This window comes from Diabrotica virgifera, chromosome 6 (assembly GCF_917563875.1).
Source record: "Diabrotica virgifera virgifera chromosome 6, PGI_DIABVI_V3a".
NCBI classification, from domain to species: domain Eukaryota; kingdom Metazoa; phylum Arthropoda; class Insecta; order Coleoptera; family Chrysomelidae; genus Diabrotica; species Diabrotica virgifera.
Window position 1 is genome coordinate 23,314,478 of NC_065448.1, and position 119,008 is coordinate 23,433,485.

At 33.4% G+C, this 119,008-nt stretch overlaps 2 protein-coding genes and 1 non-coding gene across 7 annotated transcripts; 2 read left to right on the forward strand and 1 right to left on the reverse strand.

The window, feature by feature from the left end:
* Positions 1-20,336: 20,336 nt before the first annotated feature.
* LOC114331713 (small nucleolar RNA U3) lies at positions 20,337-20,550 on the reverse strand. The gene has a single exon (XR_003652698.2). It is a non-coding gene; the product is annotated as a small nucleolar RNA U3 (small nucleolar RNA).
* A 440-nt stretch (positions 20,551-20,990) lies between these two features.
* On the forward strand, positions 20,991-118,008 carry LOC114331295 (complement factor H). 5 transcript variants are annotated; one of them, XM_050654829.1, is made up of 24 exons: positions 20,991-21,279; positions 63,546-63,730; positions 64,478-64,580; positions 65,419-65,598; positions 65,802-65,993; positions 68,163-68,339; positions 69,270-69,452; positions 72,712-72,891; positions 73,185-73,386; positions 76,715-76,884; positions 78,170-78,374; positions 79,585-79,856; positions 85,343-85,702; positions 95,975-96,211; positions 98,130-98,273; positions 102,864-103,020; positions 105,155-105,330; positions 110,658-110,840; positions 111,328-111,574; positions 112,400-112,551; positions 112,725-112,898; positions 114,070-114,249; positions 114,502-114,672; positions 117,254-118,008. In XM_050654829.1, coding segments are annotated over exons 1-24 (4,458 nt in total). In that variant the 5' UTR covers positions 20,991-21,278; the 3' UTR covers positions 117,481-118,008. The 5 variants fall into 5 exon arrangements, with proteins under 5 accessions (XP_050510786.1, XP_028136631.2, XP_050510785.1 ...); XM_028280830.2 differs by lacking the exon at positions 20,991-21,279 and adding an exon at positions 27,518-27,765; XM_050654828.1 differs by lacking the exon at positions 20,991-21,279 and adding an exon at positions 27,518-27,765 and having other exon boundaries at positions 105,179-105,330.
* Positions 38,993-41,035, forward strand: LOC114331343 (putative leucine-rich repeat-containing protein DDB_G0290503). The gene has a single exon (XM_028280889.2). The coding sequence runs from the start codon at positions 39,083-39,085 to the stop codon at positions 40,913-40,915; it is 1,833 nt and encodes a 610-aa protein (XP_028136690.2). The 5' UTR covers positions 38,993-39,082; the 3' UTR covers positions 40,916-41,035.
* Positions 118,009-119,008: the final 1,000 nt, after the last annotated feature.

The following is a 119,008-nucleotide window of genomic DNA, read 5'->3' on the forward strand; positions in this document are numbered from 1 at the left end:
GGGAGCAAAGTTGTACTTTTCCTCCCTAGGGAGGAAAATATTTTTCCTCCCTAGGTAGGAAAAGTAAATGTGACGTAATGGTATTTCATTGATGAAATATAACTTATTGACGCCCTGTACAAATCTATTTTCTATTACGTACCTAAGTATCTATACATTTTAACGTTTATTTAAAAACACTCTGTATTTTGCAGAATGGTAAAAAACAGTAAATTGTCATTCTAATTTAACAATGTTTACATTAATAATTTGACTTATATTTGACAGTTGACAGTTATATTGTACCTACTTGTTAGTTTTAGTTCTAATACATTTTGTTGGTTAGTTATATAAATAAATTAAGTAAAAATGAAAAAATTACTTGTTATTTGAGGAAGGTGGAAAAACCATATGTATAACATGGGAGTAAAGTGCCTTTTCCTCCCTTGATGATTACTGCCCTCCGCTACGCGTCGGGAAGTAAACTTCATTCTCGGGAGGAAAAGTAGCACTTTCCTACCTTGTTATACAAATAGCTATTTCGACTGCATGTATTCCTTGACGGGTAGTATTTGCATATTAAAACGGATTTATACTTATAGATGTATAAATAGGGCTTTTCATTCACAGTCATTATTTGTTTCGAGTTTCTGTCATATGTCGTATAATCCGTGTGTATTAATATTATACACAGATTATACAACATATGACAGAAGCTCGAAAACAAATGACAATCGATGAAAAGCCCCCTATTGGTTGGCGATTATACAATTTCATTTTAATATTTTTTTTTCTGAAATTTTTACAGTAGGTATATATTTCTCACTTTTCTAAAGACAATTACACCTGTTTCAATCTTTCGGGCTTATATAAATAAATTTATAATAAAATTATAATATCGGGCAATTATAATAAAAGTTATGAATTTTTTAAAGTAAAAGGTGAAGATTCCTTAATTGCAAAGTTTAATCTCAAAAGTTGAGTGACAAAATTTTAAATTTAGCTTTTTAATCAAGTTCATGTTAAAATATAGAATATTAAAGGACAAAATGTTTTATAGAAAGAAAAATAGTGTAACTTTTAATTTTAAGAAAAACGTGATTTAATTATTTTTTATTTTTAGTGTAAAATTGCGATTTTGACAATGTTCTTCCACTTAAAATTCAAAATAAACTTCATTTTCGTTTTTAGCACCATCAGAAACATAAAGTATGACCAAAATTATCCATTCACCACACCGTGGTCAGGATCTCGAGAAATAATAATAAATTTATTCTGGAAGTGCCACTCGTCTATAAAGTCACATAACTTTTTTCCTATTGCATATTTTGACTTGAAATTTTCCAGAGAACTTCTTCATAACTTAGGTAGGTATGTATTAATTCTGTGTTGGTTAAAATTATAAACTAAAAAGTTTGTCAACTCTTTTAACCCGGCACCTGCCACGTGGGGTGCTACCAGCACCCCATAACACATTTTTATCAAATATTTGGTATTTAAAGTTTGGTAACCGAGCTATGCGTCATAGTAGCTTTCTATAATATTATATAGCATAGATGTGTTAGTGTTTGAAGTGGTTATTTAGTGTCATTCTGAACTTGTAGCTCTAAAGTCGAATTGGGGTGTCATCATCTGGCACTTAAAGTTTTAAATTTTTTTTTGTATTTTTGATAAACAGGTCAAATTTACATTTTTTATTGAAATAACTGATTTAAATTATTAATATATACACTCTATATTCACTAAATCTTATTTTTTTTAGATATTTTACTTGACTTCATTTATTATGGCTTGGTACTTGCTAATTTGCTAATAACACCTTTTTCATTTTGTTTTTTTAACTTTTATAACATATTAGTAGCTAATAAGTTAATAAATATGTTTTTTTATATTCTTGTGTTACTGAACACATTATTTTGTTTTTTAAACAAGTAGATCACAGAAAATCTTTAAGGGGTGCTGTGAGCACCCCACGTGGCAGTTGGCGCCTTGCAAAGCCACGTGGCAGGTGCCGGGTTAAGTAAACATGAAACTAATGAAATCTGACGACAAATTGTTTAAAAATTAACAACTCCTCTTTTAATTTTTTTAAACATTTCAGACAAATTTCATTGTTATCTAAATACTTTAAGATGACACAGTAAAATTTTCAAAGGGAAATATTTACAGCGATAGGTACAGCGAGTTAAAATTGAGAAATCAACAAAATTGATTTTTTGCAATATTGCTTAAAATTTGATTTTTGAACATGTTTCACCAATTCTAGATAAAAATAAACTTCATATTCGGATTCAGCGACCTCGAAAACATAAAGAATGACCAAAATTTGCCATTCACGTATCATGGTCGCTTTTTCGATTTCTAAGCCTTAAATTAGGGGTGTGCCGCTCGCCTAATAAGTCAGTTCTAATATTATACAACATTAAAAACGTAAACGTAAAACGAAAGCAAACATTTATTCACGCCCATTTTACCCTATATTTACATTACAGTTTTCTTTCTATCGTTACCGATTTACCGACAGTTTATTTCTGGAAATGCAGTGGAATTTGAAGATTCTTGCTGGTATTTTCTTAAGATTATAGACTCATTAGCGGAGAGTAGAATATTCTACTTAAATAAAGATATTTAGATATACTGCGAGGCATAAGTTAAGAATATAGAAAATTATACTCGATTTCATACAGTAGGAAAAATGATTAATTATTTATATGGGAAATAAGCCACAATTAAAATGAAAAAATAATTTTATTAACGTTTCGACGCCCAAATCGGGTGCCGTTGTCAAAATACAAAATATTACTAAATAAATAAAAATGTTGTTGCTAAGCAAAAAAATTCTTCTAATAATTTATTTAATCTGACTCATTTATATTGGCAATTCAGACGTATATTATACATTTTAAAGTAGAAGACTTTAAAATGATATCGCCAATATTTATGAGTTGCGTTCCTGGGACGACTTTACTAAAAGATAGTTCATTCGATTACATGAAATCAATCCCAACTCAAGAATATCCGTCGCAAAAAAATCATAGCATGTGACCTGTCTTTAAAAAGACAACCAAATGCAACGACAGTAAAATTCTCGCGTTAGAGACTTCATAGTAAATCACAAGGGAAAACCAGGAAAAAACCCTGTGATACTATCCCGACATCGTAAGTATTTGGTCTTACATTTAATTTACTCTCAAAAAATAATACCAAATTCTGACTTGTAACATGTTTAAATTATAAATAATATTAATAATACTAGATATATAAGTAATACTAAAATATAAAATATGTACCAGCTCGATGTTATTGACTTACTAATCTTGGTATTTTCTTTCTGTTGACTTCCTCTTTCAGTATGGGCAACCACATCCTACTGCATTCTACCGAGGAATTTGCGACACAATTGGTTTCATTTAGCAGAATTAGAGCCGCTTCTTTGATTTTTCTCTTTTTACTATCTGATTCTTTCAGGACTATACTTGAATCTCTCCACTGAACTCTATGTTCATTATCCCATGCGTGTTGACATATTTGAGATCTATCAAATTCTCTATTTTTAATATAAGATTGATGTTCACTTATTCTAACGTCTAATGGTCTTGATGTCTCACCTAAATAAAATTGTTCGCATTCACAAGGAATTTTATAAATGCAATTCTTTGTTCTTTCTTGGTCATTGTTAGGTTTAGTTTTAGATAGAATTGAGATTTATTCTATCTAAAACTAAACCTAACAATGACCAAGAAAGAACAAAGAATTGCATTTATAAAATTCCTTGTGAATGCGAACAATTTTATTTAGGTGAGACATCAAGACCATTAGACGTTAGAATAAGTGAACTTCTTCTTCTTAACGTGCCCTATCAAGTCCCCTTGACGTTGGCGATTAACATGGCGAAACTGTCTCTGTCTCGAGCTATTCTAAATAGGTGTTCTGCTTTCTTTATTCCTGTCCACTCCCGGATATTCTTCAACCAAGAGGCCTGCTTTCTACCAATTCCTCTGCGTCCTTCGATTTTACCCATCATAATAAGTTGAAGAATATTATACCGGTCTCCCCTTACTACGTGTCCAAAATAGGCCATCTTTCTATATTTGATGTTATCAAGCAGCTCACGGGTAGCATTTGCTCTCTTAAGGACTGCCACATTTGTCAGCATAGCCGTCCATGGTATTTTTAGAATACGTCTGTGCAGCCACATTTCAAAGGCCTCCAAACGGTTAATGGTGGATATTTTTAATGTCCATGCTTCGACACCATACAAGAGGACTGACCAAATGTAGCATTTAATCATGCGCTTTCGAAGTTGAAGTTGCAAGGTATCATTACAGAAGAATGACCTCATTTTTAAAAATGTCGTGCGGGCTATCTCGATTCTACATTTTATCTCTTTATCTGGATCTAGTTGTTCAGTAATATGGCAACCAAGATATTTAAAACTGGGTACTCTTTGAATCATATGACCATCAACATATAACCGTGAATCTTGATGGGCCAAACGGCTAAATACCATGTACTTTGTTTTTGAACAGTTTATATTTAGGCCAAACTCTCTTCCCACTCTGTCAATGGCATTTAAAAGGTGTTGTAATCCATTCATATCATCACTTAAAATAACTGTATCGTCTGCATATCTGATTGTATTTATCAGAATTCCATTAACCTTCACACCCCATTCCAAATTATGCAGCGCTTCCTTAAATATTCTATCTGAATACACATTGAACAACAGTGGGGACAGTATACAACCCTGTCTGACGCCTCTTTGTATTTTGCATATTTCTGTTGATTTTCCATTTATGCAAGCTGTCGCTGTTTGACGCCAGTATAATTTTTCTATGATTCGTACATCTTGACTATCAACTCCTTTATCCTTTAGTATTTTAATTAATTTGTGATGTTGTACTCGATCAAAGGCCTTCTCATAGTCAATAAATACAGCAAAGACGTCTTTCCTTTGATCTCGGCATTTCTGCAATAACACATTTAGTGCAAAGAGTGCGTCCCGGGTTCCCAGTCCATTTCTGAAGCCAAATTGTGTTTCATCCTGGTCTTCTTCACATTTATCTCTGATTCTACTGTGGATGATACGTAGAAAGATTTTCAAGGTGTGGCTCATAAGGCTTATCGTTCTATAGTCGCTACAGTTTTTCGGACGTTGTTTTTTTGGTAGGGTTATGAATTCGGACTTTAACCAATCTTCAGGGATATCACCAGTCGAATAAACATCATTGAAAAGTTTGACTAGTATTCCAATGTTTTCCTCATTTATGAGCTTTAACATTTCTGTAGGTATGTTGTCGGGACCAACGGCTTTATTGTTTTTTGCCAATTTTATAGCATGTTGTATTTCTGATTTTAGTATTTCTGGTCCTTCACCTTCATCTAAAGTGTCCAGTTCTTCGGGTCTATCATCATTATACAGTTCATTTATATAATTATACCAGGTAGTTCGGATTGCGTGTTCGTCTATTATCATTTTTCCCGACGAATCGGTTATAGTATGTGGAGTTTTCTTATAATAAAGACCAGCTACTTCTCTAACTTTTTTAAACATATTAAACGTATCATGTTTTTCATTCAACTTTTCTAATTCCTTGCATTTATCCTCCATCCATTTTTCTTTAGCTACCTTTATTTTTTGTTTAATTAGTTTTTGTTTTTCTTTGTATTCTGTTTTGTTATCTTTCAGTTTTCTTCTCTGCTCCATCAATTCCAGGATTTCATCAGTCATCCATTGTTGTTTTTTGTGCCTCTGCATCGTTGTCGTATATTTTTCCATTACTTTCCAGGTAAGATCTTTAAACGTGTTCCATATTTCTGTATTGTTTTCATTTGTTGAATTCTTTAGCTGCTTATTCAGGTCATTTTCTATTAGCGTTTTGTTGGATGCTGATATATGTAATTTTGGTGTTTTGGGGTTTTCTTCGACTTTTTTGAGCTTCACTTGGATGTCAGCTATTAGAGGGTTATGGTCTGAACCGATATCTGCACCAGGATATGTCGTTGATCTCTTGACACCATTCTTAAATCTCTTGTTTACTAGAATATAATCTATCTGATTTCTAATTATATGAAGCGAGTTATCTCCTGGTCCCTTCCATGTATATAATCTTCTTTTGTGTAATTTGAACCATGTATTTGCGATTATCATGTCATGTTCTTGACAGAACTGGTATAATCTATCGCCTCTTTCATTGCTCTCCCCTAGTCCATATCCACCTATCAGGTCAGATCTTCGTCCTTGACCAATTTTCGCATTAAAATCTCCAATAATATATGTGATTTCGTTCCTTTTTAGATTGTTAAGTGTCTGTTTTAATTGACTATAGAATGATTCAACATCATTGTCATATTTCTTTTCTGAAGTAGGGGCATATATCTGGATAACATTGACATTAAATGGTTTACTATTTAATTGGAGTATCGCTAGTCTGTCATTTACAGGTACAAAATTTTTTACATATTTCTTGAATTTAGATGTTATAAATATGCCAACTCCATTCCTATGATGTACGTCATCTTCTACACTTCCAGAATAGTATAGTGTGCCTTCATTTTGTTCACATGTTCCCGCTCCAGGCCAGCGGAGCTCACTGATGCCCATTATATCAATTTTTAAGCGTTTAACCTCTTGAACTAAGTTACTGAGCTTGCCTGCTGCATAGAGGCTTTTAACATTCCATGTGCCTAATCTGATTGTACTGCTAGACATCTTTAAAGTTGTCGTACTTTTTAAATTGTAGGGGTTTCGTGTGGTGACGACCGGGAAGGCCCTACAGTCTGGTGCGCACCCTTCCCTGCCGGATCTTGGTTTCCGAGATCCATGATCAGTAATACTCTGATTATGTTTGGATTGCGCCATGTTAACTTTACTCGGGAGAAATAATTGGAGTGGTTTCCCGTTGCCTTCCCCAATGATTTTTCTGGTGCATTAGGTTTACTCCTGTGGGTTGGATAATCGGAAAGGATTTTTGGATATTTGGTAGGAAACTTGGATCGGGACATGACCTCCCCTATTTGGGTTTGGGGGATAGCCATGGCTTGCGTGAGCAGGGTCGCGTCCCTGAAATAGATCTGACTTACACCGGGGTCGTATAAGTGTATCTATCCGCTACTTCAATAAGTGAACATCAATCTTATATTAAAAATAGAGAATTTGATAGATCTCAAATATGTCAACACGCATGGGATAATGAACATAGAGTTCAGTGGAGAGATTCAAGTATAGTCCTGAAAGAATAAGATAGTAAAAAGAGAAAAATCAAAGAAGCGGCTCTAATTCTGCTAAATGAAACCAATTGTGTCGCAAATTCCTCGGTAGAATGCAGTAGGATGTGGTTGCCCATACTGAAAGAGGAAGTCAACAGAAAGAAAATACCAAGATTAGTAAGTCAATAACATCGAGCTGGTACATATTTTATATTTTAGTATTACTTATATATCTAGTATTATTAATATTATTTATAATTTAAACATGTTACAAGTCAGAATTTGGTATTATTTTTTGAGAGTAAATTAAATGTAAGACCAAATACTTACGATGTCGGGATAGTATCACAGGGTTTTTTCCTGGTTTTCCCTTGTGATTTACTATGAAGTCTCTAACGCGAGAATTTTACTGTCGTTGCATTTGGTTGTCTTTTTAAAGACAGATCACATGCTATAATTTTTTTGTGACAGATATTCTTGAGTTGGGGTTGATTTCATGTAATCGAATGAACTATCTTTCAGTAAGTCGTCCCAGGAACGCAACTCATAAATATTGGCAATATCATTTTAAAGTCTTCTACTTTAAAATGTATAATATATGTCTAAATTGCCAATATAAATGAGTCAGATTAAATAAATTATTAGAAGAATTTTTTTGCTTAGCAACAACATTTTTATTTATTTAGTAATATTTTGTATTTTGACAACGGCACCCGATTTGGGCGTCGAAACGTTAATAAAATTATTTTTTCATTTTAATTGTGGCTTATTTCCCATATAAATAATTAATCATAAAAATGCCACAAGGAAATAGCTTCAGAACAACAGTAGGAAAAATGAAAGAATACCCATGAACGAACATATAAAACACGCTGTATTTTCCTGTCACCGTGTCACAAAGAAAATTGGCCAGCGTAAGCACATGTAATAATTATTGTTACATGTACTTGCACTGGACAATTTTCTTTGTGACACGGTGACAGGAAAATACAGCGTATTTTATATGTTCGTTCATGGGTATTCTTTCATTTTTCCGACTGTACTTGACTTTTTCGTGAACAGATTAACGGATTCCTCTAAGTTTTTTTTTATTATTTTAGATATATATCTTTAGTATTTACACAGTTGCATCAAAGGTATACTCAAAATCCTTTTTTGTACTTATACTGGGTGGAAGAAAAAATTTTTTTTCTTATGTTAAGTTTGAGGCACCCTGTAGGGAGAACGAGGTACAAATGTGAGTATTCGCGGTGTGCAAGTACTTGGAAGGGAAAGGAGAAACGACCGTGCGCGAGTCGTGGAGAAATATTGCAACTATCTTAAATAATTCATATTGTCAATTGAAATTGTCAAATTGACGTGTATATTTCATACCTTCTGTCATTGAAGCAGAAAAATTATATATTGCTCCACAATATTGATATGATATGCAATTATTATATAAAGGTAAATTTAATTAATTGTATTTTGCTTGCAGTACTGCATTTTAATAACTAATTTTATTTACTACATACAATTGTTTACGTTTTGATGACATAACCTGAATCTTATTTTTTCTTCTTATTATTTTTTTGGGCTTTGGCCGTGACAATTATCCAGTAACCAGGACTAATATAATTGGACAGTATAATTAAAAGTGCGAATAAAGTTTCAGAGCGTAGAAATAGGGGTCGCTTTGCCGAACTTACACGGTCCCAATAATACATCGAAATCGTATGGTTAGTGTTATGTTTTTATCATTATAATTCCCTTAAACATTTTTAATTAATACCTTTGGTAGTTAGTTGTTTTAGCTGTTAAGCTTAGTGTTACTTAATACCTTTTAGTTGTTATCTTTGTTTTAAACCTTTTTGTATAACTTGATAACTTGTATTCCTTATGTGTCTGGCAGTATGACGGTAAGTCTAAGCCAAAAAAAAAAATTTATTTTTTGAATCTCCTTGATATCTTTAGAAACAAAGAAAATAGGTGGTTTTACTCCTTAACATTGTATTTTAACGAAATCAAAACTAAATTAACAATAAAAAATAACAGTTAACAAAACTTTAAAAACAGAATGGCACATAACGTAAACAGTTCTTATCGACACCTATAAGAGTTATTTGTCGACCAAGTAACTGGTATGAACTGCGCAACATAAGAAAGACGAGAGTGTTTAATGGAGGCTGTGTGATGTTTTGGGGTGGAATTTTCTTCGTGTCTACTTGGGGGCTCTTTAAATAGCGAGAGATACATTACATATATTTTTTTCTTTAACACTCTGTTCCTTTCTCACTATGTATAGGAAATAATTTCATCTTAGTGGTATGATACGACATGGCCTCTTCACATATTGCACGTCGTCAGTTAAAACACATTAATTATATTAAAGAGTAAAACCGTCTAGTTTTTTTTGTTACATGTTCCTACTATTCTTTATATATTTTTATATGCCTTGGGAGGGGTTTTAACCCCCAAAACCTCCCCTGGGTAAGCCACTGCTACAGGGTGTCTCAAACTATTGTTTTGGTTAAAACACATGGTAGATTACAAAACAGTCTATTTTCTGTGTTTCTAATGATATCAGGGAGATTCAAAAAACAAAATGTTCACAAAACATAAGACTACAATACGATTTCGATGTATACTCACATTTGTACCTCGTCCTCCCTACAGGGTGTCTCAAACTTAACATAAGAAAAACATTTCTTTTCTTCCACCCCGTATAAGTACAAAAAATAAGTTTGAGTAAACCTTTGCACAACTACGTAAACACTAAAGAAAATACTTAAAGTAATAAAAAAAATTAGTTGAATCCATTAATCTATTCACGAAAAAATCAGCTATGAAAATGAGGCATAATTTTCTATATCCTTAACTTATTCCTCGCAGTGTATTTACAGTAAGAGTACTATGTATACTTGAAATTTCACGAATTAATGAAAACAAATTTACTCCCAACAGAACAACAAAAACAAATTTACTCCCAATTTGGAAAATATCTATTTAACCTTTAGCCACTGAAATACGGTATGCAATACCGCATACCGCGCCGGAAAAATATTTTGTTGTAAAATTTGTTTTATAAAAGATTCCTAGAACACCATCTGTGTACTTTCAATTGGTGTGTAATGGACCGTGATAGTGTGACGTCAAAACGTCAAAAAGGTTTCCAAACAAAGCAACTGTCAATTGATTATACACGTAATTTGTGTAATAATTTTTAATTTTATTTTGTTTTAACAATCATCTGCACATTTTTTCTAAAGACATGCACAATCCTTGTTAGTCATATCAATCATACTGCTTTTAATTTTATACATGTCCTTACACAAAATCAAGGATTTACACACTACATAGTACTTACTGCGTTTCTTCAGGTTTTTAACCAGTCCTATTTGGAAATATGGTGGGAAATGTATTCTATGAGCATTGATTACAATCACGGGTACCCAACACATTAATATTTTGTAAAAATTAAACATCCTACAAGCAATATATTCCAATTATATAAACGAAAACAAACACCATGTGTAAATTTTTGCTTTGTTTGGAAACCATTTCAGAGTAGCCAACATTGATTTGACGTCACGACTATCACGGTCCATTGTACCTTCTCCCAACTGCTACAGTTTTAGTATGGTTTAGTCTTTGAGCTACGATGACGTAAAGTTTTCTTGCGGTATCGCGTACCGCATATCAGTTTACGTTTCTATAGTTAAAAGCAGTCCATTCAGTATTTTTTCGCTATTAGTAGGTATGTTAGCAAGTTCATCCAGTGGTTCTACTTTCAAGTGCTTTCAGCATTATTTTACTATTTTTTAGTTACCAATACTCGTTTTTTGGTAATTCAGTTGATAAAGGATTCTGTAAGAATATCCACCAATTTTTGAATATTATGCATGCGTTCATAATTTTCTTAAAAAAATAAAGTTTATTTTATTTGGAGCAGTATTTTATTCACAGCAGTGTGAAGAATCATTCCGTAGTTGATGTAAAAAACAGTGATAAAATACAGTGATATAACACAAATTTATATTAAAAACAAAGAAGAGGAGGCAACGGTATGACATACCGCATGCCAGAGTTTACGTCCTGAAACATCCACGTCAGTAGTTAAGGGTTAATTTCTTTATAACGCCGTAGTTTCTGGAGTTATTTTGGCAGGCCCGGCTTAAGGGCCGGGCAAACCGGGCGCTTGCCTGGGGCGTCGCGAATGTAAAAGCGCCGGAGGCGCCCTTGCATTTGCGGCTCCTCAGCTTTGTCGACCCGTGTTGAGCGCCCCCCCCCCACTTGCAAAAATTAAAAAACAAATAGCCCTGATTTATGAGCTATTTATGAGCTCTCATATTCCGCAAACTAAAAATTTTGAGCTCGTTCCGCTGAGCAGGAATTTAATACCCTAGTGGGGGGGGGGGGCTGAGTCAGCCCCCCCACTACTTAAAAATAGGAATATTGAATCGGTTTTTGCGGCAGAATTACGAGCTATTTATGAGCTCTTGAAATTATATAGTTTAGATTTTTGAGCTCATCCCCTTCACCCCCAAACAACCCTTTAATTGATTTAACTTAAGAGAAAGATGCTGAGAAAACTTAAAATATATCGTATTGCGGATATAATTCCTATAGCTTATATACTCTAAGCATAAACTATTAAATCAAGGGCATTTCGATTATTGAGCTACAACCCCTTCGCAAGAAAACCACCCTATCTTCCCGGCTTAAGAGAAAGTTGTACTTAAAATGCGTTAAACTAATTATTTGGCGACTACATATCATTTAATAATTTATAAGCTTCCAAATTACGCGCATTTAGATCAGTAAATTGCAATTTATTTTGTATAGTGCAGTCACTGAAGGTAAAAATCAACGATTACCTTCAATTTCGGTGAACCTTCATCGATTTTCACGAAAATTGGTCAGTGGTTAGAGGATACGTCAAGAAACAAAGGTGACATGGTACCACCTTACGCCTTTACCCTGAGGGTGAATATTGCCCCTTCTCGGGGGTGAAAATTACTTTATGAAAAATAACTGCACAAATCAATAAAAGAACAAATTAAAAGCAAAATTTATTATATAAAGTTAATAAAATAAGTCAATACTTTTTAAGTTATTAAAGATCAAAGATTTTAATTATTTGTGAAAAAAATGCATGTTTTGAAGAGGTTTTTTTGTAAATCACTGAAAAACTGTAAGTTTCTACAAAAAAGTTAATAGTAGTTTAATTCGTATAGCTTATATTCTAAGAATAAACTCTAAAATCACGCGCCTTTCGATTATTGAACTACAACCCCTTCGCAAGAAAACCATCCCATATTCCCGGCTTAAGAGAGGGTTGTACTTAAAATAATTTAAATTAATTATTTGTCGACTATATATTGTTTAATAATTTATGAGCTCGCAAAATATACGCATCTCAATTATTGAATTGCCATTTTCTTTCTATAGTGCAGTCACTGAAGGTAAAAATCAACTATGACCTTCGATTTCGGTAAATCTCCATTCATTTTCACGAAAATTGGTGAGCGGATTTTGATACTATCAACTTTTTCTGGATCTTATTTTTGATGGGTATTTCTAAGTACTTTGACAAGTATTTAGTACCTAAGTGTTATAAAATGCATCTTTTTCCCGTTATTTAAGCTTGAACCCTTAGATTTGAACAGTCGCGGAAAAAAATATACATTTAATTACCAATAACTTACTTTAAATTAACATTAAAGGTTTTTCAAGTAAGCAATTTATTATATTTTTTATTAGCTTCAATTTTAGTGATGAAAACTTTTTTGTAAAAACTTACAGTTTTTGAGTCATTTATGAAAAATCGCTATAAAGCATGCATTTTCTTTCCAAAAATTAAAATATTTGATCTTTAATAACTCAAAATACGAATTAAACTACTATTAACTTTTTTTTAAAAACTTACAGTTTTTCAGTGATTTACAAAAAACCTCTTCAAAACATGCATTTTTTCACAAATAATTAAAATCTTTGATCTTTAATAACTTAAAAAGTATTGACTTATTTTATTAACTTTATATAATAAATTTTGCTTTTAATTTGTTCTTTTATTGATTTGTGCAGTTATTTTTTATAAAATAATTTTCACCCACGAGAAGGGGCGGTATCCACCCTCAGAGTAAAGGCGCAAGGTGGTACCATGTCACCTTTGTTTCTTGACGTATCCTCTAACCACTGACCAATTTTCGTGAAAATCGATGAAGGTTCACCGAACTTGAAGGTAATCGTTGATTTTTACCTTCAGTGACTGCACTATACAAAATAAATTGCAATTTACTGATCTAAATGCGCGTAATTTGGAAGCTTATAAATTATTAAATGATATGTAGTCGCCAAATAATTAGTTTAACGCATTTTAAGTACAACTTTCTCTTAAGCCGGGAAGATAGGGTGGTTTTCTTGCGAAGGGGTTGTAGCTCAATAATCGAAATGCCCTTGATTTAATAGTTTATTCTTAGAGTATATAAGCTATAGGAATTATATCCGCAATACGATATATTTTAAGTTTTCTCAGCATCTTTCTCTTAAGTTAAATCAATGAAAGGGTTGTTTGGGGGTGAAGGGGATGAGCTCAAAAATCGAAACTATATAATTTCAAGAGCTCATAAATAGCTCGTAATTCTGCCGCAAAAACCGATTCAATATTCCTATTTTTAAGTAGTGGGGGGGCTGACTCAGCCCCCCCACTAGGGTATTAAATTCCTGCTCAGCGGAACGAGCTCAAAATTTTTAGTTTGCGGAATATGAGAGCTCATAAATAGCTCATAAATCAGGGCTATTTGTTTTTTAATTTTTGCAAGTGGGGGGGGGGGGGGGGCAGCTCAACACGGGTGCTTTGTCGACCACCAACAGCGGGCGATCCACTAAGTTGGTCATCCACAGTTCTGAACAAACAACGTGTGGTGCATTTTGCTTTTAGTTATCTTGAACACTTTTACTTTGGAAATAATGGGATTAATCAAATTACATTTTTAATAATAACAACGATGGCTATACACCAAATACTAGATAGTTTTAATGGCAAACCAATCGGTAGGTAACTTAAGTAAGCCGAAAAATTATAAATATCGCAAAGGACCTTCGGAACCTCTCGTTCTTCCGCTAGTCGTAAGTCAAGAAAGCAGCGCGACAGTCGGCACGATCAGCTGATCAGATGTTCACTATTTAGGGAAAAATATCCAAAATGAGATTATAGAACTGTTAGGCTCGTTGATTCGTGCCCAGATTCTGAGCGAGGTACAAAAGTCTAAGTGCTATTCGGTAATTTTAGACTGCACACCAGACGTAAGCCGAACGGAGCAGATGACTTTGGTATTGCGTTATGTGCTATGTGACGAAGGAAAATACCCAGAGGTAAAAGAACGTTTTTGTGCTTTATACCGATTGAGTCGTCAACAGATGAAGCACTTACTGATGTTCTCTTGTCCAAACTGAACGAAATGAGCCTGCCAATATGGAACATGCGAGGACAAGGGTACGACAATGGATCAAATATGAGAGGGAAAAACGCTGGGGTTCAAAAAATAATTTTGGACATCAATCCTCGCGCGTTTTTTGTCTCTTGTAGCGCACACACTCTTAACCTGGTCGTCAATGACTCAGCGTTGTCTTGTACCGATGCTGTAAACTTTTTCATGGGTTTACAAGAAATGCATAACTATTTGTCTGCCTCTACTCATCGATGGACAGTTCTAAAAAAACATGTATCTGCTCTGACTGTGAAACCACTCAGCGACACAAGATGGGAAAGTCGCATTGACGCGATCGGACCTGTACGTTACCAAGCTGGTGAAATCTATGATGCACTTCTTGAATTATCCACTGATCCATCAGGTGATGCTTATGCTAAAAGTACAGCCTTAGGTTTGGCTAAGAAGCTGAAAAACTTCAAATTTATTTGCTGTCTGGTGGTTCGGAATACAATTCTCTCGAGGATAAATGTGATCAGTAAACTGCTACAACAAGAAGATTTTGATATTGCAGCCGCTATGGAACTGATAGCTTCTGTAAAGTCCTACTTTAAAGAAATAAGAAGTGACAAGGGGTTTGAAGAAATGCTTGTTGATGCCCGAGAAGTAGCAGAAAGCCTTGAAGTTGAACCATCCTTCCCTTCTGATTCTAAACAACAAGTTCGACCAAGGAGAGTCAAGCGCCAATTTGATTATGAGGTATGAGATGAAGCAGTTGTGGATCCAAAAAAAAAACTGCAGAAGTAAATTTTACCTCCACATTTTGGACACAACAATCGCATCACTTGAAGGGAGATTTTCTCAGTTATCCACCCACAATGACATGTTTGGATTTTTTTACAAACTGAAAAGAGAAGACATCAATACGCTAATGACTAAATGTGCAGACCTGCAGATATCTCTAACTGATGGAGAGCACCGTGATGTTGAAGGACACCAGATGTATCAGGAACTCTTAGTGCTGAAAACAGTTCTACCCGACGATTGTGGAGATAAACCTAAGGACATTTTGAAATTTATTTCATCACATTCTTTAAGTGAGAACTTTCCAAACGTTTGTGTAGCTCTAAGAATTCTTCTTTCTCTTCCAGTAAGTGTTACATCTGGAGAAAGAAGCTTTTCTAAACTTAAGTTAATTAAAAACTACTTAAGATCCACTATGTCCCAAGAACGGCTAGTAGGACTGACACTTATGTCTATAGAATATGATGTATTACAACGACTTGATTTAAGCAACATCATTAAGGACTTTGCTGAAAAAAAGACTCGTAAAGTTGCCTTTGTAAACTAGACTTGCAATACTTAGAGAAGCCTAACAGACTAAATTACATCATTGACACCGGGCTATTGTTCATTGTTCTTTATATAATATTTTTAAATACAATGTAAATATATTTTACGTCCAAACTGTGTCCAAAGCCTTATGTTTCTTTAACTGACACTGTGCAAAATATACAACGGTTATGTTAAACAAAAAGGCGTTGATTTACTATCCAATTATATTTATATGGTATTACACACTTTTTGTGAGTGTCAAATTGACACCGTCTGTGTGTCAAATGCACATACGGTGTCAATATAACACACAGTTGGTGTCCAAATTACACACAGACGGTGTCAATATGACACACACAAAAGGTGTTAACATCCTGTGATATCATGCTGTGTTGATTTAACACGAACATCTGTGTTGATTTAACACCAACATTTTTACAGTGGTTCAAAGGTCTTAAAATGAGCAGTTACTTGAAAAAAGTTGCAAACTTAAAAACCAGCTGATTGTTGTTGTTTTTAAAGGGGTTTTTACTAGGGGGGGGGGCGACTCAAAGGATCCTTGCCCGGGTGAAAATTTCGTCTTGAGCCGGGCCTGTATTTTGGGACAGTTTTATTATGAATTATTGTTTGCTAGCATTACTCGTATGATTTTATAAAAATCTCGTATGATTTTATCGTTTGTTCTGGACATCGAAGTAAAAAGCAAAACTAAACAAAAATATCGGAGAGGACCACAAAAAATCAAGTGGTGGCTGCTAAAAGATGAGAAAGAAGGTCTATTCAGGAGAAGAATAGTAGAAAAAATATGTTGGAACATGAAAGGAAGCCCTAATACAATTTGGAGAAAAATGGCCAGTAGTATTAGAGAGACTGCTATTGAAATACTTGGGAAAACGTCAGGAAAAAAGTTTGAGGATAAAGAGACTTGGTGGTGGTCAAACGAAGTACAAGGAAAAATAAAAGAGAAGAGAAAATTATATAAAAAGTGGCAAGAAACCAGATCCGACACAGATCTTCAAAACTATATGGTGGCGAAAAAGGAAGTGAAAGGAGCAGTAGCAAAAGCCAAAGCAGAAGCGTATTCAAACCAATACGATCAACTTGATACCAGGAAAGGCGAAACGAAGATATATAAAATAGCCAAACAGAGAGCAAAGAAAGCAAAAGATTTTAATCAAATTAGATGTATCCGAGATGAAAATAATAAAATGCTAGTTCACGAAAGGGATGTCAAAAAGAGATGGAGAAAGTACTTTGACAGCTTATTAAATGAAGAATTTGACAGACAGTCTGTAGAGTCAACGGAGACAGTGGCAGCAATGGTCACCAAAATAACAAACGAGGAAGTGGCTCAAGCGCTTCAAAAAATAAAGAAAGGAAAAGCGGTAGGACCAGATGATATTCCTGGGGAAGTATGGAGAGCGTTGGGAGAGACAGGAACAAGGTGGCTAGCAGGTCGAATGGAGAATGCCAGACGAATGGAGAAGCAGTATACTAGTACCTGTTTACAAAAACAAGGCAGATATACAACAATATACAAACTACAGGGCTATAAAACTGCTTAGCCACACCATGAAAATATGGGAAAGAGTAATTGATAGACGGATATGTGAAGAGACCGAAATATCCGAGAATCAATTTGGCTTTATGCAGGGCAGATCAACAACAGATGCAATTTTCATTATAAGGCAGTTGATGGAAAAATACAGGAGTAAAGAAACAAAGGCTCATATAGTATTCATTGATCTTGAGAAAGCGTATGATAGAGTTCCTCGAGAGATTCTGTGGTGGGCACTCAATAAGAAAGGAGTCCCTGGTGAATATGTAAAGATTGTAAGGGATATTGAGGGAGTAACGACTAGTGTTAGGACAGGTGTGGGAGAAACTGATAAATTTCATGTGAAAGTAGGATTGCACCAAGGCTCTGTGCTTAGTCCGTATTTATTCTCATTAGTTTTGGACCAGAAAACAGCGAAACTACAGGGTAATATTCCATGGTGCTTAATGTATGCTGATGATGTAGTGTTAGTAGGAAATAGTGACAGAGACTTAGAACAAAAGCTGGAACAGTGGAGGCAAGCTCTGGAGGAAAAAGGTTTAAAACTTAGTAGGACAAAAACGGAGTATTTGGAATGTTCATATAAAATTGGAGTTACTACAAATAAAATGGTATCTTTGGATGGTGAACTTATTGTAAAAAGCAATAGTTTTAAGTACCTGGGATCGGTATTACAGAGTAATGGAAAAATAGATGTAGATGCATGCAGTAGAATTAGGGCTGGATGGATGAAGTGGAAAGAAGCGAGTGGTGTGTTGTGTGACAGAAAAATTCCAATGAAGCTGAAAGGAAAATTCTATAAAACAGCCATAAGACCGGCTATGATGTACGAAACTGAATGTTGGGCAGTGAAGAAGAAAGAGGAACAACGAATGCATGTGGCGGAAATGAGAATGCTTAGATGGATGAGTGGAGTGACAAAGAAGGATAAAATTAGAAATGAGTATATTAGGGGAAGTCTAAGTGTGGCACCAATTGATGCCAAAATGAGAGAGCATGGTTAAGATGGTTTGGTTATGTTCAACGTCGAGACGTTAATCACCCAATACGAAGAATAGCTGAAGTGCAGATTCCTGGAAGGAGTAGGAGAGGAAGACCAAAGAAGACCTGGGGGAGACGATAAAGCAGGACATGTTGGTAAAGGGGATTGACATTGATATGACCCAAGATAGAATTGTGTGGAAAAATGCAATTAGGGAAGCCCCGCATAGGGATAAGGCAAAGAGAATGATGATGACTCGTAAGATTTTATAAAATAAAACCGAACCATGAGCACGTAAGAATGTAGAGAATGTAAAGAATACTGGCAAGTTTTTAACAAAATTTTTTGACTAGAGTCTGACAAACAATCTAAGAAGAAAATCATTAGTACCTATTCAGCTGAGCGGGGTGTTATTGTCCGAGTTGTGATCAGGGTTGCCAGATGAAGTGAAGCAAAAATCGTGAAACTCGACTACTGAAAATCGTGTAAAATCGTGTAAAGTCGGAAAATGCTTAATAAACCGTCCTTGAATGGTTAAAAGTCTGCGCAGTAACGAAAACTGTGTTACTGCGCATAATTATTCGCTATCGCGCATGCGCGTAACCATTCAGGAACGGTTGGTGACTGGCTAATATTTATACCTTCCTAATATTTTCAGGGGATTCCCCTATATTTTTCTTTAGTGTAAATGAGTACTTAACTTGAGACTCTTCCAATGATGTTTATGTTATCATTATGGTATGTTATGATTAGGTATGAAAGTATAGATTACAAATATCCGAGGATTTCTCTTTCTTTGCAAAGTAATTTTTAAACAATACAGGGAAGTATTAAGTGAATTTTAATAAAAATGTATTAAAAATATTACTGAAAAATTTTATTGGTAAAAATCGTAAGATTTCGTACTTGATTCGTGTAATCGTGTAAAATAGGAACAGATCGTGTAATTACACGATAATTCGTGTAATATGGCAACCCTACAAGGATCTACAGACCGAGCGAGTCTCGTAAATTGCACGGCTTCGAGCCACGCTTCACGCAACCGTATTTGCGTACTTAGTACTTGTGTTTTGAGTTGTGTGGTCGTGCTCTGGTGGAGTGGAGTTCATAATATGTATAGGTACTATAATATAATATATTAAAGATTTTAACATTGTATTTTAATATACTTTGTTTTATTAATAATAATATTACCTAAGTATTGCACCTTGTTCAAAAAAGTTCAAGATAAATACCGCGGTTTTTTCATATGAAAATGCAAAGCAAAATATACAATTTGCAGAGTATGTAAATGCTTGTTTTTTGATAAAATAATACAAATTGTATGTAGGTAGGTAGAGTAGCAAAGCGTTGAGTAGTTATAGCAAAAGTAGCTACGCCATCTGAGACACGATAAGGATGAAATTAGTTTTATATTTTCTTTTCTCATGGAGCATGCATGATGGAGAGTTTTTGTTAACGAGTTGATTCATTTTCTACTTACAACAAAAAGAACACTTCGAAAATAAAACAAAAGTTTAAATTATAAACACAACACTAAATAAATAATTTCTCACAACAACGGTCAAAGACTACACTAAAAGTTTTAGAAATTCACACCACAGAATCAAGTTACTCAAATTTTCAAACACCTCACCTGACCGACACACAGACACAGTGTCTCAAGTACGATTGCGCGAAACCGTGCAATTTACGAGACGCGCTCGGTCTGTAGATCCAAGTGGCAAACAAGGTTGTGAAATTCCATAAACATGTTTTATGAAATGATCAATGATCCCTTGTTTATCCCTTGTTTATAAAATTTTAATAATTATTAATTACATTTACATGTTGATTATGTTTTAATTTACTGAAAATTGCAACCACTCAGACTGTTTCATACCAATTGCTTATCAACATAATTGATAAGTGAACGATCATCGTTGACAATGACGTGTGTTGTAAAACTCACATCATGTCTGCCTCACGCTCAGAGTACGAAACTATGTCTCGTCATCATGGTTGCGATAACTCTACAGGTGAGTAGAGAGTATGTGAAGATATACTACAGAAATGATCCTGTGAAGTATGATCTTGATTTCAAATTTCTATACCTCGATACTCACCGCAAACTTTAAAATATTCTATAATGGTAGGCTACTAGCGACATCTACAATTAAAAGTATAATTAACTTTTTAATTTTTACAGTTAACTTTTTAAGTAGAATTTTTGAACGTTTCAAAAATTCTACGCAAAGCTACTTTAAAATGTAAAGAATGTATCAAGAGTTAAGTTGGGTATTAATACCCATTCAGAGATAATAATAATTGATACGATTATGGCGTGCCTTGACCTCGTTAGTTTTCGAATGTTTTTATTTTGACTTTGACTTTGAATTACGTTGACGAATATAAACGATTCTATTTTTGTTGATTAATTTTGAACTAAAATAGAATACTTTCATAGGTTATATCTAGAAATCTTGCCCGTAGCCAGAGTTCTAATCCCTGTCAGTGAGAATTTTTTGTTTTTGTTTTAAATCTTTAACTTTGTATCTTTTAGTATTTTATATCTTGTAATTGATTGATCTATAAGAAATAGTCACATTTGTCGGCACTCCCAAGTAACACGTCGCGTCGTTAGTTATTGTCTTTCGTTTTTGAAATCAATATAATAAAAATAAATTAGAGGGAACTAAGGGCAATTGATTGTATCTTGTTTCCCCCATCGCATGGCGACGGGCAAAATCACCAGTATTTAAATATCTAGGAATAAAATGAACGATACACATCTGGATTTTAAATTCCAACAGTTACCGTGTGCAGTAGATATCTACACCTATTTTTATTTCTAATATTGCATGTGACTATTAAAAGTCGTGTCAGATATCTTAATTATTATTTCCTGTGTGAGTTAATTAATGCTAACAGCCTAAAATTTCTAACGTTTATATATTTTGGCAAAATAGTGGCAGTGTATTAAAGGCACCTTTTACTAATATGAACGGTTCGATGTTTATATAACAAATAAAAAAACATTTTGAACAAGCATCTAATAAACATTAAACAAACTTAAGAAGCTGAAAATGATCATCATCATCATCATCATTAGGGAGCGGATTTTATGCTAAATGCATATTGCATGCATATTTCGCATATTTGAGAACTTTACTAAATTTTGCATATTTTTAAAAAAACATGCATATTTTGGGCCTATTAAAAATATTTAAGTCCAAAAAAAAATTTTTATTTTTTAATTCGACACAAAATAATATTTCCCCGCACAGGCTGTTCTATTAATTCGAGAACTACCTGAAGGGAGACGACTCATTCACTGCCTTCTCATTTTTTCTTAGAAAATATCCGATCTTTACACAAAGTACTTATAGTGCTTATAGTACGCCGTTATAAAATGATTGTAGGATGTTAAAATGATGAATGATGGTTTACCGGGAAATCCGAATTTTATTTACTTTTATTATATTGAGTACAATTTGTATCCCAATTTAGTACGTACCTATAATTCTGGTGATTCTTAAATCCCCTATTGTTAAGAGAATTTACACCTTTAACCATAGTTTTACGATTTTCCAACGGAAATTGGAATATTCATGCTTTAGATCAGATCCCGTCTTTAAAACTTTGGAGGACATACTATGCGAAATTTTTAATGGCAATTTTAAAATTGATTTTGGTGCAGAATTTTCGGCTTTAACAAGTTATTTTAAATACGCCCCAATTACTTATGTTGATGTTTAAAGGATTTGTTCAAGTTATAAAAATATTTTATCTGATCAAAGAAAATGTTTCCTCGTAAAAAATTTGGAAAAACACATTGTAGTGAATTATAATCGAAGATATAATAGTGATATTGTTTTATTGTAAATAGGTAACTATTGGTATCAGTTTTTGTAAAAAATGTGAATAAATTCCATATATAAAAGAGTGATTTAATTTGAAAGGTAATAAATAAGATTGCCGCCCTTTAAAAGTACCACCTAGAATAGAATAGAACAGAAAATTTGTGGTTTCTCAAAATGCGCATTTTTTGAATTTTTGTGCATATCTTGCGCATATTTCGTAATTTTTTACTGCATATATATGCGCATATTTCATCAAAATTGATCGCATATAAATCCGCTCCCTAATCATCATCAATCATCATCATCATCAATGGTGCTACAGCCCTATGAAAGAGCCTCGACTTTCCGAAGTCTATTACGCCTGTCAGTAGGTACTATCCATTGCCAACCGTTGCCAGTTTGCTGAGCCTATTTTTCTCCCATCTTCATCTACAATCTACACCATCCTTCCATCTGAGTTTTGGCCTACCCCTATTTCTACTTCCCACAGGTTGTGACATAAGGATTCTTCTAAGAGGGGTTTTCTGCTGTGATCTTGCTAGATGTCCTGTCCATCTTAGTCTTCCTATTTTTATAAGGTATACTACGTCTTTACCACCAAATTTTTGTTTATATCTGTGGTATACCTCGTAGTTGTACCTCATCCAAACGCTATTTTCACAGATGCCACCAAATATTCCTCTCAGGATCCTTCGTTCAAATATAAGCAGAAGGTTTTCATCTGCCTTGGAGATGGTCCATGCCTTCGATCTATATGTCAACACTGATTGTATAACGGTTTTGTATATGGTTATTTTTGTTTTTTGGCTTAAGTTTCTGCTTCTCATATGTCTACTCAGTCCAAAATAGCATTTGTTTGCTAGGATTATCCTTCGCTTGATTTCTTCCGTCATGACGTTCTCCTTAATGATCAGGGAGCCTAAGTATGTGAATTTGTCCACCACTTCAAAGATAGAGTTATCAACCGTGAATTGGTGACTGATTTTTTTAGCTCTATTGTTGGGTGTTGATGCCATCATCTTAGTTTTGTCCTCGTTTACTTGCAGGCCCATATTTTTTGAGGCATTTGAGAAGGTGGTATACATTTCTTCTAGCTTGCGTGTTGTGCGGGCAACTAGGTCCACGTCATCTGCATATGCCAAAGTTTGGGATGATTTATTAAAAATATTTCCTCTGTTGTCTATTCGGGTATCTCTGACCGCCTTTTTTGAGCTATGTTGAAGAAGAGACACGCCAGCGCATCTCCCTGTCGCAGCCCAATATACGCTTCAAACGCCTGTGATTGTTCGCCCTGTATTTCGACTTTGCAAACAACTTTACGCATTGTAGCCTTAACCAATCTTATCAGTTTATCAGGGATGTGGAATTCATCCATGGCTTCATAAAATTTATTTCTTAGGACACTATCATAGGCCGATTTAAAATCTACGAAAATATGGTATGTGTCGATATTGAATTGATTGTTTTTTTCCAGTATTTGCCTTAGCACAAAGATCTGGTCTGTTGTTGATCGACCAGGCCTAAAACCACTTTGATATTCTCCAAGAAGCTCCTCTGAATGTGCACTTAGGCGACCATATAAGATACTCAAAAATATTTTTTAAGCTGTATTAAGGAGGGTTATTCCATTGTAGTTTCTACATTCCAATTGATCACCCTTTTTGTGTAGCGGGCAAACGATTCCAATACACCACTCTTCCGGGATTTGTTCATCATTCCAGGCTCTCAGTATTATTTTATATATTTGATTAGCCAGAGTAGCACCTCCATATTTAATAAGTTCCGCGGGTATATACTATCACCAAGGGCGCCCATATAAAAATTTTTAGGGGGGGGCCAAACGTGAAGATGTTGCACATTACATTTTGTATATTTCGGATGACAATATATACAGTAGACTCTCTCTATAACGAACACGGATATAACGAGGTTTCGCTTATAACGAGGTACATTAGGTGTCCCATGAAATCCCTATTGAACTATAACGCTCTATAACGAGGCATATTTGGTTATAACGAGGAAAATTTAAATCGAAGAATACTTGTCTTTACCTGTTTTTAGCGTTGTAATGGTCATAAATAAATAAATGCCCCAACTACCTGTACATAGAAATGCCCAACGTCTGTCTTATTATCGAGGCCAGTGCTATAATAAACTCGGCCACCTGTAATAAACATCTGCCTGTTTATCGACCGATACTGAATACTATAGGAAATTTACAATCTATGGCGGCGAAGTCTCATTGTTCACTGTTCAGGTTGACCATCGACACATAATAAACTACGTAAGAGGCATCAAAAAATTTCATTATTATTATTGTTTGATATAACGAGATCCGCTTATAACGAGATAATTAATTCACCATTTCAGTTCTCGTTATAGAGGGAGTCTACTGTAGTTTAAACCACCTAAAAAACCTAGTTTGAACCCTGTTGTGAGGAATTATTCATACATTTAAACACTAGACCAAGTTTTTAAATGGAAATGTCATGGGTACCACAAAAGTTGGGCCTCTCTTTAAAACCCATTTGAAAAGAATACAATGCTTGCAAAGCCTTCCCTTCAACTTTGGCGAGCAGACTATAACCATGAGTATGTGTCGAACCAAGTTTTTACTTTAAAATCTTAAAAAGGAGCCCCCTTTATTTTTGCAGATATAGAATCTTTATGAAAAATAAGGCACACATATTCCAAACATTTTTAGAATTGTTGATAGATCGCGCAAATAAATCGCATTTTACGAATATAGCGCCATCCGTCAAGTCAACAATTCTAAAAAAGTTCGAATAAATGTTACTTATTTTTTTAGGAGGAAACTCAATCTGCAAGAAAAAACGGGGTTCCTATTTAAGATTTTAAAGTTAACTTTCACCCCACCTCCGGAGTGTGGAATGAAAAATCCTGTTTGGTGTCATTCTATAGATTTTTGAAAAATATTAAACACGTGTTTTTTAGTTTTTATTTGGAAGTATATTTCTCGAGATATTAGACCGTTTCTATAATTTTGCTGTGGTATCACGATATACCGTTTTTTCCGATTATAGCGCTTATCTATCCACAATTCGCAAAATGGCTCGAATAAAATTTGCTTATTTTTACAAGGAAAATCCAAATCTGCAACAAAAATTAGGGGTTCCATTTAAGATTTTAAAATTTACCCCCCGCTTCACACCCAGGGGTTGAAGTGGTGGACTTGTTTAGTGTCATCGCATAGATTTTTGAAAATTATTGAACATGTATTTTTCAGTTTTTCGATCCGATGTTCATTTCGCGAATTATTCGGCCTTTCCGCTACTTTTGGGACACCCTGTATATAACACTCATTCATCATGAAAGATCGCCTGTTTTTAATTTAAATAAAATTGTTCTGTTCATCATAATGAACACTTTAAAATTAATCTACTTATGTACTAAAAAAATACTTTTTCAAACTAAAATTTGACTATGCTCAATAAATTTTAAAAATTATTTTTCAGTATGAATTTTTTCAAAATATAAAATATAATTACTATTTTATACCAGTTGTTAAAGACAAATGGCTCATTAGTGATTATCGATCAGAGATCGGATTTCTTGCTGATATGGTTTTTTTGCAGTATTATAAATGATTCATTTAATTTGTAATTTTGGGTGTCAATTACAGTGTATATGTTTCCCACGCCTCTAATCTCTTTCAATGTTTTCGTTAGTAGCATACCGTGATTGTGGGAAATGTATATTATGCACATTCCATACAGACCACTGTCGCAGACACAAAGATTTTCTGTTAAACTATTAATAACTACCCAATATGTGAATTTTTTTTATTAATAAATATGTTGTTTCCAATTTATCTCTCAAAATTATCCAATATTGTTTTGACAAAAATACGTTTATGTAATATAAATTTAATTTTTTTCTTTCCCGAAAAGCTAGGGGGGGCACGGCCCCCCCCCTGCCCGTGTGTATGGGCGCCTATGACTATCACTTCCTGGAGATTTATCATTTTTTAGGTGGTTTATTGCATCCCGTACTTATTAAATTTATGGAGGCTCTAATGATGTATTGTTGCTTGCTCCTGGGGGTGGTTGATTTGGATCTTCTACTTCGACAATAAGTAGTTCTTTATAGTGTTCCACCACCTTTTCAATATTTCTTCTTTTGTATTGAGTATGTGCCCCTTTTTATCCTTACATAGTCTTAGCCTTGGCTTGAATTCCTTTCTTGCATTATTCAGAGTTATAGAACTTTCTTGTTTGATTTTCCTGTTTTAATGTCTCAAGTTCTTCCAGTATTATATTTTCATAAATTTGCTTTTTTCTTCTATGAATGCACTTCTCTTCTAAGGTCTTTATATTTTTGTTGTTTTTCTCGGGTTCTTCTTTACTGCATCAGTTTATATGCATGCATCGTTCTTTCTTCTTGTAATAGGAATTCTAGGAATATTTTGAACTGGGTAGGGTAGCCGTGTAATAGTCCCTTTGTCGTCTTAAATGGACTGCATATTCTATCGTCCGTTTTGATAGCTACTTTGATATACTTGTAGAGTAATTTTACTGCTTCTATTAATATTCGTATAACTTCTGATGTCTTCCATTGCTTCTTATAGCTTGGTTCTAGGTATTGAGTCATATGCCTTCTTATGATCTACAAAAGCCAGATGGGTGGATCTATTTTTGGCCATTATTTTTTTATTAGTTGTTAGACCGTGTAAATGTGATATAATCATGCTTTCCCCGCTGTGAAACCTGCCTGATCTTCTTCTATTTTCTCCTTTATTTGTATTTCTAATTTTTCCTTTATGGTCTTTTAATACAGTCTGCCTATAGCCGATATAATGCTGATTCCTCGTTAGTTTTCGCTGTTTTCTATTTCCTTTTTTATATATTGATATCATATATTATGTTTTAGTCCATTCTGCCAGTAAGTCTTCTCCTTTCACTACTCTATTAGATATTTTATTAACTATTACTGCCACGCCATGTCTATATTCGTTGTCCTCGCTACCGGATTAATACAGTCTGGCTTCATCTGTTAAGAAACAACCTGAGTTGGGCCACCTGGCTTCACTGATACAAAAATATTACATATTAAAAAACAAAAAGCAAGAACTCTCCCTTTCCCGACGCTCCTGGGTGATGCAACGCGACGCCGCCGTCGCGAAGGCCTGGACCGCTCTCATCCAAGAACATGAAATTAGTTTTTCAGTCTGATGCTGCGAGTGAATCTGACATCTAGGCCGTCATAATATTCTCGAGAACGGGCTTTGGAATCGGTTATGAATTTTTACCAGAAAGTAGATTTGTCGCCAGAATCAGTCAGTGATATTTAAGTCCTTAAACGAAAAGACTTCGAGTAATGTAATAAAAGAAGTAGTTTATTGTTGTGATATACGAGTAAAAGGTTATGAAAAAATGAAGAAGTGCTCTTGGTGCCTTTTGGTCATCGTTCTCTTGACGGTTTTTGAAGGTAATAACAAACTATCTGCATTAAAAGTACAAATATTTATAAAAAGGCAGTAATTACTTTAAACATATTTTTTGTTTCAATGTAAATAGGAAAAATCTTTTAATTTATTAATAAATATTATTTATTTATTTATCTAGATTTGGCAGTCTTTGAGGGACCAGGGCTTAAAAGTTACAATCTTAAATCATACAATTAATAGTAACTACATAATTCTCAAAACTACAAATTACAATTATTTTGTCCTATTTTTATAACATGTTCTGTTGTTCCCTACTTTTCATTATTATTTCTTTCCGTTCTATTATGTACATCTTTATTCCAATCTTCTACCTTTATAATTTTTGAAGTCATTAAGTGAGAGTTTTACGGGCCATTAAGTGAGAATGGCAGATGAAAAATGGGTCAACGAGTTTCTTAATGAAAGGTGAAGTCAAGAAGTGATGGGAATAACACAGAGAAAAGTGACTGGAAGCGTGTAAGAAAAATTTACGAAACATGTAGATAAGACTGGAGAATGGAGATGTCTTCTTTGATTTTAATATACCGCCTTCGTCGTGGTCTCTCTTGTCTTCTCTTCTGCTCTGAATTCGTCCACTATAGCACCCATTTTGTTATTATTTTACTACCCATTGATTTATTTATTCTAAATATAGTCCTGTCGCCAGGGGGGGTACAACGGCCTCCTTAATTCAGATGGACTTACCCAAGTTTTTTTTATGTATTTTGACCAGTAGAACACGAATTTTTTGGATAACAGTTGATCCGGATGTCGATAAGATTGTTATAAACAAAGAATTTGAGGAATTACATAACAGCGATTTTTCGCAAAACAAAACATTTTTTTGTATTTCTTGGGTGATTCTCAGCAAAAAATGGTCTTACAAGTTATTTCGTAGGATGCATAGTTTTCGAGATAAACGCGGTTGAACTTTCAAAAAATCGAAAAAGTGCAATTTTTGAACCCGAATAACTGTTGATTAAAAAATAAAATAGCAATTCTGATTACTGCATTTGAAAGTCAAATTTTATCGGTTTTGATTATTTGCATTGCTAAAAATTAAGTTTTACTTATTTGTTAAACAAAGCCATAAACACATAGTGTTTCCCGTGCCCAATGCATGCGTTTTAATGTAAGTAATCTACGTAGAAATTGTCTGTATGCGCGCCTACTCGTTCGATTTCAAATGAGAAATGCATTAAAAACATTCAATCCGTTGTGTTTATAGCTTCGTTTACAATAAAAAAAATTAATTTTTAGCAATGAAAGTAATCAAAACCGATATAATTTGACTTGAACTTTCAAATGCGGTAAGCAGAATTGCTATTTTATTTTTCATTAAAAAGTAATTCGGGTTCAAAAATTGCAATTTTTCGATTTTTTGAAAGTTCAACAGCGTTTATGTCGAAAACAATGCATCCTACGAAAAAACTTGTAAAAACATTTTTTGCTTAGAAACCCAAAAAAATACAAAAAAAAATGTTTTGTTTTGCAAAAAATCCCTGTTATGTGATTCCTCAAGTTCTTTGTTTATAACAATCTTATCGACATCCGGATCGACTGTTACCCAAAAAATTCGTGTTCTACGGGTCAAAATACATAAAAAAACTTGGGTAAGTCCATCTGAATTAAGGAGGCCGCTGTACCCTCACTGGCGACAGAACCTTCCCTACATTTCTTTATTATTTCTTTGCATTTTCTTCTGTTATATGCATCTTTATTCCAATCTTCCAGCTTTATAATTTTTTAAGTCTTCTTTACGGGTCAGTAGGCAAGAATGGACCTTTAAAATTAAGAACGAAGGTATTTAATGCATGCGTCCTACATGTTCTGACATATGGGGCCCAGACGTGGACATATACCAAGAGCAACTTAGATAGAATAAAGAAAACTCAAAGAGCTATGGAAAGACAAATGTTGGGAATATCACTGAGAGGTAAAAAGAGGAATGAGTGGATAATAGGCAAAACCGGAACAACAGAAGCTGTCGAACATGCTTTAAAATTAAAATGGAAATGGGCTGGGCACAACGAAAGATATCAGGATGGATGCAATAAAGAAATTGGCCGCTGGAGACCATATACCGCAAAAATGTCAAGAGGTCGACCGCGAATGAGATGGAAAGATTACATTGAGCAAAGCGCAGGTCAAATGTGGAAAAGGCAAACAGAAGACAGAGATAAATGGATACAAGTGGGAGAGGATTATATTCAGTACGTGAACACAGCATAGAAAACGCAACAGCAATGACACACTAGTAGGCGGGAAAAGTTCGCGCACTATTACTGCGCAGATCGTTGGCCATTTTGTGCGTAGTACCAGACAATGTAGAAAATCGACAGTGTTGCCGATTTGTACATAATTATCAGATTTACTCAACTTTTATGACATTCATATTTTTTAACATAATTTTATACGTATGCCTGTGGGAATTATGTCAATAATTGGGACATAACACAAAATATTGACGATGAATGGCGATTGTATTGTTAATCTTTTGCATAAATTCCAGAAATTATTCAAAAAGAATCTCTTACGGGTAATAAAGTTGGTGACATCGGCAACACTGATGAACCAACACATCACATCACCACTGAGATGTACTACGCGAAAAATGGCGACCCTGTACTTTTCAACTTCAAAGGCGGCATCAGGGAGTGTCCTTGCTGGTTTCGTTTATTATGCTGTGACGTGAATAGATTTTGGGCTATAGATAGATAGATAGATAGATAGATAGATAGATAGATAGATAGATAGATAGATAGATAGATAGATAGATAGGCAAGAATGGCAGATAAAAGATGAGTCTTATTGAAAAGAGAAGTGAAGAAGTAATAAGGACAATCACGAAAATAGTGATTGGGTGACTGTAAGGAAGATTTACGAAAAATGTGTGGATGAGAAACTAGAAAATGGAGATAAGTCTTCTTTACTTTCAATATCGTTTTTGTCGTGGCCCAGCTTGTCATCTTTTCTGCACTGATTTTGTCTTCAGCATTAATTTTGTTACTATTTCTCTTTCCATTTTTTTTTACATACCCTAACCAAGCTATTCTCCGTGTTTTATAATAACTTTGTTATTTTTTTACCTACTTTTTTATTTTTTCTTCAGTTCTATTTTCACAACATTTCTGTATTAGTTCCTCTGTAAATTGATATTAAAATTCTTGGTTTCTGTCTTTCCAAGAGTTTCCATTTCAGCTTTTCTAATACCCGTTTCTTAATGTTGTTCTGAAGCTATTACCTTGTGGCATTTTTATAATCAACTATTTTTAATGGGAAATAAGCCACAATTTTACCAAAAAAATGATTTTATTAACGTTTCAAAGCCCAAATCGGGTTTCGTTGTCAAAATACAAGATTTGGGCTTCGAAACGTTAATAAAATCATTTTTTTGGTAAAATTGTGGCTTATTTCGCATTAAAAATAGTTGATTTCTAATACCCATTGTCACATTTGTACCCTTTGGTCTAATTTTTGCTTTATTTGACATATCTTTGAACTTTATTAACTGTCTCTTATATTTTTCTTTTATATTCACTTTTTTGTAATTTTGGCTTTTATTTCTTCTTCTTTTTACTACGAGTTGGTAGAATCCTTTACCTTTCATCTCTGTACTTTCCACAGAGTTCTGTTAAACATTCTAGAGGTCGAACTCCCTATGATCATATTAAGGAAGAAATGAAGCTGGTTAAAGGACGTCATTTTTTGGCGAGAAAAAAATAAGGGGAAAGTGGACTAGAATTTTAAAATTGAACTTAATAGGGAACTTGCATAAAATTTAAAGCATGTATCAAAGATAAAAAAGTTGATTTTGTGTTCGGTTTAAAGACGATTCTAAATTCAAATTAAAACAGCTAGCCTAAAACGCGTCGTGACGTCATATGATTATACAGGGTGTTTGGTAAAGAATGGGCGCAATAGTTTAACCTTAGATTCATGTGGTTAAAATAGGTCGCTTTAAGCTAACTTGCCCTATACTCTGGGCTAATTAGCAAAATACAAGGAAAAGTTATTTACCAGCAATTTTATTGCTGGAATCGAATCTTATTATTGTATGTATTAATAATATAGATATACAAAGTCCGCAGATAGTGTGCTACTTTTTTTATAAACAAAATGGCGCCTGAAAATCGTGTTTTTTTTCAATTTTTGCTCTATAACTCCAAAGATTTTAATTTTGATCAAAAACACCCAAATAAAAATTCACCGCAATTAAATTCTACATAGAGACGTGTTTTTTTCCGATTTACTTCGACGAAAACTTTCCTCGGAAAAAGCCACAAAATCTTTAATTTTCAACTAAACTTTTAGATAAGTAGTTGTTAATCAATAATTAAATAACTTGGTAACGTAAAAGCCCTTTTCGTATATATTACAATTCCAGAAGTCTATGGAAATTGAATCAACAGTTTAGCAACAATTAAAATGTTAATTAAAAATTTACAGTCGCTATAATAACGACAATAATTATGATGCTTAAGAATAACTATGATTTTTTCATAAAAAGATACTATACCTATCTAATGTACTTTACAGAATTGACATTGGACTATTTAAGCGGCCTCAGGAATATTTTAAAATTATAAACAATTTTTTGGTTTATAAACAAATAAAATATCTCGGGAAATATTAAACTAAATTAAATTATGAAAACGGTATTCCGAAGACAGCGGCAGGACGCTTTTTTTGAAGGAAAAACGTTTAATTATGACGAGTGGTTCCTGAGATACAACCGGTCAAAGTTGACCGGAATTTACGGCAAAGATATAAACAATAGGATCATAATTTTCAAACCATCACCTTTTTATTTTTGTCCTCTTTCTCCACACCAATTCTCATATTTTTAAAATCCTCATAACATATTATTATAATAAAAACTCTCGATAATACGTGTGAAAATTGCCAAAAATAGCAAAATTCCAATCAAAAATTAGGTTGAAGAAAATGTAACCCTCAAAGTTCAAAATCGGTATACGTTAACAAAATACATTTTCTCGGCTTCCCATGGAGCAATTTCCTTCATTCTTTTTTTGTTTCCTGATAACTCGAGTAGAGCCATCGAACTAACGCATTATTAAATGTCAAACTTGCTTTTGTTTTGTTATAATAGATTAATTTATTTATAAGGACAGAAAATTACATATTTTTTCCAGTTGTAGGCTTTTTTTTTAGATAAACTTACTACAAGTGTACCTTTTAAAGTTAAAAACATAAATATTCTCATTTGAAAGCTGTATAATTATTTAAACAATTTTTATTTAAACAAATTAAAATATTGTGTTATAATAAATAAATTAATTTATTATAGCAAAAGAAAAGCAAGTGTGACATTTAATAATGCGTTAGTTCGATGGCTCTACTCGAGTTACTTGGGAACAAAAAAAGAATGAAGGAAATTGCTTCATGGGAAGCCGAGAAAATGCATTTTTTTAACGTATACTGATTTTGAAGATTTTGAACTTTGAGGGTTACATTTTCTCCAACCTAATTTTTGATTGGAATTTTGCTATTTTTGGCAATTTTCACACGTATTATCGATAGTTTTTATTATAACAATATATGTTATGAGGACTTTAAAGATATGAAAATTGGTGTGGAGAATTGTGGACAAAAATAAAAAGGTGATGGTTTGAAAACTATGATCCTATTGTTTATATCTTTACCGTAAATTTCGGTCAAGTTTGACCGGTTGTATCTCAGGAACTACTCGTTATAATTAAACGTTTTTTCTTTTAAAAGAAGCGTCCCGCCGCTGTCTTTCGAATACCGTTTTCACAATTTAATTTAGTTTAACATTTCCCGAGATATTCAATTTGTTTATAAGGCAAAAAATTGTTTATAATTTTACAATATTCCTGAGGCCGCCTAAATAGTCCAATTTCAATTCTGTAAAGTACATTAGATAGGTATAGTGTCTTTTTATGAAAAAATCATAGTTATTCTTATGCATCATAATTATTGTCGTTATTATAGCGACTGTAAATTTTTAATTAACATTTTAATTGTTGCTAAACTGTTGATTCAATTTCCATAGACTTCTGGAATTATAATATATACGGAAAGGGCTTTTACGTTACTAAGTTATTCAATTATTGATTAACAACTACTTATCTAAAAGTTTAGTTGAAAATTAAAGATTTTGTTGGAAAAACCCGCTTTTTTCGGGGAAAGTTTTCGTCGAAGTAAACCGGAAAAAACAAGTCTCTATGCAGAATTTAATTGCGGTGAATTTTTATTTGAGTGTTTTTGGTCTAAAGTTAAAATCTTTGGAGTTATAGAGCAAAAATTGAAAAAAACACGATTTTCGGGCGCCATTTTGTTTATAAAAAAAGTAGCACACTATCTGCGGACTTTGCATATCTATATTATTAATATATACAATCATAAGATTCGATTCCAGCAATAAAATTGCTGGTAAATAACTTTTCCCAAAAATGCCCTATTCTGCGATAATCAGCCCAGACTACTAGGGAGCGTTCAAGTATTACGTAACGCAGGTTGGGGGGAGGAGGGGGGTTCAAAAATCTTTAAAAATCGCGTTACGTAATACTTGAACGCTCCCCTAGTACAAAAGTTGATAATAAGCGAAATACAGGGTGTCAAAATTAAACTTATATTTTATTTATTCTTGAATATTTCTCGAAAGGCATAGGATAACAACACGAAATTTGGTAAGCGGGGATTTTTTAGGACGAGAAATCTAAATTCGCTACCAAAAATTATGTATTACCCAGAGGGCGCCACATGCGTCTTTCAGTGCTCATTTAATACGTTCAGTTTTTTTTTCTCCCCCACTCTACATACTTTTTTAATCAAAATTTTTATTCTTTTAATATTTTTACTTAAACAAGGTATACTACATTCATCCAGGGCCCCCGCAAGGCTGACTGGCGCCAGCGTGCGGGACATATTTTAGCGCCCTTTAAATCTACTATATAAAACTAATAAATATTTTGAAAGATTTAAACGCAGAATGAAAGACTACTAAACTTCTAAAATGTTTATTTTAATAAGTTACAGGGGTGAAAATAAAAGAGAAAATTTAGTGTGATATTTAACCTGGGAGCAGTCGCACTATTAGAAAAATCTAACATTTTTTCGTTTTTGGTGATAACTCAATGAAAAATTTTACAGCATAACTTTCCACTCGTAAGTGCTTCGAGGAAGGGTGTAGTAATGCGTGGGTTTTTTTCTTTTTTTTTTCATCTTCTTCTTTTTTTGGAATTTATGGCTTTGGTGAGAATTAATTAGCTTTAATAATAATTATTGTTAGAAATAATATTTCTAACATAACAAGTAAATAAAAATACTATAAACTAAAAGTTTGTTGTAAATTCGTATTTAAATTCGTTTTGTTAGATAAAATCTAACGCGCGACCGATTACGCGACAGAAAAGGGTCGACTGTTCCCGGGTTAATTGCAAATATTTATTTCAAAAGAAACTTTTCATTTATTATAAGTGACTGTCAGCCCTCGGCAATAACGTTATCTTTCATTCTGCATTTAAATTTTTTAAAAATACTTATTAGTTTTCTCAGGATTCGAAAAAAATGAATATGTACATTTAAAACACATTAAAAATTTTGACAGGCGACATTTTGCACCTTTCCCCTTAAATCTTTTTGCTACATTGATGAAGCACCCTGTATATTAAATTAAATATATACATTTAAGTAAATAAACAATAATATTTGGTCATTTCAAAGTTTTCAAACAAATTTTATATAGTTGTATAGGAACCATATGGGAAACTGTTTTATTATTAATTTTACGAGAAAAAGTTATTCTTCATAAAAAGATCTGCATTGTCTAGAACTCAGAATACAACCATCAAATATCAAATTTTAGGAATCTTATACGAGATATGTCAAAAAATATGAGTTTCGGTCAAGAGCAAAGTACGTTTAGTTTTCACAATATTGAAAAGTTATGAAAAGTTGTTCAGCATTAAAAACTATGTTTCTATAATATGCAATTGCATCCTTCTAATTAAAATAGTGTGAGCTAGAAAGGCACTTTACTCTTGATCGAAACTCATATTTTTTACACATATCTCATATTTATAAAATTGATAAAATTTTATAGGATTTGATGGTTGCATTTTAGATTTTAGACCATGCAAAGCTTTTTATAAAGAACTTTTTATCATACAATAATTGTACTTTTCAACAACGCCCTTTTCGTTTATTAGAAATAATGTGATAATTTTTTTATTATTAATAATTAGCCCTTTTCATTTATTACAAATAATGTGATAACTCTTTTATTATTATTAATTAATTAATCATTAATAATACAGGAGTTATCACATTGTTCATAATAAATGAAAAGGGCGTTGGGTGTCTGTAATTTGAAAAAAAAATTCAATTAAAAGGATGTAATTGCATATAAAAAAATGTTTTAAATTAATTTCAAACAACTTTTCATAATAATAATTTTCGATATTGTGAAAATTAAGGTACTCTTGATCGAAATTCATATGTTTGATACTGATATAAGATTGATACAATTTTATATTTGGTTGTATTTTAGTTTTTAGACTATGCAAACCATTTTATGCAGAATAAATGTTTTCCGTAAAATTAATAATAAAAAAGTTTCCCATATGGTTCCAAGTTACGCAGGCACAATGTCTTAATTTTCTTTTTTTTTTTCAAAATAAATTTTAAATTGTGGATTTTATTAGAGGAAACCCGATTATATTTAAAATGAATTATTATTATTCTATGTAATGGTTATGATACTTACCATTTTCACAATTATTAATTTAATTTCCACACCACTTAAAATAACAACAAATAAAAAAAATTGCCCAATATTTTTTACACGAAATCAAAAGTTTAAAATCAGGGTAAAATTAACCCAACGGATACTGCAATAATAGTCGTAATTATTAACTTCAATATAAAATAAAATTTTAAACCTTTCCCTGCAGGAAACCACCCTTCACCAGTAACAGTAAATAATGTTTGTGCCTAATAGACGAGAAGGGAAAAGGTATTATCAATTACATAATCATAATTCATAGAGTATTATTTGTTTATTTCGAGTAAAAGATTCACTTTATAGGAGTAAAACTGCTTGATCCAGTAAGTTGTGTTTTTGTAGGAGTAAACTGCTAAGTTGCGTTTTATGGGTATTAATGATTTATGTTTCTACTCGTCAAGGAGTGTGATTTTATGTTTATTTGACTATTTTGAGTGTCGCTTTAGTTTAAAACACAAAATCGATTGGATGGTATGACAAGCGTAATTCAATCTACTTCAAAGAAAAAAATTAGGAAGGAACAACAAACGATATTTTTGACGGAGTAAGTTCAACATTTCAGGACGGGAATAATTATTTTTTCTGTAATAACACAATATTTTATTTTTGAGATTTCTCTAGATGTTCATGAATTAATTAAAATTGTATATAAAAAATGATTATCTCATTTAAAAAAAATTCTTATTTACCAAACCTTCGGTTTGGCGCCCCTTTGGGGTTACGCCAGCGTGCGCTGCACGCGTTGCACGCCCGGTTACGGGGGCCCTGCATTCATCTCGCTAAACTCAACTGTTTTTGAGATAAACGCATTTTAAATCTGCGAGGCAACATAATTTTTTGCGTATTATCATTGTAGTTACACCCGAAAAATAACTTTAAACCATAAAAATTTACAAAAATGTATCGCAAATTTCTTCAAATGAAATTTGCGATGCAATGACATAAATATGAGAACTGGTACAATTATTATTGTTTCAAGTTTATTTTTCGGGTCTAACTAAAATGATATTATTATGCACAAAAATATGTTGTATCGCAGATTTAAAATGCGTTTATCTCGAAAACAGTTGAGTTTAGCGAGATAAATGTAGTATACCTTTTTTAAGTAAAAATATTTAGAGAATAAAAATTTTGATTTAAAAAGTATGTAGAGTGGGGGATAAAAAACTGAACGCATTAAATGAGCACTGAAAGACGTATGTGGCGCCATCTGGGTAATACATCATTTTTGGTGGCGAATTTAGATTTCTCATCCCAGAAAACCTCCGCTTAGCAAATTTCGTGTTGTTATCCTATGCCTCTCAGGAAATATTCAAGAATAAATAAAATAAAAGTTTAATTTTGACAGTTTATTTATTATGACAGCCTGTATTTCGGTTATTATCAACTTTTGTACTAAGGTAAGTTAGCTTAAATCGACCTATTTAAGCTCAGGAATCTGAGGTTAAGTTATGGCCCATTCTTTACCAAACTCCCTGTATATTTACATTCTGCACCAACAAAGTAAACAAAATTGTAGGTATATATAATTTTAAATTAGACATTATAAACGTCAGCAGAAAATACCGTTATGTGACGTCACAAGTGCTTTTGATCCTTTGAACTATTCATAGAAAACTTGTACTTTTACAAAATGGTTTTATTTTCCATAGTAAACCTTCTTTTCTTTCCTTCAAAAACTGTATCAAACTCCAATCTAAAAAAACTGGTATATATTATTACAATGACATACGATAAATGTCATTAGAACATAAATATTTTTCCCTTATCCGCGATGATGAGCTGGCCAAATACCCAAGTAGGTGGAGGCCAATAAACTAAAGAAGGAGAAGAAGAATATACCTAAATATAACCATAAACATAACTATATAATAAAACTATGTGACGTCACGGGTCGTTTGAACTATTTTATATTACAGAAGATTTTAAATCTGTATTTCTAAGTTATTATGAGTTTTTGAAGCGTGAAATTTTGGAAATCTCATTTTTAAACAAAACTGAACATTATTATGTAATAAAAAAATGTGCAAGTTCCCTATTGAATAAAAGAATATTTTGAAAGATCTCTCGCTTATCTCTGATTTATGATTTTTGTTTATAAGTTTATAAGTTTTTGACTTGTTTTATCAACTTGAACTTGTAAGCAAGCAAAACGATTGTATTATGTCAAAAAACATTTACAAAAAATATACCTATCCCGCGGGTTTTAGATTATATTTAAGTCTAGATGGATTAAATGTGTTTTAGAGAAATATTCAAAGATTAAAGAACTATGAGCTTAAGCCCAGATGTACCTACCTTAGGTTCGGCTCTAGAGAAATCAGTATAATCTCAGATTAGTAGATCTGCTCTGAGTAGCCCTGGTATCTAAGACCAAATATATGATTGCAAGAAGAATTATTTGCTAACAAACGATCTATTAAGTGACGTTGTCTCTTTTGGCACAAGATCTTTAAAAACTTCAATGTCAGCGTCTTTATTACATATTTATGATGTGTGTACACTACTAAATTACAGCCTTTTTAAAACCTAAAATCTCTACCATCAATATGATCGTTGATTATGATAGAACGTCTTCCATGGATCTAACAACTAATCCAGATTTCAGAAACGAATCCTTTTTATCTATTTTAGACAACAAAAACCAAATAATCAGTAGTTTGAAACATCGACTAGAAAACCAGAAGTTGCAGATATTATATTATTTAAAAAAAGAAATAGACTATCCAAAAATTATAGACCTTTCTCGTACGTGTACCTCAGAAACCAGTGAAAGTTTGCCTGTATCACTAGCTTTAGAACATTTTAAAAAAGAACATAACATCAAAAGTAATTTATCTTCATTGTATGACTATATGAAAAACGTTGATAGTAAGCTCCTAAACAATTTGAATTCTCAAGAATATTTATTAAAAACACTTGTTGAAACACTTATCGAAATAATCAGAAATTCGGAAAAAAATGGTTTGCACACTACTCCAATTATAACGAAAAGTTCTTTTTGGATAGATTTGTTCAACGATCTTTTGAAGGCAACAATTGGGCTAAGAAAAAATCTACATTCGTTTCAGATTAGTTGTAACAATTTGGTAGTGCTAGAAGATGAAAGAAATAGTCTTGTTGAACAAGTTCTTTGTTTAACACCAGAAGAAAGATTAAATTTCAATATTTTAATGACCATTAAGCAAGAACAGATAGAATTAGACAAAAAGAGTTTGGAGCTGAGAAAGCAACAAGAAAATTATAAAGAACTGAGAATCCTCAACGCTATAGAAGAAGACGTGTCTGGTTTGCAAAAGGAGATTAATATGTCTATAGATGAAGCAAATAAATTGTCCTATGTCGGAAATTTAATAAATAATCTTCACAAAGATGCCAAGATGTTATTGGACGTTACAAGAAAATATGATAGAGCTGATGAATACAAATCTTTCATAATCAACCTAATAAAAATAGCAATTTCAAATGGGGAATTACGTACTAATAACAAAGAAGAATTAAGCCTCTTTCAGGCTATTAAAACTGAATTCCAGAGTATACAAAAACAATTAAAAGAAGACTTAACGCATATTAAAGATAAGTATGAGTGCATCAAGGATAGGCTACATACCGTCCTGCAAGAAAAAAATGAGCTAAAGATAATAAATAATGAACTAGAATGTCTTATAAAATATATGGAAAAGAGCCATGTTCATGAAATCAATTCTTTAAAACAAGAAAGTGACAAACTCAAAACACAATTAGAGGATTTAAAAGTACATAAAGGTTCAAACAATGATCCTCTTACTACATTATCATCAAACATTCCAAGAAAAGACACAGAAATGAAAAAAACCATAAAACTATTAGAAAAAAAGTTATCTGTTATGACCGAGACAATTGCTAAGCAAAACCAAGAGATTCTTCGTCGAGGTGAAACGATAGAAGACCTTAAGAGGTCTTGTAAAAGAGCAAATAAGGAATCTATTGGTGTCCAGCATGGTTCTAAAAAAGATTCTACTAGTACTCAACGTTTAGAGAAAAGTGCTGTCACTGTGAAAAGTACTGTAGGTCCAGAAGAAAAACTTAATTTTAAGACACCTGTAGCAAGCCTAAACAAGTCTTCAGGACGGTCATCTAAAAAAAAATTGCTCGTCAAAAAATCTGTTAATAAAGACGTAAAATTAAATAAAAGCTCAACTTCACATTCTAACTCTACTCATACTAAAAACAGTGATAAAAAATACACTGAAAAAAAGGTCGAAAGTAGTGATAATGTGATAGAACTAATGAAGGACTGTTCCCGTGAGAGTGTTCCTGATTTTTGTTCACCAGTACGTGCAACGATTGGTTCAGAAAGAAAGTGTTCACGAAGTGTAGAAGTTTTAAGAACGAACAACTAACGACATCCATCATAAGAAGAATATGTTTATGACTCAAATATTTTCTTACGTTTAACGTATAGAAGTCATAAAAAATCTTAAAATAATAAACCATTTTTTTCATATGACTTACCAACTGTTTATATTTTTAGGTAAAGAACATAAGATCTACATTTATGTTTGATCCATTTGGGCATTTATCACATACACTTACTCACTTATCCCTCGCCGTGTACAACATTTCTGTTTCCCGTTTACTACCACATATGAATCGCCATTCTTGTCATATTCAATGAAGTCTCTTTGTTCCATTGCTGTTTTTATTAGTTCGTTCCACTGCACTCTAGGACTTTCTCTTTTCCTTCTTCTATTTGGTTTCCATTTATGAGTTCTCGTCAGGCCACACCTGAGTAATTTTTGATTTTCTCACTTTGTCTCAGTATCAATCTGCAGCTTCTTCTCCAAAATCATCATTATCATTGTAATATCGTCGGTCCATATCGAGTGTAATGGTCGGGTTATTGCCGTTCCTTTGTTTATTTTATTTATTAATGTGTTTATGTATATTCATTATATTTTTGTTTTATTGAGACCTTATTTACCTCCAGGTCTTCTGAGCTATTTCCAATAATCATGTAAATACAAGCTTCTTCCAGTTTTTATAATATCATGTAGACGATGTGGTGTTTGTCTTTTGCTAATTTGATTTGATCATCGGAAAATAAAAGGCTATGGATATAGTTGTCATTAATATTTTTTACTCCCACCTGCCCACTTTTCTTGTTCCAGTTCTTTAGGGTTTCATCTATATAAATTTAAATTAGGTTGATAGGCAGCATCCTTTTCTAATTCCTTCGACTTACCGGAGTAATTTTCAGTTAAAAATGTAATTTCCATTAAGTATAATCAATCGTGGCTTAATCTCATTATGAACATCATATTTTCCCAATTCGAAGGATATATCATTTTAAAATTCCCAATTCTAAGGATATACCAGATATACCTACAAGAAAAGTTTAAAGATTTGTAGATTTCCCAGACGAAAAGAATGCAAATACGTGACCGTGTCCTTTATTTGCTTTCTTCTATATTCGTCGTCTCTGTGCTTATACAGGGTGTTTCATTTGGAAACGGAAATACTTGAATGGTGAATAGAGGCACTGAGGCGGTTCTAGATATACCACATTTATTGCCTCACCGATTTTTATGACCGAGTTACAGGGTATTTTATCGATTTTGCCCATATCTTTCTGGACCCATAACTTTAGAACCACCCTGTATATTTTTTTGATATTTGGTACACATATTATGTCTCATTTACAACCCAAACCATCCAAGTACTAATCACAAGAAAAATCCAGGTCCGGGCTAAAAAAATTATAGTCATTTTGACCTTAAAACAACACCCAGTATATTGAAATTTTCAAAATCCGTTTGCATATTTGAAAGAGCACAAAAAACTAAGTTTAATAGTTCACTTAAATTTTGTGGCCAGACAATTTATTGACTTTAATTTTGAAATTATATTGAAGTTTTTAAGAACTCTTAGTTTAGAAAACAGGTATTATTAAACTAAAAAGGGGTAGTTCCCTGGGTTGGCTGTATACCTTATAGTTAAACAAACTGGAACATGAAGTAAAAACCACTTCTATGTAAAAGGTATCTTCTTCTTAACGTGCCCTATCAAGTCCCCTTGACGTTGGCGATTAACATGGCGAAACTGTCTCTGTCTCGAGCTATTCTAAATAGGTGTTCTGCTTTCTTTATTCCTGTCCACTCCCGGATATTCTTCAACCAAGAGGCCTGCTTTCTACCAATTCCTCTGCGTCCTTCGATTTTACCCATCATAATAAGTTGAAGAATATTATACCGGTCTCCCCTTACTACGTGTCCAAAATAGGCCATCTTTCTATATTTGATGTTATCAAGCAGCTCGCGGGTAGCATTTGCTCTCTTAAGGACTGCCACATTTGTCAGCATAGCCGTCCATGGCATTTTTAGAATACGTCTGTGCAGCCACATTTCAAAGGCCTCCAAACGGTTAATGGTGGATATTTTTAATGTCCATGCTTCGACACCATACAAGAGGACTGACCAAATGTAGCATTTAATCATGCGCTTTCGAAGTTGAAGTTGCAAGGTATCATTACAGAAGAATGACCTCATTTTTAAAAATGTCGTGCGGGCTATCTCGATTCTACATTTTATCTCTTTATCTGGATCTAGTTGTTCAGTAATATGGTAATATGTTCAGTAAAAGGTATATTTACTAAAAATTTTTAGAATCCCAATGGATTCAATAAAATGAGTTCATCAGAACGTTTTCAAACCTATCGGTCCATCATCAGTGAATTTGAATACTTGCAAAATAGCCCCAGAACCAAACAATGGTTGTGATTATAAATAGATCTACATTATGTTAAAATAAATTTAAAATGGCTAAACGCCGATGTTCAGGGATTAAACCTCTGGGAACATGGTGAAACTCTACCCGAGGACCCAATCAACCATCTTCGGTCAACGATGACTACTAAGTGACTTAGTGACTTAGTAGTCATCGTTGACCGAAGATGGTTGATTGGGTCCTCGGGTAGAGTTTCACCATGTTCCCAGAGGTTTAATCCCTGAACATCGGCGTTTAGCCATTTTAAATTTATTTTAACATAATGTAGATCTATTTATAATCACAACCATTGTTTGGTTCTGGGGCTATTTTGCAAGTATTCAAATTCACTGATGATGGACCGATAGGTTTGAAAACGTTCTGATGAACTCATTTTATTGAATCCATTGGGATTCTAAAATTTTTTAGTAAATATACCTTTTACATAGAAGTGGTTTTTTACTTCATGTTCCAGGTATTATTAACTTGTAACAATAAATTATTAAAGTTAATGAACAAACACTATTTTAAAAATAATCAATACTTATTTACAACATTAGAACAACCCATTTACTAATCATAAGAAAAATCCAGGTCCGTATTAACAAAAAAAAAACATAAAATAATTGTGACCTTTAAACAACACCCTGTATATTGAAATTTTCTCAATTCGTTTGCACATTTGAAAAGAACACAAAAAACTGAGTTTATAGGTAAGCTTTAATTTTTTGCGCAAAATTTAATGACTTTAATTTTAAAATTAAATCTATTGAACTTTTTTAGAAATTTGAGATTAAAAAGCAGACATTAGTAACTTTTAAAAATAAATTAATAAAGTTAATGATTAAATACTTATTTTAAAAATAATCAATACTTATGTATTTACTACATTGGAACGACCCACCTACTAATCACAAGAAAAAGTCAGGTCCGGATTAACAAAAAAATATAAAGTAATAGTGACCTTGAAGCAACATCTTGTATATTGACATTTTCAATATCAGTTTAAACATTTGGAAAGAGCACAAAAAAACTTCATGGATCGCTTTAATTTTTTTCGCAGAAAATTTAATGACTTTAATTTTGAAATTATGCCGAAATTTTTAAGAAATCTGAGAACTCTAACAAAAACTTCGATATAATTTCAAAAGTAATTTCATTAAATTGTCTGCACAAAAAATTAAAGCGAGCCAATAAACTTAGTTTTTTGTGCTCTTTTTAAATGTTCAAACAGAATTTGAAAATTTCAATATACAGTGTGTTTTTCGAGGTGACTATTACTTTATATTTTTTTGTTAACCCGGATCTGGATTTTCCTTGTGATTAGTAAATGGGTTGTTCCAATGTAGTAAACGATTATTGATTATGTTTAAAATGAGTATTTAGTCATTAACTTATTAGTAAAAGTTACTAATACCTGATTTTTAATCTCAGTTATAAAAAAGAGTTATAAAAAATGTCAATAGATTTAATTTCAAAATTATTAGTTATTAAATTTTCTGCGCAAAAAATTAAGGCGAACCTATAAACTCAGTTTTTTGTGCTCTTTTCAAATGTGCAAACGAATTTTGAAAATTTCAATATAGAAGGTGTTGTTTCAAGGTCCCAATTACTTTATGTTTTTTTGTTAATCCGGACCTGGATTTTTCTTGTGAGTAGTAAGTGGGTCTTTCTAATGTAATAAATAAGTATTGATTATTTTTAAAATGAGTATTTGTTCATTAACTTTAATAATTTATTATTAAAAGTTAATATTATCCGTTTTTTAACCTAAGAGTTCTTAAAAACTGCAATATAATTTTAAAATTAAAGTCATTAAATTGTCTGGCCAAAAAATTTAAGTGAAGTATTAAACTTAGTTTTTGTGCTCTTTTCAAATATCGTGGGCATACTGCAAAAACTGACCAAGTCAAATATCGTGCTTTCGAGATAATTGATGTTGAATATTCTGTAATTTTATTTGATTTTTTTTTAATCATTTTAAAAGGATATGTATTTTTTCTTTCCAGGTAATAAATGGTTGAAGTTAGTGATTCTAAGTAGCTCTAAAAAACGCATTAATCTTTTTGTTTTTCGAAAAAAAACTGACTTAGTCACTTTTTGATGTAGAAATTTGCTCAAATTTAAATCATGGTCACAAAAAGATGATTATTTATCAATAATAAATCACAAAGAAAATACTTCTAATTTTATTTATTTACAGTATAAGGCTGAAGTTTCAAACAAAAACATTTACTTTATTTTTTAAATTGGAAAATGATAACAAAAATGTAAACGTTTCTCTACTAGAATTAATCTGAATCCTAATAGGAGAAGTAGAGCTAATCTGAATCCGAATCGGACAATACTGATGGCTCTGGAGCAACATCTTCCCACTCTGATGGTATTGACTAATATCCAAGCATGGAATTCAGAGGGAGTTGTTCCTGTCTACACAATTTTAGAAGATCCTGCTTTTTAAGTTTAGAAATAGGAATTTCTTTGGAGTAAAATAGTAGTTGAATTTCCTTTATAAGATTTATAACTCGTTAAGTACGCCCAATTACATTGAACACAAGAAAGTCTGGATCACTATAGTTGTACTTAAAAAATATATTGCGGTTTGTCTTCTTCATATCACATAGATATAATTTTTAGCCAATTAACACGATTTCAGTTTTCGTCAATGGTTCTATTTTTAAGAGTACCTACATTAGTACAGCTAGAGTATTTATATCAAGAAAAGCGTTGTACCTTAATTCCTGTACGTTATATGCATCACTTTATTTGTTTCGGCCAGTCTAAAAATGTGTAACTAATCATGCATAGTGTACCTATACTGGAACATTATTTTTAGCATTTTCTATGGCACTGTGCATGTAATCTACTTCCATGTAAGAATGCCCAGATTCTAAAAAATTATGCTGCACAATATTTACATTGCTGTTTTATACGATAAAATGAAAGATAAACTTAATATCTATTTTTCCAACAGGTGATCGTTCAACAAATAAACATACAACGTATAGATAAAACTAAAACATACAAAAAGTGACCAAGTCATAATATCCAATTGTCGCAGTTCAATGTTGACATGAATAAAATATGAATCATATTTCATGCAAAAGTGACCAAGTCAACATGTTCATTTCTTCCAGTCTGTTGATACGCATACCCAGACATAGACATTTGTATGTTATGTGTGTTGCGGCATCAAACCTCCGAACAGGGAGAAGTTGGTTTTTTGCGGTTTCCCAACTTCATTGCACAATTATACCTGTTCGTCCCAAGAAAATAGCCGCAACTATTTTCTCCACTCGAACGCACACTGTCCACGCTGCGCTCAAAGCCACCTCCTGACCGCCGACGAGGGACGCAGGTTCGCCTGTCGTTGTACAATGGTTTCTAGGGAGACTGGTCGAGAGCAAAGCACGGACAGTACACGTAAATGTCTATGGAACCAACAACAATCCATCAAACTTTCTTCTCTGTTGACTTCTTAGCCTTCTGGACACCACCGTCCGGCATAACCCAGGATCCAAAAACACCAGGACACGGCGCTTGCCCCAGTGTGTTTTTCGGACTGTTTGCTTTTGCTGCCAACACTATACATTCACTAGGTACAAACCCTGACGAGGACAAAATCCTAAACGGGGACAATCATTGATCGCATTTCCACATAGCAATTTATCTATACACGCAAATCAAACAATGATAGTAGTAGTAGAGCATCAAACCTTATAATTTTGCCTTGGGAATTTTTTCAGATATTCGGTTAGTTCTTTGGAGTGACTTGGTCACAAAAACTAAAAATCGATAAAAATTGACTTGGTCAGTTTTTGCAGTATACCCACGATATGCAAACAGATTTTGAAAATTTCAATAAACAGGGTGTTGTTTCAAGATCACGATGAATGTATAATTTTTTTTAGTCCGGACCTGAATTTTTCTTGTGGTTAGTAGTTGAATGGTTTGGGTTATAAATGGGACATATGTGTACCAAATATCAAAAAAATATACAGGGTGGTTTTAAAGTAATGTGCCCAGAAAGAAATTGACAAAATCGATAAAACACCCTGTAACTCGGTTATAAAAATCGGGTGAGGCAATAAATGTGGTATATCTAGGTCCGCCTCAGTGACCTCTATTCACGACTCTAGTATTTCCGTTTCCCAATGAAACACCCTGTATATTGTAAAAGCCAGAGATACGGGATGCAGCCAGAAAGCAGTTTCTTGAAAATCTTGTATTTAAAATACTGTTTATTATTTTTATTTCAGTTATTTTAATTGTTTTAATTGTATAAACTTTGTATCTAGGGCTTTTCGTCTTTCTCGTTTTACGAGAGATGTCGCTGTTTTGCGTCTCAAAGGTGGAATCATTGCTTCGCGGTGACTTCCCTTAAATAGGCAGGCTGTTGATATTTGGTTTAGAGTTGTGACTGCATAGCTCCACCGAGGACGCATGAGATGGTGGTCCAACGCTATCTGGAGATGGTGGTCCAACTCTGAATCAAATAAAACAGGAACTGCCTTTTCCTTCCTCTTTAAAGATAGCATCCATATTCCAGGTGTGCATCAAGAGGTGAAACAATTATATCTCTTCTTTGGTTGATTACATCGGTGCTTTGTATTGCTTTGCACCCCAACTATACCAGCAATGTCATCTACTAATTCGATGGAAATTACACTTCCTTGGTATTGTTGCTTTTTGATTCATCACACTCATCACCATTCATTTTTATCCACAATTTTTTTTGTCTGACGGATAAGCCCACAGTACATTAATTAATTAACCTAAAACATTATTTTCCGGAAAGCCCAAATTACTAATGTAACGTAATAAATGCATTCCAGACCTCAATGGATATAATTACTGCTCATTTCTGCTCAGTCGCCTTCCGGATCATCTACCGGAATACCTCTATCACGGTATCATCCCGCTCCTGACTTTTTTGTTCCTTTTGAAACTGTACTACCTTAGTAACGGACACTCTCTTCCAGACTCTTCAATAACTGCGTAGATTCGTTCTCTCTTTTGGCGTAGTTTACCTATGTACAAAGAAACGCAAACAGGTATATATTTTCTTCTTTTGGGAGCAGCGCGAGACTTAAGATCTTCCAATTTAACGACAACCATTATGTTTCAAACAATACTTGTGTTTCAAAAGACACGCAGGCTTGAGATTTTTAATGTGTTTTAATGCTTCTGGTGGTCCATTAAGTTCGGCTTTAACATGCTATTTACAAAAGTTCTATTAACGTAAATAAATAGGACTCATCTGCAAGGTTCATGCATACGGATATGGATATCTTAGATCTTACTCTAGTTCCAATTTTATTCAATAGACCGGGCCCTGGAAGTATTTGAGTATGCAAAACCTGAGGACCGGCAACTATGTTCGGATTCTTTTACCTGAGACCTTGAACAATAAAAAACTGAATCTTGCCGGAAAGTGCGATGGTGCCTTGTTACGGGCAGATAAAAAGCGGTTTTTCGCAAAAAAACAGTTTGTTGTATTTATTGGTTCATTCTAAGTAAAAAATGCTCTTAGAAGTTTTTTCGTAAAATGCATAGTTTTCGAGATAAACGCGGTTAAACTTTAAAAAAATCGAAAAATTGCAATTTTTGAGCCCAAATAACTTTTGATTAAAAAATAAAATAGCAATTCTGCTTGCAGCATTTGAAAGTTCAAGTCAAATTATACCGGTTTTGATTATTTACATTGCTAAAAATTAATTTTTTTATTGGTAAACAAAGCTATAAACAGTGTTTGAGCGTTTTGTCGCCTGTCCGCACCGCGCCAAGGATTAAAACCGGACGGAACCGACCATGGAACCAATGAAACCGACCTTGTTTAACAATAAAAAAAAATTTTTAGCAATGCAAATAATCAAAACCGGTATAATTTGACTTGAACTTTCAAATGCTGCAAGCAAAATTGCTATTTTATTTTTTAATCAAAAGTTATTAGGGTTCAAAAATTGCCAGTTTTCGATTTTTTTAAAGTTTAACCGCGTTTATCTCGAAAACTATGCATTTTACAAAAAAACTAGTAAGAATGTTTTTTGCTTAGAATGGCCCAAAAAACGCAACAAAATATTTTTTACGAAAAATCGCTTTTTATATGCCCGTAACATAGGGAAGACAGAGGGGGTAACAAGGCGCCATCGCACCTTTTGGCAATATTCAGTTTTTCATTGTTCAAGGTCTCAGCTAAAAGAATCCGAACATAGTTTCCGGTCCTCAGGTTTTGCATACTCAAATACTTTCAGGGCCTGCACTACAATGAAAAATCTATTATGTAGTTCTTTATCAAATAAAATAAAGATTAAAAAAGAGCTGTTCGACAGGGCTGTATTTTGTCTCCAACATTGTCTATCCGGAAGAAGTAATTAAAAAAGTCTTTGACAACGAAACAACTGAAATAAAGATCATCTGGTTTTACGATATCTACTCATTGTAAAAAGTATCAATGACCTTATAGAGCTTACTAGATAAAATAAGTAGAAGCAAACGAAGAATTTGGTCTTCACTGAATACAAAGAAAACCAAATTTATGTTGAGATATGAACGATTACAAAATTAATAACCAATATAATTAGAAATAAATATTAATGATTCAAGTAAATACGAAACAAGAATAAGAATAGAGAAAGCTTGCAGTGCTTTTAACATAATATTGTGTAGTCGAAGCCTAAGCCTAAAATTGAAAGTAGGTATGCTTAAATGTAACTCTTTCTCAGTCTTGTTCTATGATGCAGACGCTTGGATGCTAAATAAGCAACGCATGAGTAAACTGAAGGAATTTGAGATGTGGGCATATCAAAGAACGCTGAAAATCTACTGAGAGGACAAAATAACTAACCAAGTAGTACTTGATAGGATAAAGAAACAAGCAAAGACAGTACTGACTATTAAAATGAGACAATTGCAATACCTGGGACAAGTTACATGCGGAGATAGATATCAACTATTACAAGTGATTATGCAGGGAAATATTGGAGGTAATTGTAGCATTCTTCTTCTTCTTCTTCTTCTTCTTCTTCTTCTTCTTCTTCTTCTTCTTCTTCTTCTTCTTCTTCTTCTTCTTCGGCCTTAAGTAATCCAACTTTGGACATAGGCTTTCCCCAATTCAATCCAGTGTTTTCTATTTTGCGCCACTTACTTCCAGTTGTGTCCAATTGTAGTATAGGAAGGAGAAAAATGTCTTGGTTGAAACACCTCAGGGACTGGTTCATTTGCAGATCTATTCAACTATTCCTAGAAGCAGTATATCCAAGGTCAGAATTGTCATAATGATATCCAATCTTCACAGAGGAGATGCCACGTGAAGAAGACCTAACTACATACCTACTAAATACAGTGAGAGTGGCCTGCTAATATCTATGCATTCATTGATAACAAGCATTAACAATTACGTTTTTCTATTTTCTGGTTCCTGCAACTAGATATTTCTTGCAGCATTAACTTGAACCTTTTTAGGTTTCTGCAACATTAGCCATTTATTAAACGTTCAATCGTTTGCGTGAAATCATTAGAGGTTAGTTTGACTGCCTTTTCTTCAATGCATATGCATGCAAATTTGCAGACAAAATATACACGAATAGTCAATAAATTTTTTTTTATGTTTATTAATTGTTTGAATAAAAAAAAAAACTATTTTAATGGAAAATGCTTAAATTTTTTTGTTTTTTACAATGTAGAAACTTGAAACTTTTGCAGTGTGTAGCTAATTATATGAACTATACATAATTTCACTTTTACGTTAATTGTTTACGTTATGCTTCATCAATAAACAACAAAGTTTCAAATTTTTTGCCGATTCCGACTACTTTTCATGTTTGTGCATCATGTTTATAAACATCCTAAGCGGCAACGTTTTTGAACGATCATATCTTTGTTTATATAAACATCGCCGCTTATTCGTGTCAAATATCAATACGATACGAAACAAAACTTCAACCAAAACTCGAATTAAAAAAAATCGTGTTTTTAACGTAGTCTTAGAAGAACCACCGGTAGAGACGTTTCGTCCTACAATTAACATTAGAATTCGTTATTCGCGAGAAATTAACAGGGTCTACACCGTGCAATAGTAAAGCATTATAAGATATGGAAAGACTGCGAAAACTGTAATAGGTGTAAATAGTGATTTTGATTTAAGAAATATATGAAGAAATTACAAAAAAGGTACAATATATGTATCAAATGTTGAAATAAATGCAAAAAATGTGTCTATCATACACATCCTTTTTTTAAACATGACGATATATTTTAAAGTTTGAAAAGTGTAAGACTAAAAAGTAAAAAATAAAAAAATATAAAAAAAAATTTTAAGAAACGCTTGTCTTTAGTTACGAGTGACTAAAATTAAAAATATTATAAAAAAATCAACCAAAAAGCAAAAAATAAAAAAAAATTAAATTTGAAGCATTCTTCGAAAAAAACTGTTAGACAGATTAAATATACAAAAATCTCACACATGCTTTTCTTTAACGAATGTGTTAGATTTTTTCAATTTTTTAACAAATGTGTGAGATTTTTGTGTATTTAATCTATCTAACAGTTTTTTTCGAATAATCCTTCAAATTTGATTTTTTTTATTTGTTGCTTTTTAGTTGATTCTTTATATTTTTCTTAAAACATTTCTTAAAATTTTTTTTTCATATTTTTTTATTACTATTTCATTCATGTCCACTTTATATTATGTCATTTCATATTTAGTCCGTTGTTTAACGGTAAAATATTGCAAAACCTCTAAATTTTAAAGAACCGCTTGGATTGACATGAAATTTGGCATACACATAGCTAACAAGTCAAAGAAAAAAAGTGATATTGTGCCGATATGTGCTTTTGCCCTGGGGGTGGTTTTCACCCCCTTTTGGGGGTGAAAAAATATTCGTCCAAAGAAAGTCAGGAAATGAATAAACTGGCTAATTTTAAGTAACTTTTGTTCTATAGAGTTTTTTCACATAGAGTCAATACTTTTCGAGTTATCTGGCAGTGAATATGTTCATTTTTTCAACAAAATAACCACGCTTTTAGACGGTTTTTCACAAATAACTCAAATAGTAAGAATTTTGTCGAAAAAACATCCTTAGCAAAAATATAGCCTGTAAAAAATTTAAAAAAATGGTGTATATATCACGTCTCTACACCTAGTAGAAGCAGAGTTATAGCTAATGAAAGATCGGTTCATATTCGTCAAATTACAAATGGAATACTTTAACGTGAAATAACCAAAAATTAAGCACATTTTGGGGAAAAGTCATTACAACTTATTTAAAGTGTTTAAAAAAAGCTTCATTTTTGTTTTATAAAAAAATTTCTAGCATCAAAATTAAACAAGTTACGCTCAAAATAAAGTTAGTCCCTTTTGGTTTTGGTAAAAAAATCGAGAAAATCACCCCCTAATTAGTATCTTAAATGAACTTAATCTTTACGACTTCACAAGTTTCTTGACTCCTGTATATATTGTTTATATGATCTGTAAGTTTCATCGGTTGAAAGTCCTTATTATTGAAAGGGCTGTAGTTAAAAGGGGTTGAACGAGTCACTGATCACGAATGTATGCAAATTTAGAAACACCAAATCTTAATCAATTTTTGTCTAACAGAAAAACAAAAAAATACATGATATTCAGAAAAGCAAATCTGACTTCTTTTGTTTTTCGAGATTTTTGGTATCTCTAACAATTTTTAAGTTATTTTGAAAAAAAGCATATTTTTCAAAATTTAAATTTTTAAAAATTTTATTTTGAAACCAAATTTTTTCAAAAATAAGCACTTTGAATCGATGAAACTTACAGATCATATAAACACAACATAAGTAAAATAATTTGTGGAGCGTTAACGATTAATTTCATTTAAATTGCTAATTAGGGGGTGGTCTTCCCGATTTTTTTTTGCAAAAACAAAAGGGACCAACTTTATTTTGAGCGTAACTTGCTTAAATTTGATGCTAGAAACTTTTTGTAAAAACAGATAAAGTGTTTAAACACTTTAAAAAAAGTTATAATGGGTTTTCCCCAAAAAGTGCTTAATTTATTGGATATTTCACGTTGAAATATTCTATTTGAAATTTGGTGAATATGAATCTATTTTTCATTAGCTGTAACTCTGGTTGTACGAGATCCAGAGACCTAACGCGTACACCATTTTTTTACTTTTTTATAGGCTATATTTTTGCTAGGAACGTTTTTTTCGACAAAATACTTACTTTTTGAGTTATTTGCAAAAAACCGTCTAAAAATGTGGTTATTTTGTTGAAAAATGAACATATTCACTCGCAAATAACTCTAAAAGTGTTGACTTGGCGAAAAAGCTCTATAGAACAAAAGTTACTTAAAATTAGTCAGTTTACCCATTTCCGGACTTATTTTGGACATATATTTTTTCACCCCCAAAAGGGGGTGAAAGTCACCCCCAGGGCAAAAGCACACATCGGCACAATATCACTTTTTTTCTTTGACATGTAAGCTATGCGTATGCCAAATTTCATGTCAATCCAAGCGGTTCTTTAAAATTTAGAGCAAAAACCGTGAAAGAATGGCCTAATTAGTTCGTTCCCACTATAAAGATTCAATTTAATTTTATTTATACTATCAGGTATATTATTAATACACTGCCACTGCCTACATTTTTATGAATTTTCATGACTATTTCTATTTCGGTCCGGCTAATTTGTCAAACTAACTAATTGTAAAGCGGCTTTTGTACAGTGGGTAATTAATATGGACAAAAACTTCATCAAATGAATGTGACGCTTCCATCTGTATTCATAAGCTTGAAATTTAGTGCTTGGTCTGGATGGGGGAGAAGCGTAACAAAGGGAATGACGAAAATGTTGCTCATTTATTTAGTTGTCCCTTTTGGTGTACGCACGGATTATTATTCTAGGCTTTAGTAAGACTGTGATTATTTATTCTGTCAATTTGGACCCAAACATGTATAATACTGTGTGACACTGAAAATACAAGAATCTTTAAATATTAAAATTGTTTCATATATTTTTTATATATCAAATTTTTAGAGTTTCAAAACACTTTACTTATTCTTTGCCTAAAAGTTTTAAGGATTCGTCCCTTCTTAAGTTGTAACATACCTAGTGCACCAAACAATTGGGAAGTAGACTCATAAAAATTACGTTGCAGGTTTCAAAAGCCGCAGTTAGCGCCGGACTCCACTTGCGATTTTGTAGTCGCGCGATTGTTTTGTCGCGAAGATTGAACACATTGTTTCGAATACAAGTCAATCCACGATTATTTAGTCGCAAATGGATTGACTTGTATTTGAAACAATGTGTTCAATCTTCGCGACAAAACAATCGCGTGACTACAAATCGCAAGCGGAGTCCGGCGCTTAGAGTAGATGTAGAACTGACTTAAACTGGGAGTGAGATAGGTAGACGCTCTATCAACCATGCTATTCAACCTAGTTCTTGAGGCATTCATCAGAAAAACCAATGTAACCGGCCATATAAACAGCAAAACAATACAAATTAATTCATGTGCATACGATGTAGCTGCCATTAGTAGGAACAAGTCACTACTAATGGAAGCGTTCAAAGAAATTTATCGTGGATCGTGGAAAAGGGGGCTTCAAATAAACGAAGCAAAAACGAAGTACATGACTATCAAAAAACACTTGACAATGAAAATAATATCACAATATACAACTAGACTATTGAACGTATTAGTCCAAGAGGCAGCGTTGAAAAATCTCTTTGAATTTACTAAAGCTAGATTTTTCACAGTTGATTACTGTGAGTGTGTAGAGAAACATACTGCGGTCGGTCAAGCGAAACGTAGAACAGGGGTTACTGAGAGGGTATCAAAGTTGCTTTCCTACGAAGGTAATTAGATCCATTTACTAAGGCTGAAAATCAGTACACACATTCTAAATTAAATATAAATAAAAGTTATTATAGTCGGTCAGCTGTATGACGGGACAGAGCCGGTCGGTCGGCCCCAATGAATGTACAGGGTTGATCACTATATTTTGACCCCCTTTTAAACTGCTTTATTTATAGAATTGGAAAAAAAATGTAAAATACAAAAGGTATTCGATTTTTTAATTAGGATTTTCTGACATAATATATCGTACTAGTGTCGTCATCCATCTGGGCGTGATGACGTAATCGACTATTTTTAAAATGGGAATAGGGGTCGAGTGCTAGCTCATTTGAAAAGTTATTCACTCCCCTATTCAGTAATATAAACATTAACATGATTAATTATACAGGGTGTCCAAAAATTTTTTTTAATTAAATTAATTGTTTAATTAATAATTCAAAAAATTTTGTTGGACACCCTGTACAAATAATGATCTTAATGTTTATAGTACTGTATAGAGAATTGAGTAACCTTTCAATTGAGCTAGCATACGTCCCCTATTCTCATTTAAAAAAATAGTCGATTACGTCATTACGCCCAGATGGATGACGTCACTAGTACGATATATATGTCAAAAAATCATAATTAAAAAATCGAATAACTTTTGTATTTTATATGTTTTTCTAATTCTATAAACAAAGCAGTTTACAAGGGGGTCAAAATATAGTGAATAACCCTGTACATTCATTGGGGCCGACCGACGGGCTATGTCCCGTCATACAGCTGACCGACTATAATATCTTATTTATATTCAATTTAAAATGTGTGTACTGATTTTCAGCCTTAGTAAATGGATTTAATTACCTTCGTAGGAAAGCAACTTTGATACCCTCTCAGTAACCCCTGTTCTACGTTTCGCTTGACAGACCGCAGTATGTTTCTCTACACAATCACAGTAATCAACTGTAAAAAATTTAGCTTTAGTAAATTTAAAGAGATTTTTCAACGCTGCCTCTCCGTCTATATGGATGCCTTTACATATCTGGGCACAAAATTCTGTGACATTGAAAATACAGGTTTCAAAACAATTTCCCTGTTCTTTGCCTAAAACATTTAAGAATATGCTCCTTCGTAGGTTGTAACACACAGTGAACCGAACTACTCGGAAGTAGGCTCAGGATATTGATACACTTTAACAACTTCATAACGGAATGAATCAAACGAATAATAATAATTCTAGCAAGTTTTACTTGCTAGAATAGTGCTGAGTAGACACATAAAAAGTAGAAACAAGGCAGAAAACAAAAATAACAAGACACAATACCCTTAGGCAAGAAACAGACGAGCCACTCTGCAGCGCTACTGAGTGGCGCCACAAAGTGGCACAGACGGTCGATTTTGCAGCACCGACAATTACGCTGCGAAGTGGCTCATCTGTTTCTGCACTTATACTGTTAATAGAAGAAGTTTCGTCTTGTGTAATTTATTTACTTTAAAATGCGTCGTCCATTTTTGACATTATAGCTATTTTATTTTAGTCTTTTTGCAGTTCATTAACAAAGTTTCGTTGCGTAGAGTTATTTTTATGTTTTTAATATTTTCTTTTTTCCTTTTGTAGATAATTATTAAAATCTTTTTATATACTTGGCTTGGTTGGTGTCACGGACTCCGCAAATTTTGTAATCCATTTTAAAAATAGTTCTAGGCTACCTAGACACCTGAAATTTTCAGGATAGCTTAGAACTAGCTAACAATGCAATATTTAACTGCTATTATACAGGGTGATTAATTATTAGTGAGGTGAAGCTCCGTAGATCCGTTATAGTAATAGATAGCGATAAAACTTAATAACAAAAATTGTAGCGAACTTTGAGCTTCACGAGTGTTCGATAAAATAGTGGCAGACCAAACTTATGTTTTTTTAAATAGAACACCCTGTATTTCATTTTATATTCGAAATCTTCGTAACTTTTCGATTACAAAAATATAAAGGTTTGGTATGTTATACGGGGTATTTACAAAGTTATAACCAATTTTATATGAAAATCGTAGCAAGTTTAACTACCTGTATAAATAAAAGCAAGCAAAAGATCAATGGTTTATTGACGTCATATTTTTTTATTTATTGTCAAAATTTTCGAAAATGTTTGTTTTGCTAATTTTGTTTATATTGAATACAGGGTGAGTCAAAACGCAAGTACATTATTTTCTCAGTAATTTTAAATAGAACACCCTGTATTTTATATCATTATCGAAAAGTACCATTACGATACTATAATTTTTGTATAACATTCCCTATGTGTAAATTTATTAGTTTTCGAGATATTTTCATTTTTCAGAGCAAAATTATTAATAATTACGGGTCTAAATCTTTCCAAATTTTAAGTAAGCCATGACTGAATAATTGTCTAACGCCCGGTTTCCGAAAGGATGATCATCTCAAAAATTATGTAATCTACTATTAACAATAGATTAAATGCGTCAGAAACGTCAACCAAACTAGGTTTAACAACAGTCGATCACCTGACAAAAGATTAATCGTTAGTTAACAGCCGATCATGAGTGTTTTGAGTTTCCGAAAGGTCGATTAACCAGTTTCGCTTGTCAAACGGCGGTAAAAATGGACTATTACCTAATCTGCGACTATCCGTCGATTAACGGGCTGTTAAGAGTTTTTTTTAGTTTTTTAATTACTGTAATTAACAAATACCGGGAAAAAATTGTCAAATAACACATATATAAATGATATAAATCATATTATTCAATAAAAATAAGATTTTTTTATGGAAGAAATAATTTAAAATATTTATTTAACTTGCAGAACATGGATATCTCGGACATTTTTTATATTTGATTATATAATTTATATTTTTTTTTCTTTTAAAAATGTAAGATAACAAGGATGCTAGACTCATAGAGCTATTTTTTGAGCGGCCAGAGCTCTAAAAAGCAGAACATAATGATTATAGCGATGTAAATAAGAGGGAAAACGTGTGAGAAATTATAGCAGCTAACTTTGAAGACAATAAAACAGCCGGTAAATAAATTAAAAATAAATATAAAAAGTAAATATATAGACCAACAATAAAAATACGATTATAAAATATTATAGATCATAAATAAACTGTTTTATATCTCCAACTCTCGTCACATTACCTAGCCTCATTTTTAAAATGCTCTCGTTCAATTCTTGTTCCAAACAAAAGTGACAGTACGTAAGAGAGAATGCACCTTTAGAATCTAAAGATACAAGTTTGGATTTAGAGGTTAATATAATTGAAATTTTGAAGGATAACAGCCAATTGTGACAGTATCGCTACCAAATTGTATGTCAGATCATCGATTACATGATCTATGATCATGCAATTTTACAATAATTGGCGTTTGAGAAACCCATCACAGGTTAACAGTTGATCAAATCTAACAACCGATTAGATGATCGGAGATTTGAATAACGTTTCGGAAACCGGCTGTATAATTTCAAACTATTTTAAAAATGTGACTACTGCAATGATATTTTAAAGTACGTTAATAAATCAATATCTACAAATTGATGGTGCCTAAGTGGCATTAGACTGCAGATCGAGAGGTCCCCAGTTGGAACCCGGCTGCTGCGTATCTTTTTTACTTGTTTTAATAAATAATTAAAACTTTATATACTTAAAATTATATATACCGTTTTAAACAACAGTGGTATTTGGTATTTTAAAAAATACTATTTTATACTAGTATAATTTTTGGAATCATAATTATAAATAACAGTTAATACATCTACTAAAAATTCATATTTTATATGTTAATTATTCTTTTCAAATATGTTGTGCTCTACATAAATATGTACGGTTCCTAAAAAAACTGATACGACTCTTAGTAAGATTTGATCATGTTGAGCAGTGTATTTGATTGATCTGACATTATATTTATTATGACAGACAAATAATAAAATAAACAAACAACAAACAACTGATTACATATTATCTTAATTCATAAATTGTACTAATTATTAAGGTCTAAATGTTTATATTATTTTGAATTCCTGTATTTTATAAAGAGTATATAAATGATAGTTTTTACATCAAATAGATCACATAATTATTGTAAACGTGGATTATACAACAAAACAAATTAATATTCAATTCAGCCCTGTAACTTATTAAAATAAATATTATAGAAGTTTTCAGGGACTTTCAGCCCTCGGTAATAATGTAGTCTTTCATTCTGAGTTTAAATTTTTCAAAAATATTTATTAGTTTTCTCAGGATACGAAAAAAATGAATACAATTAAAATACATTGAGAATTTTGACATGCGTCACAATTTTGCATTAACTCAATGTAAAATTCTAAACTGTTGAATTCCAGCTTCCCTAATTATTTGACATCAAAAGACATTAGAAACTATTTGTAGAGGATTGAAATCTGTATTGAAAACAACTGTTAAAATTGGCCTACGTAATTAAACATATTCCAAAATTTTGTAAAAATGTATGTAATACATTTCAGTTTTCAGCCCAAACTTAGGCCACACACAATGCAATAATGTTCACATTTTTGAACTGTCAATATTTTTATTTTATCATCTATTGTTTAAAAACAATACAGTTGATAAGATACCCTCAGTTGCGGAGAAATTATTAATAATAAAGATTAATAATAAAGTCTAATAACCGTGGAACAGAATAAGCTATCTGACAAATTTTAAGATTTGGCAGTGACATTGACAGTATGTAAATATTAAGTATTTATCCTTCAAAATACACTGCTCAATTTTCTACAAAATACGCTTCAAGAGTCGTATCAGTTTTTTTTGGAACCAGGTGTACATGTACAATAACAAAACCGTGATATTATAAAAAGTACTTTTTCTACTCTATGTATAAGTATTATGTATAAGTTTTTAGTTTGTGAAAACTGTCATTATAGATAGCAGTGCGTGAAGAATTTAAAGTGTGCGTGAAGTAACAATGTATTTTAAATGGGATTTACTTTTTCGCACTGTTTTTAACTTTCGCGTTATCATGGTCGCAATCCTTATCTTTCGCGTTGTCATGCCCACATAACAATGATGTTCGCATCATGTTCTAAGCATATCCTGCCAACATTCGTCGAAGTATATCCTTTTTAGTATATGCGTAGTACAAGCATAGCATGTACCATAAAAAACATTCTAAATTTCATGTTCTTTGCATGTGCTTCGAAGAATATTCTTGCACCGAATATACTGAGCACATTCGTGTACGTAGTATCTCGGAATGTTCGTAAAAGTTTATTCTTAGAATATACCTTAATCGAATATTCTTAGTATATGCGTAAGTATATGCAAAAGTATATGCTTAACACATACTTATATATACTTTTAAAATATCTTAAAAAGAATATACTGTATGTACCTATAGGAAGAAGAATAATGTTAGCCTATAGATTATCAACTTCGCGTTAAGAATAATTAATCAAATTTAGGTATTTTGGTAGGTACTACTGAACTATCTAATTCATAATTTTTTTTAAACCGTTTTAATTGTATGGTAAAAAAGTTTAAAACTTAATTCTATTGAAGAAAAATGAGAAATTCTCGTTTCGTTTTCAATTGAAATGAATACACCATTTTGATTTGAGTTTATACCATAAAAATATTTTTACCTATAATTTTCGGGAATCCGGAAACGGCCATTCATTGTTATTCTGACCCTTGCATTGCATATTTTATACCTGCACAAGGGAAGGGGGTAGGTAACAAAAAGGCAAAATATGAAAATAGTTTCCAGCACAGTTAAGGCATTTATGTCTACGCTGTGAGGAAGAAGCGACTGTATTTCTAGCTACAAGGACTAAAACATTTTAAGAACATAAAAAGCAGCTTGAAAATAATAAATTTATATTGGTACTTCAATATTTCCTAAATACCTAGTAAGTAAAAGTATGTATAATGTATATAGATACCTATAAATTTTAGTAATTTACATACATATTATATTATATATTTGGCTATTATATAATTATATAAGCAGCATTTTTATTTTGATGTGCACATAATTAAATATATTACTTATATTTTATATATAGGCTACTTACCCATATAATATTTATTATACATAGGTACCTATATAACTAACTAAAGTTTATACATTTTATACTTACTTTTTACGTAATATTGTAGAATGCAATAACTATACATTCTCATATGCAATTAGAATATGTAAATATAATATATTAGTAGAACCTAGGATGAGATTGGGTGATGTTGAAAACATACTTCTGAGAAATATAGCACATCCTTGGAATATTCTTCCCATATACTAAAAATATGTGCGATAGTACATTCTAAGTATATACATAGAAGGTATATAGCACTTCCTTGGAATATTCTTCCCATATACTAAAAATATGTGCCCTAGTACATTCTAAGTATGTAACTAGAAGGTATATAGCACTTCCTTGGAATATTCTTCCCATATACTAAAAATATGTGCGATAGTACATTCCAAGTATATAAATAGAAGGTTTATAGCACCTCCTTAGAATCTTCTAAAAAGTATGTTCTTGGTATATACTGAAAAGAAGTGCGGTAGTACATTCTAAGTATATACATAGAACGTTTAAGTACTGTAATGTAGTATATACTCAGTATATGCTCTGCACATTCGCAATGGTAATTACGCATATTCTAAGTATATACTTTTTCTGAAAAGTATGTTCTATGAATCTACTAAGAACATGAAATTGTTATGTGGGTGGTGATGACAGTATGACCAATGAATTACAACAAAAGTTTTGACAGTTTTCTGGTTTGAAAGTAGTTAGAATTTTTAAATGTCAAAGTTCTAAAAATTGTAGGATAGAAATGAATTCCAGTGACGAAGAGTTACAGTTTTTATATTTGTTTATCGTAGATAAAATATTGTATGAAACTGTACGTGAAGTACTTTTTGCGAACTTACGCGATTTATAGCACTCACTCCGTTGTCGCTCGTACTCTAAATATCGCGTGCGTTCGCAAAAAGCATACTTAACGAACTGTTTCATAAAATAACTATTTTTATTAGAGTATAATTTTTGGAATTTTAAGCATTTTATCGTTAAATCGTCTATCGTTAAATAATTTTATGTTCTTTCCTGTAAATAATAAAAAGGTTTTATTATAAAAAAAGTTCTTTTCCGCAAATCGCCAGGAAATTTTGACATTCCTGTCAAAATTTCTTGAAGAAAAAGTCAGGACTTCCTTACTGTAAGGAAATGTCATTTCCTTACTGTAAGGAAATGATATTTCCGTACAGTTGTTAGTGTTCTACATAAATGATAGAAAACACATTGCTTATAAGGAATTAATTTATATTTTGAAAACATCAAGTCATTGCTGAATACATTTTTAAGATCAATTTGTTATATTTACAGTAATTATTAATCCATTCTACAGGCCCCAGAAATACCAAATATTACAGCCACCTAAAAAATAAATAAAGCTATAATCTAAATAGAAATTAAAACCTTGTAAATTACCTTAATCATTAAATTTTCTTTATCTGGAGCTTCCTGGATAAATTTTTCAATTTCTTCCTTCGTTAAAATCTTAGATTTCTTTGCCCTATAACCTTGAGCTTGCCGTTTCAATAAAGAACGAAGTTTTGAGTATGTAGATATATCTACATTGTGTTTAAGTGCAAGGGTTGACTTCAGCATTGAATAATTGGCCCATAATGTTAAAGATTTCATCTTTAAACAAAGGTCTAGGAAGTATGCCATTACAACATTTTCTGAGAAAGAACTCGTATTTTTACTCATGCGATAATCCATAAAACGTTTGTAGCATTTTCGTACTTTTCTCTTGATTTCTTTGGCAATAATTCTAATGAAGCAGTATTCACTGCCTCAACCAGCTCTGGAGGAGTCCCAGGAATGGAAATTTCATCATCACTTATCATTTTACTTTCGAGAACACCAGCAATTAAATTTATAAGCGTCAAGTTTGACAATTCAACCTCAATACGTTTCCATAGTAACCCAAGTAATTTTATTAGGAATTTCAAAGCACCATTTATTTGGGAATAAAATTATCGCGTTTTTTTTAAATCAATCAATATCTGTCGAATTTTAAACGATTTGCGGAAAAATAGTATGTTTACCTCGTAGGAAAAGCCACATTGCTGGACTCTGTGTTGCTAAGTCTCGGCTTGCGCCTCGACTTAGCAATCTTCACAGTCGTCCAGGAATGTTAAGCTTTTCCTACGCGGTAAACAATGTACTATTTTTATAAAAGTGTAATTATTTTTCTTTCATTTTTAAGGTTATTTATTTACTTTTTAAATAATTTTTTTCTTTATATGTACTACGATAAGGCTTAGGTAATCATAATTTTGCCTTATTTTCTCTCTCTCTCTCTCTCTCTCTCTCTCTCTCTCTCTCTCTCTCTTACACACACACACACTATATATACTAATTAATTGTATTTCTTTTTCAGTGACGTCGTTTAGAGTGCGTCGAAATGCTTCCGTGGTAAGCACCACTCCCACAGCAGACGAAGATGACGAGGACTGGGATGAACCCGAATCTTCAGAAATAGACGATGATGGAAAGGTTTATAAGAATCCCAGAAATTCACCGTCTACTTTATGTCCAAGAGACGAAGAACAAGCTACCTTACTTGTAAGTAACATTACATATCGTGTCAATATTAGCAAAATTACTTGATATATTTTTTGTGATTGTCTAGTATTTAACGCGATTCTATGATGAAATATGTCAATTTTATTGAGTTTTGAAGCTTCGTATTCGAAAGATAAAACTTTTAAAGTTTCTTTCTATAGACGTAATTTCTTCAAAGATCCTAATATTTTCTCGATATGGAGGAAGCATTTATTGAAGACACATCTCACGAAGTATTCACAAGGACAATCCGTCTAAATGGAATGGGCGAAATAATACTTATGAATTTGTATCCATATAATGTCTGGATACAAATCCTGAGCAATAATTGTGAATTGTCCACATAAGAATCAGCTGAAAAATGCTTCCAATCTAGAGCTGACTATAGAAGAGCTGGATTCTATGGATCTGAAGACAACGAGCCTGGATTCTAATAACAAAACTCTTACTGGGAAAATATACCCAGTCAACCATATATGTCAAAATGAACATTTCGCTAATAGAGTTGACTTACTACGAAAACAAGCAGGAATCAGCTGAGTCATAGCCAGCTTTCTTACTGGACATGCATCAGTTAAGAGTCCAAAGACAAGAAAAAAGAATATCCCAATATAAAACAAAACGTCACAGAATCCTCATCCTTTCACTCACCTTTTCAATTATTTTATAATATCCAAAATAAGTTTGCGTATGTTTTGTCAATATAATTTGTACTTCTCAATACTAAGGCACCGAAATTTGTTTCAGGGTCAAAAATGTTTAAGAAAATGTTCGTCCGATGAAGACTGCAAAAGTAAGAAGAAAAAGTGCCTTTGCGATGGATCCTGTGGATTATCTTGTATAAAACCAGGTATTAAAACTCATGTATTAGTTGTAACAGTAGGCTATTTTGTTTCGGTTAGCGGCATTTACCAATGTAAATAAAGATTTGGATTATGTTTATTCTCTTCAAAGATTTTGAGACGAAATTCTTAAAGTGCTTAGCTTCGATGTTAAAACGCAATTTAAAACGTTTATTAAAAAACGTATTAAAAATTGTTTTAATGTACAAAGTGGGAAAAATTTTTGCAATAATATGGCCCAAATATTAAATATTTCAACTTTCTAACTTTGATAGTGTTTAGCATTTCACTCTATTATTGGCGATCTGCTTCTTTAGGATCCAAGCTTCCAGGTCTATAACACGTAACACCTCAAGTTTAACTCTTAAGCCGATCTCCCAATCTCTGTTACACAAAACATTTTTCATTTCAGTAAATGAGTATCTTGCTTGTCTAATTCTTGATTTGATTTCTTCATTGAAGTCGTTGTTGTCGTTAATTATTAATCTTTAATATTTATATTTTTGGGCTTGTTCTATTTGCTTTCCGTCGATCTTTAGACTCTCTTATCGTTGATGTGATCACCATAAATCGATTTTTTTTCATATTCAGAGTTAGACCTTTATCTTTAATTTGATTTGTTTAAGTTATAGGCCAGTTTAAAATCAATGAATATATTATAATAGTGATTATCATATTCCTAATATTCATTTAAAATTTTTTCCCCTTTAATAATTTCACTTGGCGGTTGAAGCCGCTCATTGAGGATGAATGTAAAAATTTTATGTTCAAGTTGATCAAAGGAGCTCCAAGAGAGATTATACCGCGCTAATAAATTGTTCATGTCATATTTTTTCTGTATTGCAGATCGTGAATGTCCTGAGCCAGAACAAATAGCGTACGGATCAGTAGCAGCCAGCGGAAAACTCTTTGGAGCTCGAGCTACCTATACTTGTCAACATGGATACCATGTCGTTGGACTTCAAAGCAGAACTTGTCAAGCTGACGGCCAGTGGGCTGGAAGTTCACCAGCGTGCAAGCAAAATAGTAAGTAGGAGAAGGTCATTATATCAGTTCTAATAACGTAGGGGTTATATTCCCAGACACAGGTTCTTGATATGGCGCTTCGAATAATATATCGCTTGTACTGTTTCGGCGACTTTAAAACAATAGTTCTGGTTAAAACTCTAAAACCTATTATATATCCTATCTATTTAGGTTATTACCTTTATGTAATTGTTTTCTTTCAGTTTATTGTTTGTCACCTCCTACGATTGACCATGCTCGTCATAATGCACCTGCCGAACAAACAACTTTTGACCTGGATTCTACTCTACAATACTATTGCCATACTGGTTACGTGACTAATGGTTTTCCTAGAGCAAAATGTTTGGCAATAGATGGACAGGCTTCTTGGTATGGTCCGGATATAGCTTGTGAACGTAAGTGAAGCGTATTTAACCAAATATGTATTAAATGGATCATTTATATTAAAAGTTGTTCTGGTTTAGGTTTCTATTCCATGTAGCAAAAAATTAGTATTTTTTTCTTAAACTTAACGATACAACAGGTGGTTAAATAGTTTGTCAACTGAACATTGACAGTTAGTAGCGGCATGTTGAAGCTGAATCTATCAATGATTATAGCTTTCAACAATGCTGTAAAAAGGAAGGACTAAAAAAGGATACCAAATAGGAGAAAAACGTAAAGTAAAATAATCTGATATGCAGACGACGCAATACTAATCTCTTAAAGTGAAGATGATTTACACCGTATCATTAATTTACCATTAACATGATAATTTCTCAAAAAAGACCAAATGCATGGTTATAACAGCAAATCTAATAAGAGTTAGAGCTGGAGGAGCAGATAATAGAATAAGTCACGAAACGAAGTTTAAATACCAACGAAAAGCTCGAAACATAAGTGGAAGATCAAGTAAATAAAGCAAACAGAGACGCAGGTTGCCTAAATGAAACACTATGGAGAAATAAAAATATCGGAAAAGAAATGAAAGGCAGAATTTACAAAACAGTCATCAGACCAATAATGACTTATGCAGCAGAAACACGACCTGATACAGAAAGGACAAAAAGAATGCCAGAAACGGCAGAGATAAAAACCCTTCGAAAAATTGATGATACGATACTATGGGATAGAGCTAGAAGTACAGATATACGACGGAGATCCAAGGTGGACAACATTAATAACTGGGTAAAAGACAGAAGAGTAGAATGGAATGATCACGTATGCCGAATGACAACAAATAGAGTAGTAAGGACGGCGAGAGACGGTTCCCCAATAGGAAGACGATTAGTGGGAATATCAAGAAAACGATGGAATGACAACTTACTGGAGGTCCATTGAAAAACAGACAGAGTCATGTATACACAAAAAGAAGAAGAAGAATAATGCTGTAGTGGGTGGAAATATTTGCAGTGCGTCGAATAAATTTAGGTCCACTGGTTTAGTAAACAGTCAACCAACACACATACATCCACGAAATGCAAGATTTACCAAAAACATCGCCACTGTCCATACGATTCTATAAGAGAATCCGAAGTAGTCGTTTTGATGTCGTTCACAAGAATTCAGCTGTTCACAGACCACAACTTTGTGAATTATGCGTCATAACTTAGGCCTGCACCCATACAAAACTGAACTTAGGAGCTGAAAGTAAACGACCATAGTAAATGACCCTATTTTTCATCGAAATTTGGGACGATATCAAACCAGAAGATATTCAAGAGCGCTCAATGCATCCCGAAAAATCAGTGTTTGGGATTGGATTTTGGGCTGGTAGCGTCATTGGTACATATTTCTTTGAGAACGCTGTCGGCCTGGCCATCACCGTCAATGGTGAGCGCTATCGGTCGATGACTTCTTGTTCTTCATCCTTCAGTAATCCAACTTTGGACATAGGCCTCCCATAGTCATCGGTTGATGCCTACCAACTTCTTTAAACTGAATCGGATGATATAGACACCAACGACATGTATCTTCAACAGGACGATGCTACTTGTCACACAGTTCATGCTACATTGGACATTAAAAAAGTGCGATGGCATGGTCATCTCACGTGGAGGTAATGTGAACTGGACGCCGAAATTGAAGCAGTAGTTCTTTGCGAATAATCCATAAACCATAGCGACCCTCAAAGCTAACTTAACCCATATCAACTGTCAAATTCAGCCTGCTTTTTGGACTAGGGTCAGAAGAAACAGCCATTTTGGATGTTGTAACGGGTAGCGCTGTTAGACACCAGAACAGAATGTCTTTCTAATTTAAAAGATAATTAAAAGATAATTAAAGTCAATTAAACCGAATATACTAACTAAGCATTAGTCAGTATATACACACGATAAAGAGAAAGAACAATCAGTAGGTACTTGTTCTAGGCTAGAGGTGGACGATTCAATCAATACTCGATCCGGTAAGGAACGGGAAAGCAACCGATCAATACTTGGTCGTTGCAGCAGGCCGGTTTTGCCTTAAATCAATATTTTAACATCCGGTTAGAGAGTTTTGTAACACACTGTTTTATTTAAATTTAAAGCTATAGGACCATTAATTAATTTATCTGGACCTAATTTTCTCCTCTCCACATTTAGCTAGATCATGCGGAGCACCAACCGATATTTCCCATGGCTGGCATGCTGGAGAATGTTATACATATGGTTGCAGAATAACATATCACTGCGCCGAAGGATACGAACTAGTAGGCAAGAACGAACGCTACTGCCAAGCGGACGGTACCTGGAATCCGAAGGAGCTCCCTACGTGTGTTCGTAAGTATCATTAAATCAATCAAATCACTCATTAGTTGCATCTCCACTAAATTAAGTCAAAATAGATAAGTACTTGAACGAAAATTATATTTAATTAAACAGTTATTAAACTATTTAGTTGCTTTATTGGATCTTTCTATTGTTTAAAACCACTGTTTTATATTATCAAATAAGTAATAGATATATCCCGCTCTTGGTAGAGAAAGGGGAGGGTTGGAAAGAGATCATGGAGGTTTAGGAATGGGAAGAAATGATGAAGGAAATAATGTGCTTGATTTTGCTGTGGCATGGGATTTTTCTGCATGTGATCAATTCGCTCTTTGTGAAGACTGAAGACCATTAAGTTACCTATAGTAACGGGGAAGGAAAAGTCAGATAGGTTTCTTGCTGTGTAGGAGAAGTCAGTTAAAAGAGTATACCAAATGTAAAGTGATAAAGAGTGATATGAGTGATATATGTGATGTACATACATCATTGATATTATACATAATTGTATAAAGCGTATAAAGATATTCACAACTGTAAAAACTATAGAAGAATAAAGTAGTTAATATCGCACATAATGCAAATTTGAGAGCAAAGTGTTATTAGTCCAGGGAGAGATTAAAAAAATTTAAAACAGACTAAAATTAATAAAAAAAATTAAAACTTCATAATTGACTAATAACAAACAGATAATATAGTTTTAACAATAGTTTTAAACATTGAAATGTTATACAAATTTTTCAAGTAAAATAATCTATTTTGACTAATACCTACCTAACTACTTTAAAAGAAGATTTTTCCAAGATTTTTCCTATGTACCAGTAGATTTTCTTCCAGATCTTGAATACTTCATTTAGAACTATTCATTCTAAATCATCTTTGAAATAGTAGGTATCCGCGTAAATATTATAATGAAAAATCGTTTTATTGGCCGTTGTTGTATAGTCGTTACAGCAGTCCAGTGCGCTTCCCCTGATAATCCTAGACACGGAAAAGCCATTTTCACCTCCTGTAGCTACAACTCAGTCGTCAGCTATGAGTGCAAGTATGGGTATACCTTGGTGGGAGAAAGTACCAGAAGATGTGGAGCCGACAAGAAGTGGTCTGGAAGTCAGCCGGTTTGTAAAGGTATGTCTCAATTAATTTATCTTCACTATAAAAATGTAAAGTTACATTAATTACAAATTAATATATTTTTTACCACCAAAAATGAGATGTTTTAACCAAACAGTGCTTCAAATATAATGTGCAGAATAATTTTGAATTTGGTTCGGCTAATGAACTTTCTGTTTTTGTCCTAAAAAGTAGAAAAAACCTTTAATTTCTCTTGCTTAATAGTTATCGTCTATAGTTGTTCCATTTTATCTTTGTCCAAATGCCATGATTCATTTTTAAACAAGTTAAATCAAAACATTAAGTGAAACGTACGTCTAGGTTGTGACGATAATATAATTTTATCGACTAGAGTACGCCAATGAATTAAGTAAAACCTGTTTTTGTACCGTCTTGGACGATATAATAGTCGGATCGAAAAGCCTACTTGATTATTATTCTTGGAGCGTTGATCGAAGAATAATAGACAACAGCGAGGTATAAGAGGTGAATTTATGTAGGTAGTATTTCCCGACCATTGTCCGCTGTCGTTTTGGCGAGTTGAGCTGTCCATTTTGCCGTACCTTCTGATTAACGTTTGAAGCTCTAATAGAATATCTTTAAACCTTTCGTTTGTTTTCTGCGTTCTCGTTCTGATTTGGTCTTCCAAATGGTCTAACCAGTTTGCTGATTTAAAAGCCAAGTTAAAATCCTCCGTAAAATTGTTCCAGTTTTCCCAGGAGTCGACGTTGTTTCGGAACCATAGTATCGCTTGTCCCTTAAATACTTCTGGTAGTGGTTTCAATAAAGCAACGTCTCAAATCCGGTAACAGCTTTTTAGTTCGTATAGCCTCTCCAAAAATTCTGTGGGGTCTTTGGATCCGTCAAAATGTAAGCCCCATTTTCTAACTGTGTCCATTATTTGACTGTGTTCATTTTCCGTTTGTTTATCGTCTGTTTTAGGATCCTCAGTTTCGATATTGGTAACTGCGCCGGTCTTTTTTGAGCGTAAGTGTAAGACCATTCTTGATCGAAGATCGTCTAATTTACCTGTTATCGTTATGCCGTATCTAAGTTAAATTCTGCCATAACAATGCTTAATTCCTCTTTCTTTAATTTATGTACCCAGCCTACCGTCTTATCCGCTATTTCTAAGCCTAACGTACCTTCTGATTCCGCCATATGTATATATTTGTTTAAATGTCTTAAACCCTGTTATAATAAATACTCGGGCGCCAATGTAACAAGGTCGTTGCGTTGTTGCTCCAGGTAACTAAATCAGTCGAAGAAAAGAGTTCGTTTTTTAAGACATTTTTATTTGGAATCAAAACATACAAAAGATAAGATAATTAGCCTTAATTACTCGTTAATTTCGTTAATAAAATATATTTGTAATCTACGCATCGAGCTTTCTGTTCGAGCCGATGCATGTGACGATATTTTGTACATGAATGAATGATTTTGACGATCGCGTGAAATATGAATTGCTTTTATTAATACGACATGAATGTATAAGGAAAGGGAAGAAAGGGAATCTCGCTCAGCTCGCCAGATGAAAAGACATATTAGGGATATACGATCACCGCTCGTATAAGGATAAGTAAAAGGATAGGTCAGAGGAAAACTGTCGGATTCGCTCAGGTCGCCAAAACGACAGCGGAAAATGGTCGGGAAATACTACCTACATAAACTCACCTCTTATACCTCGTTGTTGTTTATTATTCTTCGATCAACGCTCCAAGAATAATCAACTAGGCTTTTCGTTCCGACTTTTATATCGTCCAAGACGGTACAAAAACACGTTTTACTTAATTCATTGGCGCACTCCAGACGATAAAATTATATTATCCTCACAATGTGTAATATCATTGATACGTACAGTATCAGTAGTAATTGCACAAGAGCTCTGAAATTATTGAATTTTTCCCGAGTGACACTTTGACAGTTTTAAATTATGTCAAAGTGTCACGAGAGCAAAAATTCTATATTAATTTCAGAGGTCGAGTGCAATTTGTTGCGATTATTTCATGAATAAAACTGTTCAAAACCAAAATTTTATTGTAATTTATTTATGTAAGTACCATTAAACATACAGTTTTTATAAATATTTGACGATTGAAAGTCATCACTTTTATAATTTTTAAAACATTAATTGTCATTAATGTCACTGAATGTATTTTTTCGTAGCAACGAAGGGCATCTGACGTAATATACTTAACGACGGGAGATTATCAAAAACTATCAATTTAATTCAGATTTCTGTAGCTTTCTATTGGTCAGAATCTCCTATGAATGAAATAATCAATGTAATAATTAGGAAATGGCTATTATCCCGGTGGAAGTATTTTATAAAGTTATTGTATTGAAGTGTTTAGTCTTTTTTCACTATTTAGGAGATTGATGGACTCAACATTAAACAACTTGAACATCATACCGACTATTACTAGTATAAATATAGAATGGTAATAAATAAATAAAAAAAAAAGTCACAACAACAAAGTTAATACTGTTTGATACTGTTAAGAAGATTTAATATTACCCAAGGTTGAGAAATACAAAACTAACGAGTGATTACATAAAAAAACAATTAATATTTTTAATATATCGCACCTTTTGGGAAAAAGGTGACACAAGTGGAAATTTTTCACAAATTGAGTTATTAACACTACGATATTGCTAATACTCGTCTTTGTCTGGAGACCTAAAAGTCAGAATTGCAACTCTTCCTTTATTTAACTGAAATAATATATTTATTTTTATTTATATAAAACCAAATAAACTTTATTGATAAATAAATAAAACTTTATTGATTTATAAATCCAAATAAACAATAAATGGAAATTAACCAATAAACCTAACAAATGCGCAAATGTCACTGTCACTGAAAATGATAAACGTCAAAATTGATAGTAAAGAAAGTATCAAAGGCATGCTGTATTGTTTATTCTTGTTTAACTGTTTGTGGCTTCTACGGACAATTGGCTTCATTTGGCGATACTAATTTCCTAATTTACAACGAATAAGGCGATTGTTAAAATACCGGCAAGTGCTTATCTTTAAAGCGGCTACTCGAATTTCTTAAACATTTATATATATATATATATATATATATATATATATATATATATATATAATCCTAAACCCATTTACCCTAAGGTGTCGGGTCTTAAACATTTATACCAAACATTTATATTTATACAAAACCAAACATTTATAACATTTAGATAGAAATATGGAGGCAAATTAACCAAAGTAAAAAACATATTATAATATACAACTTATTTCTTTATTTTAGAAATTAATTGCGGACACCCTGGTCGACTATGGAATGGTTGGCTTGAAAACATAGAAGCTGGAACAGGTCTAGGAGCTTCTATAATATTCAGGTGCCATGACGGTATGCTACTTGAAGGAAATACGTCTACAGTTTGCCAAATTGATGGAAAATGGAGATATCCGTTGCCAAAATGTTTAGGTAAGTAACCAGTAATTTGCTAAATATTAACACACACAGTTCTTGAGTATAGGCATCTTATTCTAAACGTTTTGTGTTATAAAAACAAACTAAATCCGAAGATCTGGAGATCCAAAGATTTCTAGCGTTTGACCAGAAAGCACACCACAGCTTGCTCTGACGATTTCAAAAGGATGAAACGCGCATTTGCGAATGGTGGTACTCTGTATTAAAACCAAATCTTAACTGTCTCTCTCTGTTTTGTGTTTTGTTAAATTATTTTGTGTGTTTAACAGATTTACTTTTATTTTAAGCTCCTTGCGTAGTGCCACACGTCACCCAAGGCAGCGTTATTTTAGTCGGAAGAAACGAAACAGCGATGACTTCAACAGTTGTACAACATGGCGAAGCATTGTCGGTAGAATGCGACCCCCACTACGAGTTTTTAGCAAGTCTTTCACCTGTTACCTGTAACAACGGCACTTGGACATCTATGCCAAAATGTGATCCCGCCAGGTTTGTAAAAGAAGTTTATTGTATAATGATATGGCAAAGTATGGTATGTTAGAGTTTTGTTAAAATTTGTTCATATATTGTATATATGTTACAGTTCAAGTTGATTCTCAGTTAGAGTTGACTCCAACTAGTTGGAGTCAACTCCAACTGAAACGAGCAGTAAAAGTTGATTTTAAAAATTTAAATCAACTTTTACTAGTTGGAGTTGACTCTTCCTGGATCGATTCAGTAAATGTTGATTATACGAGAATCGCAAGTGCATTTTTTATGAGTGTGCGTTTCTTTGTTTTGACCGTTTGAACTACTTACTAGTATAGTCTGTAACGTCGCCCCCGTTAGGTAAATTATTCTGATTCGATTTTTTGCACAAACTTACACAGGGTGTCACGCGGTACCGCGGTCGAAAAATTGTTTAACCAATTTCAGTAAAGTCAGTCAGTAAAGTGACTCTTTATCGAACGAATCTGATATTACGAGTAGAGGAACAGACGCGTTCGATGAGCCAAAAGTGAGGCGATAAACTACCCCAGATAATTGAAATAATATTCGAGAATAATATTTCAATCAACTATGATAGCTATCGTCTACCCTAGACTAGCTCAATCTCCCAAGTTGTGAGTCCACCTTGTCCTAATCAAAAATATGAACAATGAAAATGCAGAATGGAGCAAATAAAACAATAATATTTAACTAATCATGTTTATTTTTCATAAAAGATATAATTAATGTATTAAAAAAAACAATTTAAAAAACCTTGCCGAAACTTTACAGATCAGAGATTATACTTATCGATGGCACTTGGTATCTGTCTGCAGGTTCTTGGTGTCTTGCTGTTGTTCTGCAACGGGCTCTGGCGACGTGGATGTTCTGGCCACCAGGCCTACAGGTGTTGGTTGATGGTGTGGTGTCTATGCTAAATTACTGTAGCATCGCCGGCGATATTGGGGGCTCCAGGTTCAGGGAGTCCAGAAACTAAAAAAAATCAAAGATTAAAGCTACCTCTATAAGATCCTGAAGAAATTTTTGTCATTATTTCATTAATAAGATATTATTTTTAATTATCAACAATGAGCGCTAACCGTGTATTGAGGCGACTGTCAATGTGAGTGCGAGTGAGATTCACCATTGGATGGCGGCTGGAATGGTACATCTCTTTAGCACTCACCATTGACGGCCGCCTAATACGCACTTAGCGCTCATTGTTAATAATTAAAGATAAAGCTTAGTAATAAAATAGTGACAAAAATTTCTGCTGGATCTTGTAGAAGGGGCTATAAACTTTGATTTGGTCACTTTCTGACTTTCATAATAATGGATTTTAACCGAGTTATTAAGCCTTGAAAATGGCTATTTTCGCATTTTTCAAATTTTAAATCGCGTATAACTCGATAACAAGCAATTTTAGAGAAAAATCAGAAAAACCCAAATAACCTAAAAAAATTGTTCGAAGTGAAAAAATTATTTTTGTGAATTTGTCTAAAAAAATTGTTTAAAAAACAATTTATCGATCAAGGTACTGCCTGACACCCAGTAGATTTGTTATAAGGACCTCTTTTTGAGTAAGTTTGTGCAAAAAATTCGAATCGGAGTAATTTACCTAACGGGGGCGACGATACAGCCTAGACTAATTTGAACATATTCAGTAACATTTAATTTCTAGAATCGGCTATTTGTGTGAATCAGAATCAACTTTTACTAAATGGCATTGGGAAGAGTATACTTTTCCTAGTTGGAGTCTACTTTTACTAGTAAATGTTGAATATAAATCTTCATTTTATATTTATAATCAACTTTTACTGAAACCAGCCGTTAGAGTCGACTCCAACTAGTTGGAGTCAACTCCAACTAGTTGGAGTCAACTCCAACTGGATAATCAACTTGAACTGTAACATATACACTTCTCCAAGACCACCTTAAAAATGGGTAATTTTTGATGTCTTGAATTTCCTAAGCCTGTTGTCCGATAAGTTATTTTCAACGAAAACTTGTCGTTTATAACTTCGCGAAGTCTGTGTGTTATTGCGTTGCCGCTCCTGTAATACTTACAGCAGATTTATCGATGGATTCTTATGCAGTTTTGTCTTCTGAATCAAAATCTGAAAACGGCATTTAGATATCTCTAACCGTCTTCGAGATGATCGACCTCAAAGTCTAAAATGTGACGTCACAATCCTTTTATTTTCTGCCGACACACTAAACGTCAGTTGAAATCGTTGCTAGTAAGTAGGCTAGTTTTTTAATCTGAATTTGTTAGGCAAAGCGTAGGTTATTTACATTTGAGTTTGACACTTCGTGAATGTCAAACTAAATTTTATATTAAGTATTAATAATATATCAACGACATTTGATAGTGAATTTAATTATTATATAAAATAAATACAATGATAAAAAACACAATTTGAGTATATTTTGAAAGCAATCATTTATTAACAATTTTAGAAAGGTTTATACGAGTATACGGACTCCCCTTTAATGGGAGTACCTAATGATAAATGGACTGTTCCATTTGTTATGAAATGAAAATTGTTATTATAGCCGGTTCGCTAAACTCAGACACAACTGGCTAGTGATTTTAGTAGGTAATTTTTTTGTTTTTTGCCAATTTCCAAAAAATTGGCAAAATTACTAATTATTTAGTAATTATTAACTATTTAGTAATTATTTTTTTTGCCAAATTGGTAAAAATACTGACTAAAATCACTATATATAATTATATATCAAATTTTATCAATTTTATACGAGGTATATAAAAAATATGAATTTCGATCAAGAGTAAAGTACCTTTATATTTCACCACATTTAAATTAGAATGATATAATTGCACGTTAAAACATAATTTTTAATTCTAAACAACTTTTCATAATAGCAATTTTCCACATTATGAATTAAAATACGCAAATAAACAAAGTTTGCGTTATGATAATGCTCACATTTTCAGCTTGTTTATTATGTTATAGCTTTATTCTTTAACAACGTCGCTGTAATAATATTGTTGCTAGACAGGTAAATTGTCATTGTATACCGGGTGTGTTTCCCAATTTCACAATTCTAAGAACGAGAGAAGCACCAAAACAACCCATTATAATATTAAACATTCTCAAATACTGGAAAGGTTTCAAAATTGACGAAAGTAATTCAATTTTCAAAAAAAATTATTTTACCGCATGTTGTACTTCTTCATCCGACTGAAAACAATTGCTTTTAGCGCCTTTTTTCAGTGGCCTAAAGATTTAAAACTCACAAGGCGATAAATCGGGCCTATAGGGTGGATGCTTTAATATCCTTCATCTATTTCAAAGTCCTTTTGAACAATTGTTGTTTATTTTAGATGCAAACGCCTTCCCACCTCTCCACGCAACGGAATGGTAATTGCTCCCAAAATGGAACATGGCATGAAAGCAAGATTCAAGTGTAAAGATGGTTTTGAATTAAAAGGGGAAGACCTAATGGAATGTTCCTTCGGAAATTGGACTGGAGAGCTGCCAAAATGTGAAGAAGGTAAAGATGTATGAGACTTAGTCAAGAACTATCCACATACAGTTAATTTGCTAGAGGAACTTGGTTAGTTGGTATTTATTTCTCTTGCACTGGAGTCTCCCTACTGGTATGTAAATAGTAGCTAAAGACTGGACACTAATCATGAAATATGCCGCAAAAGGTTTTCTGTTTTTTTTTTTATTTTTCCATGTACGTCCTCTACTTCCACTGTGCTTGTTCTGGTTTGTTCGTTAGTTGTTTTCGGTGTTTCTGGTTCTACTAGTGTTGGTTGGTCTTCTGTATACAGGTTTGTCCCTATGCCTTTAACTTCTACAATTTCTCTCATTTTTCTCTGTCTTCTTATAAATCTCCACCTTTCCTTTTGTAAACCGTAGAAGTCATGTTCCAGATTTTTTGGAAAGTCTTTCCAGTAGTTGATCTTCCAAGGTTTTGTTAAATATTATTTCTGAGTACACGTTAAACAAAGTTGAGAATAACACACAACCTTGTCTGACACCTCTTTGAATGCAAATTTTGTCTGTTTCTTTGCTGCCTACCACAACAGAAGTTTCTTGATTCCAATATAGATGTTGTAAAAGTCTCAGATCTTTATGATCTACTCCAATAATTTCTAAAAACCCAAACAGCCTATCATATTGGATTCTATCAAACGTCTTTTCAAAATCTATAGAGCTGACGTAACAATGTGGGTTATATTAAAATAAAATAAAAAGATGATGTGACTGAGTGAGGGTGGGAAACGAGGGTGAACTTTTTTCACAATAATTGTCCTATTTTGTATATATGTAAAGTTCCTTCTTATTCTTGCAGTACCGTCTCCTATCGGAGGTTGGCTACCATCACAGCAATCTTAACTTTGTTGTCTGCAGCTCTGAACAACTGTATTGAACTGCACCCATACCACTCCCTTAAATTTCGCAAACAGGAAATCCTCCTACGTCCCACATTTCTCTTTCCCGAGATTTTTCCTTGGATTATGAGCCTTAGAGAGTACTTTTCTCTTCTCATTATGTGGCCTATATACTCCAGTTTTTTCGTTTGTATGGCTTTTATGACTTCGCATTCCTTCCCCATCTTCAGCAAAACATCTTGATTTGTTACTCTTTCTGTCCATGGTATTTTCCACATTCTCCACATTTCCACATGTAAAGTTCAGTATTCAAAAAGTAGAAGTAATTTAAAAAATACATAAAAAATAGATACCGTAAGAGACTCAAGTGCAAAAGAAACAAAACGACTTACCACATTCTATATAATCGTTTCAAAGAACCTCATCTTTCTTTAGTATACTGCCCCTATCCTGGAAATGTGCAGAATGGAAAAATTTTGTTAGTTGGAAACATGGGTCTGTACGACTATCGCCCTTATGTTCGGAAAGTAACAAACAACAAGCAAATCATGTACGATTGTGACAAGGGTTATGTGTTGGCAGAAGGTCCACCTGGAGCTACATGTATTGGAGGTCATTGGAGCCCGAGAGAATTACCTAAGTAAGTGATTTTGTGTTACCCTTTTTTTTGACAGAGGTGGAACGCTCTTAGCTGACTAGGGAAGATGTCCCTAGTACTGTTCAGTTATTCAAACTTCAGATACAGACTTCCTGCTATGTGCCTGCCGCTTCTAGGCAAGCATAATAGGATTTTTTAACACGTAAGATATCTTCAGACATCCTTTTTAGACTGCGCTGAATATTCCCATGTTTCGTTCATCCACTGAACACGTTCAGGGATATTCTGGGTCGGATTTTGTGTTATCTATTTTGCTCGTTCCATAAAGGCATGTATCCACTATGTTCGCGAACCTCTTGCGCTCCGTGGTCACTGCAACTACTCCAATGGATACGGCATGGGCTCCTCTACATATAAACCGCCACAGATTGGAGCGCTAAAGCGGAGCGCGCACTGTTGCACAAGTGACGCACTGTTGTACATTTGAGCGCAAGTGAAGCTCGAACATAGTGGATACATGCCTTAATACACCCTCGTCTTTGTTTTTTGCAGAAGTCAACTTTAGCATGTGTCTACCCCTAAATCTTTGAGACATTTTTATAATCTGAAATAATTTCAACTGGATTTATTTGTTTTAAGAACGCCGTAAGTCGAAATAATTTGTAGGGTTCAAAATTTAAAATTTTTTTTATTAATTTTCTAAAATACTGGCATAAATCAAAAGAATACTACAACATATTTTAAATATAACCCCAACTTCTTTATCAGACTGACACATCTCAAAATAATGCATTATGCTTCACGGAAAGTATTGCATTATCTTATCGTGTTTCCGAGAAAGGATGGCATATCTCAAAATAGTCCATTGTTCTTTAAATAAAATATAATAATACTTACTTGTTTTTTTAATACTGGCAAAACTCAAAAAGATGCAGTGTTCCACGAAAGAAGTACGTTCAATTAGCATGATACTTGGGAAGCAACTAAGTTATGACAATATTGCAAAATTTCGAACCAACTTTTCGAATAACAATAAAGACACTTCTGTCATCTGACGGCCATAGGCATAAACTAACTTAGACGTTATTACACAAAAAATATAGAATATTTGAAATATGTTCACTAACAGTCCGTTTTTACATTTTTGAGATATGATGGCCTTCTTCCAAGGTAGCGGTATTATGCTTTTGCCTTTTAGCAATGCTGTCCAAGATGCAAAAATGTTTGTATGTCATTTTTATGTCTTTTACAGGTGTTTATTGGGTCAGCATCCAAGAATCCGTTGGAATCGAAGAAAACGGTCAGCCATAATGGAAAAATATAAAAGAGCCTTCATTCGCAATCATAAATTCATATATGCAGGTAACCAAAAAAGAAATATCCATAACTATCTTCACCTTGCTGAAGAAGATTTGAATCTATTACGAAATAAAAGAAGTACTGTGGTGAAAAAGTCGCTTTATCAAAGAGTTGCCGAAGCTCTACAATTTTTTAACAATATTAGGAAAAAACGAGCCCTTAAAGGTAAGCTGGTATATAAATAGCTTATTAACCCGGGAGCAGTAGCGCCGTTAGAAAAAATCTAACATTTTACCTTTTCCGTGATAACTTGATGAACAATTTTGCAACATAACTTTCCACTCGTAAGTGCCTCGAGGAAGATTGTAGTAATGCGTAGGTATTTTTTAAATTTATTTGAATTTTTTTATTATTTTATATTCTTTTTTGTGGAATTTATGGCTTTGGTGCTAATTTATGAACCAATAAGTAAATAAAAATATTATAAAATAATAATTTGTTTTTAAATTCGTATTTAAATTCATATTATTAGATTTAATCTAATCGCGCGACTGCTTACGTGACAGAAGTGAACAAGACTGTCCCGGGTTAATGATGTACAATACTTTTAATAAGAAACATACTATAGAAATTGTTAGTAAATCAGTGCGACAAACTTCAAGGGGTAATTCTGCATGAAAAAATACTGTCGAGTCGTCAGAGACGAAAATGCCACAGAACCTATAAATATCATACGAATAAGCTGACCTTTGCTGAGAATGACAGTTTTGGGATCCCCAAAAATGATGCAAGAAAGTTGTTTTGCTACTTCTGTCCACGGGCTTACCGCTAAAACCGCCCTAGATGGGTGGGAGAGCTACAGTGGCCTGCTCGATCGCCGGATTTGAATCCTCTAAATTTTTGTACTATAGGTCTTTAGTTTATTCCACTCCCGTCTAAAATGTTGGCGACCCGAGGAATCGAACTATAGCCGTCATAGCCGAATTGTTATGAAACAATAAGAAATACATACATCAGGAATATTTGCGCGAATGGGACAATCAATGACGCAAAGAGTTGAATCTTGTTTCTAGTCTTAGGGACGTCATTTTGAACATTTGTTGAAGCTTTGCACCTAGATAAAATCTCATTAAAGTTACTTTCTGTTATTATTGTGGTTTAAAGTCTTGTATTACATAGTTCTTGATAATGTACAGTATCTCTCTCTCCTGTCGTTTCCCCATTACTGAGGATCGTGATTTCTTCCAATATTCCTAACAATGTTTCTCCATTGGTCTCTATCTTCAGCTGCTCTAAGAGCTTCGCAGAATGAGTTTCTAGCTGAATGCTTTATTTGGTCAGACCATCTAGTTGGTGATCGTCCTCTTGATCTTCTCCCCGGAACGTTTCCAGAAACAATTAATCTCTCCAAACTGTCGTCACCTCTGCGAACCACGTGACCAAAGAATTGCAGAATACGTTGCAGACATATTGTGGACAGCCTTTTTTTTAATATTGAGTTGGTTTAGAATGGAAACGTTTGTCCTATGAGCTGTCCAAGGTATGCGCAGCATTCTTCTCCAGCACCACATCTCAATGGCATCAATTTTTTGGCGTTCGCATGCGCGAAGAGTCCAAGTCTCTGCTCCGTATAGAAATATTGAGAATACAAGGGCATTCACCAGTCTCATCTTGATATTTTGAGAGATAGATCTGTCTTTCCAAACTTTTGTTAGGCGGCTCATAGCATTTTTTGCCATACCAATACGTCTCCGAACTTCTGCTTCACAGTTACCATCGTTACTTATACTAGACCCGAGATAGACAAAGGTGTTTACTATCTGGTATTCCTCTAATATGTTAGTCAGTTGAATAGTGTCAAATCTGTCGACCACCATTATTTTTGTCTTAGCTTTATTGATTTTCAGACCAACTTTATTGCTTTCGTACTCAACTCTTCGCAGAAGATCAAACATTTCTTGCTCATTTGCTGCTATAAGTGTAGTGTCATTAGCAAATCTTAAATTGGAGATTTTCCTACCAGCTACTGCCACTCCACCGGCCCATCCTTCTAAAACCATCCTCATGACATGTTCACCATAAATGTTAAATAAGTCAGGTGACAACACGCATCCTTGTCTAACACCTCTCTCGGTTTTGAATTGATTTGAGAACTTCTGATCTAGTCGTACTGTCGCTATATTAGACTGGTACAGATTTTTAATAAGTGTCACCAGGTGCATTCGTGCGCCCATTTCTATTAAAATTGACCACATATTTATCCAGCTTACACAGTATGCGGCAAAATAAACATCACTTAAATGAATATTGAAATGTTTATGATTATTTATATATTAAATAGTATACATGGTATAGCCTTGCAAGCATTATTCGCGATGACGTTTCCGATAAAACATATGTTAAAAATGCCCTCTGGCACAAAAATCTTTACCTAATTCTAGTCCGCAATTCCGGAATGTTAGGCGGTGGATCAGTCTGCCTCCTTCAGCATTTCCCATGTACGCATCAAGCGGCTTTAGATCTGGTGAGTGATGAGTATGGAAAATCACTGAAAAATTATCGCACAGTATTCGAAGAAACTCCCTGGCCTTGTGACAGGTTGCCCCGTCCTGCTAAAACCATTGTTGATTTTTTCTGGGTTTTCGCGTCCTGTTTCGTATAACTGAAGATATTACTTCACTATAAAAAAAATTTCTGTAAAACTGAGAAACATCCTGTAGCACAGATCATCAACACAACATTCATATACGTTATAACGACATTCGGAAACCACTCAGTAAGTTTGGGCGCATGACACATACAAGTTTGACGCATATCCATTTCAGTATTGTTTATTTTGCCGCATACCGTACTAAGTAAATGAAAAATATGCAGTAGATGTTTTATTTTTTAGCATAAAAATAGTGCACATAATTTTTAATTTGAATCAATGGCGTATCGTGTTTTTCATCTCCTGAACTTTCTTCTTCTTCTTCTTCATCATCATTCTCTTTGCCTTATCCCTATGCGGGGTCGGCTTCCCTAATTGCATTTCTCCACACAAATCTATCTTGGGTCATAGCAATGTTAATCCCCTTTACCAACATGTCCTGCCTTATCGTCTCCCCCCAGGTCTTCTTTGGTCTTCCTCTCCTACTCCTTCCAGGAATCTGCACTTCAGCTATTCTTCGTATTGGGTGATTAACGTCTCGACGTTGAACATGACCAAACCATCTTAACCTATGCTCTCTCATTTTGGCATCAAATGGTGCCACACCTAGACTTCCCCTAATATACTCATTTCTAATTTTATCCTTCTTTGTCACTCCACTCATCCATCTAAGCATTCTCATTTCCGCCACATGCATTCGTTGTTCCTCTTTCTTTTTCACTGCCCAGCATTCAGTTCCGTGCATCATAGCCGGTCTTATGGCTGTTTTATAGAATTTTCCCTTCAGCTTCATTGGCATTTTTCTGTCACACAACACACCACTCGCTTCTTTCCACTTCATCCATCCAGCCCTAATTCTACTGCATGCATCATCATCTATTTCTCCATTACTCTCTAATACCGATCTTAGGTACTTAAAACTATTGCTTTTCACGATCATTTCACCATCCAAAGGTACCATTTTATTTGTAGTAACTCCATCTTTAAATGAACATTCCAAATACTCTGTTTTTGTCCTACTAAGTTTTAAACCTTTTTCCTCCAGAGCTTGTCTCCACTGTTCCAGTTTTTGTTCTAAGTTTCTTTCACTATTTCCTATTAACACTACATCATCAGCATACATTAGGCACCATGGAATACTACCCTGTAGTTTCGCCGTTATCTCGTCCAAAACTAATGAGAATAAATAAGGACTAAGCACCGAGCCTTGGTGCAATCCTACTTTCACCTGAAATTTATCAGTCTCTCCCACACCTGTCCTAACACTAGTCGTTACTCCCTCATACATATCTCTCACAATCTTTACATATTCGCCAGGGACTCCTTTCTTATTGAGTGCCCACCACAGAATCTCTCGAGGAACTCTATAATATGCTTTCTCAAGATCAATGAATACCATATGAGCGTTGGTCTCTTTATTCCTGTATTTTTCCATCAGTTGCTTACAATTAAAATTGCATCTGTTGTTGATCTGACCTGCATAAAGCCAAATTGATTGTCGGATATTTCGGTTTCTTCACGTATCCGTCTATCAATTACTCTCTCCCATATTTTCATGGTGTGGCTAAGTAGTTTTATAGCCCTGTATTTTGTGCATTGTTGTATGTCTCCCTTGTTTTTGTAGACAGGTACTAATATACTGCTTCTCCATTCGTCTGGCGTTTGTTCAACTTCCATAATTCTATTAAATAGACCTGCTAGACAACTTATTCCTGTCTCTCCCAATGCTCTCCATACTTCCCCAGGAATATCATCTGTTCCGACTGCTTTTCCTTTCTTTATTTTTTGAAGCGCTTGAGCCACTTCCTCGTTTGTTATTCTGGTAACCATTACTGTTACTGTCTCCGTTAACTCCACAGGCTATCTGTCAAATTCTTCATTTAATAAACTGTCAAAATACTTTCTCCATCTCTTTTTGACATCCTTTTCGTGAATTAGTATTTTATTATTTTCATCTCGGATACATCCAATCTGATTAAAATCTCTTGCTTTCTTTGCTCTCTGTTTGGCTATTTTATATATCTTTGCTTCGCCTTCCCTGGTATCAAGTTGATCGTATAGGTTTGAATCCGCTTCTGCTTTAGCTTTTGCTACTGCTACTTTCGCTTCCTTTTTGGCGACCATATAGTTTTGAAGATCTATGTCCGATCTGGTTTCTTGCCACTTTTTATATAATTTTCCCTTCTCTTTTATTTTTCCTTGTACTTTATTTGACCACCACCAAGTCTCTTTTTCCTCAAACTTCTTTCCTGACGTTTTCGTAAGTATTTCAATAGCCGTCTCTCTAATAATATTGGCCATTTTTCTCCAAATTGTGTTAGGGCTTCCTTTCATGTTCCAACATATTTTTTCTACTATTCTTTCCCTGAATAGACCTTCCTTCTCATTTCTTCTTCTTCTTCTTCTTCTTCTTCTTCCTCTTTATAAGCAATTGTGCTTGTTCATTCGCGGAATGATTCATCTGTGGAAGCGTTGGTGGAAAGTTGTCACTCTTTTTTTTGCGCGGTCGGCCGATACTTCTTCTACCGATTGGTGATCTCTTACTATTTTGACCACACGGGTCTCCCCTATTCTGGTTATTATTCCATTCTTTTTTTCTATTTATTGTCGATTCGTTTATACACTGTACATTTTATTGTCTTCTAATGTCTTCACTCCTCTTTCGAACTCCCAGCGTATTTCCTGTAATTCTTCTCAGTACTCTTATCTCTGCCGTTTTCAGTAGTCTTTGTGTTATGGCTGTGTCGGGTCTTGTTTCTGATGCATATGTCATTATTGGTCTTAAACTGGCTCTATAAATTCTTGACTTCATCTCAATGTTAATATGTCGGTTTCACTATATAGTGTTACTCCGCCTGAAGTTTTGCTTGGTGGATCGAGTAGCTCGACAGAACTGTTGCCGGTCCCAAGCCCGGATAAAAGAGGAGGGGATCTACGGCCAGGTTAGCAACCTACTGATAGACTTTAAAACCATACAGCTCATAGAAACAAGTTTATGCCTCCTGAAGTTTGTCGTACTTATTTACTAATGCCCTCTATGTAGTAATAATCTGAATTATAGGTGGAAGTGGTAGCAGGGCTCTTGGTACCAGCCACCGAGGTTCTAGCTCCAGTTTAAACTTAAGAAGAGGAAATAAAAAGAATCCCTACGAAGATGACGAGGATGACAAACCTGGAAATCAGGTAATAGAACCGAAGAAACCCAAACCGAAAAACAAAGGTCCTTGCGAACCATTGTCCAGCGAACCTTACGTCAACATCGAAGTCGTAAAGAATGGAAGAGAAGCTAATGTAAGTTTTAGCGCTGGTACCGTTGTCAAAATGGCCTGTGGTAAAGGGTACGGGTTGAATATGCCGGAAAATAAGACAGCCAAATGCGTACGAGGAAAGTGGAGGCCCACACAGCCTATGTGCTTGATATGTAAGTGCCTTTATTATTATAATATTATTTCTAACACGTTGACTGCTTTCATAAAAATGTTCATGAATTTAAAATATTTATTAGTTTAGGAGCCAGGGGGGGGGGTTGAGTATGCACATTTATTCCTCTAGGTACCTTGACGGTTTGTTTATGTTTTTTTGGTGCGCAGATTCGATATTTAGAATGTAGGTACCAGGCTAACAACCAGCCAGATAATTTTTTAGCCAGAACAATTTAATTTTTTTAAATGATTATATCTTCTAAACTATTGGAGATATTGAATTGTTTCTTTTGAAAAAAAAAATGAAAAAAGGGCGTTTGGTATACTTTGATCTGACTGTTAGAATAGGAATTATAATAAATTTCGTGAAAAACAATTGAAGGGGTAAGAACCAAAAGGATCTAAGTGCCGTTATGTTCGTTTGGAGATATTCAATGTTAAAGTTAATTGCTTATTGTAAAATCTGTAAAGATATTTCATATGGGGATTTTAAGGAAAAAAAAACGCATTATACAGGGTGTCCCGAAAAGATTGGTCATAAATTATACCACACATTCTGAGGTCATAAATAGTTCGATTGAACCTAACTTACCTCAGTACAAATGTGCTCATAAAAAAAGTTATAGCCCTTTGAAGTTACAAAATGAAAATCGATTTTTTTCAATATATCGAAAACTATTAGACATTTTTTATTGAAAATGGACACGTATCATTCTTATGGCAGTAACATCTTACAACAAAATTATAGTGAAATTTGTGCACCCCATACAAAATTTATGGGGATTTTGTTCCCTTAAACCCCCCCAAACTTTTGTGTACGTTCCAATTAATTCATTATTGCGGTACCATTAGTTAAACACAACGTTTTTAAAACTTTTTTGCCTCTTAGTATTTTTTAGATAAGCCAGTTTTTATCGAGATGCGGCTTCTTTTTCAATATATTTACGTAAAAATTTTATGGGGGTTTTGTTCCTTTAAACCCCCCAAATGTTTGTGTACGTTCCAATTAAACTATTATTGTGGTACCATTAGTTAAACACAATGTTTTTAAGACTTTTGACTGTTAGTCTTTTTTTTATAGGTCACTTTTTATCGAGATGTAGCTTCTTTTTCAAAATATACCTAAAAATGTAAATTATAAATAAATTTTCAGATTATCAACAGGTCTCTATAACCGTACTTAACCATATACAAATATGTGGTGGATTCGACAAATATTCAAAATATCTCGATAAACACTGACTTATCAAAAAAGTATTAAGAGGCAAAAAAGTTTTAGAAACATTGTGTTTAACTAATGGTGCCACAATAATAATTCAATTGGAACGTACACAAAAGTTTGGGGGGGTTTAAGGGAACAAAACCCCATAAAATTTTTATGGGGTGCAGAAATTTCACTTGAATTTTTTTTAAGATGTTGCTGCCATAAAAATGCCACATGTCCATTTTCAATAAAAAATCTCTGAGAGTTTTCGATATATGAAAAAAAATCGATTTTCATTTTGTAACTTCAAAGGGCTGTAACTTTTTTTGTGTGCACTATTGTATATAGGTAAGTGAGGTTCAATCAATCTATTTTTGACCCCAGAATCGGTGGTATAATTTATTTATGTATATTTAAGTGTTTAATTACGTTTCACATAATGTAGTTACATTCTTGTTTGTTTAAAAAAAGTCACTTAGATCTCTTTGGTTCTATTTTTATTTAGATTTTTTTTTAGAAAACGATGATTTCCCAATAAGAAATCATTATTGTAATAGCGTTGATTGATAAAAAATATAGGGGTATATTTATCCGTATATTTATCAATCAACGGTAATCGTAAACATTATAAAAAAATATTAATTATCATAGAGTAAACGTCAAGATTGAGTAAGAAATCAAAAATGAAAGTATACAAAACAATAATTCGACCGACCATGATGTATGCAGCAGAAACTCTTAGCATGACAAAAAAACAAGAGGAAAACCTTAGAATACAAGAAAGAAAAATACTAAGAGCAATACTAGGACCAATAAAAATAAGTGACAATGAATTTAGACAAAGAACGAACCTTGAGCTACTGGATGAAATTAAGGAAGATATAGTGTGTAAAATAAAACAGCAAAGAACAAAATGGCTAGGACACATATGGAGATTCGGATCAACTACGACGATATTCTCAATATTGGAATGGACACCAGCTGGCAAGAGAAGACGTGGAAGACCAAGATCTACATGGTTACAAGAAGTAGTAAGTGATCTCAACAAGGCGGGCATACGACATTGGAAAGAAAAAACAGAGACAGAAAAGAGTGGAGAAAAATAACCGAGAAAATTAAATAACGAACATGAGGACTGATCTACCTCAAACCATAGATCTAGAGAGCGTAAGCGGCGTAACCCCTAAAGGGGTGTTTAGCCACTATATATATAAACGTCAAGATCATTATGTTCTTCTTGGAAATATTCCTCCATTTTAGTTTCCGTCGACGTCGTTGGCTTACATTCTGTTGCATTTTTTTTTCTTTTTTGGGTTGATGTTGATGGGCCAAATTTTGGTAAAAATATGATGAACCGGGAGAATAAAAGGCAACAGCTGAATAATATTTTCCCTCTTAGCATATGGAATTTCCAAAACGGCTCTATTTAGGGGTTGGTTTAAATTTTTAAGATATAAATTTTTATTATTCGCTTTTCCATGTCTTTTTCTGGATCACACATGAGCCTATGAAGGTAATCAAAGTCGAGATGTTCCATGGAATATACTTGAAACTTTTTGGAAGTTTTCATTATTAAATCTGTCCAATGTTCTGGCATAAAAATATATAAGGATAGCTTTCTTCTTTTTTCGATTCTAGCAAAAGAACGGTCGCATTCCATATACGAATGTCCTGGCTCAAAAAATTTATGATGCATTATTTTCAAAGTAGTACTTTGAACCAAAAACATAAACAATTTAGCAATATTCTTATTTTTATTTTGATCACCACATTGGTCAGTGTAACAAATTAGTTCTTTGACAGTTGGTGGCAAATCTTTTATAATTGATGGATTCGACCGTTACTTGATGGAAGTTCATTTTATCTCACAATAAAACACTGAAAAACGTTTGTTTTTCTATACTTCTACAAAATTTATTACAACTATGTTATTACTACAGCTGTTTCGGCAAAGTGCCTTTCTCAAGTGATATATTTTACAATGTGTTTGCCTTTTTAAGTCTTTAACTGAAGAGGTTGAGGAGTGGGGAGCTGTTTGTCTCGAGTTGGTCATTCAGAATTATATCTGTATTTTTCAATTTATTAATTTCCATTGATTCTAAAAGTGATAGCTTAAGGCCTTTATTTTGAATATGTAGAATTTGAAACTCTTCATTGAAAGAATGATTATGATCTAGAAGGTGAAGTGCGTATGTAGAAGTGTCTGTTTTTCTATTGTTGAAAGCCCTTTTGTGTTCTGCTATCCGTTTGTCAAAAGTTCTGCCAGTTTGACCGATGTAAGTTTTCGGACAGTCACCACAAGTTAGTTTGTACACACCACTCTGTAGTTGCTTTCTCTTTCGGCTTTTATTGTTTTTAATATGTTTGCTTAAGTTGTTGTTAGTTCTGAAAGCTGGTGTTATTCCTTTCTTTTTTATGTATCTGGCTAATTTTGTTGTTATTTTGCCAGTATATGTGAGAGAGCAGAAGGTACTGGGTTCTTTCTGTGGTGGTGGATACACTAATTTCAAGGCTTTCTTATGGAGTTTTTGGTTTAAAATGTTGTTAACTGTTTGTTCGTTATAGCCATTGTTTACTGCTATTTGTCTAATGATATTTAGTTCTGTCTCGAAGTTATTTTTTGTCATAGGAATTTCTGTCAGTCTATGTATCATGCTATGGTAGGCTGCTAATTTATGTTGTGTAGGATGGGATGATGAATTGTGTATAGTTGTGTCAGTAGGGGTAGGTTTATGATATACGGAGAACTCATGTTTGTTGTGTAGTCTGGTTTCTAGATGTAACGATTACCAGACTACACAACAATCATGAGTTCTCCGTATATCATAAACCTACCCATACTGACACAACTATACACAATTCATCATCCCATCCTACACAACACAAATTAGCAGCCTACCATAGCATGATACATAGACTGACAGAAATTCCTATGACAAAAAATAACTTCGAGACAGAACTAAATATCATTAGACAAATAGCAGTAAACAATGGCTATAACGAACAAACAGTTAACAACATTTTAAACCAAAAACTCCATAAGAAAGCCTTGAAATTAGTGTATCCACCACCACAGAAAGAACCCAGTACCTTCTGCTCTCTCACATATACTGGCAAAATAACAACAAAATTAGCCAGATACATAAAAAAGAAAGGAATAACACCAGCTTTCAGAACTAACAACAACTTAAGCAAACATATTAAAAACAATAAAAGCCGAAAGAGAAAGCAACTACAGAGTGGTGTGTACAAACTAACTTGTGGTGACTGTCCGAAAACTTACATCGGTCAAACTGGCAGAACTTTTGACAAACGGATAGCAGAACACAAAAGGGCTTTCAACAATAGAAAAACAGACACTTCTACATACGCACTTCACCTTCTAGATCATAATCATTCTTTCAATGAAGAGTTTCAAATTCTACATATTCAAAATAAAGGCCTTAAGCTATCACTTTTAGAATCAATGGAAATTAATAAATTGAAAAATACAGATATAATTCTGAATGACCAACTCGAGACAAACAGCTCCCCACTCCTCAACCTCTTCAGTTAACGACTTAAAAAGGCAAACACATTGTAAAATATATCACTTGAGAAAGGCACTTTGCCGAAACAGCTGTAGTAGTAACATAGTTGTAATAAATTTTGTGGAAGTATAGAAAAACAAACGTTTTTCAGTGTTTTATTGTGAAATCTTTTATATACTGAAAAAAAAAATAAACAATGACTAAGTAAGGTGTAGCTATGATCCAATTTCTTGCGATCCTCGTTGGCCAATGGTCTCATTTCATACATACATAAAGAATATTCCACTAAAAAGATACGAAAACTACACTAAACTTACAAAAACAACGTGAATAGGAATAAAAAAAACTGACAGTAATCAGCGGCATAAAGGTCTAAGCGCCCTTGGATCACTTTGCCACTACTGAAAATAGAACATCTGTAAACCTAATTTTTCCCCTTACCAAGAGATGGAGCAGAAGGTTTAAAAATCAATTGGATCATTTTGCCAGCAAGTAATGTTTAAGGGTCGTTTAAACACAGCGATAAATCAAACAACTTATCAAGGTCAATCGAGTTGTTGCAACTTATCATTGTGTGTAAACGGTGCATCGCACAACTTATCAAAGTTGGAGTTGGGTTGAAGGTGGTATCGCATTGAATCGCAGCGTCTAAACAGTGTTTCAACTTGTCATCACAACTAGTTGCTGTGACTTATCGTTGTGTTTAAACGACGCTTTAGTTTTAACTTTCGATATATGCGCTTAACTCATTTTTTAAAAAAATGTCACTTAGACCCTTTTGCTTTTTACCCCTTCAGTTGCAAAATATGCATTCAATGGGGCTTTTCCAAGTATAACTCAGCTTTCAAATATGCGATTAACTTTCAAAGCCCCCTCATTTTAAAGGTAATTAAAAAAATTTGCAAAGTTATCTATAGGGACCGTTCACTCTTGTTAGAGTATAGGTCGCTAAAATACTATGAGCTCTTTTAATCAATTTCACGCGGTGGATTAGTCCGCAGTTTCCTTTAGGTCGGCGTTCATAGGTTGTGATGCGTTTTTGTCTTCTCTACTATCTTCTTCCACTCTCTCCGGCCCTGAAGTTTTTCTCTCATTCCATCTTATTTTTGGTCTTCCTCTTGGTCTATGTTTTATTGGTTTCCAGTTCATTATCTTCCTGATCAGTTATTCTAACCCTCTTCTTTGTGTTGATCAAAGCATCTGAGCCTTTGCGCTTTAATGAGTATCACTATATCTTCTCCTTCAGTTATATTTATTATTTCATGGTTCATCAGCTTTCTATATTCCCCTATTTCTGTCTTTACTGGGCCATGTATTCTTCTCATAATTTTTCTCTCTCAATTATTCTTAACTTTCCTTCGTCTTTTTTTGTAAGGCACATCACCTCTGCTCCATAGGCTATCACTAGTCTAATTGCTGTTGTATATATTTTTGATTTTGTTTTTTTTTGCTAAGGTTTTTGTCCTTAAGTAGTCGGTGATATTTCCAATATACTCTATTACCTGCTTTAATTCCTTCGTTTATCTCTATACTCCTTCCAGTTTTGACGTCCACCATCACCCTCAGGTATTTGAAGCAATCAACCTTCTGGACCTTCTCTACTATCTTCTTCCAATCTCTCCGGCTCTGAATCTTTTCTCTCATTCCATCTTATTTTTGGTCTTCCTCTTGGTCTATTTTTTACTGGTTTTCAATTCATTATCTTCCAGATCAGTTATTCTACCTCTCCTCTTTGTATGTGATCAAAGCATCTGAGCCTTTGCGCTTTAATGAGTATCACTATATCTTCTCCTTCAGTTATATTTATTATTTCATGGTTCATCAGCTTTCTATATTCCCCTATTTCTGTCTTTACTGGGCCATGTATTCTTCTCATAATTTTTTTCTCTCAATTATTCTTAACTTTCCTTCGTCTTTTTTCGTAAGGCACATCACCTCTGCTCCATAGGCTATCACTAGTCTAATTGCTGTTGTATATATTTTTGATTTTGTTTTTTTGCTAAGGTTTTTGTCCTTAAGTAGTCGGTGATATTTCCAATATACTCTATTGCCTGCTTTAATTCCTTCGTTTATCTCTATACTCCTTCCAGTTTTGACGTCCACCATCACCCTCAGGTATTTGAAGCAATCAACCTTCTGGACCTTCTCTACTATCTTCTTCCAATCTCTCCGGCTCTGAATCTTTTCTCTCATTCCATCTTATTTTTGGTCTTCCTCTTGGTCTATTTTTTACTGGTTTTCAATTCATTATCTTCCAGATCAGTTATTCTACCTCTCCTCTTTGTATGTGATCAAAGCATCTGAGCCTTTGCGCTTTAATGAGTATCACTATATCTTCTCCTTCAGTTATATTTATTATTTCATGGTTCATTAGCTTTCTATATTCCCCTGTTTCTGTCTTTACTGGGTCATGTATTCTTCTCATAATTTTTTTCTCTCAATTATTATTGTTAACTTTTCTTAACTAAATATAAGATATAAAAAAATGTATTGGCTAATTGGAAGAAACTCCATATTGTCGATGCATAATAAGTTACTAATTTACAAACAAATATTGAGACCTGTATGGACTTATGGATGCCCACTATGGGGGTGTACTAGACCAAGTAATATAACAGTAATACAAAGAGTCCAGAACAAAATACTAAGAAATATTTTAGATGCTCCTTGGTATGTTACAAACAGTGATATCCATAAGGACCTAGCAATGGAAACTGTGGATATAATCATCAAGAAGATGGCAGGAAGGCACGAGCAACGACTTCACATTGTTCACATGCACGAGAATATTGAGGCAATCCAGCTCCTCGATACTACTGGGCAAGTTAGAAGACTGAAGAGAACAAAACCTTATAAACTAGTTTAAGTGATAGGTGATAGTGAAAAGCAGAGCATAGTGCTTGTGCGCGTTAGTATGTATGCTAGAATAGTGCACTATCTTGTTAGGTTAGATAAGAGACGCTATGGGGTAAGCTCTTAATTTTAAGGAACAGTAATAATTTAGGTTAGATTAAAATTGCTCATTGGTCAAGTATGACCAGATTGTAATAGTAATAATCATCATCGTAATGATGATTATGAAAAAAAAAAAAAAAACTTTTCTTCGTCTTTTTTCGTAAGGCACATCACCTTTGCTCCATAGGCTATTACTAGTCTAATTGCTGTTGTCTATATTTTTTATTTTGTTTTTTTTTTGCTAAGGTTTTTGTCCTTAAGTAGTCGGTGATATTTCCAGTATACTCTATTACCTGCTTTAATTTCTTCGTTTATCTCTATACTTCTTCCAGTTTTGACGTCCACCATCACCCCCAAGTATTTGAAGCAATCAATCTTCTGGAATGTATTTCACCTATCTTTATTTCTGTTATTCCGATTACATTGTCTCTTGTGGTTATTAGGTGTTTTGTTCTATTCTAATTGATTATTAATCCTCTCGTCTTTGCTTCTCTTACAAGGGTTGAAAGTTCCCTTTCTAATCTTTTTTATCTCGTGCTGCCAGTTATCTATGATCTGTGTTGAGCTTTGAATAATTGTCTTTTTCAGTCCTGTGTTCCTGATTTCTCGTTCTAGAGTTATTTGCAAAGTTACTTTATCTTTATTAATAAAAAAAAAGAATGTGTGTGTACTTTGTACGCACGTAAGAAGTTATACTTCTATTATATGATTTCAACGAAATTAATATACTTTAAACAGTTTATTTATATTTTATTTAAATATTAAACTAATTTTAATACTTACTACTTCTCAAAATTTTTTATTAAAACAGTGTAAAAAAATAAAATAATAAAAGAATAAAACACACACAAACAAACACATTGAAAATGCCACAAATGATTTCTGAAAAATGTAGGAAAAAATTTTAACTAAATACGTATTTTCTGGAAAAAAATTATATAATAAATAAACTTACAATCATAAAATGTATAAAAAAAATAAAAAAATAAAAGTTTCCATTGGGGTTCGAACCCGCTTATCAGCGCAGTTAGTATTGAAATTCATTCACCTTATACTTTTACCCACGGAGACCATGTCATCATGTGCGAAGATCTAAACGGATTAAACTTTTGACGGTTCTGAATTTAACCAAATTATTTTGATTTTGAATTGAAATTATTTAGAATTAGGTATATAGAAAACATAGAGTAAGAAAACAATATATTAGGTGAATATTGATAGAAATTTTGATGGTAATCAAATTATGTAAATCAAAGCATTACGTACTATTTTGGTAGGTTCTTTTCAAATTTTCCAAATAGGTAGGTACATATGAAATTTTCTATTAGGATACTGAAACATTTACAATTAAGTATTACGTACCTGTCGCTTTTAAAAACTATTTAAAAAGTCACTACAATATTATAAACTTGCTTTTTTCTCTGTCATCACAACAATAAAAACTAAAATACACACCATTAATTTGTTTATCCAAAATCTTCATATTGAACAATTATTGACAGATGATTTTAACACAAAATCGGATCCCGTATAACGTTTATACCATACTGTCGGTGTGCGCATGCGCCCAGTAAAATGAAAAATTTACCCTCGTGCCTAAAGAAGTATAACTTCAAAAAGTTATAACAATTAAACTTTAAAAATTTCACTAAAAAGTTGCGAATTAATTTGTTTATAAGAGTTTTAAACAAAATTGAGCCGTGTTGGCAGTTTGGTTAATGACAGTTATAGAACAGTTCAAAACGAACATTTTAAGCTTTGGTAAATATTTTTTTGTTAAATTTTTGCCAAGACACGTAAAATTGATTTACGCGAGGGGTTTACGTGAGCCCGCATTCGCTGTGCTATATCGTGGTCAAAAGTTAACATAGAAATATTTTTCAAGGCTTAAAATGTTTTATTTGAGTTGTTCTATAACTTTCATTGGCTAAATTAATGAACAAAATAGTTCATTTTTTCAAAAGAAATAATTTTCATTTTGGTAAAGTTAAATATGCCTAATGGTTTAGGAAAAACAATCATTTAAACAATTAAATTGTTAATAACAAATTTTCTGACGGGTTTGCAGCCTGGTATCATCGAAAAATCAAATCTACGCACCAAAAAACATAGAAAGCGTTAAGGGCGTAGGCGCAAAATTTCGCACCAGTGTGTTTTAAATGCATTCATTTTTTTCGAATCCTGAGAGTAAGTATTTTTGAAAAATTTAGACGCAGAATGAAATATTGCATTAATACTAGGGCCAAAAGTCCCCGAAAACTTCTATAATGTTTATTTTAATAAGTTACATGGGTGAAAAACAAAGAGAAGATTTAGTATTTATTTTAATTTCAAATATCTCATTTAAAAGAAACTGTTTGGTTATTCTAAGGGACTGTCAGCCCTCGGAAAGAATATAAACTTTTATTCTGCGTTGGAATTTTTCAAAAATACTTATTAGTTTTCTCAGAATTCGAAAAAATGAATGCATTTAAAACAAATTGGCGCGAAATTTTGCGCCTACGCCCTTTCCCCCCGGCTCTTAGACTATATCTATGTGATCTGTATACACATTTATTTGTGCTCCTTATTGACGGTTTCAGTACCGTGTTTCGTGCCTATAACCCCATCCGGTATTTATAAATTATCTAAAAACGACCAATCTTCGTCGTCCAACGTTACAATCGATTATGATCAACCACTGAACGAAACGGTTGACATAGAGAACGGACAGGTCGTTGAGTTCTCTTGTGAAGAGGGTTACCAGGTGCAAGGTCCAAGCAATTTGAGGTGCTGGCATGGAGACTGGGCTGTCACCAGTTTTCCCGAATGTAGCCCAGGTATGTTTAAGGTTTGAATAGCTGCCAAAATCATCTAACATCAGTTTTTATGCTAACGTTTTAAAATCAGCAGTTCTTGTTTTGCATCTTGCAGAGTTTGAGTTTATGAAAGTTCTATTATTAACTACAACGTAGCTATTTTTATAGCCCATTTACAGGGTGAGTTTTGAGCACTTGTTAACATTCTTCATACAAAATAGATGACATGATTTCCTGTAGCGTTTTCATGAATACTGTTAATAGAACAGTTTTTTCATAAGTCACGACTTGCTTGAAGTTTCTTTAGCTTAGATAGTTATTTAAATGCACCCATTTCATCACCGAATCACAAATAATCCTAATAATTACCATATTTTGTACTTATAAACAGCGGGTAGCAGGTATTACTCTTTTACAAATCCCAGTAAAGGACAGACTACTTCATGGCTTGGCAATCCTGCTCCTAATCCAGCTATTGTTTCTCTCCAAAGCTCCCTTTCTAGGAGAAAACAGATCCCAATCCTGCACCACATCTAATCCTCATATATCCTTCCCGTCCCACAGATCAACCATAGGGTCTTTAATTATCCTAACGGAGGTAAGCAGCCACTGGCAGTACTAAGATAAGGCTCATAAGAAATAATTCTGGACTAACTTATCATTGGATTTTCACAAGCAGACCTGTATTAATAGAATGGTTGTGATACTGTGGTGCAGTAGGATAGCAGAATCTATTACTTTATCATTCCCAAGAAAGTTATGCGTGATGTCCAGGAGAATACCTCGGATGTTGTCATACAGTCCAGGTAACAACCAATGTCCCTTAATTGGCACATATCTAGTAAAAAGCCTATTATAACTTGGCTGATTCCCGTTTGTTTTCTCGATCTTTCCAGGTTTGGGTATAAAAGCCACCGTTATTAACTTCTATGCTTTTGGTATGTACCCTAGTCCTAAGCTAGCTTGCAGTATCATATATAATTTTTTGTAGGTAGAAGTTTTGGATAAATCCAGTTTGGACCCGGTGAGTTATATGGCTCGAATGAGATTATTACCCATTTGATTTTGTCTTAGTTTACCACTTACTTTACCACACGTCAGTTTTCCCTAGAATCATATTTCATGGTATCCAGTCCAATCTTTCATGTGTCTACTGGTATCAGTTTTGATTCAGACTCTGGAAAGTGCACCCTAAAAAGTTCTCCGGAACTCTTTACCATTCTGAATGTATTCACCTGTCTCTTTTTGGAGCGGGGGAATATTTATCTGAGGGTCCTTTGAGGGAACTTTATAGAGCCTTGACATTTCTGCAGTATGTTTTATCTCGCTGTAATGCCTTCTCCACGATTCTCTTTTTACCCTTATCAGTTCTTTATTATATTCAGTCAGAGCTTTCCAATAATCATCCCACTCAACTGATCTTTTGGCGAAATTAAATTTGTATCTAACTTCGGTCCTTTGATTTGCAAGATTATCATTCCACCAGGGTACTTTCCTGTTGGAATTCGTCAATATTCCCGAACATTTGTTTTCGCATGCTAACATGACAATATCTTAAAATTGTTCGGCGGTCATATCTAGGTCCAATGTATGCCTTATCATCCCTTTAATCCTGTTTGAAAAATACATATATAATGACCGCTTATATGCTTCCCAGTTAATTTTTTGAGGATTACAATGAGTCTCCTTGATAGACCCTTTGCTTGCAATTTCAAAACAAATGTGTCGATGGTCTGAACAGGATTCATCAAACTATATTACTTACAATAGTTAAAATAAACACCGATGAAGATAAGAGAAGTTATCATTTTTATCATTAAAACCATCATATTTTTCTCTTAGAGACTGCTTCAGAAACTTTATTACAACATTACAGGTGTTTGCTTTCAATTTAATCTTTGAATTTAAGACTAATTTGGTTTTTATACTGATTTTTTAGCACCGTGTCAACTTCCTAAGATTCCACATGGACATTATTCATCGGGATATAGAGCAGGCCTTACAATAGCCAATGGTTCCAGTGTTGCATATCACTGTGAAGGAGATCAGGGACAACCTTCAAGACATATACAATGTCTTCTGGGTGAGTATTTCTCTATAATCCATTAGAAGTAGAATCACTTAGGGCCAATTTCTCATATCGAGTTCAACTCCAGCTTAACCTGAACTTCTAGTAAACGTCAGTTTAAAGTCAAAATCGTCTTTCTCAATTCGCACGTTCAACTGATGGCAGTTTAAACTTGGTGGAATTCGGCCGTTCAAAAATTTCAGAATCAGACGATTTCATGGACTACGCATGCGTTGTGTTAACACGAAACGCTGTCATAATATAAATGTATCCTATTTTATTATATTAAGCCTAACGATAAACGATAACATTATTTTTGTTTTTATAATATTTATTTATAATTATTAAAATGACTATTTGACTATAAATACTTAAATTTAACTTTATTCAAAGCCAGCATAAAAAAGGTAGTTCAAAATGGCGACAGTTTTTTTACCTTTTGCCATCTATTGGCATTTCTCGAAAGCTGTAGAACGAGCGCTGACATGAACGTGCAATGAGAAATGTATTCCAAACAAAACCGAAGATCACGGCTGAACCTGGTTCAACTGAACCATAGATTACCGCAGGTATGAGAAATCGACCCTTAGTAAGAGGTGTTTAAAAGTGGTTAGAAACTGCTTTCTTGTGGTATATCTAAGGTAAATGGGGTGTAGGACGTTTCATCGCCGCCGTTTCGATGCCGCCAGTTCGATGCCGATGCCGGCCGATTCATCGCCAGTCAATTAATCGCTATCTGATATATTTCCGAATTTTCGACAGTTACAATTATTAGTTATTTTTAGTATTAATTAGGAATTCTAGGAAATGCGAGATATCACGGCGATGAAATGGACTGGCGATGAACCGGCGGCATCGAAACGGCCGGCGATGAACCGGCGGCATCGAAACGTCCCATTCCGGGTAAATGTTATATTTATATGGTATTAAGCCATAATTGATTGTAATGAAAATTATCTTTTTAACTAATGTTGGACGTTTAGATTTCCAGTCCGGAAATCGTTTCCAAAAAAGATTATTCTAAAAAAATCTTAGAAAATGTATACGCAACAAGATTTTAATAGGTTACGCTGTCCAAAATTTATGGTTGACTTACTTGGCCTAGATCTTGCAAGTAACAGTAAGCTTATGGTAGAAAAAAATCTGAGGGTGGTATATCTACGAAATATCAAATTCTGACTGTTTTGTGTGTTTTTTGTATTGGTAGGGGAGCCCAAGCGGGGATTTTTGCAGTTACTCGAGCGCGTTAGATTATCATATGGGGAGAAACCTGATACCCTGCAGATGTACCTCTACCATATATTAGCTCTTAACACAGGGGAGTTTGTTAAGGGGGGCACGAAAAAAAAATCTATCCTTAAAAATACTCGATATTGTCAGATTATTACTCGATATTAATTGCCTAATAAAATAAAAAAAAGTCAAAATGTAAATTCGTACAGGTTAAAACAAATTTTATATCAAAGTTTAGGTGGGTACAAAAGATATTTTCAAGAAAGTATCCAAATCATACAAGGTGATCATTGCTTAAATAATTAAAAAGGGGCCATTTTTGCAAAAAAAAATACTTTTTTAACTGCTGAGGTAATTCACTTATTAATGAAGGTCTATGGGATTTTTTTCTACAAAGATGAAGGGTAAATCGTTCACATAAGACTTACTAAATTAAATTTGACCCCCTATTTATTTAAATAATTGTATATAAAACTTAAAAAACAAATTCGCAAATAATTATTTTTAGCGTTTTAAATAAGCACTATAAAATATCTTATTTTACAAACTAAGTTGCGCTATGTTACCAGTATTAAGCAAAAAAAAAAAAATTGGTCGAAAAATATTTAATATTTTTTGAGATATTGAAGTTGTTTTTTAAATGTTACTATATTTTCAATTGCAAAAACGCGGTTGTTGCCAAGGAAATATTCACCTGCTTAAGATCTCATTATTTTTATTTTTATGTATGTTTTCGATAATTGTATTGATAAATTCAAATTTCAATTAAACTCCCCCCTAAAATGGCATTTGAAAATCATACAAATTTGTTTATAATTTCTTTTTTTAATAACGTCGCGGGGATTAAGTATTTTAAAATGCCGTTTCGATAATTGGGTTCCTGGGAATTTTTTACTAATTAACACAATTTTTTTGTCGTTTTTTCTTCTTCTTTTTTTCCTTGGAGTTATATTACTACGGGCCCTTTTAGGGTTAAATTTTATTAAGAATGTCGAGTCTATGAGATCTAGATTGTAGACCTAAAAATATTAAGATTTAACTAAAATCTCTTAAATAAAATGTGGCTACTTGCTGAGTTACGGGGGTGTTTTATTTAAAAATTTAAAAATTATTGTTACCAAGTACTTTAAAACTATTTAACGTATCCTTATCATACTTGACAGAAAGTATGGCTATTATACACCCTACTAAAGTGTGATTAATAAACGTTTCTAGCTAGTGCCAGAGGCGTACGACAGGGGATAGTGAATGATTGACCCTTCCCAAATTCTACGCCACTGAGTGAATTACTATTTTAACGAAATTTTTCGATTCTCCAATACTTTGTATGTAAATAACTTTATTGGTATCGATACCATATCATCAGTTTGAGAGATATTGGAAGTTTAAAATGAATGAATGAATGAATCAAAATAACTATGCCGTTTCATTTTTAACGTCCAATATCTCGAAAACTAATGACTTAATAGTTACCAGTAAAGAGTATATTATTTACATATAAAGTATTGGAGAATCGAAAAATTTCGCTAAAATAGTAATTCCCTCAGTGGCGTAGAATTTGGAAAGGGTCAACCATTAACTATCCCCTGTCGTACGCCTCTGGTAGTAGCTAGAAACTTTTATTTGTCACAATTTAGTAGACTGTATAGTACCCACACTTTCTGACAAGTATGATAAGGATGCGTCAAATAGTTTGAAAGTACTTGGTAAAAATAATTTTTAATTTTTAAATAAAACACCCTGTAACTCAGTAACCAGCCACATTTTATTTAAGTGATTTTAGACCAGTCTTAATATTTTTAGGTCTAGAATCTATAACTTAGAGATTCGACATTCTTAATGAAACTTAACCCTAAAAGGGCCCGTAGTAATATAACTCCAAGAAAAAAAAAGAAGAGGAAAAAAAGACAACAAAATTTGTTAATTAGTGAAAAATTCCCAGAAACCCAATTATCGAAGCGGGATTTCAAAATATTTAATCCCCGCGACGTTATTAAAAAAACAAATTATAAACAAATTTGAATAATTTTCAAATGTCATTTTAGGGGGAAGTTTAATTGAAATTTGAATTTATCAATACATTTATCGAAAATATACATAAAAATAAAACTAATAAGATTTAATACAGGTGAATATTTCTTTGGTACAGGTAACATTTAATAAACAAATTCAATATCTCAAAAAATATTAAATATTTTTGGACCAATTTTTTTTTGATTAATACTGATAACATAGTGCAACTTTTTCTGTAAAATAAGATATTTTATAGTGCTTATTTAAAACGCTAAAAATAATTTTTTGCAAATTTGTTTTTAAAGTTTCATATATAATTATTTAAATAAATAGGGGGTCAAATTCAATTTAGTAAGTTATATGTGAAAGATTTACCCTTCAACTTTGCAGAAAATAATCCTATAGACCTTCATTGGTAATTGAATGACCTCAGCAGTTAAAAAAGTATTTTTTTTGCAAAAATGACCGGTTTTTAATTATTTAAAAAATGATCCCCTTGTGTGATTTGGATACTTTCTTGAAAATATATTTTGTACCCACCTAAACTTTGATATAAAATTTGTTTCAACCTGTACGAATTTACATTTTGTTTTACATGTACTGAAATTTTATTTTACTAGACTAGTAAGGTAAGTTAAGGACATGCAAAACAGTGTATATTTTAAAAATTTGACGATTTGAGCTATGAGTAAGGAAATCGGTGAGTTAAACAGTTTCGCAAAAGAAAGCGAATAATTTGCGAAATGAACGTTAGATCGAAAAACTAAAAAATATGTATTCAATATTTTTCAAAAATCCAATGATACCAAACATGACCTCCCACGGAGAGGGGTGGGGGTAAATTTAAAATTTTAAATACAAATCCCGTAATATTTCACAAAATAAACATTAGATCGTAAAACCACAAAATACACTTAATCAATATTTTTGAAAAATCTATCGAATGGTACCAAACACGACACCCCACAAAGGTGGGGTGGGGGATTACTTTAAAATCTTAAATAGGAGCCCCAAATTTTTATTCCAGATTTGGATTCTTTACGCAAAAATAAGCTAATTTTATTCCAAACCTTTTTTCGAATTATGGATAGATGGCGCTATAATCTAAAAAAAAATGATTGTTGGAAATGCAAAATTAAATTAAAAATGAAAGTCCCCACTCAAATGGAAAACTTTACTTAACTTGTTTTGGTTTTAGGACCTACTCTCACAACCCAATAGGTCCCCAAAGCGCTCGAGTGACCGCACATTTAGAATACTTCGCTCCCCTACTATATTATTTGTTTGTGTAATATCTGCTAACGTAAATTATTTGCTTGTGTACCTAAATTATTTTTTTTGTTTTTTGCGTTAATTTAGGCGAACTGGAACCAAAAGTACCCAGCTGTAGTCCAAGTTCTGTTGGAGGAAAGACAGAGACTCAATACCTAGGGGGTAGTGACATAGTCAAAGGTGGAGAAATCACAGTGATCCAATATGGCAATTCTGGAGGCAATGCTTGTGGACCACCAGCAAAGTAAGTCAATAACAAAAATTTTGTATGTCATATAGAGTATAGAGCATATTGTAAAATATTTGTTTAAGTTTTAATTTCATTCTTCCTTTATTTGCTTCATCAGTGTATGTATGTTATTGTTCGTCATTCCTTTCATACACATGTCTTGTCTAAGCGAAGTCTTCTTCGGTCGTCGACCTTTAGATACCATTTCCAGAAACTAAGCATTTATTTGTACGCGGTGATAAATAAAAATCATCTTTGAAGATGCCTTTCATTAAATGTCTTAACCTAGGCCTTCATTTTGCCATCAATTGGTGTCATTCCTCGATTTCCAATAATTTCACTAGACGCATCCGTCTTATTCTTGTTTCTGACACATTAGTTAGTTTTTATCTGAACTTAATACCTACTGTTTATCATAGTTTTATGGAAGTTTTATAAAAATTGCATCTGTTTCAGTGAAACCACAATATATTGCTCCCATCTTTACTTAACATGCTAACATGCATAACAATTACGGCTATTACCTAGCCGTAATTTTTATGCATGTATTTCCATATACTTATTTTCTAATTGAGTCGTCTAGTTTCAAAACCCGACAAATCCACTTTTTATGAATATTGAATTATGTATGTCAACAGATTTGTAAACTGGCCTTCTATAAGTTTATACTGAATTTCCAATGCAAAACCCTCCAGATCTAATCTTAATTTGCATTTGAAATATTGGGTTGGTTTCAAAAACCAGCAAATCCAAGCACTGTTAAAATCAAATGCCAGCAAATCCGACACAGCCAATCACAATCTGGTAAGAAAGTGACGTAGCTACAAAGAGAGCACAAGATGTTTGTCAGTGTTGTTAAAACCCAGACAGACTATTTGCAAAGATCGAAAAAATTATTAAAAAAAGACACCATCGTTCCTGCAGGGGAGTTCATTGAAACTTTTAAAGACCATGGAACTCTCTATTTGGTAAAGGTGTGACGGTGTACGACTGGAAAAATAAGTAGGGGACTATAAGTCTGTATTTAAAAAAGGAAAATCCGTTAAAAGTATTTCCAATCTACAGTTCCAGGTGGTGTACGTCCTAAAAAAGAAAAGCTTGAGGAGGTAAAGAGCTTATTGGAAAAACATTGGGGAGAAAATTCTCAACAACTTGAAACGCTAAAATACTTTGATGATATTTTAAAAAAATATGATAATGTGGAAGACAACGAGATTCCAGAGATAACCAACAATGACCATTTGTGTGAATCAGTTGACGAAGTTTCGGATTTAATAGTTTAATTTAATGTTTTTTTGTCAAAATAAAACCAATCATATTTAAAACAACAATGTTTTTTTTTGTGATTCACTGGATATAACTCAAACTCCGACAATTCCATACACGTTAGTTTCAAAACCCGACAAATCCGTAATTAAAAATCAAAACCCAACAAGTCCTTGTATTTAAAATTGTAAAAAACAAATTGTATTTAAAATTACGCATTTCCAGAATAATTACAAATGGTTTTTAATTCAGAAACATATATATTAACTAATAAAAAAATATGAATACCCATAGGCTTGACTTTCATACCAAAACAGTGTTTTTGAATTTCCCAACATTTGGCTTCAGTGGATTTGTCGGGTTTTGAAACTAGACGACTCAATTTTTCGTATCTTTGTAAGAGTCCAGCTCTCCATGCCATACAGCAATGTGGAGAGTAGGTATCAGCGCATTAATCTGATTTTAAGGTTTAATGTAATATCTCTATTAATGAGAATTTTATTTAGCTTATAGATGGCTCTGGATTGTTCAATGCGTATTCTTATTACTTTATTTATATCCCAGTTATCTTTAAGGTTGGCGGTTAAATAGATGATATTATTTACTTTTTATAATTTTTTCTTCCCATACTCTCTGACGTATTGGCTGTAACTCGTACATACACCTTAAGTCGTTGCAACTCTTTTTCATTGGAAGCAATCAATACCGTGTCAACTGCGTACCTCAGATTGTTGACATTTATTTCGTTTATTTTAATGCCCGCGTCTTCATTAAAGGCTGACCTGCAATCAAATCTGTTTAATGATCTAATTTTATTTCAAATATCTGATATGTTATATTTTCTAAAAACAAAAAGAAATATTCAACAAGACCCTAATTATAGGGTTCGTGGCTCGTTAATTTATAGAAATGGTCACCCCATCGTAGAAGAAGACGACAGCAATTTTCCAGACGGCAGTGAGGTTACCTTTAATTGCATAGAAAGTATCATGGGAGAGAAAACTACATGGAAGATTATATGTGAGGATGGAAGCTGGATAGGAAGGTCGCTCAATTGTGGTAAGTATGACAGACTTCCTATTGCTGTATAGTTTCTTGGATTTTTTATAAGGGAAAATTCCCAGTGGTTGTAGTTATATTGTTGGCTATTCCCAGTTAGTTGGTATATCATAATTAAAAAACTTACAATGAAGTAAACTGTAATGTAAGTGGTATAATGATGTTGTTCTGAAGCTATTTCCTTGTGGCATTTTTGTAAACTATTCTAAATGGGAAATAAGCCACAATTTAACTAAAAAATGATTTTATTAACGTTTCGACGTCCAAATTGGACGTCGTTCTAAAACAAAATATTAATAGATTAAACAAAAATGTTGTTGCTTAGTAAAAAATTCTTCTAATAATTTAATTTAATCTGACTCCTTTATATCGGCAATTCAGACGTATATTATACATTTTAAAGTAGAAGACTTAAAAATGATATTGCCAATATTTATGAGATGCTTATAATCATCATCACTCTCTTTGCCTTATCCTTATGCGGGGTCGGCTTTCCTAATTACATTTCTCCACACAACTCTATCTTGGGTCATAGCAATATTAATCCCCTTTACCAACATGTCCTGCTTTATCGTCTCTCCCCAGGTCTTCTTTGGTCTTCCTCTCCTACTCCTTCCAGGAATCTGCACTTCAGCTATTCTTCGTATTGGGTGATTAACGTCTCGACGTTGAACATGACCAAACCATCGTAACCTATGCTCTCTCATTTTGGCATCAATTGGTGCCACACCTAGACTTCCCCTAATATACTCATTTCTAATTTTATCCTTCTTTGTCACTCCACTTATCCATCTAAGCATTCTCATTTCTGCCATATGCATTCGTTGTTCCTCTTTCTTTTTCACTGCCCAACATTCAGTTCCGTGCATCATAGCCGGTCTTATGGCTGTTTTATAGAATTTTCCCTTCAGCTTCATTGGAATTTTTCTGTCACACAACACACCACTCGCTTCTTTCCACTTCACCCATCCAGCCCTAATTCTACTGCATGCATCCCCATCTATTTCTCCATTACTCTGTAATACCGATCCTAGGTACTTAAAACTATTGCTTTTCACAATCATTTCACCATCCAAAGATACCATTTTATTTGTAGTAACTCCATCTTTAAATGAACATTCCAAATACTCTGTTTTTGTCCTATTAAGTTTTAAAACTTTTTCCAGTTTTTGTTCTAAGTCTCTTTCACTATTTCCTATTAACACTACATCATCAGCATACATTAGGCACCATGGAATACTACCCTGTAGTTTCGCTGTTATTTGGTCAAAAACTAATGAGAATAAATAAGGACTAAGCACCGAGCCTTGGTGAAATCCTACTTTCACCTGAAATTTATCAGTCTCTCCCACACCTGTCCTAACACTAGTCGTTACTCCCTCATACATATCTCTCACAATCTTTACATATTCGCCAGGGACTCATTTCTTATTGATTGCCCACCACAGAATCTCTCGAGGAACTCTATCATATGCTTTCTCAAGATCGATAAATACCATATGAGCGTTGGTCTCTTTATTCCTGTATTTTTCCATCAATTGCCTTACAATGAAAATTGCATCTGTTGTTGATCTGCCCTGCATAAAGCCAAATTGATAATCGGATATTTCGGTTTCTTCACGTATCCGTCAATCACTTACTCTCTCCCATATTTTCATGGTGTGGCTAAGTAGTTTTATAGCCCTGTAGTTTGTGCATTGTTGTATGTCTCCCTTGTTTTTGTAGACAGGTACTAATATACTGCTTCTCCATTCGTCTGGCATTTGTCCAACTTCCATAATTCTATTAAATAGACCTGCTAGCCACCTTATTCCTGTCTCTCCCAATGCTCTCCATACTTCCCCAGGAATATCATCTGGTCCGACTGCTTTTCCTTTCTTTATTTTTTGAAGCGCTTGAGCCACTTCCTCGTTTGTTATTCTGGTAACCATTGCTGTTACTGTCTCCGTTAACTCCACAGGCTGTCTGTCAAATTCTTCATTTAATAAACTGTCAAAATACTTGGTCCATCTCCTTTTGACATCCTTTTCGTGAATTAGTATTTTATTATTTTCATCTCGGATACATCTAATCTGATTAAAATCCCTTGCTTTCTTTGCTCTCTGTTTGGCTATTTTATATATCTTTGCTTTGCCTTCCCTGGTATCAAGTTGATCGTATAGGTTTGAATACGCTTCTGCTTTAGCTTTTGCTACTGCTACTTTCGCTTCCTTTTTGGCGACCATATAGTTTTGAAGGTCTATGTCCGATCTGGTTTCTTGCTACTTTTTATATAATTTTCCCTTCTCGTTTATTTTTCCTTGTACTTCATTTGACCACCACCAAGTCTCTTTTTACTCAAACTTCTTTCCTGACGTTTTCCCAAGTATTTCAATAGCCGTCTCTCTAATAATATTGGCCATTTTTCTCCAAATTGTGTTAGGGCTTCCTTTCATGTTCCAACATATTTTTCTACTATTCTTTCCCTGAATAGACCTTCCTTCTCATCTTTTAGCATCCACCACTTGATTTTTTGTGGTCCTCTCCGATATTTTTGTTTAGTTTCGCTTTTTTACTTCGATGTCTAGAACAAGCAGCTTATGTTGTTGGCTTACTGTCTCACTAATTATTACCTTGCAGTCCTTGCATTCACGTATGTCTTCTTTCCTTATCATGAAGTAGTCTATTTGGGATTGATGTTGTCCACTTTTGTAGGTAATAAGTTGAGTGAGCCACGATATAATATTGAAAGACTGCATACAAAAAATGCATTCTTAAAGTGCATCTCAAACAGACAATAAAAAAATCAAAACTCGTCAATTATCGGCGGAAATGAGTTCAATTTTGTTACTTAAGAGGAAACAGTAGCGATCAACAGGTAGCGAAAACGCGTTCCAAGATTGCGGCTGTAATTTTGAATATTTGTTCGAGATATTTGGCACACGTATTCGTAATATAATAAAGAATGGCGGTACAGAGCCCAATTTGAAAAATATATTAATATGTGGAGATTACTCTGTAATTAAATACAATATTAAAAAAAACGAGCCTGTACCGCCATTAAGAAGAACAAAAAAACACACTTTCTTCAAATAAACTTTTTTATCCGATGCCTAGATTTTGTGTCATTTTAGAACTACTAAATTTTTTTATTTCATTAGTAGTTCCAAAATGACACAAAATCTAGGCATCGGATAAAAAAGTTTATTTGAAGAAAGTGTATTTTTTTGTACTTCTTAATGGCGGTACAGGCTCGTTTTTTTAATATTGTATTTAATTACAGAGTAATTTTCACATATTAATATATTTTTCAAATTGGGCTCTGTACCGCCATTCTTTATTATATTACGAATACATGTGCCAAATATCTCGAAAAAATATTCAAAATTACAGCCGCAATCTTGGAACGCGTTTTGGCTACCTGTTGATCGCTACTGTATCACCTTAAGGGGTTTTTGAGGTCGCTGAAAACGAATATATGACGTCGAAAGTGATCTCCGGAGTACCTGGTGCCCAGGGTACCTACTGTTTACCTCGTCTTGTTGAGTTTTCGGCAAATTCATTAAAAAATTATAGACCGGTCTAGTTAGACTCAAAAATAGGAGTGAGGTTACAATAATTACCATCAAGCTGAAAATTGGCAGGATTGTTCAAAATACCATCATAAATGAAATCTAAAAAGTCCTCATAAATCCGACCCGAGCTAAAAAATTTACGCGGGGTCAAAGGTTACCAAATATGGTTTTAGCGATTATCAGCGAAACGGTAAGTTTTATCATAAAATTAGTTCTAACAAAAAATGTAGATTAGATAATCATCTATAAAAAATATCTTAATACTTTTTCTAGTAAGAGCCACCGTTTTTGAGAGACAACGATTCAAAGAGTTGAAAGAGTTCTAATCGTCATAATATGTATTAGTACACCACGTAAATACATCACTGAAGCTGTAATACAAGTAAACATAATATTCTATCGGTCAACTTAACTTATATTACACATAATAATATAAGATATTAGAAATATGATAATGTTTCTACTATACAGCTTGCGGTCTACCGAGGGATGCAATGTATAAGCTGTATTATACTATAGTACCAAAAAAAATTTTTACAAAGTGAGTGTAACGCGAAAATAATAAGAATAGTAAATTAATATGACAAATTATTAACTTATAATAATTCTTCTTACTTATGCGTCTTATTCAATTTGTAAAGATGGGTTTTGTCGGAATAAACACGTTCTATCGGTACGTCGACTAATCTAATCACCCTACCTATTCTTTTCTCGGAAGGGTTTGAACATAATAATGAAAGCCAACTTTCTAGGCAAAATGTTTATTACTAAGTACTAATAAACATTTCAATATACAATAAACTTTATGCAAATTTAGTTTGTTTACTATTATGCAAATTACACCGTTATCTTCTTGGGTGGCGAAATCCTTCAGGTAGAGGACACCCTCGAGGTATTAATTAGTCTACTCCTGAGTGAAAATACGTGTTAAACCTAATTATATTACTTGAATCTGCTGAAGTTTAAAAAAAAACTAATTCAACTCCACAAGAAGTTATTTCCAACGGAATTAGCTTTCTTCTCTCTATGTATGGAGCGCCTAAAAAAACTACGTGCTTAGATAAGCTTCGATATGCATGTTTCTTTAAAAATATTCGAAATAAAAAACAAGTGCAATTATCTTGTCTTCCTCCAACCTCAGCGGCTGCTCATCAACATCTTTTTTGGGTGTATTACCAAGTTCAAGTGTGGCTTAGTTATCAACTAGATCCAAAAGACTGTAGATGGAAATTAGTCGACAGTTCATTAGAACCAATTATTCAAACGTTACTCCCACCTGTGCCGGAAAAACTCCTGAACACAATTTTTTGCAATTGTAAAAAGGGATGTAGCGCTAAATGTGGTTGCAAAAAAGTTGGACTGTTTTGTTCGGTAGCATGCACTAATTGTCAAAACCTGTCGTGCTCCAATGTTGAATCACCAACAATTGAGGATTCATTTGATTATATCGAGGAGCCATGCGATGTGTCATTATTGGGGCAATTTACTTGCACCCAGGATGAACAAGAAGAAGAAGAACTAGAAGGTGAAGAAGAAGAACAAAGAGAAGAGGAAGCAGAAGTATTAGAAGATTATGAACCAGTTGGATAAATTTCCCTTTTTTTTAATTCATACCGCTTTTTATAACTTTTATCATTTTAACCCTTGCCAATATCAATTATTCAATAGCTTCAAATTAAACAGCTTTTTAAAGAAATTCTTGAATCGCTAGTAATAGATGTGATTCATCAAAATTTACATTTCTGTGTAAAATAAATAAATTATTTGTTTTAGATTCAGATGATGTTGCTGGCACTCAGATAATAAACAACAACAGTACTTGCATCTTTAGAAACCAGGAACCCAACGTTATATCATTTTTTAATGATCAACAAATTCGGGAAGAAGTGGTCGAGTTTCCTGCAGGGGCCATTTTGATTAGCCGGTGTGTGGATATAGGAAAATTTGCTATGATAGGTAAATTTATCATTATGTAATATTTCCGTTGGCTTTCATTTTGCTCAAAGCTAATGAAGCACCAGGATTGCCATGTTAAAATGGAACTGGGCAGTACCAGTTACATTAGTACCAACTGGTACTGCCGAGTTCCATTTTAACATGGCAATTTTGAAGCAACCGTTCCAACGGTTGCTCCGTTGATCAGGAAGCAGCCGTTGGACGAAGCGAATTCTTGAATTGTGAGCAAGGGCCAGTAAGAGAAGTAGACCAGTTGAGGCAGACCTCAATCCAAATGGATTGATGATATCAAGCAATGGCTGGCCACGAATGGAGGTCAGTGGCTTCCAGCTCCAATTTGCAAATTATTTCGGGTTAATTTGCTTAGACAGTTGGAAAGAAACGTACGTAATCGGATGGTGGTTACCGTGGTTGATTTTAAGACGGAATTAAATCTTAATTGTTTTTCTATAGTTGTTAATTATTTACTTTATTCTATACATTTAAGGTCCTAATAAACGAAGATGTATGGGGGGAGAATGGGATGGAGTGAAGCCCGCCTGTTTCGGTCTTAACCAGGCCAACGATTATTCGATGGAAAAACCACCAACCATTCTGTTTAGGCACCAATTAGGACCTATAGCGCAATCAAATGAAGGAAAGTTGATTGTGTATCCAGGAACTATTCTACATATGGAGTGTTTGTGGATAAGGCGATTTGGTAATCCAAAATGGACTATTAGCCATGACTATCGGTAAGTTGTATACATGGTTTAGTATATCAGGGTACATTAATATATTTTTTCTTAATGTGAACCATTTACGTGTCTATTTTATATGGAGATAATAAAATAAAGATCTTTACTCACAATCTGTTTAACATTAAACAAATTGTGACAGACCTACTGTCTTCACTTGATTTTCTACTTCTTCTTCTGTCTTTGTTCTAGGGTGTGCATCTGTGCATAAATATGCAAATTGTCGCTCCACCCTTTCCGAGGTAGGCCTATACTTCTTTGTCCCATTAGTGATTTATTTTAAGCGATTATAGGATCTCTTTGTTAGAGAAAAGGAAAATATAGCAAGTAAATATGGCAAATTAAAAAAAATCGTTTTTATTCACAAAAATTGTGCGTACCTGCGCCTTTGTCCATTACATCCATTTTGGTGTTATTTTATGATGACAATAACTAGTTTTTTTGGGGGCATCGAGTATCTCAGGGACGGAAACTTTTTCATTTTCATTTTTCATTTCATTTTTCACTTTTCGGGTCATAAGATTTCCTTCTTTAGGGCAGGATCGCCATGTGGTGTTAGGCTCCCCTACACTATCGCAACTGATTGTTCATATTTCGCTTTCAAAAAAATATAGTTGGTACTTTTTCGTTTTTATTTAATAACTTAACAACTATAATTTAATCCAGATCAAGTTGAACGATTGTAAACAAAAGTCGATTTCTACACTCTACCTGTGTTAGCACCTCTCTACACAAGTCGCTTAAATATGTACATAATTCACGCTGATTATTATACATGGTTTTCCGATATTGCCAAATGAATTATATTTTTGTTTTGCGTAGAAAATACCCAGAGGGATGGAGTACAGATCCAGGACGAGATCCACAACTAGAATACAGATTATCTATCTTCCATGCATCCAAAGATGACTCCGGTTTGTTTACGTGTGTCACTCCTGCCCGTTACACCCACTCTGTAGAAATTGAAGTAAAAGGTAAAAATAGCAACTTAAACTTCCAAACATTATTTATATTATAGTAGTAGTTGGTCAACCCAGTAGATAAATTAGAATCAAACAAATTTACCTATTGGGCTGACCAATTGGCTGACCAACTATTACTATATAAACAATGCTTCCAAATGTCATTAACAATTATTATTTTTTAGCTATCCATTGCCCAGTTATACCCCAAAGAAGAGGACTGACGGTTAACACAGACAGTACGAAGATGAACACTAGACTTAAGTTTTCCTGCATCAATGGAAATGCTTTGATAGGAGCTCCAGAGGTAGTCTGCTTACCTTCTGGAAATTGGAGCTCACCATTCCCTATATGTGAAAGTAAGTCATTAAGTTTGGTTTTATGCATCTGCTGATCAATAATTTTAGCTAACTGTAGATGGTTTAGTTATACTTCAGTTTGAGATACCTATATAATTCAAGAAATTGGAAAAAGCATTTGACTGCGGCTCACTTAAAACAGAATCATTCAACTTCATGCAAATTGGAATATCAAAATTATTTCCCTTACAAACTGCAAAAAATGTCCCATCGTAATTCAAAGATTCCTTAGTATTTTCTATAAACTACATTTAATAGTCTCTACTTTTTTGCTTACATAAAGATCGGATCCTACAAAATTCATCATAATTTTGCTAACGTAGCATGTTCTTTTAGACTGTGCATGACAAGCTTTCTTTAAAGAGATAATATGCTTTAGTTCTCTAGAGCAGTTTCATTTAGAGCCACGTCGACGTTTTTAGCATGAGCAGAGTGGCCGCACTGGTACTCTAAACTACGCATTCTACATTGCATTTTTCCTCGGTGATTTCCTGTAGAAAATGTTTTGTGGTTAGTTTCATTCTTATTTTTGTTAGGACTAGTTTGTGTTCACTCCCTGCGTCTGCTGAGTTTAAAGTTCGAATATCTAGAATCTGCTTTGGGTGGATTTTTCTATTAGTGACTATAAAGTCAATCATAGATTTGTTCCCCCTAAAGTTTTCAAACGTATATTGATACTGAAGCTTATGGTCGAAAAATGTATTATAGATTCTCAGTTCGTTAAAAGCACAGACATTAGCCACGAGTTCTCCATTTGCGTTGACATGGTTTTCATTGAATTCTGGAGGAGACATTTCACTAACCTTGTAAGTCTCCATTTGCATTGACATGGTTTTCATTGCATTCTGGAGGAGACATTTCACTGACCTTGTAAGTCTGACATCCTTTGTAGTTTTGTAGAGTTTTGCCAGCAACCGTTGATGGTTTACTGTGTCATAGGCGGCAGTTAGATCTATGAATGCTATTCCTGTTATTTCTTTTCTGTTCAAAACCATCTTCAATATGTTAGGTTAGATTAAAGATTTAACATAGTAGTAGTAGGTAGTAAGATTACGATTGCGTAATTTCAATGTTGTAGTATTTTTCGTCTCTATAACCTTTGTAAATGATTTTTATTGTTCAAGTTAGACAACTAGTCCCTTATTTTCATTTATTATTTTTATTTTTTTAGGTATTGAATGTGGTGAAGTTGGTGTAGTGCTTAGTGAACATTTGAAAGTGCTTGTTGTATCTAGAGAAGTAGGAGGGAGGGCAATTTTCAGCTGTGAGCCGAGTTTCGGACTCAGGGGCCCTGCTGAGACAATCTGCCAGGCTAGTGGTGATTGGGCGACACCGTTTCCCACTTGCGAAGGTCAGTTTTCTCTAAGAGCCAGTAAGGAGAAACCAGATATGAGTAGTTTCGGGAGAAACAAATAAGTAGAGTATTTATTTTGCAGATATTTATGGGCCTAATTTGAAAATCAATCTCCCTCCTATCTGGTTTACTCATTTCTCTAATTACATTATTTAAACATTTATTTATGACTCATTTAAAAAAGAAGATATATTGGTATTTACAGATTTTGGAGACTATTAGAGAAAATTATTGTACTGTTTTTTTCAGAGGTACATTGCGACAATCCAAATGCACCTGAAAACGGTTATATTCAAGGAACTGGCCCTTATAAAGCGGGAGATGTGGTGCAGATCAATTGTAATCCAGATTATATGATGGAAGGGCAACCCATTATCGCTTGTCAAGAGAATTCTAGATGGTCTGGAAAAATGCCAAGATGTAAGTTATCTATAATTGTTTTTCTTCTCCTCTAAACTTTTTTACTCACTAGGGTGTCGCTAGGCTAGTATTTTTCGTTGTGTTGGTGTCTATTCTCTTTTTCTATTCTTTTTTGTTTCTCGATATGTTTTTAATTTGTGTGTATTTCCTCTTATTACCTCTATTATTTCTAAGCTTAATATAATTATTCCTAGAGATATTGCTTCATAGTTTAAAATTTTCTTTTGTATAGTCTTGTCTAGTATTATTCTTATTCCCGCTTTAGCTCTTGTGTTCTCCTCTACACCTGAGTAGTATAATGTATATTTTTGTCTACTATGTACTTTTATTCTTCTCTCTTTATTTTCTTCTTTTTCTTTATGTGCCATCTCCGCGACGGAGGTTGGCAATCATCATGGCTATTCTGATCTTAGATGCTGCTGCTCTGAATAGTTCGGTTGATGCGCATCCGTACCATTCCCTCAAGTTACGCAACCACGAGATTCGTCTCCTTCCTACACTTCTCTTGCCCTGGATTTTCCCCTGTATAATCAACTGAAGTATGTTGTATCTCTTATTACGAATAACATGCCCCAGGTACTGCAGCTTTCGTGTCTTGATGGTTTCCAATATTTCCAGTCTTTTGTTGACTCTTCTCATGACTTGGTTGTTTGTTATATGCTCGGTCCATGATATCTTCAGGATTCTTCTATACACCCACAGTTCAAATGCTTCCAACTTTTTAGTAGTCGATGCGTTAAGTGTCCATGCTTCTATCCCGTAAAGCAGAGTCGAGAAAATATAACATCTTGCCAGCCTAACTCTCAAGTCAATTTCAGTTCTCTTGCACAAAGTACCTTTCTCATTTTATTGAAGTTTGTTCTTGCTTTCTCTATTCGAACTTTGATTTCTTTGGAGTAATCGTTTGTGTGATTAATTATTGTGCCAAGATAGTTGTAGTGTTCTACTTGTTCTAAAGTTTTACCTTTGATTGTCAGGCTTTCATCATTATTTTGCGTTTTTGATATCCTCATAAATTTAGTTTTCTTGATGTTTATTGATAATCCATATTCTTCTCCATACTCAACTATCTTGTTCATTAGCTGTTGAAGGTCTTTAAGGTTGTCTGCTATTATGATAGTATCGTCCGCATATCTAATGTTGTTAATTGGCGTTCCATTTATTCCTGCTGTTTCTCCCTCAAGAGCTCTTTTCATAATTTATTCAGAGTATGCATTGAATAGTAGTGGTGATAATACACACCCCTGTCGCACTCCTCTTTTAATTTCGAACTCTTCTGATGTGTGTTCGTTAATGCGTATGTGTGCTTGCTGTTTATAATATAGATTTGTTATAATTCGAAGGTCATTGTATTGTAATTGTTTTGCTTTGAGGACGTCCATTAGCTGTTTGTGGCGGACTTTATCGAAAGCCTTGTTGTAATCTATGAAACAGACGTACATATCCTGGTTCACGTCCAAGCATCTCTGGATTAGTACGTTGAATGTAAAGAGAGCTTCACGGGTACCTACGCCTCTACGGAATCCAAATTGGGTTTCTCTTTATTTTAGTTTCACTTAATCTCATAATACTTATTCTATATTTTTCCTTTCTTCAACTATATATATTTCTTTACTGTTTAGTGATGTTACGTTTCGAAAGGCTACCATAGTATTATTTATATATTCGCCTGTTTCATCCATCTCCTTTTTAGTTTTCCCGGTCATTTTATTGCTTTCAGTTGGTTCTTCTTCTTCTAATTCCTTAACCATTATCGATCGTTGGATATCATGTTGGCTATCATATTTGCTATTGTGACTTTATTGACAACAGCTCTGAATAATGATGTAGTCGATTTTCCATATCATTGTTCTTCATGTTAGTCCTTTGGTTGAATCTGTATCCTCCATATAATATTTTTTATTAATTTTTGAGAGTTTCTTCATTATATCATTTTTAAATTCTGGATATCTTTCACTGTTCTTTTTCTTTTCCGGTTTTGTATAATTTATTGTTGTGTCTCTGCCGTTAGTTCATGTACTTTTTCAATATCCAAATATTTTCGGAGAACCATTTCTCCTCAACTTTTATCTGTTCTGAAGCTATTTTCTTGTGGCATTTTTACAATTTTAACTATTTATGGGAAATAAGCCACAATATTATTAAAAAATGATTTTTATTAACGTTTCGACGCCCAAATCGGGTGCCGTTGTCAAAATACAAAATACTATGTATTTTATAGTATAGTTTCGACGCCCAAATCGGGTGCCGTTGTCAAAATGCAAAATACTATGTATTTTATAGTATTTTGTATTTTGACAACGGCACCCGATTTGGGCGTCGAAACGTTAATAAAAATCATTTTTTAATAATATTGTGGCTTATTTCCCATAAATAGTTAAAATTTTATCTGTTGTTTTGTCTGCAATATGCTGTTGCTTATGTCTCTCGATTCTTTCAGGTATTGCGATGAATAATTTTATAGAAATGTCATACTTACGAAAAAATAGGTAAAAGCACTCCTTGATTCAATATTGTAAAAATTTGAGCTCACTCGGTGCATAACTTTTCAAGTTTTTGAAGTATAAGTTTTTTTCTTCAGGTGTGCAAGCATGCTCCTACCCTGGTACTACTATAAGCGGCAGAATGTCTTCCGTGAAGTTCTTTTACAAAATCGGCGAAAACATAACGTTCACGTGCGAAGAGGGGCTCCAACTAAAGGGTGCAGCAATGCTGAAATGTTTGAAGAACGGAAAATGGTCAAACACAATTCCAACTTGTCTTTCAGCGGATGCCTCTGAGTCTCCCAAGCAAGTCTCAGTTTTTTAAATTTGGTATTCTAGAAGAGGAACGGAATGATACAGATTATGATACTACGAGTATAAGTGTTAAACAGATGATATCTTCTCTAGAAAGGAAAATCAAAAAGGTCTTAAATTGTAACCATTAGACTATACTGTCCATTAGAATTGTAGGACAGGGATAATACATATAAAACTATATCAGAAAATAATATTATGGGGAAACAGTGGAGTTTGTTATACTTTTAAGATCACCAACGGTGAGTGGTACTGTACTTTAGACGACTTAATAAAACAAAAAGTAAAGCAATCAAAAAGTTATGTCATTAACAAATAATATAAAAATGTTTTCTATTAACATACATATATAACTGAATTAGAATAAGTAGAATTTATTTATCCAACAGAATTTATATGTGTGGTTAAAATGTGTTCTGCTCATCTCTTCACTATTAGAAATGTTAATTTCTTTGTTTGCCATTAAGTTTAATGTTTCTTACATGAACTGCTTTTGATGAAATAAAAACTCTTGATATCGTTTTAATATCAATCATGACTCTATGATGTTTGTTTACAACAACAAGCACCTCATTTGTTTTTGTAAAACTCTTCATTCCTCTGGAATTTGTTCTATTTCCATAATTACATTAAACAAGCCTATCAGCCACACTTGAATCTATCTCTTCTAAAGCTGTCTAATTGAGACACTCCTCCAATCTCCAGTGATATCGTCTGGTCCAACAGCTTTACCTTTCTTTATTGTTTAACGCTCTTGAATAACTGTGTCCTGCCAATTCTCCCTGAAAGTGGATGAGGAGTCATGCTTGCTTTATTTCTTAGAAATCCCTATCTATCGTTGACTTCAGATCAGCGTCGCAGCTGAGGATGTTGGTAAACAGGACTCCCAGATAGGTCGCTGTTGAGTTGATAGAGTTTTTTCTGCCAGTACTCTGCCAGTACATTTAACTTTTTCGAATGATGTTGGGCTACGAAAAACACTAGTCTGTATTTTGTTGGCGAAGAAAGAAGAAAACATAAAGTAATAAACCTGAAAAATACAAAGGAATTCAGGGAAACTTCAGAAAGAAAATTCGAGAGGCAAAAGAGAGCTTTTATGCAAGTGTTGAAGATATATTGGAATTCTGTACTTGATATAAATTGAATCAAAATGCTCAAATTTCATTAATGTCACCAAATACCACTACATCTACTTGATTGCATCTTTAAGGTACCTACAATTATTGTCTTCCTGAGAGAATTATGATTGTGATTCTTTTCTTCTTCGTAAGATGTGTATATGTGGCATATGTTGGCGATCATCATAGCAATAGTTATCATATTTGCAGTAGCGCGGTAAAGCTGCACAGATGTTATGTTGAACCGGGTTGTGAGGTTCTATAACCAGGATGTTCTTTTTCTTCCTGTACCTCGCTTTCCAAATATTTTTCCTTGAGGATGGCTTGTTCCTTCTTACTCTTCGTTAATTCTGATGTGGTCTTTTCATACTGAAAATTTAAATATATTAAGTAATGGTGTTTAAAAAAAAGAAAGACGTT

What these genes read in the sequence shown, in the direction of transcription:
- LOC114331295 (XM_028280830.2), top strand. Translation starts at nt 27,711, where the DNA reads ATGAAGAAGTGCTCTTGGTGCCTTTTGGTCATCGTTCTCTTGACGGTT. An exon ending in TCCGTTGCCAAAATGTTTAG is followed by an intron (nt 72,892 to 73,184) that starts GTAAGTAACCAG and finishes TTTTATTTTAAG; the next exon opens with CTCCTTGCGTAGTGCCACAC. An exon ending in GCTGCCAAAATGTGAAGAAG is followed by an intron (nt 76,885 to 78,169) that starts GTAAAGATGTAT and finishes ATCTTTCTTTAG; the next exon opens with TATACTGCCCCTATCCTGGA.
- LOC114331343 (XM_028280889.2), top strand. Translation starts at nt 39,083, where the DNA reads ATGATCGTTGATTATGATAGAACGTCTTCCATGGATCTAACAACTAAT.